General features: G+C 44.9%; 2 protein-coding genes across 4 annotated transcripts in view; both read right to left on the bottom strand.

The window, feature by feature from the left end:
• Window positions 1–10,803, bottom strand: part of LDLRAP1 (low density lipoprotein receptor adaptor protein 1) — a 22,236-nt gene extending 11,433 nt beyond the window's left edge. For 2 of the 3 annotated variants that reach the window (XM_053920627.2, XM_053920628.2), the window contains exons 1-4: window positions 10,610–10,803; window positions 2,928–3,070; window positions 1,987–2,099; window positions 1–33 (exon numbers count right to left, since the gene is read on the bottom strand). The exon at window positions 1–33 is cut by the window's left edge and continues 82 nt beyond it. In XM_053920627.2, coding sequence (XP_053776602.1) covers window positions 1–33; window positions 1,987–2,099; window positions 2,928–3,070; window positions 10,610–10,697 — 377 coding nt within the window. In that variant the 5' untranslated portion in view covers window positions 10,698–10,803. Of the gene's footprint in view, window positions 34–1,986; window positions 2,100–2,927; window positions 3,071–10,605 lie in introns of all 3 variants that reach the window. The other variant, XM_053920629.2, reaches the window with a different exon arrangement.
• Window positions 10,804–41,663: 30,860 nt separating this feature from the next.
• MACO1 (macoilin 1) lies at window positions 41,664–98,839 on the bottom strand. Its single transcript, XM_024554397.4, has 11 exons — window positions 98,544–98,839; window positions 82,933–83,074; window positions 81,384–81,510; window positions 77,446–77,569; window positions 75,109–75,287; window positions 72,952–73,453; window positions 54,176–54,334; window positions 52,620–52,802; window positions 50,082–50,202; window positions 47,482–47,656; window positions 41,664–42,838 (listed from the first exon to the last, which is right to left on the bottom strand). Exons 1-11 carry the CDS (start codon window positions 98,621–98,623, stop codon window positions 42,636–42,638), a joined length of 1,995 nt encoding a protein of 664 aa, XP_024410165.1. The 5' UTR covers window positions 98,624–98,839; the 3' UTR covers window positions 41,664–42,635.
• Window positions 98,840–108,650: the final 9,811 nt, after the last annotated feature.

Here is a 108,650-nt window from a genome sequence, read left to right as displayed (position 1 = left end):
CCGTGCATCTTGTCCGCTGTGCAGTAGGAGATCCTGAAAGGCAAGTGGGAAACATCACCAGATCCCTGCATGGGGTCCTGACAACACCCAGGACACCCCTGAGATAGGTCATCTCCCCTGAGTTTCAGAGAGCCAGCCTTGGCCTCTTGGCCTGGCATCCTGGGCTATCTATGGGGGTTGGAGGGGTGGCAGGTGATGACCCAGGCTAGACAGGAAAGAGAGAGGGAAAGACGGGAGGAGGGGTGCTTTCTCTGCTCTACTAAGCCACACCCCAAAACTGTAATAGCTGAGCCCTTACTGTATACCACGCAACCTGGTATCAGCTCATTTAACTCTCTGAGCTGCCCTCTGAGATGGGTTCTATTATTATTCCCCCTTTTCAGATGAGAAAACAAGCTAGCAGACTTAGACCACCAAGCTAGTGGCAGAGCTGAGACCTGACCTCACCTGCTGATTCCAGAGGCTGTAACCACTGCCATACTACCTCTTAAGGGTTTGTGCAGACCAGCTGGAAGGGGAAGTGGGACACTGCCCACCCACTGAGGCCCTTTACCTGGCCTCCTCCCTGACCTGCCCTCTGATCATGCCCCTGACCAGAGGTCACAAGGGTTCCAAGTCTGTCCCTCCCAGGGTGACTAAGACTAGCAGATTCTCCTGGAGCTTAAACAGAGTGGAAGAGCTGGGAATAGGGTGAGGGTGTGCGGGGATGACCAGATCAGGAGCCCTTGTGGGTCCAGGAGCTCCCTCCTCTTGCAACGCTCACCTCCCTTGCCTGACCCCTCCATGCTGGTTCCAGTCACGCCGAGAATCTCAATCAGCTGGGGAACTGGCAGCCCAGAATGGGAAAAGGAGTTCAGCAGGCTCCCTTACCCAGTGTGGGCCCAGCTTCAACCACAGGCATTGACATAGGCATTAGCACCACTTGAGACTCCCAAGGTGGGCGACTACCCTTCTCCATCCAGCCTGCTACCTCCACTGAGAGGCCTTCCCAGGTTTTCCCTAGGCAGGGCCCTCCTTCTCTTCCCTCTTGCGAAACACGTAAACTCTATCCCCTTTTCCTCCCCTCCTTTTCCTCCTAGACTGGAAACTCCTTGAGGGCAACGCTGGGTCTAATACCTCACCTAGGGATCAGGGGCAGACAGAATTAAGGTGAAAAATACCAGCCAGAAACTCTAAAACCATCCTCCCCCCCCACCCCAGTACTGGCTTGTGCTCCAGCCAGCTAAGCCACCTACTTAGAGACAAAGCAATAAGGTAGAGGGATGCTTGGCAGACCAGGGCCGGCTAGACAGAACTCTGGCAGTGGTGTCCTGGTCCCAGCTTAGCCACTACCTCACTGTGAAGCCTTGCACAATTCCCTCTCTGGACCTGAGATTCTCCATGTGTAATATGCATCTCTGCTGTCCCTTCCAGCTCTGAAATCCTACAGCGGACCAGCCAAGAGAGGATGGGGAGAGCCTGAGGCTCCGAGGGCTGGGACCTGCCTCCTCATGAACAGGAATTCCCTCCTCCTCCAACTGATACCATCTACACTCTGGCCTCAGACTCTGCCTTCAGATATCACCTCATTTAATTCAGCGGCATCCTGGACACCTGGCCAGAAGTGCAGAGCAGAGCTGCTGCATTCACAGCAGAGGGAAAGGACTGTGACTCTGCAGCTCTCTGTTCCAAGCCTGACTCAGCAGCATGCTTGGGTGGGTGGGAGGCCATGGTTCCCAGTCCTGATCAGGCCTCAGCTGCCTGCTGCAACTAGTGATCAGGACAGCAGCACCTGCCATTTAACAAAGCACCCACGTGAGCCAGGCGCTGTGCACCCATGTGTCATTACAGCACTGTGAGGCAGGATCTGTTTCCACCCCGATTTACAGGCGAGGAAACCAAGGCTCCGCGGTCATTCAGACAGGGAGTGACAGAGCCTGGCTTCAGACTCCACACTCCGCCTACTGCCCCAAGTGGCAGAGTGAATGTGGGCAGTGTTGAGCATACCTGTAAATGGACACGTTCTCAATGAGCTGGTTGGTGATGCCGTCGGTCAGGATAATCCCCCGTGGAGACACCTTGAGAGTCACCTTCTGCAGCTTCTTCCCGCTGGCCTTGGCCTTGAGGCAGACATGGGTCAAAGGAGCCCACCTGCCTCACTTGGGACCCACCCTCATGGCTGCATCTAGCTGCTCCGAGCCCCAGACTCCAGGCCCGTGTGAGGCCTCAGCTGAGGTGACCCAAAGACATGATTTAGAAGACAGTTCGGCCACCACCTTCTTCTAATAGAAAAGGGAAAACTGCTGCTCACTGTGCACGGGCTGTCTGCCAAGCACTGGGCCTCGAGTCACCCTCACAGGCAGCAGTGCTTCTTCCCAGGAGGAAATGGAGCCAGAGAGGTTAAGGGACTTGCCCAAGGACACACAGCTAGGAGGGACCTCAGACTCTGAGCACTGAGTGGACTATCACAACCCAGCAGGAAGAGGCCTGGGGACTCCCTGCTCCACCCACGGACCCCGCCAGGGCCTGAGCTGAGGGGTCTGAGACCACCAAGGGAGGTGAATTCATAGGGCTCACGTTTGCGCAGAGCTGGGGAGGGGAAAATCTGGTCCCTGTTGTGCTACCTGCCTCTCAGGCCACAGAGCAGGCGATTGGGTGACAGTAACTTCCCCCATCCCTTCCTAGCACAAAGTCACCAGCCGTCAGGCAGGGGCCTGGGTTGTGGAGGGGTGGCTGGGGGAGGACACGGCCACAACTGCTGGAGAGGAGGGCACTGACCAGGGTTCCCCCTGCAAGCCCAACTGCTACCCTTTCCCAAAGTCCCTGAGCCAGATGCAAGGGGACTCAAGGGCAGGGACAGGTCAGACACATCCAATTGGGATAATAAGCAGGGGACGAGCAGCACTCCGGAAAGAAGCTGGCCCTGGCTCCCCCCAGCTGGGGCTCACCGTGGCCACGATCCTCTTGACAGCGGCAGCGGACATCTCCTCACCCTTGGGCTGCTCCACCAGTGTCATGCCCAGGTACTTGAGGCTGAAGATCATCCCCTCCAGCAATGTCTCCCGAGTGTCTGTCCAGTTCTCAGGCAGTTCTGGGAGGGAGAGACAGGCCCTCAGGCCCTGCTGGGCAGGCCCACCCTGGCTACAGCTCTCCCAGCCCCTGTTTCCCCAGGGAGACCCAGCAAGGGACGGTGGGGTCCCCCACCTACCGTTATTTTTATAGTTAATAAAGGGCCAAACTAACATTTTCTAGCATGTACCATGCACTGTGGTACAGAAAATGTTATCCTTAACCCTCATGAGGACCTAGGAAGCAGACACTTTATTACACCCACTTACAAAGATACTGAGGCTCAGAGAGGCAAAATCACATGACCGAGTCCAAAGAGCCAGCAAGTACAGGAGCCAAGATTCAAACCCATGCTTTCAAGTCCAAAGCCCAAACTCAACTTCAATGCTAGCCCTTGCTGAGGGCAAAACCTGCCATTTTCCTACCGAATCTTCAATGCAATTCTGTAAGGTTGATGTTATCCCCACTTCAGAGATGAGGAAACTGAGGCTCAGAGAGGCAGAGTCATCACACAACAGCCCCATGTAACGGGTAAAGGGAGCCCAGGAGTCACTCAGGTATGGGCCCTCCTCTCAAAGAAACCAGAACCGCCACTGTCATCAGGATAAAACAGAACTACCAAGTAACAGAGGACAACAATCACAAAGCAGCAGCTCTTACCGTTACCTCTAATACTTATGGCCACCTTACAAGCATGCATTTTTAACTTTCATTTCACAGATAAGAAAACTGAGGCTCAAAGGACCAGTAACATGTCAAATTAGCTGTCTGTCTAAAGCCCAAAACTTAGCCATTAGTCAATATTATCTTCCCATGAGGCAAGCTAGCTTAATGTTAGCAAAAGGTCAGAGGGAAGTTCCTAGAGCCAGAGGTCTCTCCTCCCACAGTTCCTAATTCCTGAGGCTTCCCCTCTGTTGGTGGATACCCAGACCACCACTTTCCACCACAAGTCCATGTAAGCAGGGGTGGCAGAGTACGTGCTGCCATGCCTGTCTCCTGCGTCCCTGGCAGACATTGCTAATCAATTGTATCCCTCTCTATTCCCTCTAATTTCCAGGCTTTGGGCTGGTTCTCAGCACAAGGCCCTAAGCAGGCAATACCAATCAGCAGTGGCCTTGTTCATCTCATTATCCGTCACTGCCCAATGGCAAGCATCCCCCGCATCACCACCATTTTTATTTCCCCACTCTCCCATTTCCTCCGGTTCAGCCCTTTCCTGGCCTATCTCCAAAGCCACTTCCGCTCCCTCCATTCCAAAGGGCCAAAGCTTGCCAAGGTCACACACAACCTCTTTGCTGTCAAAACATTCCCCAGCCCTCCTTGACCTCTGAGATGCTTGACATTTTTCTGCATTCCTCCTTCCCCGGCCTGACCCCTTCCCGATTCTATGGTCTCCTGGAAGAGGGCCCTAGTAGACTGGTTGCCACTCATCAGCCTCAGAGACCTTCTGCCCATTGACAGATGACACTGAAGTCCAGAGAAGAATGGGACTTGTGCAAGGTCACACAAGTAAAGGGACCCCCAGCTCCTAATCCGCTATAGGCAATTCCTACAATGACTGTTGGGGAGTTACAGGTTCCCCAGTCTTCTCTCCCACAATATCCCCACATACTCATGCACATGTGCTCACATACAAAAGAAGTTCTAACCATGCAGAGCTCCTTCCTCATGATGTAACATTTACTTTCCCACTTCTGTGCCTTTGATCAAGTAGTTCCCTCTACCACAAACACCCTCCTCCTCGCTAGACAGAAACTGCTCGCATCCAGCCTCCTCCAGGAAGCCTCACTGAGACAGTATGGCCTAGTGGTTAAGAGCAAGGGTCTAAACTCTAGAATCCCAGTTCCGACACTGGTAGACTTGAGCGAGTTCATTACCGTCCTCGAGGCTCAGTTTTCTCATCCATAAAGTGGGAGGAAACAACAGTTCTGACTTACAGGGCTGTTTTGACCTTCGATGAGGTAATAAAATGTAACATGCTCAGCAGAAGGCCCCCCCCAGAGTTATGCCTGCTACCGGGTCCCAACCCTCTGGTCAGTGGGCTGTTCCTGCCTCTCTGGAGCGTGGATTTCCTTTACTTCCTCCCACAGACAAGCAGCTGCCTCCATACCATGTGTCTTCCTCTTGAAGGGCGTCCATTCCTATCTGCCTCCCCCAGAAACTGGCATGGAAAGGTGCATTCCTGCCCGATGTTGCTGTTCTGGCTGTCCTACTTCTCCCTTGCCCACCTCCCATCCCCTCGCCCTCCCAGGACTGGCAGAGATCCTCCTCTCCTCTAGGGAAGCCAGCCTCCACTCCTATACTTCTGGGCATGACTCATCTCTTTGATGAGGGGTATGGCCTCTCATGCCCCACGCCTTCTCCAAGAAACCAGCACCTAAGAGCACACCATGTAGACAGAGATAGGATTCACTACCATGCCCACCCTGCTCACTGTCCAGCCTCATGTAGGCTGGAGGCCACAGGCCCCTTCCCAGGAGGAGGCTGGGCTTCAGGAAGAGCTCCCAGAGGCCGGCAGACAAATACAAGCCTGAGTCCACAGCCTTGTTCCGGTCTGGGTTATTTTTGGCCCTGTGGTGGGTAATGACTAGGCTATTTTAACTTTGCAATTTTACAGATGACCTGCTATCAGAGTTAGCTGGGGCCAGACCATATGTCCAGTCTAACTGGAGGCTGCAAACATGTGCCCTATCCTCATCAAGGCCCCCTTGTCCAGGAGTCAGAGCTGGGCAGAGTGTCCCTGTGCCCCTTCTGCTGCCCTAGGTGACCTGGCCTGGCTGGCATCTAGAACATCAGAGTTGCAGCTAAGCCCACAGGGCAGGGGGAACCTCGGACCGGGGCCCTGGCCTCCAGCCTCCCCCAGCCTGGAGGAAAGATGGCCTTAGAACCCTCTGAGCGACATCTCAGAAGAGGTCAGAAGAGGACTCAGGCTCTGCTGTGACCTGGAATGTGGCTGCTGCTGTAGGCCATAGTCTCCTTATCTGACACATGGGTTCTCAGTTCCTCAGGAACATCATAAGAAAAAAGTTTAGGATGGGAAAAGTGCTAGGCGAATTTCGGAAGTTCTTAAGATTATCAAGAACAAATTTAAAACGACGGGGTCTGGAGTGGGCTGTGGGGTTCACAGTCTCTCCACCTCCCCGGTTCTGTCCCTCACTTGATGGGGATAATAACTTTATCCACGGAACGAGGCTATCGTGAGGAAGAAATGAGGTGGGCTTAGAACCATGCCTGGTACACACCGCATGTGAAGTATGAGCTATTGTCATTTCCAAGAGTTAAATGCAAGGAGCTTTAATGTATACACAGCCATTTGCAGTATTTTATGAAAGTGTCAAGGAGACATTAGGGTTCCCGTCTGACAGGTGAAGCAGCTCAGAGGAGCCTGGCCGTGGCTTGTAACTGACAGTGCTAGGTCTTGAACCCCACAGCCTGTGCCCTTTGCCCACTGCTGCAGCCCACCACGCCCCTCCTTATGCAAGGCAGAGTGGGAATCCGGATCGCCCAGGAGGGGCGGACATCCTGCCCTGCAGGACTGCCTGAAAAGAATGTCTCGCTCACCCTCAGCGGCCAGTAGATGATCTGGCTCCTTCAAGCCAAATACTCCTCCTCTGCCAGACCTATGAGTAGCAGAATCCCAGCCCCCAGTCAAATGTTCCTTGTACTTGCTGTTCCTTCTAGCTGGAATGCTTTTCCCAGATTCCTCCCTCCTTGTATTCATCCATGTGTTCCAAAGTCACCTTCTCTGAGAGGCATTCCCTGACTTCCTGCACTGACACTATCAGCGCCCACCTTTAGCTCCTTGGTGGGTACCATTTCCACACATGCCACCCGACATACCACTCTGTCTGCAGCTCTCTGGCTGCTGGAGACACCGATGCCCATGCAGACTGGGACATGAGAGCTCCCACGCCCAGCAGCCCTGCACCCACCCACGACGGAACTGCCCCAAACAGAGAGACTGCAGAACACATTCCATACCTCCTCCCAGAGCTCCCCACAGGATGGCGCCCCGGCCGCCCACCCACAGTGGGAAGGGGATCCAGTGTTCACTTTTTGGACTCCCTCCCCTACTCGCTTTTCCTAACAGTTCCTGGAACCTCTTCCCAAATAAATGACTTGTACTCAGATCTTTGTCTCAGCATCTGCCTCTAGAAGAATCCAAATGAAGATACCACTCTATGTAAGGAAGCTGTCCCCATCATTGCTTCTCCCTGCTTTATCTTTCTTCAGAGAATCACCACTACCCACAACAGACTACTCGTTTGCATCCTGGTCAGCCTACCTCCCCCAGCAGAGGGTAAACGCGGCTGGAAAGGAGACCTACTCGTTCACCAGACTCCCCAGCGCATCTACGGTGTCTGACACATAGTCAGTGCTCAACAAATACTATGGTTTGAGGGTTTACTTGTATCTTTTATCGTAAATATTAAAAATAAGTATGAGCAGATCCTCTGCCCCCCACCTACCACTGTGAACTAGCTCAGCTGAACCTGTGCCTTTCATGTCTTCAGCTGTTTTCACGGAGCTCTCTGATAGGCTGACACAACCCACGGAGGAGCCTGAGGGTCACAAGGACCCTCTTGGGAAAAAGGGTCCTGAGGGGCCAGGGTGAGTCACTGTTCCAGACAGCTGGAAGAAAGGAAAATCCCTGGCCAGGGACTGAGATAATAATTTTATGGTTCCCGAAAAGATGGGGGGGAAAGCCACACGTGGGAGACGGAGAAAATCCTCCTTCGAGACATCAGGATTAACTGGGAGACAGCAGGCCCTGAGGTTCAGTGCAAAGAAGCCTGGGGTCCTGAATTTGCAGTGTGACCTCAGGTAACCTGCCTCCTTTCTCTGGGCTTCAGTTTCTCCACAAATAAAACAATGACCATGCCAACCCCACCTGAGGACCTTGAGCGGTGAGGAGCAGGTCAAAGCTGGCAGCAGGTGTCAAGTCTACCCTTATGTCTACTGGCTTCAGTTTGGCCCCAAAACAAGCTGGCCCTCAAGGTCTGAGCCAAAGGCCTGACTAGAACACCACCCCACGCCACGCTGCCCCCTCGCACCACCCCAGACACACCCCACAGCTTCCCACTCCACCGTGGCTGCCAGCCCAACCTGGGATGGGGCCTGCACCAGCCCCTCCCATGGCCAGTGTGCCTGAGCCACAGTGAAGAGACATGGGGGCTGGGGGTCAGGGCTGGGGATCGGGAGCACCGCCTGTCAGACGCTGTGTTGGAAGCTATATGTCGGGGTCAGTGACCCCACTTCCCTGACTCTGTTCCTGTATCTCTAAAATGGGCCTGATAAGAATCCTTGCTGTCCCCTCACAGGAGCAAATGAAGTAACAGAAAGAAGAACACTGTATAAAACATTAAATGACAAAAGCAGTAGTTACCACTTATCAAATTCTCTATGCCAGGCAAAACACGATTTCATTTAACCCCCACCAATAAATTCTGAGGTTATTTACAATTTACATAGGAGGAAACTGAGACTTAACAATGAGGGGCAGGTGGGGATCCAATCCAGACCATTCTTGGTCCAGAAAGCCCCAGGACAGCACTCTGGGCTTATCTGGGGTCTGTAGGAGAGGGGGACTCTGCCCTCCTTTCTTCTGCAGGTGTAGGCAGGCTCTGAGACCACCCCCCAAACTTATTCCACCATAGTAACAGTCATGTGCCAGGTACATATAACAAGTGGGGGAAGGGGAGTGGGGAGAAGGAAACCACCAACTAGACGCCAGAAGGAGGCAAGATTATCAATAACCTATTCAACACCACTGACAAGTTAGAATTTTTATCCTGCCCTGGCCGGGTGGCTCAGAAGGTTGAAGCATCATGCCGTACACCAAAAGGTTGCAAGTTCAATTCCTGGTCAGGGCACATATGTAGGTTGTGGGTTCGATCCTTGGTTGGAGCAAACACAGGATGGATGTTTCATTCTCTCCCCCATCCTCTCTCCCTAAAAAAGTCAATTAACATATCCTCAGGTGAAGATATAAAAAAAAAAATTTATCCCTGTTTTACAGATGAAGAAGCTGAGGATCAGAAAGGACAAGTGGCTTGTCCAAGATCAGAGCAGGAAGGAGAAACTCTCTCCTACCAACAAAGATTTCAAATTTCAAGTTCCTCAGATTGAGAGGAACTTCTCAGTTTCCTTGACTTGTCCAGCGCCTCCTCCCTCCCTCATCCAGGAGAAAATGGGAGGGTTTCCCCCACTGGAACAGTTCATTATTCACAGAAGTCCTGGTCAAACCCCACAAATATTTAAAGGGGCTATTTTAGGAGTCATTAAGTGTGGGAGATGGTACATGCCTGGCCAGGCCCTAACGGGTCTCTGACCCCACCCCCACCCACAGGCACCAGCCTCTGTTCCCAATGCCAGTCTCGGTTTAGGAGGCGGCCACAGCTGGAACACGAGTTCCAGAGGAGGGGCAGGGCGGGCTCTCTAGGCCCAGACACGCTGGCACTCCTGGGCAGACGGAACTCCGGCTCCCCTGGCTGAGCCCTGGAACGCACGGGGAAGGGGGTGGCGTGTAACTGTGTCAGTGGTTTCCTGGTGGGGGGAGAGGACAGGGTTCAGGCGGTTGGCAAGGGGTGGGAGTGTGTAGGAGTCCTGGCTTTGGCTCTACATCTGCCAGGAAGGCCTATGTGACGCCAGGCAAGCCACCCCGTTTGTCCTAGGGAAAAAGCAGAGACTTAGGCTGGGTTTCTCAGGCCTCAGGGGAAGGTGCCAGGTGACGGGTTCCCTTAGAGTAACTCGAGACGGGGAGAGGAGGGAGGGCGGATGAGGCCCCTCCCAGCCTCCCAGACGCCCTGGGGAGAGGTGGTGTCGAGTCTGTAATTCGCCTGGGCGCCCAGGGACCTTGGAAACCCGGGGGTGGGGGGAGATGCTAGAGAAAACAGGTTTCGAAAACAGCCAGGAGGCCAGCCTCCACACCTGGACTCGGCTAGGGGAGGGGACACAGGGATCTAAATGGCCGAGTGTGTGCTATCTCCTGAGATCCTAGGCTAAACTCGACCCAACTTCAAGTAGGTACCTACGAACCCAAGCTCATACCTGAGACCGTTTCTGGGAGCCCGAAGTCAAAAGATGACCTCTTGGGTTGGACAGGTGGAGGGGGCAAGTGGGCTCCAGCCGGCCGCTAATGTCGCGGCTGGGGCGCAGGGGTGAGGAGATGGGGGCATAGTCCCAAGCCCTGCGCCCACTCCCCCTCCCCCGGGCACGGGCGCGGAAATCTTCCCGCCTCCCCTAGCGGTCCAGGGCGGCCAGGTGAGGAGGTGCCGGGAGGCGCGCAGGTCTCTCCTCCTGACCTGCAACCCCCTTCGCACTGCCGCCTGCACCTGGGGACCCCGAGCTCCGGTCTCTTCCCCCAGCTTCTGTCCCTTCTGCCCCCGGGCACGGAATGGGCAAAGGAGGGGAGCTACAAGTTGACCCTGGGCGACCCCTAACCCCGCAGGGAGCGGGTCAGGCCCTCCGGTCCCGCCGGGCGCCCGCGAGAGGCCGATCCTCGCGGCCTGACCTGCTCTCCCGGCCCCCGCCCGGCCCCGACGAACGCGCACGCACTCACTCCGGTGCCGGCCGCCGCCCCCCCAGCTCTGCTTGGCGAGGCTGGGGCTTCGGATCAGCGCCCTCCCTGCGGACTTGAGCGCGTCCATGGCCGCTCCGGCCGCCGCGGTTGCCGCCGCCAAAACTCCGTGAGGGAAAACTTTCCGCAGCGGCCGGGCGGCGCATGGGCTCCGCGCTCCTCCTCTCCCAGCGCGAGCTCCGCACCCACGTCCGACGGGGCGGGGCGAGGGCCGGGGCAGGACCCGCCCAGGACCCCGCCCCCAACAGCCCGGCCCCGCCCCTCTCCGCGCCCCCTAGCCTGTGCTCCCCGAGGCTGTCCAGACAAAGGGCGCCCTGAAGGTAGGGAGCTGAAAGCCGTAGGAAGCCTGTCTTTTCCTCCTTCTCCCTACTAACCTTACTACTCACCCCCGTAGGAGTCTGAAGGTCCGCCAGCCGCCTTCCTCTCCGCGGGGGTACCTGGAAACCACTTCATAAATGGGGAGACTGAGGTCCAGAGACAAGGGTCATGTTCAAGAGGAAGAAGATGACCAGGGCAGTGGGAAGCTTAGAAGGGGAGGTGGAGGTTGTAGAACTTTGCTGGGAACAGGGAAGAGGTGTAAAAGTTCGCCTTAGCAAGACCAGTTGCACTGTAGTAGCACAGCAGCACCCAGGCTGCTCCCTGGTGTCACCTGGGCACCCTCGGCTGCTCCATGCTCACCCCACTCCCCAAGTAGCCTCGAGGAGATATGGTCTGGGTGTTATGCTCTGAGGTATAGAGAAAGAAGCCTTAGCTCTAGCTCTGACTTGCTGTGTGACCTCAGAAGTCCTTTCCCTCTGTGAGTCTTAATCTGTAAAATGAGATGGGATCCTATCTCTAGTGATCCCTCCCATCTGCCAGGGCTAGGTGCTGCTTGACAGAGGCCCAGGCCCTGCCCTGCTGGCTAGGAGGCACTTGGAGGGGAGTCTGGATGCTAGAATTCCTCAAGCACAGATATTCTAACTCCAGGATTTAGAATTCTCTCTAGGATCCTGTGGCATCCAGTCAGGCTTTACCAAAGGGAGTCAAAGAAGAGCACATACACTCTATTCTGGCTGCTTCTAGATGGGGGTGCCTCAGAAAGGCAAACTTCAACCTCTGGGATTGCTCCTGGCTTAGAAGGCAGGAGTCCTGTTTCTGTGTCTGGGGAAAGACGGGGCGGAGCTATCTTCAGCTGGATAGGGGGCCTTGTTGACACGTCCTCTCTCCGTTTATAAATTAGGTGCTTTTTCTGCCATTCTGTCCTTTGCCCCTGCAAAAACGCTGCAGCCAGCAATAGACCCATTTTGCAGGTAAGAGCCTGAGGCCCAGGAGAGAAGCGCTCACTGAGAGTCTCTTTGCCTCAGAGGCTGAGATCAAACTCAAACCCAGGCCCAGAAGCCAGAGTAGAGTGCCACGGGTTTGAGCCCAACTTTCCTTCTTTTGGTGGGTGTGAATTCACCTTTCTGAGCCTCATTTGTAAAGGGGCAACAATAGCTATTCCCTGGGGCTGTTTGTAAGGATTAAATAACACGAGTTGGAAAGCATGAGTCCTGTCTTTGGGAACTCACTTATAAAGTTGCTTCTTCTAGCAAGCTTTCCCTGACTACCACCCATTGGTTAGGCTTCTCCCTGTGGGACCCCACAGGCCTGGGCTTATGGCGTTGCAAGTGTTGCTGCTGTCTGTTTCTACTCTGCTCATCCTGACGAGGCTTTGTGTCCTTCAAGAGCAGTTAAGTTTTCCTGATTCATTTCTGAATCCCGAATATCTCGTGAGAGGTCCAGATGGAGTTGGAATAAAGTCAATGTTCCTCTCCTTTCTCCCTTCTTCCCACCCTTCCTCTCCCCACCTTTTACCACACTAAGCTGTCTTCTCCCACAAAGGGCTGGGGAGATGGGTAGGTAGGTGCTCAGGGCTAAGCCCCCCTAGCTCTCTTACCCCGAGCCAGATGGGTCCTGGGGCAGTAGAAAGAACACTCTAGAGCCTATTGGAAAAACAATCACCCAGGACTGGCTGTTGAAGGGCAGCTGGTGACGTCCGGCTGGCAGGGGGCACCATATGGGCCCCGTAAAACAGGCAGGCCTGGGAATGCTGTGCCTGCAATGAAGGCTGTTTTCAGGGCCACCGCATCCTCCCGGAGGTGACTTGCTGTGAGCTGTCAGCCATGCATCCCTGCAGAGGGGCAGCCTGCTAGTGCCCCTTCTGCCAGTCCCAGAAACAAGCAGAAACAGAAGGTCAGAGCTACGAGGGGCCTCCTCTGAGGTCATCATGTCCAAGCTTTCATTTCACAGGTGAGATGTGGCCCAGAGAAGGACAGGGACTTGCCCAAGGTCACACAGCAAGCCAGGACCAGACACTAAGTCTCCTGCCTCCCAGCTCAAATGCTTCTAAAAAACAGGAGAGGGAGCAAAGAAATCTTGAAAACATGCCAGTATTGTTAAAGGAATTTTAAGGCGATTTTTCTTTTTCTTCTTTTTTTGTCTTATCTGATCCTTGTGAAAATGTCTACAATGATCATCTATCCTTTATAATCAGTAAGAAAAAAAACAACAACACTGAAAGGGAAGGGGAAGCTAACTATGGAAAAAAGTTTAAGAAAATGGTGTCAGAATTGTAATCTTACCGTTTTCTCCCCCTCTGAGCCCTTAAGGGACCCCAGGGAGATAGTGGGTGCCAGGGAGCTGGCAGAGCTGGCAGCTTCTCTGCAACTATCACTGGGACTTGCAGTGGGGACCGAGACAGAGCCTAGGCTAGGAGCAGGAGCCCTGCTTTCCTCAAGTGATGTGTCCTCCCTACTGCCCCGTGAGCCAGTCAGTCCCTTCATCTGCTAGGCCTCAGTTTTTCCATCTGTAAGATGGGGGTTTCTATAGCAGAGTACGTACTCTCGCCCCCACTAGCAGAACACAGTGGTAGAGCCTGGGATCCCATCACCCCCCTTTCTCTCTCTCTTTTTTTTACTCACCTGATAATATGTTTTTATTGATTCTAGAAAGAGAGGAAGAGGGAGAGAGAGAGAATCAAACATCAATGTGAGAGAGAAACAGCGATCGGTTGCCTCCCATATGCGCTCCAACCTGGGATTGAACCCACAATGGAGGTGTGTGCCCTGACCAGGGATCAAACTTGCAACATGTTGGTTCACAGGACAGTGCTCCAACCAGAGCTCCCCTGCTTCTTTATGATTTTAGACAAGTTATTTAAATCTGTAGGTCTCAGTTTCCTCACCTGTAAAATGGGGATTATAATCACGAAATAACTAGGATTACACAATACCTCATGGGCGGTTGTGAGGATTAAAAGAGTTAATGTTCAGTTCGTCTTTGGAATTATGCCTGGCATATAATAAGTGCTATATATGTGGCATATTTTAATAAAACTCAAATCACCTTCCTAACCAGAATGAACAGTGAAGATGGAGTGGTTGTTATCACAATTCTTGGTTGGCCCCCAGGGAAGGGAGTTTTCTTGGGATTGGAATCAGCCTGCCCAGTCTGACCTGTGGGTAGGTAATCCAGTCTCACCCCTTTGTGACCCACCCCCACTCCCTACTTGGGGGGTAAGGCCACCCCGCCCCTCTTGGGCCCAGGTCTATGGCAGCCTTCTCCCAAGGAAGCGGAGGTAACCTGGGTTACTGATAAGTCAGATGCCCAAGGGGTTTCATGCTTAGACTTGGCTCTGACCTTTCACCCAATCCCCAGGGCCTCTCCTCTCTGCTGTGTCCCACTGACCCAGCAGCCCCAACCAGTTGCCTCTGAACCCTTTCCTCCTCAGACCCTTTCCATGCTGTTTCCTCTTCCAGAAACATCCAGGCAGATTGCCTTCTCAAGTCTCCCAGCCTCCCTGCATTTGCCCAGAACATCTAATTGGCCTCTTCCCCAGTACTCCCAGTCACAACTACCCACGCACCTCACTTCCCACCTACACACACACACACATACACACACACACACTCCTAGGCAGTAACGTTTGACCCTGGAGTTCTACATGCCTCAGTTCTAAAACGAAATCCTCCATATATATACTATATATGCAACTTTAGCTAACTGGGTCTCGGTTTCCTTATTTGTACAATGGGAATAACACCTGCCTTAGAAGGCTTCATAAAGCTTCTGTAGGATATGTGGGAAATGCTTAGCCCAGTGCCTGACATGTGGCAAGAGTTCAGCAAATGGTAACTCTAGTTATCATTCTTTTTTTAATGGTTTTTGGTGAACCCATTTGCCTCCCCCAGCAGCAAAGCATGCCTGGAGACCATCATTCATCCCAGTGTTCCTGGGAGCAACTGACCAGTGCCTGGCACAGAGGAGGCATCCAAGCACGTGACTTAAGTTCTGTCCTCTGGTTCTCCAAGTGTGCCCAGCAAGTGGATGACTCTGCAGGTGGGGAAGCAGCAGCACCTAAAGGGCTCTGGGAGGTGCTCCTAGGGGCCCCTCCCGGGCCAAACTGCCATCCTGGGTAGAACCGGCAGCTGTTTTTAATTCAGCCTGGGCAGCCACAGGGAAGTCTCTGACTATGGAGCTGCTGAGCTAATTAAGAACGACAAAGCACCATGTAACTGCCAGCAATTGATGAGTCCCCTGCCTCTTCCTGCCTCTCTTTCCCTTGCCCTCCTTGGCACTGTCTGTTGTGGAGGTCATCACACAGTCACAGAGGTGGGCAGAGCAGTGAAACTGAGCACAAACTGGCTTCAGGAGACCTGGAGGCCGGCTGCCTCTTCTACGCCCTTGCAGTGGGACTGAACAAGAAAGCTCCCTTCTTACAGTGGTTCCATTTCCCTGTTTCAGGGCTCTTGACCTTGTATTAAGAGGAGGGCAAGGCTAAGGGGCCTGGTCAAAGGGGCTCTGCCTAGGGACTGACTGAGCTGCACCTGCCAGATGGATTGGGTGCAACGAGGCAGACAGACGCAGGTTTGAATCCCAGCCCTGCACCACCAGCTGTGTCGCCTTGGACAGGTCACCTACCTTCTCTGAGCAACCGATTCTTCATCTCCAAGATGGGATGTAGCTCTCACTAGAAGAGCTTGCATTTGTCCCAAATCTCTGGCTGTTACAAAGGTCACTGGACAAGCCCATCTTTATCAAATTGAATACAGAAATTAAGGGTTGTGAACTTATAGAGCAATTTGATAGAGTAATTTTATGTTATGAACCTCATAATAAAAAAAGCTTATATCTTGAATTTTCTTTTTTTTTAGGTCATTTTCCTCATATTTTACAAAAGTTCCTGATTTATTTATTTTTTGTGCCAATTTCCATAGTGTAAGTACACCTACCATGCATGGCCAATTTCAAGTTATCAAAAGTTTAACAACCAGCTTGCAAAGTTCCTGATTATTTAACTGTCTGCTCTTGTGAACCACCCAGCACTAGCATCCCGCCCCCCTAGGACCCCTCTAGGTGTGACTGCTTGAGCAGAAGAGCAGCCAGAGCAGGCTTGGTGCCCCAGTCGAGAAACAGGCTGCCTCCCATGCCCTCTACCCAGCCAGCACATTGTGGGCCACCCAGGGAAGGGCCATGAGGTCAGCCATGCCCCACTCAGAGGTCCTCACTCATCCCCGCAAGCCTCCAGCCCCTTTGTTCTCTGGGATAAAAGCCCGTGAAATCATTCATCTATCTCCTCCTCAGAAGGAAGAACATAGACTGAGCTAATGGGCCCAGCTGATCCATCCATCAAGTGAATCTTAGGGGCTTAAGGCAAGGGGAGGGGGGCTACTCAGGTGGCCACTGGAGCCAATTTGCAATAGTCCTATCCCCACAGCTGTTTCAGGCTAAGGAAGCTAACCCTGGTCACAGTGTCCCTTGGTCCCAGCGGGGAGCAAAGAAAGTCTGTGCACAACCTTGTCTCACCTGCTTTCTTCCTCTTCCCTACTCATGTCCGGCCTCTACATCTTTGCCTATGCAGTTCCCTCTGCTCGCAATGCTCTCCCTCTCTCCCAGTTCTCTGCAAAATGCTTCCCCCTTCAACACCCTGCTGAAACACCACTTTCTTCAAGAAGTCATTCAGTTGTACTTTGCAGACCAGCAGAGGCCTGCTCCACAGCTGATGTGTTTGCATGTCTCCCCGGGAGCCCCTTTCCAGCTGCCTGCCCACGCCTTGCCCCCTGCCCCTGCAGCAGTGGTTGCCTTGGTATGCTTACTAAAAATGCAAATTCCTAGGCAATACCCTCAGAGCCTCTGTATCCACAGGTGGGGCTCAGGAATCTGTGCCTCAGGAGATTTGGATATAGAGGACCTGAGAACCTGACCTTAAGGAACTGTCCTAACTCCCTGAGGCTGTGACTGATACATGCTGAGGCCTTGAAACCACTCACCAGGACCCGGGGCTTAATGTGCCTCCATTGGATTGAATCCAGTGTCTGCTCTGAGGCCGCCCTGTCGGGAGGGCCCATCCTCCTGGCTCAGCCAAGTGCTGCTCTGTACTCATCTCCTGGGGCCCCAGCAGAAAGGGGATGAGTGCAGGGTGTCTGTGTTCTCCAGACGCTGCTGCTCAGGCTCCTGTCTTCTTACCTGTGCAGTTAGCAGAGATGATATACCTACTTGATAGGATTATTTGAGGATTAAATAAACCCATGCCCAAAGCGCCATTAGCATGTGCCTGGCCCATAGGAAGTGCTCAAAAATGGTCAGCACTTAGAGTAAAATCCAAATTTCCCAGCCTGGCTTGTACAGGCTGTGTGAGCTGACCCCCGCCCGCCTGTCCCACCTCAGTCTGAAGCACTCTCCCCCTTGCCCACTGACCTGCCCTTTATCTTGGCCAGGATTGACCAAGCTTATTTCCCAACTCTGGGTGCTATGGACTGAGTGGTGTTGCCCCAGAATTCATATGTTGAAATCCTAACCCCCAACGTGATTGTACTTAGAGGTAGGGCTTTTAGAAGATAATGGAAGTTAAGTGGAGTCCTGATCTGCTGGGCTGTGGCTTTATAAAAAGAGGAAGAATATGTGTGCACGCACAGGTGGGAGCATGCAAACACACAGCAAAAAAGGCGGCCGTCCACAAGCCAGAAAGAGAGCTCTCACCAGGAGCCAAATCAGTGAGCACCATGATCCGGGCTTCCAAGCCCCCAGATGTATGAGGAAAAATACACTTCTGTTGTTTAAGCCCCCTGTCTACGGTACTTTGTTATGGCAGCCCGAGCTGACTAATACACAGGGCCTTTGCACATGCTCTGCCCTCTGCTTGGAATGATCTCCCCTGATCTCAGGGTGACTCCTTCTTGTCTCTCATATTTCAGTTTAAACATCATCTCAGAGAGGTGCTGAGATGCGTCTCTGAGACGGCCACCCATCGGAAGTATTCCAGTCACCGATTTTAATTGTGTGGAGAGCACTATCACTGCCCAATATTTTTCTTGTTCTTCCTTCTCCTCTGATCATCTGCCACTACCTCACCAGAGCATCAGCTCCATTAACAGCAGGGACCTTGTCTCTCTGGCCTAACACTCTGAGCCTTGAACCACAGGCAGCACACTGGAGACCCAATAAATATCCGTTAGATTGTTATTACTAAATATCCAGAATCTGAGCCCCCATCCCTCCAGGCCGGTCCCAGCCACCCCCATTCCTCTCCTGGATTATTGCAGTGGCCCCCCCGGTTGTGCTCCTGCTCCTACAGTGTATTTTCAACCTGGTAGGAATCCTTTGAAAAACCATCTGATCGTGTGACTCCTCTACTCCCTTGGCTCTCCCTTTCTCTCAGACTAAAAGCCCAAATCCTTAAACTGCCCCCAAGGCCCTGCACAATTCAGCCACGTGGGCCTCCTGCCTTTCCCTTGGACGCACTAAGCACGTGCCCAACTCAGGACCTTGAACTTGCTGTTCCATCTGCCTGGAACATGCCTCCCTTTGAAACCTGAGTGGCTCATTCCCTCTCATTCTTCAAGTCTTTGCTTGAACACCTTATGAACAACGTCTGTTCTGAACACTCGTTTAAAATAACCTTTGCCCCGTCCAGGCCAAGCTTCTGGGGGTGCTGCTGCCCTTCCACGGGCCCTGAGCTCAGAAGGGCCCATGCTTGGCATTTTATGCTCCTCCCCATCATTGTATCAAAATTCTTACTAACTTTATCTTTGTGTTTTGTAAGTGAATTCAATGGGATAAGGAAGCATGAGCCAGGGACTTGTCCTAGCTATATGTCCCAGCTCCCTTCACCTGCTCCCCTGCCACACTGCAGCTGTCTTTGGTGCCTGACAAGACGCTGGTCACAGGCACGGGACAGGGGCAGGGAGACCAGGCGCACTTGCCCCACAGCGTCTCAGGGCGGGGCTGGCAGCATCATGGCACAAGGTAGGTGAGTAGCCAGAAGCCACATCTCAGTGGGCAAGACGCCAACCCCGGTTTTGAGCACATCCTGGAATGGCAGTTTAAAAACATCTGGGGGTTGCCCATCTGCCAAGGCTCCCGAGAGCGGGTGTGTCTCCAGCAGTGGGGTGGGGGCCCCCGGGTGCTATGAGGATCTCTGTGCTGAGTGTACCCCTGTGCCCAGGAGCGCTAGCTCCCTCACTCTGGCTGGAGAGATGCCTTCCTGTTTGCCTCTTCCAGCAGTTGGGGCAGGCACACTTGGGGAAGAGTCATTAAATACAAATTGCGTATTTTCCGTGATTCCAATTTCGAGTTAAATGCTCTCAGATTTGCCTTTAGAACCGATATTGCACAATATAAAGAGGAATGATAAAACTCATGCTTATCATTTAAATGTTACATTTTTCCTTACTCAGAATGACATTAACGATCAAATAAAAACCACAATGAAAAGGAGGGAGAGAGAGCTAGAGCTCACAGAAGGAAGTAGAAAGTTTCCTGTGTACCTTTAATGACACATTTTCTTTGCTTTTTGAACAAGGGCCCCATGTTTAATTTTGCACGAGCGTCTGCAAATTACATTAGTGGGCCTTGTCTCCGTCACTCCTGGTCCTTCTCAGACCTCAGTGCTTTAGCCTTTCTGCCTCCTGCCAGCCCCACCCCTCCCCCAGCACTGTAGGTGTGAGTGGCAGCTGCCCTGCAAGCTGCAAGTTCACCAGGTGCCTGGACCACAGGCTTCTCTCCTTCCTGGAATCCCTTCGCTCATTTCCATCCATTGTTTTTGGCTGCAGCTTCTTGAGTTAATCTTTCCACCTCGGGAAGTTTCCCTTGCTGGCTACCCCATCTGCTTCCAGTTTCAAATCTTTTTGGCACCAAATCCTCTCTGGAGGTTTCTGTGGCCCCTTCTGCTTATAATAGCCACAGCGACCTTGCTCAAGTAAGCCACTCTCCTCTTGGGAGGCCCTTCTGAAATGAGGGGGACTGCTTTGTTCTCCCCCCAGGGAAGGGCAGCAAGTCCTTTAGAAGAACAATGCCGGGCAGGATGAACGTTGCTTCTATTGCATTTGAGTTGCTGTTAACACTGCCCCCCTGATGCCCTGTGACCCCACTCTTTCCCCTTCCCCTTTAATTGCACAAGAAACAGTCATCTTTCATTGCAGCGCCAACACCCCCGGCCATTCAGTCATTCTGCAACATGTGATGGCACGGAGTTCCTTACGTGGGAGCAGTCCCAGACTCTGCTTCCCCTTTCTCCTAAGGAGCATTCTGGGGTGACCATTCGGCCAGTGTCTCTCCCTCCCCTGCTCTATGGTTTTGGGGTAAAACTACACTGCTGAGGCAAAGAAACCCCAAAATACAGCAGCTTAAAGAGCACAGAAGTGTATTTCTCACAAAACAGCCCCAGGGAGAATGTTCTCAGTCTGGAGGGTGTTTCTACTCCACGCAGTCATTCAGAAACCCGTGTTCCTCCCACCCCACTGGACCGTCATGTTGCCAATTTGTAACCATGTCTGGTTTCAGCCAGCCAGGAGGAAAGGAGGGACACAGTGACTTAAGGCCCAGGCCAGGAAGTGGCTTCCATCCCTTCCATTCACATTCCGATGACCATTCCTTAGTCCTGTGGCCACGCCTGCAAGGGAGGCTGGGAAATGTCATCTCTCAGAGCAGCCACGTGCAAACGAGGAAGAGGAGGATGGGGTTTTGGAGGATGGCCAGTTGGTGTGCAACATCTCTTGCTCTCCAAGATGACTCTGGGTTGTGGACAAACCGGTTTCTAGGTTCTGCGTCATAGAGGGCCTGAAGTGAAGAAGTGAGAGGAAAAGGGACCGGGACTCGGAGGAGAGAGGATTTTAAGAGTATGAGAGAGACGCAACGGTCTATGTCTTAAGTGTTCTGCCCTCACGGTGCTGAGAGCGAGCTTCCTGGGCTCCCCGGATTCACATACACAGACACAAGCCCTGTGCTGAGACTGAGGCTACAGGACGCGGTCTTCATCCTCCAGGAATTCACAGTCCAGTGGGGAAGGCGGACGCAGGGGTAGGGGCGAGTCCACGCTACTGCAAACTTCAAGGAGGAAATTAACTCTGCTGTGGCAGGGCCAGAGAGGGGCAGACGAGAGAGGGTGAGAAAGGAACATCTTATTCCAGATTCACCTCTGCCTGTGGGAACTGCCCAGCTCTCTAACACATTTTACGAGGGCAACAACAAGCAAAGGGAAGGAGATTAAGTAAAGACTCAACAAACTTGGGGCCTGGCTCTGCTGCCTGCGTTGGAGGGCAGGTCCTGCTCCTCTATTCACATTGGCCTCATGGGGCCCTCAAGGCCACTGCTGCACGTCGGACACACTTGTAGGAAGGCCTGAGAGTATTTACTGGTGGACAAAACACAGAAAGGGCTCCTCTTCCAGGTTGATGCAGCCACAGCCCTCAGACAGACTGGATTCCAGCCACACGTCCCTCTTGGCCTCAGGCCCTTGGGGAGTGCACACCGCACGCAGTCGTGTTCAGGCAGCAGCCTTGCCAACTGGCCTGCCTGGGATGCTGTATGATCGCTAGAGGTTAACTGCTGTGACAATGACTCAGAACCCCGAGACCCCCGGCCCCACCCCGAACATTGTTCTAACCGGGAGGTTTTCTTTCTCTTGTGTTCTGCAGCAGGGCTGGGACGAGTGCAGGGCAATGAGGGGCCTAGAACACCCAAGTTAAAGGAGGTCCTCGCTTCCAGGGTGGTCCCTGAGAATGGTGCCCCCATAAATTTTGCACCCTCAGCAACCCACCAGGCTCACCCACGTCCTGGCCCTGTCCGACGGGGTTCCCACAGACTTTGGTGGTGGTCATGGTGGTATTTTAAAGGACAGTCCCAGAAAACCACCTCAGACTCACTGAGGGCAGCTTCTCCCAGCAGTGGGAAGCCAGGCTCCCAGGGGTCCTGGAAGGGGGCTGAGAAGAATTGGCACAGGGCCTCCGGGAGGCCCTCTGTGCTGGGGAACCTCAGCCTTACCTAGAACAGTAACCCATGGGAAAGGGAGGGGAGGAAGGCCAGGTACCCAGACTCCTTGTTTGTGATCTGAGAGGTTTATAGGAAAAGCTATGGGGGAGGGGTGGGAAGAGAGGAGGGCAATGGTTTCTAGGTCCTGAGCCACAGGTGACTTCGAGGCCCCAGGCCAGGCTGCTGACTGAGCTCACACACTGAGCTCCCACCCACGAGCCAGCCTGCAAGGTCACCACCACCCTCTCCAGAGTTGCTCTGGAGACAGGGCACCTGACACCCGGATGCTCTGAGAGATAGGACTGTGAGTCAGTTATGCCGCCCAGGCCAGGGCCCTTCCAGCAGGAGGAAACATGGATCCTCCTGAAGCCTTGGGCTGTGCTTCCCAAAGAGCGCAAGCATTCCAAGCCGCTGTCCATTTTGCCTGTACTGACAGCTATTTGGTGTTTTTTGAGAAATCAACTCATCCTTCCTTAAATAATTTATTTTCCAAGGAAACTATGTAAATGGAAAACTGCATGGTTGCTGTAAATAGAAGCTAAGCAATCATAGGAGTAAGATGCTAATCAAGCAATGTCTTAAATTTAGCTGGATTCTGGTACCCCCAGGGCTCTGAATCTAAGGGCCAGTCTCTCTTTTCAAAGGAAGGGTAGCAGAGGTCAGAAAGGTGTTAAAGATGGGAAGATGGGGAACACCCACTGAGACTCCCCTTTCACAACAGAAATGGATCATTTTCTCCTTTTAATGTGGCACCTGTGCCCCACCTACCCCTTCTCTTAAAGTACTTACTCCTTGTGAAAATCTGCCCTCAGGGAGTCTTGGACGTGTCTCTGTAAGAACTACCTTTCACAGTGGGGGTGGGAGGAGCTGGGGCCTCTGGCCCTGGTTCCCGGCAGGGCCCAGCCGGGTCCCAGAGCTGCACCCCAGCCTCAGCCTGGTTGCTCCTGTCTCAAGCGAATCCTGGACAAACCAGTTTCAATGCACTTTAAACTCAGCATGTGGTAGAGGAGCTGGCACACAGTAGGTGCTCAAAAGTGCATGAATGCAAAGCCTTTGGAAGAGGGGATGGGTATGACCCTCAGTGAGCCTGTGGGCTTGGCTTGGTACTGGCTCCCAGAGGGGCTGGTTCATCTCAGGGTCCGGCATCATCCCTGACATGGGGGAACCCCCTTCTGTGGGCGTGGAGCGAGGAGGAGGGACCCATGATCCCAGAAAGAGGCCACTGTGGGAAGGGGCGCGTGTGAAGGGAAGGGGCGCGTGTGAGGCACATGTGAAGGGAAGCCAGTGGTTTGGCGCTGCTTATTTGTGGTGGCGACTGCCTCCCACGATCAAAGCAACATAAACACAGGAAGTATCAAGCGTCTGGGGCCTTCCCTTCCTGACCTCAGCCTTCCCCAATCTCACCTGCCCTCTGTCCCCGTTCCATCTTCACACCAGGGTCGTCACCTGTCTGGCAGGAGGGGCTCAGAGAAGACCCAAGAGCCTCCCTGTGCTTGCCCAGCCCAGCTGCCGGCCCTCGGATGAGCCACCACACAGAAGGGCAGTGGGCCTGCTGTGCGGCACCTGGGGTCTTGGCCAGCTCTGCCACCCGGTCACCATGTGACATTGGACAAGTGCCCCCCTCCCTGGACCCGACCTTCCTCATTGCTGAGTGGAGGGCCTGAATGGCTGAGAGCAGAGGGCTCTTCCCTCCCAGGCTTCCCACTGGCAAGGGGAGGCAGCCCCTGCCCCAGGGACATCCCGTTCCCGCTCTAGGCCTACGTTGCCCTTTCCTGTCACACGTGGGGCAGGCACAGCTTTGTGAGAGCGAGGAGAGAGCCCACGGGTCAGGCTCCTGACGCTGCCTGCCGCGAGCAGGGGCCACAGACAGGAACAAAGTAACCGGCTCCGCTGCGGCCTTGAAGGCTCCCGGGCGGGAGACAGACCAGTCCGCAGAAACGACAACGTAAAGGTAAGGACAATGAAGGGGACTCGCAGGCAGTTTGGGGGGTGGGGACAGACAACTCTGTGGGGGGACGAGAGTATTTTCTACCCCTCATTTCTTTATTGTTATTAAGTATTTAATTTTATATTATTGAGATATAACTCATATAACAAACCTCACTATTTTAAAGTGTACAATTCAGTGAGTTTTAGTCACAAAGTTGTACAAGCAACCACACTATCTAATTCCAGAACATTCCCACCTCCCCCAAATGGAACCTTGTACGAGTAAGCAGTCACTCCCAATCCTTCCTACCCCCAGCCCCTGCCAACCACTAATCTGCTTTCTGTGTCTATGGATTTGCCTATTCGGGACAGGTCATATAAATGGGATTATATGGTATAAGCCTTGTGTGACTGGCTTTCTCACTTAACATAAGTGTTTTTAAGGTTCATCCGTGTTGTAACATGTATCAGTCAGCGCTTCATTCATTTTACGGCTATAAGCAGTATTCCATTGTATGGATGCACCATATTTTGTTTATCCATTCGCCTGTTGATGGGTATTTGGGGTGTTTGCACTTTTTGCCTATTACAACCTGTCATTTATCAAGTTCTTTCTCCATCCCAGGCACTGGTCTAAGAGTTCCAGAGCATCATTTCGGGTAGTCCCTTGCACCAATCCTATGAGGTAGAAACTGTTCTAATCCCCTTTAAGCAGACGGGGAAGGAGATGGGCCCAAGCATCTGCCTCAATGAGCTGGCATCTGCCTTTAGACTCAAGCGAGGATGTGAATCCCTTCAAGGGCAGAGGACTTCATTGCCTGAGTGAGACCCTCCAGAGCCCCCTTTCCCTCGGCCACAGGGCACAGCAACAATTGAGTTGTCAGCTGCTCCTTCATCCCGTGTGCCTGGGTGCTTCCCAGAAGCAGAGCTCCAGGAAAGCCACGGTGGACATGGGGAGTGGCTGAGAAAGAAAGCTTTGTGGTTCTAAGCCACTGAGACGCAGGGATGATTTGTTACCGCAGCAGAGCCTAGCCTCCCCTGACTGACACATCCTCCCACGGGCTGGGACCCACGCAGCCTCTGTGCACAGAAGTAAAGCCCAGGCTTGATATGCACACACACAGCTTGGGGATATTTGGGAAACAATTACTTAAGCGCCAAACTGGATAAAAACCGAGATCAAGCTGTGTGACTTGAGTTTCCAAGGGCTTGGCATGTACATTTTGGGAGCTGACTGTCATGAAAAATCTGGCTGCACAGTGGCCAAAAATATACCCAGATGAAGCTCTCCCTTGGATTAGCCTCATCCTTGAGGTCATTTCTAGATGCCTCTTGTGCTCCTTGAGAGCTATCGCTCACCTCGGCAGATAATCAGAGCCAACAGTAAGTATTTATCAAAAATTTCCCACGGGGGCCCCTCACTTCATTCTCTGCACTCCAACTACATCGGACCAGTGTGCAATTCTTCCTTCCTCTTTCAATAGCATTAAAGGTCTTGTGCTCTCTGCATAATCTCTCCCTTCCCTGTCCACCCCCCTAGGTGGCTGTAAGTCACCCTTCCAAGTTTGTAGACTTCATGTGTGTGCAAGTGTGTAAAATAAAGCACATATGTAGAGAAGAGCACAGAAAACAAACAAACAAAAAAAAAAAGAAAGAAAGAATTTCCTAGATACTGCCCTGGGCACTTTTCTTACCTTTTACCCTCCTAACTATCCGATGGGATAGGTACTATTATCCTCCCCATTTTCCAGATGAGGAAATAGAGGCTCTGAGAAATGAAGAGACTTGCCTGAGATCCCAAAGTAAGTAGTTGTAAGAGACCGAGTTTGAACCCAGGTCTGAGGCTCTAGATCTTATATTCAACCACTGTCTTCTGACCACACTAGGCTCATCTTAATAACCTGTGACAGACTCAGTATCTATCAGTGTCTTGTACTACAGTTTACAGTCAGGTCTTTTAAGGGACATACACTATCGTGTATAGACAGAGCCCAGAGTTAAAATTCAGGAGTCCTGGGTTCGAGTTTCACATCCAGCTTTAATTTCGACCATGGCTTAGGGAAAATTCCTCCCCCTCTCCTGCCCTCGGTGTCCACAGACATGAAATGGGACATTTGGACCAGATCAGTGGTTCCAATGTGACTGTACCTCTGAACAGCCTAACAAGCTAATTAAAAATACGGATTGCTGGGCCCTTCCTAGACCTATGCTATCAGGCCTGGGAACCCTGAAGCCATAGGTGATTCACACCTGAAGCAAGCATTGGGAAACCAGCTTCTAGGGACCTTTCATAGCTCAGCCTCTTTGAGTTCATAAAAGCAGAAAAGACCAACCCAATAACCATGCTGGGCAGTCTGAGTCAACACCCAAAGCAGTTTCCAGAAAAGAAAGAAGTTGGTTGGACTGTGGAAGTTGGGGGAGTAAAAGCAGAAGCTGGCTTTGTTTTCATGGTTTCATTTTCTCCTTGGACGAAAACCACATTTCCAGGTAAACCACCCTGCTTGGCCCCCTTGCAGTTAGGAGGGGTGGTTCTGGCCCATGAAGTCAGCAGAAGTGACAAGCATCAGTTCCAGGCCTTGTCACAAAACCTGTGTGGTCCTCCATGCTCTCTGCCACTTCTGTAGTGGACTTGGACATGAATGTTAAAAGAATGTGGGTTTCAGTGGCTGCTGAGATAAGAACCCTTTCTCTGACAGGCCCCCACACCCCCACCACTTGCAGTGGACTGCAGGTCAAGGGGACAATAAACTTAGATTGTGTTAAATTCTTGAGATCATGGGGTTGTTTGTTACTGCAGCTAGTGGTGTTTATCCTCACTAACACAACCTGGAGGAAGTGGGACCAGAGCAGGCTCTTAAAAGTGAGTAAGATTTGGGCACACGGAGAGGAGGAAAAGGGCATTCCAGAGGAGGAACTAGCAAGAGCAAAGGGGTGGGAGCTGGAACAGGTGTGATGTGTTTGTACCCTAGACAGGAATTCAATCTGATTGGTGCTGAGGGCTATGTTGGGTAGGAGATGAGACCAAAAATGTTCCAACCAGTGGTGTGCCCGCTCATATCAGCTCAGGAGAGCCCAATGTCAACATCTTTCCTCAACTCTGTGTTCAGTGCCAGGTGTCACTTTGGTACCTTGAAATTAACCATGGTGGGAGTATTTACACCATGGCAATAGGCAGACACTGTAAGTCAGAGTTTTGTTGTGTTTTTTTCCTTCCGTTGTCAAACGTTTATTAGCTGCTGGTTGCAACCCACATGCAAATGGGTCCTGCCGATCTGGGAAGCAGTGAAAATACCAAAGGTCCTGCAGCCAGTTCTAATGCTCGTGCTACCCCTGGTGTGGCCTTGGGCAAGTGAACTGCACCTCTCTGAGTCTCAGATTCCTCCTTAGCAAAACGGGTGTACTACTGGCACCTCCCTCCGAAGGCTAACGTGAGGGTAACAGCGAAAGAGGTTGTGTGTGTGGAGCCTGCATCACTATAGCATCACTGTTCCGTGCACATGTGAGCGCCTCATATGTAACTACCTACAGCTCTGAGGGCGTTCTCTGTCAGATTGTACACTCAGCCCCCTCACAGGGAAGGCTGCAAGTGCTGGGACACTACGTCTTTGGGAGCATCCTCAACTAAAGGTGGCTGGGAGCTGGTGGACAAATAGCCCTGCTGAAACGCCTCTTGATTCGGACAAATCTGAGAGGCCCATTCTACCCTGTCTCCTGGGTCTCCAGAAGGGCTGAGCTGCAGCTACCCTGCTGCAGCCTGCTCACGAGCATACCTTGAATCGGATTCATCCTTCCCTGCCCCACTTTCCCACTTCCCATCAGGCCTTGTTGGGACTACCACCCAAGGGAACGTCTCTTATCCCTGTCTCAGAGTCCTCTTCTGGGGAACCCAACCGAGACAGCAGCCAGATTATCAGTGCCCAGAGATTTACAAGACGAGATCATATCTGCTCCTGGCTTGGTTCCCACAGCAACCCCAGGAGACAGGCAGTGGGGATTAGCCACCCTATATTGCAGATGGAAGAAACTGAGGCTTGGAGAAGAGCAGGGATTTGCTCAAGGTTGTACCGCCATCAAGGAGAAGGGCTAAAACTGGGGTATCCTTATCCCAAGATTTCAACTTTGAGCTGCTCCGAGCTCCTGGAAGGGCCCTGAGCTGGCCAGGAGGGTGGTCTCCACCCCTCTGACTGTGCTACCCTGACTGAGGAGGCTACTCTGGCCCCTTTACATGGGCCTGGGACAGTGCAGATCTAATGGGCTGGTGGAAGGAATGGCTGGTTATTAAATCCATCCATCACAAGCAGGTCTGACCTCATTCTGTCCTTGGAAAGCCAGGTCTGCCTGAGAAGGCTGGGAGGGGAAGTGGGATGGGTGCTGACCCAGCAGTAAAGGTTAGGTGGGAGGCATCCAAGGCCAGAGAGTAACTAGGGTGTGTTGAGGTCAGAGGCAGCTCCTGGCCAGCTGTGTCCCAGCAGGGTGAGTGCAGCCAGAGGGTCAGACGAGAAGATAAGGCAGGGCCATTATGATGCAGACAGACACTGGCACCCCCTTGGGCAGGGGCCCGAAGAGGGGGCCTGCTTAGGGGTCTCTACCTTTAATTCCCCTATCACTGCCTGAGCCATGGATGTTCTGAACCCATCAGATCTGGGTCCCCAAGTCCCAGAAGACAGGGGTCAGGGGCAATACAGTGGCTATGACATGAAAACTGGGTGTGCCTATGGGTACCCAACTATCTAGTGAGCACCCACTCTGTGCCACATACTGTTTTGGGCACTCAACACATGTCTCATTTCCTCATAAGCCATGTAGGGAAGGGCTAGAGGCTTGAGTTCTGGAAGCAGACAGACCTGGGTTGGAACCCAGGCCCCACCCATGGGTGTCTGTGAACCTTGGTGAGTTGCCTCACCTTGCTGGACTTAGTGTTCACATCTGTAAAGTAGAGCTAATAATAGCAACTGTCTTGTGAGAGGAATGTGGTGAGATCATATGTGCTTTGCTCAACTCAGAGCCTGGCACACTGGACACCAAGTGGCAGCAACAGCGATGACAGTAGTACCTACCACTGTGCTGAGTTTTCCATGGATCTTATTTACACTGCACAACCGCGCCGAAGAGGAGACACTACTATTAACCCCCGCTCCCTGCCCCCCTCACCCCTCGCAGATAAGAAAGAGAGCCAAATCTCAGAGGGGTGAAGTCGGTGGCCCAAAGTCATACAGCTGCCAATTGGCAGAGGTAGGTTTTGAATCCAGGTCTCTCTGTCTTAGCAAACCCCCAGCCCTCTCCCTCACTCCCCCAACCCACTATGTGGTCCTTTGGTCCTTGAAGAAATAAATACTACTGGGTGAAGCTTTACTGGAGACCCAGAGAAGGCAGGGCACCAGCCTGGGGCTGTAGGTATGACGGTGCTGGAGCTGGAACTAGAACCCAGGGCCTCTGGCTCTCTGGCCAGGCCTCACTTAAGACCTCGGCTGTCATTCCAGCTCAGCTCTGGTCTCTCGGGGCAGGGGCTCTCATCTCCCTGCCCTGATCCGCCTTGTTCTCTCTTTTAGAAAGGTTCCAGGCCCCATGGGAGCTCCTGGGCTTTTATTCCAGTGGCCACTGAGGTGTGGGATGGAGGCTCCATTCTTCTCTCCTCCACTGAGAGGTAATTTGCTTGGAACATGTTGAGCATTTAAAAAATTTGGTCACATTACAATGTCTGGGTTACCATGGTGACCTCACTTTGAATCTGCTTCCCAGAGGGAGTTGGTAATAATTAATACAGCACTTAGGTCTGGCTGCCCACCGTGAGTGTGGGGGAGCATCACAGAACCTCTGGGATCCACATTCTCAGGGGAAGTGGTGCCTCCTCCTCCAGGCAGGGGCCTAGGGTTCCCCAAAGAAGCAGGGGAGGGGAGGAAATGCCCACCCTGCCCACCCCTTCAGCAGCCCCAGCAGTCATGTCCTTTGAGCTGGACTAGATTGGAGAGCTCCTTTTTACAAAAGAAAAATTCAAGGCTCGAGGGAGAATAAATGACTTATCCGAGGCCACACAACAAGATCCAGGCAGCATGGGCTGGGGACAGGAGGCCGCCTTCTAAGCTTAAGGACAGGCTCTGGAGGTTGCCAAGGCTGGGGAAGCCCTGCTCTGAAACTTCTCCCCTCCCCAAGCTCCTGGAATACTACCTTTTGTGAGCTATTCAGGAGCATGAAGCGTAACCCTCTCTGGGCTCCCAGGAAGGGGCAAAGGACCTTTGTTCGGTCATTACCCTTTCAGTGCCAAGTGAGCTACCAGATGGTGCAAGGTGTAGGGGATCAGACTCCGACTAAGTCTAGAGGAGGGAACTGGACAGACTATGATGGGGACTGGAAACTGTGAGGGAGCTCCAGGCAGGGATGGGCCCTAGCCATTTCTGGAGAGGGGCCCCAAGAGGGAAGTGCAGTGGAGGGGCATTCTGCTTCCACGCTCCTCTCTGTCCCACTCCTCCTGGACATTTCCTGTCTCTACCTACTCCAGCTCTTGTAGAAAGACATGAATAAAAAGAATAAGAAATCTCTTGTTGAATCCCGACTCTACCCCATTTTCCAGATGGGGAAACTGAAACTCTGCTAGGCCTTAGAGAGAGGTCCAGAGACCCGAAACCAGTAAATGGCCAACGGGGATTTGAACCCACATCTGTCCAAGTTAGCATCTGTATCCTTAACAATTTCCCATTCCCCATGGGGGCTTGGCTGAGCGCTTGGGGAGATGTTAGCACCCATATAGAGCTGGAGGGCAGAATGGGTTGGTAAGGGGCAGGAAATAAGGAGAAATACAAGTTGATTTTTCTGCTGGGAAACTGGAGCAGGTGGGGCTCAGGCAAACAGCTGGGAACTTGGAAGCTTCAACTATGGAAGCTGAGTTTTAGCAAAGGGGTGGGGAGATAGGGAAAGGGGGAAATGGCTTGGGTATCTCTCGTCATGTCTGACAATTGATCTTGCAATGTTTTGTTCACCTCAGACAAAACAAAACCAACCTGTGACTTTAGTATGCTGCCACCAGGTGGTGGTGTAGTTTGGCTGCTCCATTAAAATTAAAATTTCATTAATTTTCAAACAAAGATAAAATTCTGAAGAATTAGGCTTATACATTATTTCACATAATTTTAAAAAATTAAGATATTTTAGTGGAAAAAATGCCTGAAATACAAGTTGCTTCAGAGCCCACAGCCCATCCATCTCTGTAATTGCTCCAGATCTGAAATCAACACCCCACACAAGGATGCTATCAGCAGTTTGTAAAATGAATAAATGAGTTCCCATTTCACAGCTGAGGAAACTGAGAATCCCAGAGGAAATAATGATAATGACTGTTATTGACATTTGTTATTTATACCATGTGCCAGACCTGTATGAACTCACTTAGTTCCACAATAATTCTAGGAGGTAGACACCATTATTACACTCATTATACAGATTAGGCAAGTGAGGCTTAGAGACATAGGGATGGGGAGCAACTGAAGGAGAGAGAACAAGTCCAGCCCCGCAGCTCATCTGGGATGGGAAGCTGAGGGCAGACATCATTCACCCACCCATTCCCTTATTCAGGAAGTTTACTGCCGCTCCATGTCTGACACCTATGGGATCCCTAGTCTAGGTCAGGCTCTTGGTCCCGTGAGCACCAGGGGGCGAGCGCCTCTTCACTCAGCACCTCCTATACAACTCGGGACAGCCTGCCAAAAATAGCCTCGGCCACGTTCGTTGAACTACGTAGCCACACGCCATGTAGCCCAGGGCAAGAGAGAGCTTGCTGCTAGTCTGTCTGGGAGGGGAAGTGCTCTTTCAAGGAAGGCCAGTTAATGTCTCCTCGCATCTCATTGGCCCTTATTGGGTTGAGTGCTCATCCTCGAACCAATCAGGGTGGTCTGAAGGACTCCATAGGCGGATTCCCTTGTCCCCGGAAGTGGGGAGGAGTTAATCCCGCCACAAAGCAGGTTAAAGGGAGAGAATCCCCTAAAGAAAAGGCAGGATCCGGGTGGAAGAAGGCTGGGTTCCTGGAGGGGGCCACATTTGCCCACTCACTGCTTTTGCCTGAAGCTGAGAACTGCAGACAAATCCTCTCTCACACACAGGAGCTGCTGGCTCCTCCAAGTCAAGAAAACTTGCTTCCTTGCCCAGCTCCTCCTCGTGGTGGTGTGGGCTTGGACAGGGCCTCAGTCTGCTCAGCTGCCACAGAGCTGCGGTGAGGGTCCCAGGCAGGAGCCAGTATCAACTGAAGACCGCTGTTGCCAATTCAGCGTTAACACGAGTCCCCAGTTTGGGCATTTGGTGAAGGGTGGGAAGCTCACTGGTGAAATTGCACAGCTGTGGAACGGAAAGGGTGAGCCACCTCAGGCTTGGGGTTGCAGCTCCAGCTAGGGAAGTGCAATTTTTGATGGAAACTGAAACTGATCACCTGAGGCGGACTTGAAACTGATTTATATGAAGAATGTTGTCCATCCCTGGTCCCCGATTGGTCTATTTGCATGCAAATGAGGTCTACAAATCTTGTCAGTTTGGTCCAAAAAACACTGTTCTGAGTGGTTGAAATGGAGGTACTCTGATTGGTCAGCAATGATGCAAATAAGGATATGGTTGTGCAGCCCCAATTGGCCAGGACAGGTCTTCAGCCCATTGGTTCATTTAGAATCCCACGCGCTTCTTGATAAAGGTCAGCTCAGCTGATGGGAACACAGTACAGGAGGCAGCTCAGTGCAGCTTCTCTCTGAAGTATGGTGTGCTTGGGAGGCCCTTGTTTAGCAGTGGCTGCTAGGCTCTGCTTATAAGTTTGAGCCCAGTTAGCCACCAGGAGCCCTTCTTAACAGGTACATTTATTCTCTGGGTTCACACCAAGAAGGCACTTTGCCCACTAGACCCCTCCTTGAAAGTGAATAACTCTCTGATTGGGTTGAATTATTCTCCCCCTGCCAACTGCATACAAAGCCCCTGCTCTAGGCCTTGCTTTCCCCAACTATGAAAGGACAAGAGGAGTCCCATGTTGGGCCAAGATGTGAGTCCCAGGCAGGCTGGAGATTGGAGGAAGCCAAAGGCTCCTCCACTTCCTGCCTGTGTAACCCTGCATTTGTCTGTGAGCCTGTTTTCTCAGCGCTCAGAGAGATTTTCTTATTGGATGGGAGTGCAGAATGTGGGTGGAAAGAGAATCAGGAAGCTTGTAGTCAGATTTTAGTGCTCATTCTTTCAGCCTGCAAACATTTACTGAGCACCTACTATATGCCAGGCATGATTCTAAGTGCCAGGGATATAGCAGGGAGCAAAAACAGACAAAAAAAAGTCCCTGTCCTCATGGAGCTGACATTTCTTTGTAAGCAGAGACAAACGAACCACAAACTAAATACGAATAAGTATGATAAATGGAAATAAATACTGAGAAGAATAAAGGCAGAAAGAGGGATAGAGAGTATCTGGACAGCTGGTTAGGGAAGGGCTCATTGAGAAGGTAATATTTGAATAAAGATCAGAAGGAGGTAAGGATATGAGTCAGATATTCTAAAAAGAGAGCAGAACTGTCACAGCCAAGAGGAGTCTAAAGAGACACGATGACTAAGTGTAATGTAGTATCCAGGATGGGCTCCTGGGACAGAAAAAGAACATTAGGTAAAAACTAAGGAAATCTGAATTAAGTATGGACTTTAGTTAGTAATAATGTATCAATATTTGTTCATTAATTGTAACAACTGTGCCATACTAATATTAAGGTGTTAATAATAAGAGAAACTGGGTATGGGGTATACAGGAACTTCTGTACTATCTGATCAATTTTCTGTAAATCTGAAACTATTCCAAAATAAAATGTTTATGAATGAAGTGGAGACAGCAAATGCAAAGGCCCTGAGGCAGGGATGTGCTCGCTGGGATTAGCAAGGAGGCACTCCTTGAGGGAAAGCAGGAGGAAAGGAGGTCAGAGAGGTAGGTGGGGTGTGAATCGTGTGTATAGGCTAGTGGGACATTCTAAGGACTCTGTCCCTTGCTCCGAGGTGGACATAGAGCCATTGGAGGGCCTTGACATCATCTGACTTGTGTTCTAAAAGCATCTCTCTGGCTGCGTTGTTGAAACTGAACCATATGGAGCGTGGCTGAAGCAGGAAGACTGGAAAAGACCAGGAGCAGGGGATGGTGGGTCAGACCGGGATGGTAGCAGTAAAGGAGTTGACGACAGATCCAGTTTTGGAAACGTTTTGTAGGTAGAGCTGACTGGATTTGCTGACTGATTAGATGTCGGGGACAAGAGAAAGAGAGGAGTCAAGCAGGACCCAAGGACAGCCTGAGCAACTGGAAGGCTGGGGTTGCCATTAACTGAAGTGGACAAGGAAATTAGGGTTTGGAGGGAAATTAGGAACTCAGTTTAAACATATTGAGTCAGAGGTGCCCGTGAGACATCCCAGAAAGGATGTCAAGAGGCATCGGGAAATGCCAGACTGGAGTTGGGGTGAGAGTCATCAGCAAGGAACAGAATTTAAAACCCTGAAACTGGGGAGATGAGATCTCCAGGAGGGAAAGGGTGAATGCAGACACACACACATAGACGTGGCCGTTTTTAAATGAGCTTAAAGACATATCTGAATTGGCTCATTATATCCTTGCAACTTTCCAGCCCGCTGCTTGTACGTTCCCTCTGAAACAGCTGTTAGGACTAGGGAGGTGGCGAGTGAGGTCAAGTGCTAACTAGCCCAGGGCCCGGCAGGTACGGATGCGCTGATTCTCACAGCAACACTGTGTCCTGGGGACCGCTGTCATCGTGCCCATTTGACAGAGGCACACAGTGAGGCACAGAAAGCTTAGGTGACTTGGCTCAACTTCTGTACAACAGAAAGCATCCTGGAGGGTGGGGGCCACATCAAACCCCTCTGCTCTCACAAAGAAGTCAGTGTATTCAAAGTCAGGCCCGATGGGTGTCCAGAGCAGCCTCACCCCAGGCCCTCCCCTGCAGAAGTGCCCGCATCAGGCACATTCCTTTGAGTCATGAGGAGGTGTGGGGCTCCAGTGCTGGCTGCTGGAATGACGCACTGAGGAATGGGAGGTATGAAGCTGTCAGTTTCCACCTGGGGGGCCCAGATATATAGAGGGCAGTGAAGTTGCAAGGTGCACTCCTAAAGCTATTTCAAAAAGGCTGCACAGGTGACTTGAAAGGTTAAATTCTCTTGCTTTTCACCTCCACTGACCACTGCCATTACTCAGCAGTTACACGCTGGACTAATATGTAGTTACTTCTGTTTGTTGGTAAAATCCTTAAACAGGGAGCTCCTGGGAGAGACAGATAATGAAAGAGGCCTTGGGGGCAGAAGGCTGGGACTCATTGCCTCGGGCTTCAGCTACTAGAACTATTGGTATGGTGGCCAGTGTGGGCTTCTTGGTCCCCAGCCCAGCAGCGCCTTGGTTTCTTTTTTGTAACAACCTCTCTGGTTATGTGTGTAGCCTGAGGTGGGTGGGAGCACCCACAACCTATGTATCCCACCATGAAGCTGAGAGGCCCAGGATTTCCTTCCTGAGGTTCCTGCTCTCCACCCCAGGGCTCAGAGAGCTTGGACTCTCTCTGCATTAGTCAGCTTTTGCTGTGGTAACAAACAGCCCCTATGTCTCAGTGGCTTACATGTATTTTTTACTCACAGGTCTGAGGGATGGCTTTGACTCGCTGGACTCTCAGCCAGGATGTGGCCCCCGTCAGGGAAATACCATTCTCCTGGCAGAGAGAGCAAGAGGTGAACCCGAAACCCTCAGGTGTATTTAAAATTCTGCACAGATCTGGCACACGGGTGTCCACTCACATTCCATGAGCCAATCCTGACACCCAGGAGGGCGGATGTATAACCCTTTCAGTGGGCATGGAATAAACAGTTGGGAACAAGAATTCAGGCCTATCACAGTCTCCCCAAACTCTTGCTCAAGAGAGACTGTGTCACGCACCCACCCATTCACCCCAGCAGCAGGGCCCAGCCTCCTCCAAGAGCCCAAGTGGCCAATTCCTGTCTTTCCCAGTGGGCTTCTCAGCTTGCAGACCACCCTATACGTACCCACCCCTTCCCTTCCCACTCAATGCCCCTTTGGTTTTATACTGGCCTTGCAATATCAGAAACATCAGATAAAAAGAGAGCACATGATAACAACAAATTCAAGATTATGCTGACAGAATTTCTTTTTGGGAAACTGGAGGGCTAACAATTTAAACTGATGAAGATCAGTGTGATAAATGTGGTTGGCAAGGAGAATCCAGGACAACAGCCCAGAGGGAAGCCCAGGGGCAAGAAGACAAAGCAAGAAGAGAGCCGACAAGGGTCTCCACGGGGAAGGTGGGCAGACAGACCAGTGACCCTCACATCTCATTTGGCCAACTAAGAACACCCAAAGTCCCAGTCGCAACCCCAAGCCACAGACCCCTCGACACCTCTTCTGAGGCCCCAGGCCCCAGCCGGGACTGAGGCTCCCTCTTATTACCCTCTACTTCCCAGTTTTTCAACCCTGGCTGTACCTCAGAAACCCTTGGAGAGTTAAAAAAAATGCCCAGGTTCCTCCCAGTCCAGTTAAGTCAGGCTCTCTGGGTGCAAGACTCAGACATGGCATGTTGAAAAGCCCCCGTGTGGTTCTAGTGAGCAGCTGGGGTGGAGACTGGAGGCCTCCTCTCCCGAGCTCTGCAGACCATGGAAAAGGGTGCCAGCTCAGCAGTTTTTTTCAGCAGAAAATAACAGCAACAAAAATCCGGATAATGTGAAATCTCCCAATTTTTAAATGTTAGCTCAAAGTTATTCAGTTCTATGCAGTTCAAACAGAGTATGTCTATAGGCCATTAAATAGGAACCTCTGGGCCGCAGAGTCTCTAAGTTTAGTGTCTGGCCCGCTTCCACTGCCTGGCCTGGGAAGCTGTAGTATGAATGTGACACAGGGCTGCGCTCAGGTGGGGGCATCGGGCCTCCAGCTTCAACAACAGGTGAACAGTAGAGGTCACAGAGCCCTCACAGGTAACCCTATTCTTTGGTTCCAGCCAGTCTTCTGTGCACAGAGCCCACTGTGACCCATACCCCCTACCCCTGCCCCCGGCGGTAGATACCTGGGCACAACCAACAAGCAGGAAAGTGGGGGCAAGTTCCAGCTAAGGGCGTCTTTCTACCCCATGCTGGTCACCCCAAGCTCCCCCTTGGGTTGTTGTTGGCTTTTTTTTAGTTGCTTTGGCTTTTAATTACACTTAAAATGTGTCTTAAAAACATTCTTTTTTATTATAAAAGTAATATTAAATTTAATGTAGAAAATTTGGAATATATGGTAAAGTATAAAGGTGATGAAAATCACCTACAATCTTAACTGCCCCTTGGGTTCTGGATAGGGAGTGATTCCAGGATATTCCGAAAGAAAGTCCCTACTTCAGTGTGTTGCTGTGGAGGGGAAAGTTTCAAGTAATGAAGGGGATGGTCGGTACACTCAAAAAGTTGGTTCGTCAGACCTTTGACACTTGTCAGAGACAGACTATGAGAATCCATGTTGGTTTTTAGATCATTTCTTCTTCCTAGTACATTATAACAAGAATTACAGTTAAACAGAAAGAACTCTTTAAGGAAGAACCTTAGCTGTCCAGCAGAGCTGGCTGTTGAGGTGAAAGAGCCCTTCCCTAAGGTGGCATGCGCCCTCTGGTGGCAGCTGGGGGGATGGCCCCCAGGGGCCCCCCTTTCTCTTTGTAAGTGGTTCTCTAAGTTGGGTCCCAGGACCCAGCTTCATTTGGGAATTTGTTATAAACACAACTTTTCAGGCCTTATCCGACATCCTAAATCAGAAACTGGGGCTGGAGCCCAGAAATTTGCATCTTCACAAGCCATTCAGGCAGTTCTGATGAAACATAAAGTTTGAGAACTATTATTCTAGGTTAAGTATGAGCCTGGTACCAGATAATGTGTCAAAACACAGAGGCCTAAGGCTGAAAGGGGAAGGGAATGGTGAAGCAATGATGACGCTGAAGGCGCTGGGGCCAGGCCAAACACACCTCACAGAGGTCCCTGCCCACACTCAGTCCCCACCCCCTCCCAACCCTGAGACGTCTGGAGGCTGCAGAGTTAGGGACCAGGGGCAGAATGGACCATCTCCGAGAGGAAAACCAGTCCAGGTTTCTTGAACGGGGCTTACAAGGCCACACCATATTGTGTGGCACTAAGCCGGGGATTCTTAGGAGAGAGATCAGGGACATTGTGACAGGCTGACTCCAGAACCCTAGTAAGCCCATCCTGAGGGGATGTGAGGCTTGAACCTCAGGCAAAGGCCGGGGAGTGAAAAACCACCACTGAGGTAGGAATAAAGCAGGAGCAAAGGAAGCCCAAGGAAGGAGGGAGGCAGGGAAAGAAGTGTGGCCCCTCGGCAGATGGAAGGAGATCGTTGCGACATTCATTTAACCAGATACCTTTCCTGGAGGAAATGCTTTCTAATTCAATTACTGTCAAAATGAAAAATCCCCATGTTGACTTAAGAGGCAGCGGTGCTGGCACTTTGGGGAAATCGGGTCTAAGACTACAAATAGGTGAAGAATGGATAGGCCCCTAGCAGGTTCCCTGCCAGAGGAGCGATTGTTCTCAATACCTCCAGCTGTTTGGGAAATCTTTGCACCTGGCTGAGTCAAGCAGGAGTTGGTAGAGAAAACCCGACAAGGAAAACAAGGTTTCGGCAGCAACCAGAGATGGGTAGGTGGATGATGTCACGATAAATACGCCACTTCGCATTCCCCCCTCTCCTTCTAGAAACAGTTCTATTTTTACTGTCATTCTACTAGAACTATTATGGAGATGCTCAGATTCAGTTAAGATACAGAACTTCAGATTACCTGTCTAACCTACTAGCTGACCTTATTCATTCAATATTCACTGAACACCTCCTACATGGCAGTCATTGTTGCAGCTTCCGGGGTGATGGCAGTAAAAAAAAAGGAAGAAAAGTCTCTGCTCTCCCAGGGCTTACATTCTAACGGGGAGGAAATAAAATAAGCAAAATATATGAAGCTTAGAGTTCTTTATCTCCAGCTTGCCCCTCCTCAATTAACATCTTCATTTTGAGTTTTCAAAGCCTGAGCACTGGCTTTTTCTGAACTGGAAGAGAGTGACAGTATTTTTAGGTTAGGAAAGCATCTCAGACAAGGGCTTCCAAATAATTAATATGCAACCGAATCACCTGGAGACCTTGTAAAACTGTGGATTCAGACGGGGTGGGGGCGGGGGTCTGGAAGAGGTCCCAGGGATGCTGCTGCCGTGGACACAAAGTGAAGTTGCAGACCACACACTTGCGAGGAGCTCCACCCAGAATTCGGGATGTGGGGATGGAGCTAGCCCAGGAACAAGCCTTCTTAGCCAGGTCCCCTGCCTCACCATGACTCCGTGGCCACAGTTCTAGACTTCCATCTGGAAGGCCCTGCATCATTTGCAGAGTGCTTTTGTAGTATTTCACCCAGTTCCCTCAGTAACTCCTTCCAGCACAAATACCACTTGTTTGAGGTGAGGAAACAGCACCTGCCTAGAGAGATGAAGGGAGGTCAGAGAGGATGGCAGCAGAGCTGGGAGCGGACTCCCATCCCTGTTGAGAAGGCTTGCCTATTCCACTGCCAAGGGGCTCTGCATGGCCTGGAGCCATCTGAGAGGGGAAATGTCACTGAGAGTCACAGGAAACTAGGCATTTATAGGTCTCAGACGCCCTTTAACTGTAAACCGATCTAGCTACCACAGGCCCACTTAAAAACACTTTACTAGTTGAACTCCACTGAACTGGCTTTGGGGTTATTTCTAGTTCATTTCAGCACTTTCTGGCATGGTGTGAATTTTGCAAGAAGCAATCTGATAGCAGCTGTCAGAAATGCTCAGCCCTCCCAGGTGGCTTGCCATAGCCCAATTCACATAGCTGGTGAGCATGGGAAACTGGGATGGTCAGGGAAAGGACCATTCCTTTCCTCCAGGATGGGAGCCATGAAGAACTGTTCATTCTTGCTTTATAGGACCTCTTGGAAAGACTGTCACAGAAAGAATGGGCACACACGAAAGCTACTACTTAGGTCAATAAAGAGCGGTTACTCAGCTAGTCAAAACACGCTTGGCCCACTCTTTAGGTAAATATTTAACCACCCAGAATGGCAAACCCAGCTTTATGGCATGTAATAAATTATAAAGTATTAAGACATAGAACCATTCTATGATGGGCCTAAAGTAACAAAGACGACAACTGGCGATCTCCTTGGTGGAAAAGAATGTGCCAATGAGAACGCTACAGGCAGGTGCATTTCTTCAGGGAAGGCAAAGGCAAAAGCCAAGCCAAAGCGTCTCCCTTGAGAACTCTTGCTTACAGTGGTTCATGGTGTGTCCGTGAAAGACTCAATCGCCGAGGCTCAGGGAGGCTATCCAGCGACCAGGACAGAGATGAGGTGCCCAGAGCAGAATTTTCAAAAACTGGAGCAAAGATCAATTGTAACAATGGCCAAGAGAGAAAAACAGGAGCCAAGAGAGGCACCTGGCTTCTCAGAAGATGAAAGCAAAGCCTCCAGAAACAATGGAGGATTTCGAAGTGGTTACCTTGGAGGTCAGTTCAGGATCAGCAGCAAGGCAGGAAACCCGACAGGGTATTGGTCCCAAAGTGGGTCAACAAGATTCCGGACACTGGGAATAAAATTTGCTCTCCAGATTTTCTCACCAACCACCTTCCAACCCCACGACTAACATGATTTTTTAGGAAAGAAGGGTTGTACCAGAAGACAAGTCAGCCTTGGTTCTAATCAGATACTGAGAGAAAGAAAGCGAGGGAGGGAGGCGGAGAGGAAGAAGGTAGGGACAGAGGAAGGAGTGGGAGGAAGGCGGAAGGAAAGAGAAGGGGAATGGATTATGTCTTAAGTTAAGACTAGAACTGAAACCAACCTGAGACCCTGGACAGATGCATCCCCAATCCTGTGTCTGTCCCCCACTGCACAGGACAAGGCCACCTGACAGGGTGCTCAGATGAGAGAACAAGAGCGACAATCTAAGGTCCATTCAGAACAACCTAACTTCTTGTGCCCTCCTGAAAAGTTAAAAAGGCAAAAACTAGTTTTATCTGTAAGAAAATGTTTATTCTTTTGAACCCCACAGGGGGAAAAAAAAGAATGCAGCCAAGACCAAGTATTTAACGAAAATAGTGTCCCAAAAGGCAGCAAAATGGGGGAAACCTCAACACAAAGTCAGTGACAATTTTCCATGTTTTTGCACAAAGATGAAAAAAAATCTATGACAATTCTGAGTAACACTTCCATGGTGACAGTTACACAAGATGATTCAAAAATGCAAAGTGGCAGCAACATGCATACCTGGCTAAAGCTAGTTTTTTTTTTAAATCCCAAAATAAGATCTGTGATTAAAAGGATGATTCTTTTTAATACCTCTATTTTGCCGACTTGCTTGTCCTACTTAATTTGCTTTAAATTTGCTTCCATTTAAGTGAGACGTACATGCCAATTAACAGGAAATTTTAGAAGAACTATGTCCTTCCAGAATCCATGGCAAGGAAGCAAAACCAATCTATTTGGTTTCTTAATTTTTCTAGTTTCTAAATACAATTTTGCCTTGCCCCTCCCTCTCCCAGCCCCTCCCCCCACCCCCACCCCGATTCTTAAACACTTCCAAAAGTTGCCAGTGCAAACACTTTTCTACCAATGTATAATATACACTTGAAACTGAAATCTTTGTGCAGAGTCATGAGTTTAAAACTCTTTAAAAAAATACCCCTTGGCACAAGAGCTGAGGAATAGTCAAGTTTCTTCTAAATTGTCGAACACAAGATGATGAAGAGTGGAAAGCACAGTTAAATGAAATGAAATGAAATGAAAACAAAACAAAACAAAAACAAAAAGCCTGGAACTGCAGCTTTTATTAGCTGTCAATGCAGTCTCCGGTACACAGATGCCACCCCGCCCCCATCCCAGGTGCTGGCCTCCCGACGACGCAGAACACTGCGCTGCTTTCTATGAACAGAAACAGAAGACGTGGCCGTGTGGTAACCAACAGCCCGGCTACCCACCAGTCTCCCAGCAGGGTCCACAGTGAGCTCGAGACAGATAGAAGACAGATGATGACAAAGGGGGAAACAGTCTACCATCGTCAAGTTTCCTCTTGAAACGTCATTTCCCAAGGCACTGTGAGCAAGACTGCTGCTAGCAGTCGTCTAGGACTCGACACACTGGTGGGGACAAGAACATTTCAAACACAACCCCTGACACTGTCTCACGGCTGTCTCATCGCCTGAGTTTCTGCCCTCAGCTTACATGATGCCCCATGAATTTGTTTGGTCCTCAGAGGGGTAATCGATGCTTGTCTGCTGTGGTATCAAGAATCGTATTCTTGAATGCGGCTGTATGATCAATACTGTGTTAGGTTACTGAACTGGTTCTTTCGCTCTAAGAACTACAATTTTTCATTATCACCCCATGCGGATCCAATGTGCAAGTTTTGCTTATTCAGGAACAAAACAAAACAAAAATAGAGGATTGAGAAGCAAAAACCCTGCTTTTTTTTTTCTTCTTCAAGAGGAAACTGTAAGAATACATAAAAGGCAAAATTGGCTACTTGAAATCCAAGAACGGTTTTAATGTATTGGCCGAGAAAAATAAACTGCAAAGTTCTGTGAGGTCTTCTAAAAATTTACAAGAAAAACTGATGGGCAGTTCTAATCAGACTTGGATGTTATCTTCCCCCCCTTTTAAAAACGACAACATATACAGTCCCACAAAATACAATATAAACTTTTTATCTTGACTGCCAGAGACGCTCCTCTGCAATGCCTTCTGGTAACCAAATTGTTGGGCAACACATACGGCTGGCCTTCACTTCTTCAGGGGCTGGTACACAGAGGCATTGGGATCGAGTCCCGAGGGACTGGTCTCCACAAATTTGGAAGAGTAGTGGGGGGAAACAGGGCTCAGGGGGCTGGTGGCGGCACTGTATGTTATGCTGGGCATGACGGCCATGACTTCGGCTATCTTCTGTTTTAGGTCCTTGATTTCCTGGTCTTTCTGAAGAATTTGTCCTGGAAGATCAAAGACCCACCATTAGTGAGAAGGGACAGCTAACCCAACACAAGGCCCTTCTGGGCCAATCCCAAGTAGATGTGACTCCAGCTTTGGTGGATAGACAAACTTTCCTATAAAGGGCCAAATAGTAAATATTTTAGGTGTCATGAGCCACATACTGTCTTTGTCATGTTTTTTATTTATTTATATTTTTTTAACCATGGAACAATGTAAAAACCATTCTTAGCCCATGGGTGGTAGGAGAACAGGTTTGGCCTGAGGGCCACGCTTTATAGGCCAAAAGGGATTCTGTTTTACGTAGGTGTGACTAAGCACAGAGGCTCATTTCCAGGAGGCAGGTTTTGAGCACGGCAGGTCACCAAATGATAGTGTAAGAGGTTGCAGATTTTGAACTAAGGCTCTCCCTCTCAAACTGAGATATTTTTCTGGGAGGGTAGACTATCTCTGAGCGTCAGACCAAGGAATACAAAACAACGGAGGTCTCAGATTCAGTCCCACAATACACTCTGCCCCGAGGTTCTCTTAGCAGAAAATAAGTGGATCTCTGTGGCTGCTCTCCCTCCTACACTGAGTGTCTTACCCAACCGGCTTCTGCCTGCCTCAGGGCTGCTTCCCCTTTTGTGCTTCTCCAGCTCTCTCTGCTGTCAACTCCCCGTGGTTTCTGTTTCTACTTCCTCACTAAGCATTCTTTAATCCTTCCATTTAATTAGACCCTTCCTACCCACCCGACTCCCAGATTCTCAACATACCCTGATTCTTCTTCCCTTTCTGTCACTTTACTCTTTGTACTAATGAAAATAATTTCAGTATTTAACACATGCGCACATACTGCTCTAAGTACTTCCACATACAAACTTACTTATTTACTACAACAACCCTATCAGGTGGACGTTATCATCGTCATCCACGTTATAGATGAGGAAACGGAGACACAGAGAAGTTGAGCAGAGGCAGGATTCAAATCTCTGGCTCCATCATCTGCACTCCTACCCCCGGCATTCTTCTGTCTCTTGTGACTAATCTTTTAGGTAACGACTTGTGTCCATCATCTCCCCATTGGACCGTGAGCTCCAGGAGGGCAGAGACTATCTATGTTTTTTTCCATTACTACATCCCTAATGCCCAGCCCAGGACAAAGCTGAGGCATTGCAAGTTACATATCTTGCCCAGAGTCATTCCGTTATTAAGAGGTAGAGCAGGATTTCAACCCAGGACCACTTTGTTCCAAAGCCCATCCAATTTCTACCTTGGCTGGCGTGGCTCAGTGGATTGAGTGCCGGCCTGCGAACCAAAGGGTCACTGGTTCTATTCCCAGTCAGGGCACATGCCTGGGTTGCAGGCCAGGTCCCCAGTAGGGGGCATGGGAGAGGCAACCACACCCGAATGTTTCTCTCCCTATTTTGTTCCCTTCCCCTCTCTCTAAAAATAAATTAAAAACAAAAAAAGCGCATGCAATTGCCATCATTCTTTGAAGCTCCCTGGTCTCCTAGGGGAAGAACACTTAGGAATAGTCTTCAGAAACTTAAATCTTTAGAAAAGAAAGAGGCTGAATTTGAATTGCATCCCAGTCCTATGGAAGATGGTAATATATTTAAAAATGTAACTGAACATAGTGCCATATTTTTTAAAAGGACGTAGTAGAGATGAAAGTCATTTTGGAACCAGGATGAATCAAATGATACAGAAAGGAGAAAAGCAACATGGGTTTGATTTGAATTACAAAGTTGGATTCTTATTAGAATATTCTGAGCATGACAGTTGAAGGGAAGTATTGAGGGAGGCAGCAGCAAAGAACCCTAGAAAGGACTTGTTCCCTGTGACTTCTTTTATGTCCCCTCAGCTTTAAGTAAGCCTCAAAATCCTCCTTCCCTTTTAACAAAATAAGCCTCAGATGAATAGAATACCTTAGGGCATCAGATATATGAGTCACTGGATCTTTTTTTCTACGCAGATTTAAGTTTGATTTCTTTAATCAGTAATATGCAAACACCACCAGAGCTTTGAAAAAGACATTTCTCTCTGCTTCTTTGTTACAAGAATTCCTGCGCTGACAAACCAAGCTCCCCTCGGCTACTCTGAGACCAGGTGCTGCTTCACTGCAAGGGGTGGGGGAAGAAATCTTCCAAGTTTGCAAATCCAAGTACACAGGCTGCAGTAGAGAGAGGTGGCCAGTTCTCAGGGAGGTGAGCCAAGTAGGCAAAACAAAAAACAAACCCCCCCCACAGTGTATGATCAGAAGTTCGGCTTTAAAGCAGGATTTCCAGGAACCTTCTTTTTAAATGCCTTTCTCAGAGTCCACAGATGAGTGGGCTGGATTCTCAATTCCCTTCTCTCTTCTTGCTCTACCATCTGGATCACCCCAAGCCACTCCTATATTCCATCCACCGCCTCCCCCACCCCAAGAGGTTTTGGTCCTCTCTCTGGGCTTTAGTCCCAAAATTCCCACTGACTGAACATTTTTTACCTGGGTGTCCAAGGAGCAACTCCAAATGAAAACATCCCAAGCCAAACTCTCTCTTCTCCTTCCTCACAGGTTCCTGGCTCTTTCTCCTTGGTTCCAGTAACTCTACCCTCCCTCCCCTGTGTGGGCCATCCTCCTCCCTCACACTCACCACCTTTTACAAGACAGTGGTAGCTTCCTAACTGACCTCTCTGCCTCCACTCCATATTTTAAATACATCTTTCACACTGCTACTGGAAAACGATTTCCAAAATAACAGCCAGAACATGTCACTCCTTCCTCCCGAAAATGGAGGAACACGTTCTCTAGTATGGCTTCATCTGTGTTCTTCCTGATCCCCCACTATCTTCTTCCAGGTCCCCCAGCTCGCGGTCCCTGGACTGCTCACGTGGACATTCTCAGCACTTTCCTTCACTTATGCTATTCTCTCAGGTTAACAGTGTTCTTCCCTGCCATTCTCTGCTCCCAGAATTATCCTTCAAAGCCCACTCAGTGACCCTCCCTCTTGAAGATACTCCTGATCTCTCCTCCTGCCTTTCAAGCCCTCCGCCTCTACCTAGTGGCGCAGGCCTTGCTGCTCGCTCGCCTTCTCACAGGGGCCACAGAGTCCACACTATCTTCACAATAACACTAACACATTATTTGCCTTCTTCGCACTCCTTCCCTCCTGGGCATAAAACAATCTTCCAGAAGCAGTATGTATGACAAGTGATTTACAACAGACTGAATGCAGAAACAGAGATGGGAATGGATCTATTTTTATTAAGCCAGAAACTAAAGAGATTTACTAAATGTAAAACAATACTACTTTCTAACTATTTTTTTGGAAACTATAGTTACTTTTTATAAAAATATGTTAACAAGTAATGTGTTTATTTTATTTTAAAATGAATTAAGAAATAAATGTTTACAGTTTTAGTTTCTAATAGGTAAATACTGACAGATACAATCTAGTCTTAAAAAAACCCTCCTTGGTGTACTCAGTAATTTTCGGAGCATAAAGGGCTCCCTGGACCAGACAGTCTGAGCCCCACTGCCCTAGACTACTCTGGTTCAGCTGCCTCCCCTTTAGCTTCTAGTACACTGCTTTACAGCGAGTAAGCGTGATCGCTCAGTAAGTACTTGTTGAAATATTCTTTCCTTTCTACTAAGTCAATTGTTTAAATTCTCTTTTCCAGTAATCTATTGGTGGCTAATCAATTTCTTGGACAAAATCCAAATTTCTTTTCATGAGTTCATGTCATGCCTCTGTTCAGAAGCCTTCCAAAAATGTCCCCTGTCACTCAGAGTCAAGTCCAAAGTCCTTTCTATGGGCTACATAATCTGGCAGAATGTGGCTCCTGCCACTTCTGAGGCTGCCAACTCTCCCCCTGACTCAGGCTGCCGTCCCGATGGCCACTACACATGCTCCCTCTCTGCCTGAAGTGCTGTCCCCAGAGACTAACAGGACTCACTCATTCTCTTCTTTCAGTCTCTGCTCAAAGGCTGTCCACTCAAAGGATTTTTCACGTTCACCATGTCAAACTATTGTGCGAACACACACACACCCCCGCCGCCTGGTCACTGCTTTATTCTCTTCACTGAATCATCACCATCTGACATATATTTGCTGGTTACTGTCTGTCCCCTCAGGGACTCTCACAGTACCTGGCAGACAGTAGGTCTCAGTAAATAGCCGCTGAGTAAACAGCCAGCTCTCTAGACTCTCCTGTCACGAGTCCCTCGTCTGTAACCTTCGCTCCAGGCAAGCAGAGCCAGTGGCAGTTCCGAACACGTCCGGCTCTCTTAGCTACCCTTTCTCATCTTTCATGACCCAGCTCGGACATCAGCTTCCCTGAGCCCTCTGACTCCCCAGACTGGTTTCGTCCCTGCCTTTCCCTATGTTCCCACAGACCCTGCGCCTACTGGGGCTACCAGCACCCCTGGGTAACTCTGCAGTTCTCTAATTTTCCAACGACACCGTGATCTCCTTGAGCACAGAAGCTCAATACTCTTCTCTGTATGCCCTGCTCCCGACACGTTCTCACTTCAAAATGGGTCTGCAAGAATGAATTAATGTGATGATTCCTAAATGTCAATGTTGGGCATTTAACCACTAAAGGAGAAAACGGAAATGCTCGCTGTGCCTCTGTGCATTCTCAGGCACGCCACCTCACCTGGGACCTGCTGCTCTCCTACCTTGAGCAATCTCGAGCTGTCGCTTTGCGTCCCCCAGTGCGGAGAACAGGTCCAGCTTGATTCTCGTTTCTGCACTCAGGCTGTTCTCCAGGTGCTGAGTTTTATCTTGCATGGCTGAGAGGGCTGACATTAACACCTCAGTGTCCTTCTCATTTTCCTTATACTTCCGAAGCTCCTATCAATATCATCAAAGCAGCAATGTTATAAGATAGTTTTGGCATCGATGTCTATAAATTAGCCTGAAATCACAAATAAAATCCTGCTATTACTGACCTGGCCCCTAAAAAACAGAATGCTAGTATTCTATGGGTTTAGACCTCACCACTTAGAGGAAGTGCAAAATGGAGGTATACGGTAATGTGCACACATGGAAACATTCTAGTAGATAAATTTGACTACGTTGGGCTTTTCTGTCTCCAAATAAAACACTTTCTTACAAGGCTAATTTTCTTTGCTGCCAGCTGCAAATGTTGCTGTAATATTGTAGTCAATTTTGCTAAAACTGTACTCGCCCCGCACTAAAAACTGTAGAAATGTTAATTACTTTGACAGGGCACACTGCAGAATAAGTCCACTTAAAACATCTGGTAATGCACTTATTAAATATATGTATATAGGTATTTTAATTTCTTCATTTTAGGAGAGGAATCCAGACTTATTTCAGAGAATTTTAAAATATATTAAAGTTCAAGAAAGAAAAGGAAAATTGCCCAAAATCCCAACACTGTGAAAATTTTGATATATATTCTTTTAGTCTTTTAAGCATATGTGTATTTTTTAACATAACTGAAGTTACAGTATATATACAACTTTGTATAGTTTTTTAACAACTTATATAATTTCAAATGTTCTTTGAAAATGTAATTTTTAATGGCTCTATAGTATTCCTGCATATATATGTACCATAATTTATTAAACAAATAACCTATTTGTTAAGACTGTTTCCATATTTCTTGCACTTCTATACTACCATGATGAACATCTTTGTGTATCTGTCATTGGTGAGATTTTAAAATATTTACCTTAGGCTGGCGCCCTAAAAAAGGAAATACTTAAAAAGTACACAACCCTTTCCAGAAAGTTACATTTCCATCAGTGATGTATGAGGCCTGTTTCACTGCAGGCTTACTCAGGTCAACATTATCATTTAAAAACTCTTTGCTAATTTCACAGTAGGTAAATGATACCCAATTTTAACCTATGTCTTTGGCGAGTCATAAGGATATATGGATATGTTCTTATCAGCCATTTATATTTCTTCTGGGAATTAACTGTTCACATCCTTTGCCTATTTTTCTGTATATTTGGGCTTAGCAATGTTTATGAGTTATTTACATATCAAGAGTATTAATTCCATACTTATATTTGTTGCAATATCTATCTATACCTTCTCCAATTGACTTTTTTCATTTATATTTTTTCACCTTGTGATTTCTTCCATTATGACTGCAGCGTAAATTTTTACTTATTTAATTTTTTATATTAAATTTATTGGGCCCTGGCTGGTGTGGCCCAGTGGATTGATCACCGGCCTGTGAACCAAAGGATCGCTGGTTTGATTCCCAGTCAGGGCACATGCCTGGGTTGCAGGGCCAGGTCCCCAGCAGGGGTTGCACGAGAGGCAGCCACATATTGATGCCCTTCTCCCTCTCTTTCTCTCTCCCTTCCTCTCTCTAAAAAATTAATGAATTAAATCTTTAGAAAAAGTTATTGGGGTGACAGTAGTTAATACGACTGTGTAAGGTCCCATATTGTAGGACATTATCCGTAATTTCATCGTATGCTCATCACCCAAAGTTCAGCCTCCTTCTGTTAGCTCCTCCGTTAACTGTGTTTAGAAAGTCGTCCCCTGTTTCAAGATCAAAGAAATTCTACTATGTTTTTACCTAGTTTAAAACAAAATGTTTCTTTTTTTTTTTCAACTTTTCATCTGGAATTTCTTTTTGTGTAATATGAGATGACCTTCTAGTTTTATTATTATTTTTTCTTCACTGTTCCCACCCGTTTCTGATGCCCCCTGTACCGTGCACTTTAGGCTTTCTGTCGAGGTCATCTATCTACTCCACTGACCTGCCAGTAATTCCTTACCGTCATTTTACAATGCATGACATGGTTTACATGTTCCCCCGAAGAGCCAATGCCAAATACTTGGCTACGGTGCACACGGCCCCAACTGGCCATGCCACAGCACTGGCAGCTTTCCTCCCCGTGCACTGCTCAGAACTGCAATATGGAAGGTTTGGAGCCACCCAAAATGGTCAATTCCCTGGCAATGGACAGAGGGTTAGGGCTAATAGATATGTATAAATTCCAAAGGACACTAACCTGGCCTATAACCTAAAAAAATGAAGTGAATCTCTATCAAATTCTGGTATAAAACATACCAAGGGACCATCAGCGTTTCTGGCTTGTATTAGAATCTGGCTAAATCAAATACGGTGTGAATGAGTTGGACAAAATTAGCACTTCCTTTTGTTACACAGACATTTCAGATGCAACGGGGTTTGCCTGTACCTAAAGGCACCATCTCCACATTATATCACGGACCACGAATCAAACACAGAGTACAAGTACAAGAAAGTCTTTGGTTCTCTCATTACCTGAACTTTCAGTTCTAGTTCTCTGATCTGGTCTTCTTTCACCTTCATGTCCATTGTGAGCTTCTTGCCCTCTGCTTCTAATTCCCTGATCCGACTCCGTAAGGTTTCGGTGCACTCTCCCCTTTTGAAAAAGAAGAGAAGGAAATAAGGGGACTTAAAAGACTATAGTTTTACTTATATTGCAGGATTGCTATTTCTCTTATACTCCAGAGTCAGTCAGGTGTCAGCTCATTCTCTCTATTGTTTGACAATTTCAAGGAACTCTCTAAAATAATTACCATTAACTGGGTATCTAGTATTAGCCAGGCACCAAGCTAGGTACACTTTACCCATACTACCTTCTTTATGGGGATAGGGTATATTATACCATTTTATAAATAAGAAAACTGAGGTTGCGTAGATATAATACTAGCCCAGGGTCACCAGTTGGTAGGTCCGAGAACTGGGATAAGAACTGAGGTTTCCACTGGGCCATATGACTTGAGCCAACGCACACAAACTGAGCAAGACAAAGGCAGGCATGCCCAGCAGGGGGCAGTGAGCCAAAAATTTTTTTCACTTTTAAAGGACTATGAATTGGGACTTTGGCCTTTCTTCAGTCATGAAGTTGCCGTAGGCCTGGCATACAAAATAAGAAGGGAGCAGCACTGAGTGGCTTCTCAAGGCTATAATAAGGATAAACTACAAAAGATGACGGCAAAGACTAGTCCAAAGCTGATTAACTGTGCAGATTTCAGACAGCCTGATGAAGAAAGTCGGTGTCCTTACCCACCCCAAAAATGTCGGTCCTTGAGAGACTTCATGCCTTGAGATTTGCTTAAGAATAAAAACAACCTCTACACCAGGGATGGCAAAAAGGACTATCTAAGGATAAGACCAACACAAATAAGCCTAACTGGAAACAAAAAAGGATTTAGGATAGAGACTAAAACCAATTTACTGATTCTCAAGCATAAAAGGCACTACACACATGGTTAAGGAAAGGTCCTACCCTCCTCAGTGGGTTTTGAAAGCAGTATACATATGAATGAATTAAGGACAGCATGGGCCATACTAGATCGTTGTTCAGGGAAATCTGCAAGTGTAAGAGCTTCAGAGATGCGTACAAATCTTCAAACAAACAAACAACCCCCCCCAAGCCCCACATTAAGTTAGGGTTAGGGTGAGGCAGACTAGTGAAGGGTCTTGCGCATCTGTATAGATGCTGATGGGCCATGTGAGCTCAGCCATCTGCAGTACAGAGTCTGCTGAGGGGAGACATGGGCACAGCAGAAAAAGTTCTCTCCTGCTGTTATTTCCTAAAAAGTAAGCTGATGATTGGTCAATTATCCTGCAAATGCCAGACCCAAGAAGGCTATTAACACACCAAATACAAAATAGCAAAACCCAAGGACCCATGCCAGTAGAATTATATCACATAGCTACAAATTACAATAGAAACTTAAAGTGAAATAAATAATTTATCCTCACTCTGCATCTGTAAACCCCTGACACCCACTATGCAGATGCCTTCACTAGTCAAGAAAACAAAGGGAAAAAGTAATAATGTGAAGTAAAAGTCAAAAACAAACAAAGAGGCTCTTATCTCTCTCCCGTCCTTGCCAGATATTCAGATGGCAGTTACACAGCAGGTTTTGGAGTATCTGCAAACTTGTCAATGGTACAGGGAAGCAGTCCCTAATTTTCATCACTCCACAAGTTCAATGATATCCAATAGTGACATAAGTTTCATTTTTTAAAAAACACGTTTTTAAAAAGATTTCATTTATTTGAACAATAAAAAATGTTAAAATAAAAAAAGAAAAGAAATCTTTAAGAAGATTTCTTAAATAAATAAGAAGTATTTATTTACTTTTTTTAGAGAGAGGGGAAGGGAAGGACAGAGGGAGAGAAACATCAGTGTGTGAGAGATACATGGTTGCCTCTCGCACGCCCCCAACTAGGGACCTGGTGTACAATCCAGGCATGTTCCCTGACTGGGAATCGAACTGGTGACTTTTTGGTTCACAGGCTGGTGCTCAATCCACTGAGCCACACCAGCCAGGGCTCATTTTTGCCCCCATCTTTTCCAGCTCATCTGACAGTTTGCTAATACCCAACAAAAACATGAGAAGTCAGTACATAGTACTTGGGGAACCAAGATTTTACCTTTCTTCCATTTTAAGATAAAAACTCCGGAAACACATCTAATTGTAGGGAGTAATAATGATAGTTCTATAAGGGGAACAAAATTCCGGATTGGTTCTTTGTGTTTAGCAGTTCTCAGTCTGAAAGAAAGTGACTGGAAACCCAGGTGTGGAAGGCAAGGTGATTCCCTCATGCCACTTTATAGGTGAGGTCACTGAGGATGAAGTTGTTGTAAGAGAGCGTAAGCTTGCACGGGTAGAGTTTAAACCAGCTACTAAAACCTTATTTAAAAGCAATCCGTCTGTGCACGACTGTTGTATTTCCAACCCTGCCCGAGGCACCACATTCCCAGGCTGTCCGGGTACAAGGAAAGCGAACCACAGGTTAGGCACTCAGGTCACATGGACATACCTAGACGCAGCAGCAAATGCGACAGCCCGGGCAGCAGTAGCTTCTTCTAACTTCTTCCTTTTTTTCTCCTCCATTAACTGCTTTTCTACGAAGCTTCGGGCTTCCTGCTCAGCTTTTAGCTTTTTCTCCAACTGGCTGATATTCTGCTTGTCTTTTTGCTTCACTTGTACAGCATTATGTAACCTACATGGAAATGGTTGTCACCCAGAGTTTTACAATTACAAATCCCCACTGTAAACCCTGGAAAACGCAGCTCCTCCTTATCATTTTAAGGCCAAAGTAAACAAGAGGTTCGAACAGCAAATCATAAATATCAACTACCAGAGTGCCCAGGGAGAATACATTGTCATTATTATTTAATAATTCTTAGTATCAATAAGCAAGCTGCCATACAAGATTCAGAATCAGACCTAGCCTCGGCTCTATCTATAGAAGGTAATTCAAAAAACACGGTAAAACAATTTTCTGTCAGAGGGAAAGACAACTGTAGAACTAGAAGTGCCCCAAAGCACCTTGAAAGAACTTCAGTCTGCCCGATGAACAGCTAATGGAGCCAGCCTCACTGAAACTGAGGTACAGGGCAGGCAGGGGAAGGTCTGTCTTTGCCTGAATGTAATTATGCTGCAGCCTTTCCCTTCCGTCTGTGAGACATTTTTTTTAGAATATTCCAAAATAGAGTCATAGGATGCTTCATTTCAGATAGGAATTTCAGCCATATTACCTTCTTTACCTAAGACCACCCCCAGCTTAACATATCAATATAAGTTGAGTTTCTCTAAATACATCAGTAAGGGTGAGATGTTCTCTATCGATGCTAGAGCCGTCACATATGTGGGTCGGAAGAAATGGAGAGGTTATTTGCCTATAATGCTTTAGCTTTTGAATTACATTCCTTAAAAGTGTTGAAGGACTACTCTTTCTTTTAAATTTTATTTATTTATTTTTTGAGATGGGGAAGGGAGGGAGAAAGAGAGGGAGAGAAACATCGATGTGCAGGAGATACATCCATCGGTTGCCCCTCCCACCCCCCCCACCAGGAACCTGGCCCTGGGACTCAGGTTTGAAGGACTACTCTTTCAATGGGGCAAGCCCACATTAAGTCAAGAAGTAATTCCAGAAAGAATTAATAAAAAGCATAAGAATTCACATAGAAGACCTGGCTTTTTGCCTGCCTCTTCAAATAAACTCAAAGTTCAATGTCATTTTTTAATTTTGAAAATCAAAGAAAATGGAGTCTAATTCTCTGGAAAACTTTCACTCAATGGAGCAAGAGCTTTAAATTGTGGCAGAAATACTTGTCAACTTTACTTATATTATCGCAAAAGCTCAGTAACTACTTTAAAGCTAAGAGAAGTTATTAAATGACAGAGGACAAAATAGCAATATTCATGAACTTGTTGAAATAAGTTCTTACAGAGTTTATAACATGTTGAATATCTGGTACTAAAGTAAATGTTAAACATTTTACTTAAAACCCCTCTGCTAGGTCCCTCGGTCATCAGGAACCCTGTGCTCCAGTCCACTTGGCTCACCAAAGGCCCCACAGGTGCACGTACTTGTTCTGCAGCAGCTCATTCTCCTGCCGGAGCTGGCCCATTTCTGAGCGGATCCCTCGCTCGGTGCTCGAGAGGGAGCTGATCTGACTGCGGAGCTCTTGTTCCACTTGCCTGCTGGCCTGTAGGTCAGCCTTTAACTTTTTAATGTCTTGTTCCAGCCTAGGAGAAGGAGAAACACAGCATTTTCACCACAGAGAGGGCACCCAGGAGGCTCTGTAGAGGCCCTGGCTGAAGTCCCTCCCGGCCTGCTGGGTGGACAGCCCAGGACCCCTCTGGCAGTTCCTGCCGCCGCCACAACTCCCGTCTGCAATGAGCTCTTTATTGAAAGCTTCTGCCTGGGTCCTCACCTCTTCCCCCAGGAGGGTACCTTTTGATTTCCCCCAAACGTCTGTGAACCCAGACAGGGGAAGATGGTGCTTGTGAGCTTCTGAGCTGCTAACAGAGGAGGAGGGAAAGGCAGAAAGCGGGTGGCTGAAGGGTAAGGTCCCTCCCTAGTGGTGAATTTCCCATGCCCCTCAGCAAGGGAATGTTAGTAACATCCAGCTCAGGACCCACCTGCTTTGAGATAGTCTGAGAGATCAGAATCTACTGTCTGAGATTCCATCCCACCACAGGCCTAGAAGAAAACAGTGTCTGAGACAACCTCCTGAAATTACTAGCATCCTTGCTAAATGATGTTCACACTTCTGGTGATTGGGTCATAAGAGCTCGTTAGACTCAATGATAATGAAAAAAAGAACAAATCGCATGTTTAAGAATCATAAGAAAATTCTGTGAACTGAAGCCATTATTTTCTCTTCAATTCCTTACTCCTGTTCCATCCATTTTCTTTAATAAAGTAATAGTTTCATTTTAAGTGATATATATTGGGGAACTATTATATGAACATGTATTGCTAGAAAATGTCAACAAAAAGTGTTGATACATCCAACGCTTTCTTCAAGAAAGGACGTTTCAATATCACGAAGGGCCAATAAATAGATACGTAAAATGATTAAGCAATAACACAAGGAAGACCATGATTGCATACATGCTAGAAGGAATAATAACTAATATTTAAGGAGAACTATGTACCAGCTCTGTGGCTTTAATAGTATAAACTCATTCAATTTGCACAACTTATGGCTAAATGCAATTATTATTCCCATTTTTATAGATGAAGAAATGTAGACTCAGGAAAGCTCCCAGCCAAGGTCACACAGGCAGGACAGCTCCAGAGTCGACTTCACCAGCAAGCTGAACTGCAGTTCTATCTTTCATAGCATGGTGTGGGTAGAAGTGCCGTGTGAGTTCTGAGGAGAGAAAATAGAGCTGAGTTGGGCCTCAAAGCTTGGGCAGGATTTGGAGAAACGGAGGGGGAGGAGGGAGTGTTTTAAACAAGGGAGAAACATGTCCAAAAGCTCAAAGACAGGAACGGCCACAGATACTTGAGGGACCGAGCAATCAGTCTGGCCTCTGAGGAAGGCTTGTGCTGTGGGAAGAGAGTGCGAAAGAATAGAGTGGGTCTGCTGGACGGAACTTTGGTGACTGGTGCTGAAGGTCAGGCCACGGATGGCTGCCATCTGAGACTCACAAGAGACCTTTTCCTCCAAGTTTACAGTTAGGCAAAAAAAATCAGTTTGCTCTGATGAGACTTGTGCATTTCACGAATACAACATACCAACAGAACCGGGATTTCTGGAGGGCAATGGTGATCTCTCCTTGGGACCGCCAGCTCCACAGACTAAGTCCCGATAGACACGTTTTATTAAGCACCAAATCCCCAGGGCCCACCGCAGTCATCAATACTTACTAAATATATGTTGCCTGGCATCTCCTAGAAAACCAAAGAGCAGCCTTATTTACTTTTCTACCTTTGCCAACTAAAACAAAATCTCACAAACAGAAAGTCCTATAACACTAATGGTCTTCTCCCAGACACAGTAGTCGGTCTTCCCGTCCAGCGACCAGGAGCACACACTGGAGACCTTGTGTTCCAGGAGCTCCACTGGGTCTCTGGACACAGCTCGCTCCCCAGGGAAGGGTCACAAGTCAACATCACGCCACACTTTCCCTATCGCCAGGGTTAATCCAGTTGAACGTCCTCTCAGAACTGCTCTGAACAATTACAGACCAGCATTTCTACCACCCCACACCATCCCTCATTCACCTGAAGTAACCCAAGGGATATTTTCCAAAACAGGTCGATGCTGTCAGGTTATCCCCATTAAGAAGCTTGGCTGAAAAACGTATTAGGTAATTTATCTTTCTTGCGAAGCCGATTTCACAGTCTGACAGTTGCATCTTCAGCAGAAAGGGTGAATTTTAAGACAAGAATAGGAACTTGCATGGTTTAGTAATGCGTTTAGGATCCGGATTCTAGACCCTGCTCTGGCGTCAATTCTGTGACCCTGGCTAGGCAAGGCGTGTAACCTTCTAGGACTCAGTTTCCCCATCTGAGGCCAACGATCTCTAATGTTCCTCCCAGCCTGGTCTAGGATTTCTAGCCTGACACACTTACTGCTGGCTGCTGACCTGCTTCTTCAGATTAGCAGCCTGAGCTGTATCATGCGCAGAGGCACAGGGATCAGGTTCCACACAACCAGCCAACTGGGGGAAAACATGTGCCACACTGGGAACGAAAAAAAAATAAAATCTGCACAGGCTAGGAGTCAGTAATTTGCCTATTTATTTTTTTTGCATTTTTAATTGCCAATTTCCTGCCATGAATTAAGAATAAGAATATTCTGAATGAAATTTTAGAGCTCCTTGAAAAGTGTAAAAGGCCAAAGAGTTAATGCCATTATGAGAGCAAAAAGTGTAAAATATCTGGAGTGTAACTTCTGGAGACCACAGAACACTAAACATCTCTATATATCTATGTATCTCTCTATACATCTTTTTATGTAGAACTAAGAAATTTTTGTCAAGGCTATGCAGGAGCACAAAACAATGAAAATAAAATGATGTGGTTACATGGGTAAGTTGAAATATAAGTTGTACACTTAAGATTTGTGTTCTTCTGTGAATGCGTTATAATTCAGTAAAAAGTTTACCTTCAATAAAAAGTTTACCTTCAAATATAAAATAATTTCACAAGACATAGTATGGAAATGCTTCTAGATTTTCATAACTGCTACCATCAATTCTGTAAAACTCTGAATTACTGTTTTCCAAATAGTTGCAGCAAAACCTGTAAGTTAGTACAGTATCACCCAGTTTAAGAAACACTGACAAAGCCCTGGCTGGTGTGGCTCAGTAGACTGAGCGCCGACCTGTGAATCAAACAGTCACTGGTTCGATTCCCAGTCAGGGCACATGCCTGGGTTGCGGGCTAGGTCCCCAGTAGGGGGCACACGAGGAGCAACCACACACTGATGTTTTTCTCCCTTTCTCCCTCCCTTTCCTTCTGTCTAAAAATAAATAAATAAAATCTTTTAAAAATCAGTAACACTGACATGTAAGATAAAAGTGCTAAATGATAAATTCTAAGTAATTTTTAAGATTTATCTGGGGAAGTTTCTCATTGTCTCACTACAGAAAGCATTAATTTAACCTTAAAGGTTCACTATATTTTAAACCTTTACTGAGATTCGTGGTTAAAATGATTTACAATTCCTTATTGGATTTATTTATTTTGGATTGTAAAGGTGATGCCCAGTCAATATAAAAACTGCATGCAGCAGTAGAAAAGTATAAAGGATAAAAATTTAATTCCTAATCTCATCCAGACAGAACCATTCACTATTCACATTTGGTTTACTTCTTTTCTCCTTTCTTTTTTCCTTTCTCTTTCTTGACACATGAAAATATTTTTAATATTGGTGAGAGTACCACATATACAGTTTACATTTCTTAAGTGCCTTCCCACACCATTAGAAATTTTTCAAAAACAATTTAATTGCTGCATAATATTCCTTTGTGTGAATGTACTATATAGTCCTATTTTCTAAGATAGAGCTCAGTTTTTCCATATGCTCATTAAAAAGTGCATAAATGAATTTTAAAAGAAATATGTACACACAACTGTAATTGAATAACAATTAAAAAAAAAAAAAAAAAGAATTATGTGAATCAGTAAACTGAACTGAATCAAGCCAGTCAAGTGCCAGGGCCTTTATTAGAGAGATTAACTACCACTTGTCTCAATGGTTAAGACAAGTGGTAGTTAACCCTTTGGTGCTAAAGGTCAAAACTTCCTAGGTAAAAAAACAGATATATAATTTATTGGTATGATACACCAAGAAGGACTGACTAAATGATGTTAAGAGGTCAATGTAAAATCTTCAAATGTATTCATGGGATTTTATTAAAATGTCAACAGCTGCAACCTAAATTAGAAGCAAGTGGTCAGGAAGAACATGAGGCAAAAGTAATAGTTTATAACTCTAAAACTCACTTCAGTAAATAGGGATCAAAAGAAAGGAGGAAAAAATTCATCCATGAGCTCATACCCCTTTTATGGGAGCTAAATCCTATTCTTCCCTACACAATAGAAAATTAAGGGGTAAAAAGTAAAGTTCTTCCAGAAGAACTACAATCTCATCCAAAAAAAAAAAAAAAAAAAAAAAGGGCCAGACAGATCTTAACCAAACTTTGGTAAGGCTTAGGCAGGAAATAAATTCACTTCCTGCCTTCCCAACTCTGGTGGCACTAGTTTTCACTCCTCCAAAGGCTGCCTAATGGGGTCACCACCTGGGATGCAGACAGGGCCCACGGCAAAGCCAGAGTCTATGTGTCCAACAATAAATATGTCCATTTGTGCCAATTAGACAAGCCAGGGTTCTAACTAACCCAAAATGTTACCTACTGGGTCCAGGCATCTTTCCTAGCCACTTCACCGATAATTTTAGAAGACAGCACTCAACTTCTAACCTTGTGAAGCTACAGGTAAAATGCCAGCTCACAAGCAGGAGGTGGGACCATGGAGAATAGGACTTTTTCCGGTCTGTACTCGGATGGGCTGGGCTGACCTCAAAGCAAAACTGACCAGCTGAGATCCCTCTTACCCATTCCAAACCGTAACTCCATCCCATCTTTTCCCTCACTCTTCCCAATGAAGTTACAGTATAAATGGTTGATAATTATTTAATTTTAATACAAAAAGATTTACATTTTAATAATCTCCAAAAGAATGAAACTCAAACATTAGCTTTTCAGGCAGGCTAAGTAGGAAAAATATCTTTGAATATCTTGAAGTACACCTGGTAGTAAAACAAAGTACAGTATTCAAGTGTTGGCTTTTAGTTGAAAGGGGTACTGTTTTTAAGTATCTGAAAAGTAGGAAGATATTTACGTCTAAATGTCTGCAATCCTTATCTTTTGTGAATTACTTGAATCACAGCTCACAGTTCTATGACTTCACTGAAAGTTTAAAAGTTTCCTATGGGTACTGCTAGTAACTCCAAAGTTTTATAAGCCTGAGGCTCTGAGGCCTGACTGAGAAGCACAGTGGAACTTTAAGGCTATGGGGCACTAAATTTCCCCAGGAAGCAAGTCTTACAAAAAAGAGGGAGACCTTTTCTCACCCAGGACTTCACCTAGGGATGACTAGGTTCCCCAAATTCTGCATGAGTCACACTCCACTCACCCTCCAGAAAACTACCGAAGTGTATATTGCTATGGGCTGCCAGCTCAACCCCACGAACTCATCAGGAAGATAAGGAGCCTTGCCGCTGCTGGTTATCTCTGAACTCTAATGTGCTAGTGACAGAGATGCTGTAGGCTCTGCAAGAGAGTACAGAGCTTACAATTCTGCTTGCTCTGTAAGCAAAGGGGCTTCAGGTCATCTACAGATTAGACCGCCAAGTGTCTGAAAGATAGGTTTTTCTGACAAAACTGTCACGCAAGCCAAAATGACCCACTCTTTATTTCCAGACATCTTCTACCTCTAATTGTACCACCCATCTGGGAGGAACAACCTCCGACTTTCAAATTTTACTCTTTAAGGCTCAGTTAAAAAATGAAAACAAACAACAAACTAAACATTCTCCAGGACAAGGCGCTGATCTCCAGGGCTCCAAGTTCCCTCTCTTTCTGAAATCTGAAGGCCCTTACCATTGATGCTTCTCATTTGGGACTAAATCTTATTGCCTGATACTGTTTCTTAATTTGTTCTGGCTTTTAATCTTCTCCTGTGTGTGTATCTTATTTCTAAAAAGATTGTAAGTTCTTTGAAGTCAGGAACCAGGGCCAACAGTGCTATGAAACTGGAAGCTGGAACTGTTATTTCTAAAGTTTCTTCCAATTCTTCCAGACCACGTCTCTAACCCTCACTCTGTGTCTTAGATAGAACAGGGTCAGTGTTATGATAAATGAGGCTCTGGAAACCTATCTACAGCTGGCCACCAGATATTTAGTTTAAGTAATGGCTGAAGGAGACGGGGTAAGTGGGTTCTTGCTTACCAAGCAGGCAGGTGCACATGAGAAGAATGAATGAAGAGCAACTGCTCCATCTTGTTAAGTACCTAATCCCATTAGGAGACCCGCTGGTATACATTAATCATACAAGACAAGACTTGTTTAGGGACTGCACAGCTGTCTATGCAGAAAGCTGAGCTCATATATCAAAGCTCTGTCCCAAAAAGCAATACTGTTTACCCGCTCCATAACTCCTTCCCCTCTCCCTTTCCAGGTCATTCACACTGATAGGACAGGCAGCATGGGTCATTCACATATAACTCATCAGTGACTTGAAGCTGCTCCAGTACATCCTGTAAACCACAGCTTCAGAAACAGTGAAATGCAGTGGCCTCAGGTCTCACTGTGGTTACTACAATGGCTTACCAGGCACAAGTATCCACAAATAAGCAACAGCCTGGTGACCTGATTACAAAGTACTTATGTCTCCGCTCCCTAATCTGTCAAACACAAAAGGGAAACATTAATTTTCATTAAGATATGCAAAGAAATGCAGAAAGGAATCCTAGAGACTTTCACACAACTGATCTGGGAAATGAAAAACTAACTTCGTGAAGCCCTTCAAGGATAAAGCTGTAAGTGCCACAAACTAGTATTTTTAATAAGGTTCTTAAAGGACGTGGTCAGATATGATAGTCTGTATCAAAAGTACTTAAAACGTTCTTATCTGCTGACGCAGCACACTACTCCCACATTTATTTATTTATTTATTTGCAGGACTGCTGATACACAGACTGATGTAAAAATCTCTTTGATGCAGCACTATTGATTATAAAAACATATGAAACACTTAAAATTCAACATAAGGCTGGCTCAATAAATTGTATATTCATTCATGTGCCTATATGACTGACATACAACTATTAAAAAAACCACTGAGAGCCCCGGCTAGTGTGGCTCAGCTAACTGAGCCCCAGACGGCAATCTTAAGGGTCGCAGGTTCAATTCCTGGTTGGGGCACTTGTCTAGGTTGGGGGCCAGGTCCCCAGTTGGGGGTGTGAGAGAGGCAACTAACGGATGTTTCTCTTGTACATCCTTTCTCTCACACGTTGAAGTTTCTCTCCCTCTCTTTCACCTTCCCTTACCCTTTCTCTAAAACAAACAGACAAACTGTTCCTGCCTTTCAAAAAGCAACAACAACCAAAAAAACAAAAACAAAAAACCCCACTGAAGGAGAATAAGACAGAAGTGAAAAATGACTCAGAGGCTATATATTAAGATAGTGGCTCTCTTCTTTATCTTAAAAACTGAATATAATCAATATATAAAACTTATTTTAACACTTTAATTCTTATTTTACAAATGGGAGAAAAGTTATTTTACAAGAGGAGGCTGTTAAACAACTTTCCATGGCTTTTCAATGTTCACTGTTTCTCTTAGATTTTTCCCACGTGACAGGTCAGTTTCAGAATAATCTGAAAGCCTTAGGGAAAATCCAACTCTTCTATTTGACAAACTTTTTAGGTCATTCCAAAAAAGGGGAACTTAACTTTCTGAAGTAGACAACGGTTCAGTTCCTGAATCTGCATCACATTCGTCAGTTCTTATTGAAACAACAGTTTCTCTAAATCTAGATTCTAGAGCTATAGTTTACTGCCCCGCTCTGGCTCCCCAAGGAAAGAGAAGAGCAGGCGTTACTGCTCTGACATCAAGCTTGACATTATACATGTTACAGGGGACGGTGCTAGGAGGTCCAGATTCTAAACCAGCTGGCCTGTGAAGTCCGTGAATAACTAGTGTCTACATCCCAAATTTTTGGGTATTTTATGCTCTAAAATTATGGCAGTAAAACATCTTGGCATGGAAGAAGTCTCCAGTCCTAGGTACAGAAGGCCTAAGCACTTCTGTATTGTTTGAAGAACATCAACCAGAGACCCAAAGCACCTTCTCATCACAAGGCTGTCCCCTCTCCTTCTAAAGTAGTCTGAAAGTCTCATAGTCAGGTGTGAGGATTAAACAATAAAGGGGGTGATCTTCGACTGGGGGTGGAACACTGTCAAAAGGTACATGTTTTCCAGGGGCACAAGAAACTAACTGAAGGAGAGGAGGCAAAAAAGTCCCATTAATAGATGGCAGATTAGTTCATGGGATTTACCAATCCCTAACAGAAAAGTCCTTCCTATAAGAGTCAAGTTTTGATTGGTGGGGTCAGGGGATAGGAGGGAGCAAAATGTAAGAGTAACAGGAAGGGGCAGGTGCAGATGTTGCAAACTGGTGAGTCAATCTGGTCCATAAAGATGTTTTGTTTGACCCTCTCCCACATGATGTAAAAAAAAAAAAACTAACTGGTAGATTTCACATAATGATAATCTATTCTCAGCATCTTTTCAAAATACCAGATTTAGCAACATTGGGCCTGCAATCCCCCCAGGCCACAGTTGGCTGTCCTGTTTGGAAGGGCATGTGCTCCCCAACTCCCAGGTGCCCAGTGCAGTAGTACATACAAGGGATGCCAACCCTGGCCTGCCCCCTCACGCCTGTGCCCTGTCTCAGTTCTGCAGGTGTCTAAGTCTGTGGCACCTGCTCTTTCCAGTTCACTATTTTATATTTGTTTCAAATCTGTTACAGCACTCCATTAAGAAAGGTGAAATGTACCTTATGAGAGGAGTTGTCATTTTTTCCATAAAAAACAAAACAAAACACTTGTTTTTAATCCTGAGAGTTCCAGCTGTCTAGAAAAAAGGTCTAAGAAATCCCCAAGAGATGTGCATAGGCTGAAGTATACCCACCCTGGATGTCAAAGTATTCAAATAGCCAGTTTCTAAATGAGAGCATGGGTAACACTGAAAGAACATAGTTCCTTTGCTTGGAGTACCTCCCCTTCAGGGAATCCACCTCTAATCCCCTTAACTGGAAATCTCAATTCATTATGTGCCAGTGGGGGTACTGACTCAGAATTTAACACAAAGTTTTATAGTAGTTCCTTCTGAATTCCAGGGAGGAAACTTTGCAATCTGTTTTGTTAGAATAAACTCTCAGTACTTAACATAAAGACGTTTCTAATGTGGACTCTAACCCCCAAATAACTTATGTGTTATTTCATATTTATTTATCCATACAACATAGATAATTATCTTCTTTGACCACCTGGATATGGGCTCATTAAGTACATTCCTGGCTTAAATTCATTAATGCCAGTTTCTAAAGTGCTACATGGGTTTCAAGTCACAAAACAGCCTGTTTTAAGTATAATGGTCAGGCTTCTATTACCACGATTACATCCAAGAATATTATAGTTTTAAATCACTGCAATAGTTAAAATAAATTCAAACTATATTGTGAATTAACATTAAGTAGAGTGAACTAAGTAAAACTTGTAAGTACCTTAAATATTGTAAGTGTGGAAGAAAATGAAAATAAATCAGGTGTGAGACCATAACCTGCTTAGATACAATGCTGGACAAATATAAATCAAATACTTGTTTCCCCAGAACACACTAAACTTGACTCTTCTACTTATTTTTTCCACTTAATAATTTCCAAATAATTTAGTAGCAGCTATATGTCCAATATATTTAATCTAATCTAGTTAGAAACTCTAAGCGTCCAGTTTTCATAATCTTCATTCTAAAATGTCATACATTTTCACTAAACTTTAACTCTCAGCTGGAAACGACACTGTTAGGAATAAATCATTACATGCAGCGGTAGAAGTGGAAAGGCCTGCTTCGGTAGTCAGCACTCATTGGGGAGGGCGTCAAGCAAGTCACTCCGCAGCTGTAGTCTGCCAGAGCAGGTAATACATGTGGGAAAAGCTGCCAGAGCAAAGGCCCGACACCCAAATCACTGTCTCCCAGGTCAGATTGTCTTCTGCAAAGTATTCCTGACACACAGCAAAATGTGTTCAAATATAAAAGCAAACAAACAAGTTACACTGTAGCACCGGAGCTGATATATAAACAGTCAGCCCATTTTCTAACCTGGGGGATTTCCTTGGAGAAAAGGTTGGAACAGAAACCTAGGATCTGAGCTCTCTCCACATGCTACCACAATACCACAGAGACAAAGAGCAAGGGGGAGGGGGCACACGTACAAGGTGGAGAAGCTGAATAGATGAGTAAGAAAGACTCATCAGGAAAGATGAATAAGACAAGGCAAATTGAGATTTCCCCCCTGGCTGTTCCTGGCTGAGATGTGGCTTGCGCCAAGATTCCTACTAACCAATGCGGGAGCAAATGGCGTTTTTGACAGCAGTCTCTTGGAGTTTTCTCCCCTTGTCCCTTGTAACTTCCAGAAATTTTTGAACTTCCAACTTCCTGTAGAGCCTTGGAAAAAAGTACTGACAGTACTGAATTTCAGCTTTCTGGGAAATGCCAAGGAAAGCAGTGTAGTGTGGAAGGTCTTCTATATTTTAGAAATAAAATCAATTAACAACCTACTCAAGAATAACAAGTATTTTGACAATGTATGCCTGGTCCTTGGCCCAGTCCAAGGTAGTATGTAGGTTTTCCTAGCTTTGAAAGCCTTTGTGCTTCACTGAAGAAACTCAACTCTGTACTGAGGCCCATCTCCTATCCCCTTTCTAATATTTTCCCTGCATAAAGGTAATATTCATTCAACAAGTATTTACTGAGCATCTAGTCTGTGCAAAGCAGTGTACTGCAGCAGACAAGAGAAAAGAAGATTGCTCCCCTCATTAAGGATACGTTCTATTATGGGTATAAGCTGTGTAAACATTCAAACTACACAGAAACATGCAACGCAGAACACAAACATCCCCTATAATCACTACAACCATTTGACCATTTGGTATATACCATTTCAAATAATTTTCTGTGTACGTGAGATCTGTATCCTCCCATATTTTGTAATAGATTCATACTAAGTAATGTTTTGCTACTTCCTCCTCTTTAACAATCCATCTTAGGGTCTTTCCAGTTACCTTCTTTTAAAATGAGTTTCCACCTTTCAAGAGAATACTTTGTAACCATTTCCACTTAAACTAGTGTGACTCCTCACTTAGGGCTCTTCAGGACCTTGGGGGGAGGGCTGGAATGATTCATAAAAGGCCCCCCCCCAAAGTTCCTGTCCCAGGAATGCTCACAGGCCTTACTCCTGAAGTGAGTGCTGTGTCTTGTTTCTCCCCCATAGCCAGGTCCCAGCTTTGGATTCTATTCTTGCTTTGTGCCTATAATCTTGGGCTCCATGATCTAAATCTTTTCCCCCACTTTCTGTTAAGTTGGAACTAATAAGTTCCTTGCCCTTCGCTGCCCTGAGAACTAAGAGCAAGCAGCCTGCACCACTCCCACCCCCCACCCCTTGGCCCCCGCCACTCCTAACCAGAATCCAGGTCAGTATCCTAACAGCTACAAGGGAAAGGAAAGATGGATAGTTGCAGAAAGAACTGATGTCTCTTTGTTCTTCTGGTAAATAGCATTAGCCCTCAATTTTCCTTGTTGCTTTGAAATACTTCTTTAATTTGACAATGTAGGGGCTTCTTGGATTCTCTTCACTTTGCTCTTTTTCACAGTTATTCACACTAAGTTATACTGAATCTGCTGATTATTAAAAATCAGTATGTAAAAAATGACCCTTTCTTTTCAATGGATATATAATTTTTGAATGTGTGCAAACATCTTAAAATGTAGGGAAATAAGAAATATGAAGTACTATAAACTATCCACTGTGATTTTTTCCTCAAACAGCAAGACTAAGGAGCCTCAGATAAGTCAGAGGTTACACGACCACCTCAAATGCTGGAGTCTGGAAGATAAGCTATTCAGAAGTACATAAGCCTGAACTGCTGGTCAAACCACATTTGGTCAACCTCTGCCACCAGCAAGTCCAGTCAAAGGGGAAAGCTGACTAATTTTTAGCTTTTGCTCTCTTTGTCCCCCTAACATCGTAAGAGAAACCTAACATCATTAAACATAAATACAAGATTTACATGGACTTGAAAGTGTAATGAAAAGCCATGACATTTTGTTCACCCGCCAACTTTTATTGGGTTTGTCCAGAAAGTCCATATGGTTTTTTTTCCATAAAAGATGTATTTTTCATTTTCACCAATAACTTTATTGTTTTGGGACATTGTGAGTTTGTTGGCTATCTCCCTCATGGTATAAAGGTTGATTGTTCTCAATGAATGTCTCAATTTGATTGCTATCAACTTCAACTGGTCTACCCAATGGCAGAGCATCATCCAGTGAGAAATCTCCAGCATGAAACTTCGCAAACCACTTCTGACACATTTGATCAGTCACAATACCTTTTCCATACACTGCACAAATCTTTTTTGCATTTCAGTTGCATTTTTACCTTTCTTGAAATAATAAAGCATAATGTGCCAAAAATGTTGCTTATTTTCTTCCATCTTCAATATTAAAATGGCTACACAAAAATTCACCAATTTTGATTAAGTTTTTTAATTCATGCTGATATGACAGCTGTCACAATATCATCTAACAAAATTATTTCAAATGAAATTAAAGACAATTAAGCGCTACGGGAGCCATCTTACAGAAAATAAACTTTTTGGCCAACCCAATAGTATTTGAAATAACCAATGAAATCACAGAGAAATAAAAGCATGAGTATTCAATGTACTGTAACTTTTCCCAGGTTTCCAATTTCCCCTGAAGAACAGGCCGTCCCCCATTCCATGGCTTCAAACTTTCTCGGAACTTACTATTTCAGCAATGCCCACAACCCGGGACCCCAGGTCTTCCAAGCAGTCAATGGTGGCCTCTCCTCAGGGTTAAATTGATGGTTGCATCCCTGGTCTTAAGTATTCCAGTTCAGGGCATCTAGGTCTGCTGCTGTGAAGCTAAACCTACCCCATATCCCTATCCCTAAAAGGCACATTCCATGCTCAGCGGCTCTAGGCTGTCTGGACCAGACTAATTCCCAAGCTAGACCAAACCAGGGTTAAATTCTCGGAGACCCTGTAAGCTTTCAAGGGTACAAGTAGACAGCCCTCTTCTCTTCTGAGATAAGTATGCCCTTGTGTCTTTGGTAAGAGCAAGACTTTTAAAAACACTTAGAATAGCATCTCTCTAGAAGAAAAATGAATTCTGAGATTCTAAGCATTTCTTGTACACATTTTAGCGTTTGGAGCATAAAATCTAGGTCTGGTGTCAATCCTTTGAAACAAGTTTAGCTATATGTACATTTGTAACAAAAACTTAAAGTAGAAAAATAAAGCAGGTCGATAAACTTCTTTTAAGCAGCATGGTATAAAAGAAAAGGCAGAAGTCAAGAAACTTCGGTTCTGGTCCTGGCACCACCAATCCATCTGAGTGGCTCGGACTCACCACTGAACCTTCTAGGGCTCATTTACTTCACTGATCAAAAGGATTGTGGAGGTAGTTTAGATGTCTTTTAGAACTCTTACAGTTCCAAAAAAATAATCATTACTCTAAATTCTACTGGGTTGTGTTGAATGCACCTCTAGTAGGCAAACAGCAGATACTTTTCCTTTATGGTTCTTCCCACCAGACATCATTCAACCATGTTAAAGAGCTGAAATCTTATTAAGAATTAGCGCTAAAAATAAATAAATAAATAAATAAAGACGAATCTACCAAAAAAGTGAACTGGAAATAAATCAAGAAGAGACTTCTGCTTTGACATTTGAAGAATTTGGATCACTTTGCATTTTGTACTCAAAGTCTTAAATTCTCTCCCTTAACCAGGAAAATTGAAACAAGTAACAATCGCCAACAAGAAACCCCACAGTCCCGGGCTGTATCTGAGAGGGAACTGGGTGCCAAATGCAAACAAAACTGTTGGCTCTCCTGCTCGCAGGCCCTGAAACTGCAGGAAAGCGGCTCAGGTGTCCCACAGTGATCTGCCCGATCTTGGAGGGACTGCTGAATGAGCGCACAGAGCTGCCATGGAATATTCCACATCAAACAAACGTGAGGGTTAGGCTCAGTTGGGAAAAGGCTTTCTATCTGATGTAAGTGAAAAAGCAGAACAAAAAACTACTCAATGCTGTGGCCACAATTATATAAATGTGGTTGATGAAAGTACAACAAAATTTAACAGTAATTAGTGTCAGAACGGTGGGATTATTTTCTTTTCTCTAAATGGTCTATATTTTTTCACTCTTAAAATATTTTTAAATGACCACTGAAAAAAGTGTACGCAAATCTCATTCTAATTTACATTATTCCTTTCTAACCCAGCACTTAGTTAAATTAAAAAAACAAAAAAAACTGATCTTCCTCACTGCTTATTCTGTTTTTGTCTAGAATTTTTCTCATGTAAGAATTAAAGATATTTTTGGCTACCAACATTGTAAGTCTGTTTCTAAACATCTTAGGTAAAGAATTCAGAAATCAAGCTGGCAGAAATTGGGTCATTTTGTAAGATATGTATTGGGTTGGCCAAAAAGTTAGTTTAGTTTTTTCCATAAAATAAAAAACATGTTTTTCATATTCACCAATAACTGTTGATTTGGATATTTTGACTATGTCAGCTGTCTCCCGCTATTGGCTTCTAGTAGGTAGAGGCCAGCGGTGCTGCTAAACATCTTCCAATGCATAAGACAGCCCCACAGCAAAGAATTATCTGACCAAAATGTCAATAGTACCAAGGAACTTCACAAACCACTTTTGACACGTTTGATCAGTCACAGCACCTTCTCCATAGACTGCACAAATCTTTTTCTGTTTCAGCTGCATTTTTAGCTTTCTTGAAATAATAAAGCATAATATGCCAAAAATGTTGTATATTTTCTTTAATCTTCAATATTAAAGTGGTTGTACAGAAGAAATTCACCAATTTTGGTAAGTTTTTTTTTAAATGCACACTGATATGACAGCTGTCACAATACAATCGAACAAAATTGTTTTGAATTAGGTTAAAGACAACTAAACACTACTAGAGCCATTGTACAGAAAAGACTAAATGAACTTTTTGGCCAACCAAGATTTCTCAACCAAACAGGCTTTGGACTGGCTTTAGCAAGTTCCTGAACTTTTCCTGGGAAGGATCCTACAGGCAACACTTATTCTCAAGTTCATTACCTTCACCCACATTCCTTAACCTTAGTGATACATCAGCAAATGTTTTCTGTAAAAGGCTAAACAGTAAACCCCTCTGGCTTTGTGGCCATACACAGCTACTCAACTCTTGCCACTGCAGCACAAGGGCAGCCACAGATGCTATGTAAGTGAATAAAACTTTTTACAAAAATGCAGTGGGCCAGAGTTCGCCTGTGTGCAGTCCTTTGCCAACCGGTGGTGCGCCGTACACTAGAGAACATCCGTGGAGCTTGGAGAAATGGAAAAGACCTGAAGGACAGCCTGACCCTTCTAAGGGAAAAACCATCAAATCTTATTTTGACAGCTATATCGAGCTACAAGAATTCTCTTTGAAAGTGGTGTACTAATGAATTCCCCCCTCCAAAGTCACTGAATTGGTTCCTCAAATATAGCAGTTCTCAACCATGACATTGATATTGAGACAGACATAGCTATAGAATGTGTTATGATGAATCCATACTAATGATGCAGTAATGGCTTCCATTAGAGATTTTATTTATTTATTTTTAGAGAGGGGGAGGGAGGGAGAAAGAGAGGAAGAGAAACATCAATGTGTGGCTGCCTCTTGCGCGCCCCCCTTCTGAGGATCGTGGCTCGAAACCCAGACACGTGCCCTACACTGGGAATTGGACCTGTAAACCTTTGGTTCACAGGCCAGTGCTCAATCCACTGAGCCACACCAGCTAGGGCCCAGATGATTTTTTTAAAAAGCACGTTTAAAAGGGTAGTTCAATTTTCTTCCTACAGCCAGCCAGCACCTGAACCTGGACCTGTACAAAACCCTGGTTGAGTCTGTAGTAGCACAGGGCTCATATATTATACGAATCAGCCTGTTTAGGTTTGCACCAGAAGCAGCGTTAGAGACCACTGAGTCCAGCCCTCTCCATCTGAAGATAACAAATGCACTCTCTAGCTAACAACTCAAACACGTCAGGTTTGGATCAGTTTCAGTCTTATTAATCCTCATCAAAACATACGTAAAGTCAAACAAGAAGAAATAAGAGAGAGCCAAGAATGGCCAGAGGAAGCATGATAAGGCCTCCTATAGCCAAGCTGGATAATTTGCTCAGACAGATAGTCATCTTTTTATAAACTTTCATTGTTGCTCATCATAGAAAAATTTGAAAATGCATTAAAGTAAAAAGAAAAAATAAGGCCCAAATACTACCATGGGGCAATAACTATTGTTATCATTTTGTTTTCTTCCCCTTCAAACCCTTTTTCTATGTATACTTTAAAAAAATGTTTTTAATAAAATTGCTTTCTACTTTCTTTAGAAAATATTGTCATGAGCATTTCCCTATATTGTTTAATATAGCTCAAAAATATAATTTTGTAGTATCTGTATTAAAAGTCCATCAAATGGCCCTGGCTGGTGTGGCTCAGTGGACTGAGCACTGGCCTGCGAACCAAAGGGTCGCTGGTTCAATTCCTAGTCAGGGCACATGCCTGGGTTGTGGGGCCAGGTCCCCAATAGGGGTGCACAAGAGGTAACCACACATTGATGTTTCTGTCCTCTCTTTCTCCCTCCCTTCCCCTCTCTCTAAAAATAAATAAATAAAATCTTTTTTAAAAAGGCCCTCAAATGAATGAACCATAATTTATTTAAATCTGTCCCCTGTTGTTGGATATTTAGATCATCTTCTTATTTTTTATATTACGTTAAAAGTTGAAAATAATCCTATGGAAGCTTATAAAACTATTTAAATGCAATATTTTCTATTTACGTATTTGACAGAAGGTTTTCCCTAAAATAGTAATACTCTGGGATCCTTCCAATCAAGCACATCACATTAGTGACCACAGGAAGGGGCACTGGACCCACATGTGGAAAACTGGCCATCTGAGGAGTCCCTGAACTTCTTTACTGAAGGTAGATTAGGCAGCAGAGTCAATCAACAACCACAACTGGGGCCTGAGTGAAATGGTGTAAGACTGAGCCTTGACTGCTCTCTGCAATACCCAACAGAGGAAAACTGTTTTGGGTTGACAGCTGTTATTAAAATTGTATAGGACAAAGGGTATCAAAAAGTTTGTGACAGATATCAAAAGCTTTTATTTATAATATATACTATATTTTTTGGACTTTAAGAACCACCCCCCAAATTTGGGAGGAAAATGGGGGTGTGTCTTATAGTCTGAATGTAGCTTACCTGGCTCACTGGGGGTCGGGGGCAGGGGGCGATGGTAGAGCAGGGTTTTTTACCCTATTTTCCTCCTCTAAAACCTAGGTAAGTCTTATGGTCTGGTGCGTCTTATAGTCCGAAAATACGGTAGTAAGTTTGTGGGAAAATTGACTGAAAAGGTCAACTAACTGGTCTTTCTCCCACAGGTATCTGGAAGAGGTTTGGTTCTCTGCTGAGTGTTTTTTCTGCAGGGCATGATGGGCAGAATGTCACAACAGACAGAGGAAGATACCAGCCTGGCATCAGCAATAGCACAGCGTGTTTCCAAAAGTGCCTGGGGGCTATAATGTGTCAAGAGCCGTCCGCAGTGGAACCTAAATATGTTTCCCTTAATCTAGCTACCAATCAGAAAATGAAAACAAATTAATAATCTAGTTTATATAAGTTGTAACACTGACAACCTTCCCTCCTAGAATAAATATATTGTCTGCTCTTAAGCAAGCCAAAGGGACAGGAATGTAAGACAACTTTGTGGAGGGAGTTACAATTGCCCCCTTGTTACATATTAAAAAAAAAAAAAAGCTCCAGTTCAGATCTCAGTTTCCAAATTGAAAGATATAAGGAAAAAGGAATATGGTTATTTTATAGAATACATAAAAATATAAAATATAGCAAAATTAAGTCTGAGCCGGTTAAGGCAATACGACATTATTCTTTTAATTCAAAATGTAAAAAGGAACACTTCTGATTAAAATCCATGCCTAACAATGTATTTACCTACGGAACTTTTAGAAAGAGATTACTTTTCAAACCTAACTTTCCCAGAGTTACTTGGGGCATAATTTGAATATTAAGTAGAAACAAAAACAAGCACCAGGAGGTGAGGCCGATCTTTCCACTGCCCCACTGGTACCTCTCAGACAGAGATCTGCATCAACACGACACACACTCTGCTTTTCCTGTCTGTTCCATGAGAGCTTTGGATATGCAAAAATAAAAGGCCAAAAACTAAAGATATGTTTCTCGACACCACTAGAAAATCAAGTCACATGTAAATTTGTCAACTGCAGAAAGTAATCCGTGTCACCTCTAACTCAGAACACTGGAAGGAGCTACTGTCAATGCTTCAGGACAGTGGCACCAGGGTGGCCAACAAACCCTTGTGAAATACTCTCAAATGTCAAAGCCCACAGAGGTAAGAGTCACAGTGTAAGTTAAGTTCATTGGAAAGTACTGGTAAGGACACAGCAGGCACACTTACCTTACCAGTGCATCTGGTTTGCTTAGCTGGTTATTAGGAATACAGTTTTCCATTAAGTCCTTGTGTGTGCTGGGGCTCTTGCTAGTACATTTCTGCTTCTTCTCATTTTTACTAGATGAAGAAGGAATGCTCCCATTTGTGGCGCTGTGACTTCGAGGTGAGGAGTTCACAACTCCACTGGCATTTTTGTAATTTTTTGAGGAAGCAGTGCATGAGTCCTCTTTCAAGAGGTTTTCTGTACTTCCCACGAGATCATTATTTAATCTTTTACTATTGATGTGGTTTTCCATATACTCAATTTCTTGTATTTTAGAGTCTACAGGTTGTAGAATGTTATTGTTGTTTATTCCAAGGTTGTGTTTTTTGGCATCCTTGTCCTTTTCTTTCCCTTTTTCTCGATATTCTATCTCTGGCAAAGTTGTGGAAAGTTTTTTATTGGCTGGGATACCTCCATTGTGGTGTATAAGGATCGAGGAATCCATATCAGGTAATCCTTTGGCTGCTACAATACCAAAAACAAACCAACAAACAAAAAAACCCACACCGGAATATTGAGTTGTATAAAACCACAGAATCGACTGATTCAACAGACTTCATTATCTATGCTTAGAAACTCACTACATTAATTTGCAACCTCATTTATAAGCAGTAACTATACTACATTATGCTAACTTCAAGAAGCAAATCCAAATAAATTTGTGAAGCTGAACATTCAGAAAACTGCCATCATTTCTAAACACCAAGCCATTAAAGGTTTTGCCTCAAAAATAAGGATTTTATAATTAAGTCACACTTCACTTATCAGTCAAATCCAACTTGTCTAACATTGGGGTGAGAGGACATAGGCAGATCATATTCCTAAGAGGCCATATTTTAAAAGGTGCTTGAATTAAACACACTTAATAACTTTATTGAAGAGAGATTAATGAAACAAAAGAAGTGTGATGTTAGAACCCTGCCCTGGCAGGTGTGGCTGAGTGGACTGAGCACCTGTCCTACAAACTAAGAAGTCACTCTGGGCACATGCCCGGCTTGCGAGCCAGATCCCCAGCTGGGGGTGTGCAAGAGGCAACCCAACGATGTTTCTCTCCCTTTCTCCCTCCCTCCCCCTCTCTAAAAATACATAAATAAAATCTTTTAAAAAAATAATACAAGGCATCTACATTTTTAAAAAAGATTTTACTTATTTACCTGTAGAGAGGGGAAGGGAGAGAAACTTCAATGTGCGAGAGATACATGGATCAGTTGCCTCTCGCACGCCCCCGACACGGGACCTGGCCCGCAACCCAGGCATGTGCCCTGACTGGGAACCTAACCAGCGACCTTTTGGTTTGCAGGCTGGTGCTCAATCCACTGAGCCACGCCAGCCAGGGCTATATGTTTTTTCTTGACTCTAGAGTTGACGTAATGAAAAGTCTGTATCATTTACTAGGAAACTTGTAAAAAATTTTCTGTATTAGGTCTACACATTCCAATTTGTCAAAGTTCACTTGAAGAGGTATTTTTACACCACAGCAGAGAATAAGATCTGGCACATATCAACTAAAAATATGGCCCCAAACTTCCAATTCTCAAACCAAAAAAACCAAAAACAAAAAAACCGCTGTTGTCAATTCATCTACTGAATTGATTATATGCTTATTAGAGAAGTCCTTATAGAAAAGGTTCAATTTAAGTTCCACACTGTATTATATGAACCATTTAAAATGGAACCTATCCATCTTTGCTCTATTCAGAAAAATTTTGACTTATAAAACAATTTTGTTTGTCTCCTTCTCTGTCTTACTTATGCTTTGATTCTTGGCTTGTTTCAGTTACAAACTCATGTAATTATACATACTATTTTGCTACTGAGAATAAATACTTTAAAATATTTATAACAAATAAAATACAAAATATTAAGTAAGCTATAAAAATAAAATATATAAAACAAACATATTTAAAGGCATATGGTCTTCAGATACTAGGTGGAAACCATCACCCACACTCTAGTTCATGACCAAACAAATCAATGGCCCAAAAAAGGAACACTGGAAAACAGGAAGTCCTTGGTAATCTTCCAAAATCTTAGCAACTTAAAAAAAAAAAAAAGAAGTCCTGCCATGTAATAGTGACTAACCTATTGAGCCAACAAACAGCTTTAGGGTAAAGACCTACCTTCCTCAGACTCTTTGTCTTGCTTCTGTAGCATCTGTTGCTCTGGGGGGAGGGCTTGTTGAAGAAGTTGCATGTAAAATTCGTTCTCTTTTTGCACTTCCTTTTGCTTCCTTAACCGCATTTTGTAGCTTACATAACTTTTGAAGCCAAAGCCCAAAGTCACCACAGGGTACCCAATACTAGAAAGAAAGACAATCCAGCCAGTAATTCCAAGTTAACAATAAAAAACACACGCATCAAGCACATGAGGACACCTATGACTGCAATCAAGAAATAAATTTTAGATGATGATGACAGCTGAGCATTCAGTAAACACATAAATAAATGTGACGTCTGCTGTGGAAATCAGAAGCAGTTGGCACGTAGAACGAACTCCCAGGAAACAGAGGACTGTTAGACATAAGGCCGCCCGCCCATCAGACTTTGGCATTCTTCAAACTCACCGAAGAAGTACCGCAGTGATTGTTGGATACAGTGGCTAATGCTGCTGATTAACACTGAACTGCCTTGTGCATTAGTAGGACTTGGGCATTTGTATGCTTTTAAGATCTAACAGGGTAGAGATTTCATAAGGGTTCATAAGGAAACATTAAAAGCGTTAAAAAAAATTCAAAAGGACAACATTTGGTTTTTAATACCAGAAGACAGGGTCAATTCAGGTGCCCAATTTAATATTCTTGCTGCCTGAGGGTACTATCACCAGCTATTCCTGGAAAATTATTTCATAAACAGTTCATCACTTATGTAAGTATCTGATATGATCAGTTTGTGACACCAAAGTAACAGCTGTACTTACAACTCTAATCTCTGGGATAAAAAGTTGAAGTATTTTCATTCAACTCATCAGTCTGTTTCAAAGCCTCTGCAAGCACTGTCAAAACTCATATTAAACTTTAATAATTTAAAAACTTATTAATCATAGTCTAAAAGTGACCTCACTACCAATTTCAGTGACAAGTTTTATTGACCAGGTTTATTTACTGTATTTTTTGGACCATAATACATACTTCCTCCCACCCCCGCAAATTTGGGAGGAAAATGGGGGTGCGTCTTTTAGCCCTAATGTAGCTTACCTGGCTCGCTGGGGAGGGGGGAACCCGTGATGGAGCCGGGTCACATGAGGCAGGAGCAGGACCACATTTTTTGCTTCAAAAATTTTTTTTCCTATTTTCCTCCTCTAAAACCTAGGTGCATCTTATGGTCCGGTGCATTATATAGTCCGAAAAATATGGTACTTCACTTATTTGTGAAAAGACTTTAAAAAACTGGAAACTATTTTTTTCAGTTAATTCCTGTTTATCTTGGTTTCTGTCTTAAGTATTAGCAAAAATTGGTGTGTTTAAAAGAAACACACATTAACTGGTGCTTTCCACAATAGATGTAAACAAGAATCAAGCTCATTTTAAAGACTGTTTCCTCTGCCCCGGCCCAGTGGCTCAGTGGATTGGAGCCACCTGTATCAAAAGGCTGAGGGTTTGAGCCCCAACCAGGGCATCTATGGAAGGCAACGAATTGATGTTTCTCTCTCACACCAGTGTTTCTCTCTCTTCCCCCCTTCCCCTCTCTCTAAAATTAATAAATATATATTCTCCGGTGAGGACTTTTAAAAAATGTTTCGTGGTTAAGGTTAAACGAATAAAATATCTTAAATTCATTTACATTTCATAAGAAAAAATAATATTCCTTTAAATTTTATTAATAATATTCTCTTGCTTTTGCAAATTAGCTAAGAAAATTGTAAGTTCATTTAAGCTTTATGAAATAGCCATATATTTTATTGAGACTTTTGGAAATGAACATCTGATTATAATAAAAATAGATAACATTTGTCAGAAACCTATGTACTTGGCATTAAGTTAAACACTTTAAGCCATGGCTGAGTAGCTCAGTTGGTTAGAGCATCATCCAGATACATCAAGGTTGCAGATTGATCCCTGGTCAGGGCACGCACAAGAACCAACAAATGAGTGCATAAATAAGTGGAACAATAAATCAATGTTTCTCTCTCGAACTCTCAAATCAATTAAGAAAAAACACATTACATATATCACTTCATTTCATCTTCCCACGACCCCATGGGATAGGTCCCCAATACACAGGTTAGAGAACTAAGGCTTAGAGATAGTGACAAGCCCAAGGCAACAAAGCTGTTAGGGGACAGCTGCTGGGATTAAAACACTTATCTGCCTGAATAGAGGGCTCATGCTCTTTACCACCATGTTATGGGGTCTTCTGGGTTCATGTAAAATCTCTAAGAGAAAAGTTTACAATTGCACTTACCACTTACATTAAAAACACTGAACTGAATTACAGATTAAGAATATACATAATACTCACCAGTGAGCAGCAAATGGACGACAAAGGTCTACATGAAAATTTTTAAGATCTTTAAATCTAATTGCTGCTTCAATATAAACAAAGAGTATCCAGAGGGACACAGTGGGCAAACACACTCCCCTTTCTGTAGGAAAGCAGCAAAGAGACAAACATCAATGATACATTAACTAACAGAACAGACGGATTGTTTGAAAGACTAGTTCAACTACAGTAAGTTCCATTAAGACTTTTAAACCAATTTAGAAGCAATTTAATCCAAAGTGAGCTTTTGTCTAACAAAAGATACTGTGGAATCATAGGCAGAAATAAAAGACAAATATTCTGGCACAAAATATTGACAATATATGTAAAACAAAAAAGTTATAGCCCTAGCATACAAAGAGCTCCAATAAATCAATGGAAGGGCAATAAATGCAAGTAAAAAAGGAAATACGAAGAAAGCTTTAAAAATATGAAAAGATGCTCAACTTCACTACTGATTAGAAGACACAAGTCCCATCTTAAAAATTAGTTTCCTTTTTATAACCTATTGGCTAAGCAAAAATTTAAAAGACATGTAATATAGTACAGGGAGGGTCTGAGCGAAGTTCATTCTCATACCTGGCAATGATATAAATTGAGACATACTTTTTAGAAGACAATTTGGCAGTATAATTAAGTTTAAAATACTTATACCTTTGACCTAGAAATTCCAATTCCAGAAATTTACCCTACAAAAATATAAAAGGGCCACGGGATAAATGTGTAAGAATACGCACTGTATTATTATTTGCTAAAGTAAAAATAGAGAATCAATTTAAATGTCTATCAATAGGGAACTGTTTAATCTTGGTTAATCTATATAGTAACACATGATGCAGCTTTCAAAAGAATGAAAATTTGTATTAATATAAAGTGATACATAAAAAAATAAATTATTAGTCCTGGCTGGTGTGGCTCACTGGATTGAATGCTGGCCTGCAAACTGAAAGATTACTGGTTCAATTCCAGGTCAGGGCACCTGCCTGGATTGTGGGCCAGGTCCCTGGTTGGGGACATGCAAGAGATACCAATCCATGTCTCTCTTGCACATTGCTGTTTCTCTCCCTTTCTTTCTCCCTCCCTCCCCTTCTCTTTAAAAGTAAGTAAATAAGTAAATAAATTATTAAGAATGAGTTACAGCACAAAGAAATGGTTTTGACATTTAAGTACTGTTCAAAATTTATTTTAACTACAAGCTCATGTTCCTTTGGTAATTAAAAACAATTTCCAAGGGAGGAAAAAGCAACTTGCAACAGAATAAGTAAAATGCAAATAATGGAACATTATTCAATATCTGCAGACTAGGTCCATCTTTTGTCAGGATGTGACTAACAATGGGGTATTTACAAAGATGGACTACACAGGCATGAGGTCCAGTAACTGTGGAAAGAGCTCCTCTGAGACTGTATAAGGCCAGCAAGTTACAAAGGAGAGAATAGGAGGGAAAAAATTAGTCACCTGAAGGACTAAAGGGCTTTTTGCTACGGATCTTTGGGATGAAACAAACAAACAAAAAACATCACAGAATTTTGGAATTAGAAAAAAGGTAACTTAGTTGAACTTCCTTATTTTACTGAAGAGTTAAGTAGGGCCCAGAATTGATACAAATTGGGCCCAAGTTTACAGAGATAATACAGTCTGCTTCTAAGGACAATAACCCTAAGTCCCCTTAGACCTAGTCTGTGAAGAAGGAACACCACACCCCAGGCTCTGTGAAGGTAGCTAATGGATTCAATCATTCTTGCAGATTTAACACACACACAAAGCTATTTTTACAGTGTAAGAAGACAAATAGCAACCTTTAGGATAATGCATTTTCAAATTCATTTCAAAATGCCTCTTCAAAAATTAATTTCTAAAGTTATCATAAATATAATAAGCACATTACAGAAAAAAATAGAAAAATTTGGGCAAAATACCTGTATTTCTAAACCTATCAAGTAACATAATAAAACTATGTTGAAAAACATTTTTGAACAAGTGTGATAGTCATGTACACACAGTTTTGTATCCTATTTTTTCCCTCTTCACAGCCAGGAAAGAAGTTTATAATATAGTACTATCTTCTTTTGTGGCAATATATAATTTCATCAACCATTCCTAATATTCTTAAAAAAGAATTTTAAATTTTAACAGCTAGAAAAGAAATTCATCCCGAGTTATATAAACTGCACTCGTATCAGTCGGGCCTTATATAAACTGCACTCGTATCAGTCGGGCCCAATAAGAACACAGTCTATTTTGTTTGTCTGCCTGAGCACTAATCATTCCTAATGAAAACATACTTCACAGCTTGGCTACTCCAACATACATTTCTGAGCCTAGGGCTAAAGAGAGACAAGTATCATCTATGATCGTAGCTTCGTTGCTGCCCTGTGAGTCACCCACTGAACTTGTTCCCAATAGGTTCTATTAATAGTTACGTGAGTATTTTTTTTCCCCTCAGCTACTGAGACATTATTAAAGTAATTTAGGGAATGAGAATAGTTCATCAGAGTCACAGATTGTCTGAGCTGGACTGCACCCTTAAACATTATCTAGATTACTCCACTTTCACATGACAAAGAAATTGAGACCTAGAGAAAATGACAACTGTAAATGGCAACTCTCTTGAAACTGAGGCCCAAGACAAGGAAATACAAGTAAAAACTGGAATGCAGAAAAATCACTTTAGTTAAAGGAAAGCAGACTAAGAAGCCATCATGCTAGCTTATAAATCAATCCTATATGAAAAGAATGGGAAAGATGGAGATGGAGAAAACTGTGCTCTAAGTAGATACTTTAAATAACAGCTGAACTGTGTCTTCTACGTGGGCCAACATCATCCTCTTAGCACCTCTGAGAAGAGGGTGAATGTGGCTCCAGAGAGCTTTTATTAGTTGGCGTTCCCTAAGTGGTCAAAACCCGACAGGTTGCAGCTGGGCCTAAGAATCACGTTTCACGCAGTTTTGCAGGCAAGTTAAATGATCTGGGAGCCAATCCACACATCCTCATGTATCCCACATTCAGGCTTTCACAGTGGAGGGAGCTGTCAAAACATCTCATCTATCTTAGTTGGAAAGAGCAGTGTAGCTCTAAGAAGAAGGGAGGTGACTATGTAACTCCTCTCAAATCAGAACATACCTGAAATTATAAATTTTGGTTAAGAGAACCACTAAGAACTAGGGAGAGCAAAATGGTGAAGTGCTTATAATAACACATGAGGAAAAACTGATGAAACCAGAGATGTTTTGCCTACAGAAAAGAAGAGAGGATATGACAGTATCTTTAACTCTCTAAAGAAATATTAACGTGGATGGAGGTTACACTCCTTTGGTGTGGTTCTAATGCAGCAGGGGTCCAATGTTTGGAGTTGAGGGGATGGCCTATAGGCTCCCTGAAATTTTAAGGAAAAGTTTTGTACATTCCCATATATTTTTTCTGGGGAAAACCTTTTTACATCTTCTAAGAGATCAGTGAGCCCCCAAATAGCCAAGACCTCCTGGGTCAGAAGTGTAAAAAAAGTCACAAGAAAATTCTGGCTCAGTATGAGAAAGAAGTCCCTATTATAGCTGCCCCAAAATTACAGTAATGAGTTCCTTGTCACTATAGGTTTTCAGAGATTAAACACCATGTGCAAGGGATGCTGTGGGGATTCTTGTACCAAATCAGATTTCGACTAATTAAACTTTTAAAAAAAATGATGAGATAGTAACAATCAAGATATCAAATCATAAAGGCTTAAACTCTTGATTCAATAATGAGAAAAAGATAAAATATATTTTAAAGACACAATTTATTATAATCTATTAGGAAAAGACAATTTTAAATTGCCCACATTAAACTCAACTCTAAATAATGTATTCAAAGATGAATCACCACATTTAAAGAGTCTGAATCTAAGACTTCTGCCCATAGGAGAAACCAGGAAGACTTACCTGTGTGCCATACATACTGAACCCACACATACGTGCTAGCAGCAAAAAAAAGCCATTGTATGGGGATGAACAGCAGACATATTATATTTGATGTGAACGCTACACAAACAAAAAACACTGAGAAGGCCTAAAGGGAAAAAAAACAAAACAAAACACATTTTAGAACCTGTTATTTTCAAACAGGGAATAAAAGCACGTCAGACAAAATCTCTAACACTTCCATGCAGTAACTACAGGGAAAATTGTAACAGGAAATTTTAAACATTTTACATCAACCATAAAAAAATAGTGGTTAATTTAATATTAAAGAGTAATCCTATTTATGGCCTCAAAACATGAAGAATAGCTGGACTAGAACAAACTGAAGTCGGTTCACAGAAAGTTCACCTGGATTCCATAGATAGGTTATCTAAAGATTGGGATTTTAACACAGAAAAGGCTCCTCTCCTCACAATACATTCCTAAAGAGCCTCATTCTTAAAGGATAGGCTTCTGGAGTACAGATGAATGAACCATACTAGTAGTAAGAATTATGCTGATGTTAATATTTTAATAATGCAGCCTTCCTCCGGATGTACCTCTCCCTATTAACCAATGGGACAGGAGCTCAAAACCATCTCTTCAAGGCATGGATTTGTTCTGACTAAAGCGCCAGGCCCGAGGGAAGAGTTAGAGGTTTAAGATGTGGCTAAGTAACACAACAGAACTACAAGGTCAGTAGTTCTCAAAACACATGGTCTCCAGACCCCTGGGGGTCCCTGGGATCTTCTCAGCAAGTCTTCCAGGTCAAAACTATTTTCATAATAATACTAAGATGTCTGCCTTTTCCACACTCATTCACTCAGGAGTATGGTGGTGTTTTCCAGAAGCTACATGATAGGGGACATTACAATCAACTGAGTTCAGAGGCAGACATGAAAATCCAGCTGTCTTCCATTAAGCCAGACATTATATAAACTTGCAAAACTGTAGTCAATCACCCAATTTTTTGTTTTGGAAAATAAATTTATTTCTCATCTAAAAATTTTAAACTGTAATAACAGGTAATGATTTCATTGTTTTTAAGTGAATTAATAAATATTCAAGTTTTTGTTTTAATTTCTAACATAGTGAATATGGATGGATACAACCTACATAAGTAAAAGCTCTCTGGAGTACTCAATAATTTTTAAGAATGTAAACAGGTTCTGAGACCAAAAAGTTTGGGAAGTGCTGCTCTAACTCCAAGCCAATCACAAGCACAGTGAAAGGGGCTCCAGAAATGCTTCAGAGTAGAGGCGGGCCATTCTGCTTCCTCTACTACTCTGTCTCCCTCCCCAAGGCCTCCTTCCCTCCCCTTCTTTTCCCTGCAGGGACAGAGGAGGAGGGATCGTGATTTGATCAGTGGGTTTAGACAAAATAGCCTTAGAGGCCAGTGTCAGTCCACAGACCCAATTTAGCTCAACAGTCACCTACGTATGACTAATAAAATCTACTTTAAACAGTTTCATTATCATTTACTGAAGATTTTCTTAGAACGGTTATTAAGTTCATGTATTAATAAACATACCAGTCCCTGGTATCTGAAGGAATCATAGACACTTCTGATGAAAAGCCAAAATGGCCACAGGTATTCAAATCTGAACTCCAGGACAAAGTCTGCCAGTAGGACAAGTGCCCACACTACCAGAAATTTCAGGTATAAAAATGTACTGCAAAACAGAAAAATGAAGAATTAATTCCACGTCATTTGTGAAGAACTAGAAAGAGAAAAACACACACATTGTTTTGCTTAAAAGAGACAAAAAATATCTTCATGCGCCACGAAAACGATGGAGATAAAGGACAAAAGAAGGTGCTGCCGTGGCCCATCTAACTCTGAAAAGCTCTGGTGTTCATTTTGGGACCCACAGCTATCAAAGTAAGATGATGACCAAATATACGCAATTACATTTAAGAGGGAAAACATTCAATCGCCCCACTATTTTCAAATGTGCTAAGTCTCTGACTTTGAAATAGTGCAACACTCTCAAAATTACAGTGTTCAAGCTGTTCTTCATTAGAAGACAACGTCACAGTGGAAAGGCTTCGAGTTTGCTGTTTCCCTACCCCTCCACACCTGTTTGAAGTCTTTGAAATTCTCCATGTACATCCCTACATGCCTGAAGAATCCTGTTTCCCTCCTAGCCCCCCTTCTCCTCATGTCTCCGTATGTAGTTTTCATCTGCATTACCCAAATTAAAAACAAATGACTTCCCAAAATAGCCAGAAACCAACTTAGGGAGCAGATGCCAACACGAAGGGCTGTGAGGGCACAAAAAAATATACATTAAAGAAAAAACCCTAAAGCATCCCAGCCTTGTTCTGTAAATGCATGCTCCCAGTTCCCTCTGGACTTACGGTAAACAGAAATGTGCTTTGCCAAACCAGTCAGAACATGTGTCGAACCACCGTACAACTCAAAACAAGGTAAGGGGATGGATTAAAAAAACATTTTTTATGTAATCTAAAAGTCCATTCTTCTAGTTCATTAACTGTATCATAGATCATAGAAGCCTTCAGATTCTACCTATGAATAAGCCTCTAATTCTATGTCTTTAACCCTATCAATTCTGGAGCAGGTTAAATTTAGTTTTTTTTAAAAGGTTTTCTAAAATAGATGGATTGGAAATACAATTCACTTTCACTAGGCCTTGCATGGTGTTTTGCAATACAAATGTTCCAATAATGATGTGATTAAATTAACTGTTTGTATACATACCAGCAACAACAAAATCAAGACTTTTAATAAATAATTTTGAAATAAAGTAAGGTACAGAAAGACTCATACCTGGGTCGGGGGAGGAAACAACAAAAACAGGATCCAACATCAAGGACTCTTTCTGTGCCCTCTGAAGCCCCACAGGGAAGGTTGTGAAGAACAGACACACAGAGCCCTCAATGATACAGTATCATAATGATATACATAATTTGCAGCTAGGGTCAATTTCCAATACTAATTCGTGGTAGAACTCTTTGGGCTTGATAATAAGTTTCAATTAAGAGGTTTACTGCAGAATAGAGGAAACTAAGGCCAACCAGAAGAACACGGGCTGGAATCCTAAACCCTACCTTCTAGTTTCATCTCACTAGAGCCATGTCAGCCAGATGAGGACAGGGCCCTCATTCTCACTCATTAAATCCCATCACGGGTCCAGCGGAGAGCAAGGCACATTTTATTGGAAGGAACTGAATCACATAGGCATTCGAGAGCACAAATGAAGTTTGCAACTAGATTGCCAAGCTGCTTGGCTTTAAAACCAGAAGAATTTTTTCCTTGTTTCTAGAAATGTTTCTAGGTTTTAAAGAATAAATAATAGCTCCTCATCCATGTTTCTAAGGCATTTAAGAAATGGCATTTACTTCTCCAATGAATCCTTTTTGCCATGAGGCTGCCTCTGGAATGTAGCTGTACCTCATGCCTCTAGCCACACCATTCCGCAGACGGAGAAGGTAGAGTCCTACCAACCGCTCTCTGCCCCAATGCTCCCAAGGCACGGCAGGACCCCAGTCTACCCAGCAACATTCCGTATCACTGTAGGTATTATTACCCACAGAATGGCAGTCTGTACTCAATCGTTTCAATCTAGGCCAATACAAAAAAGATCATCTTTGTTACAGTGGCTCCCCTTTTTCTTTTATTTTCTTAAAAAAGTTGTATTGATTGATTTTTTATTTGATTTTTTTAGAGAGAGGAAGGGGGAGAAAGAGAGAGAGAAAAAATTGATTTGTTGTTTCACTTATATATGCACTCATTGGTTGATTCTTGGATGTGCCCTGACGGGGGGTTGAACCCACAACCTTGCCTTATTGGGATGACGCTCTGACCAACTGAGCCACCCTGCCAGGGCATGACTACTCTTTCTCAATTCTGTAACTTCAAGGGGGTTCCCTTTTACATATTTCATTCCTTTTCAAACTACTACTCTCATACCTTTGATGGTCCTCGACACCCAGTTCTTAATGAGTCACAGTGTAGAAGTACAGATACCTAAGGAAACATGATTGTCACAAACATATGCCACACTGTCAGCTTTCCTCAGGCCCTTTTAGGTGGGCCTGCGTCTGAAAATCAAGATGCAATCTAATTAACAAAGATGATTTTACTCTAGGACGAGTCTTGAATTCTATTAACTCTGTCTTATAGGATTTTAAAAAGCTTTATGACAATCGCCTGATTCAGTATCCTCTTAGCCCTCTTTATCAGTAAATTATTCCTATTATCCTTCTATAGGTTAATGTACAAAAGTTAAAAGACAAGGAACCTAAAATAACTGTTTATCACTGTAGAAACCCTGATTCCTTTCTTCAAATATGCTGAAGGTCGTACAATTTTGTGAAGTCCAAAGAAATGACATCCTAAAAGGAGGAAAAAGTAGATGGGTTTTTAAGCCATTATAGCATTCCAAAATGTTTCTTTTAAACCAGGGAGAAAATATGATTTAATATAAAATATTTTATACATACAGTTCATAATATGACAGGCTAACTTGATGTTACATTCTCTGATCCAAATAAATTTACTAAGAACTATAAAACATTTTGAACAAAATCTTAACAGCGTAACTGCAACCAAAAGATATGTTTCATAATGATATATGAAACAAGGGCAAACCAGTAATGTCTTCTAATGGTCTTATAAGCTTCTATTCTGGGTTCCAGTGAAATAGAGAAGAGACATGTGCAATTAACAGGCTTAATGGTGGTGACTCCTTCAAAGTGGATATTAACTATAAGTTTCCTCTCCCCCCATTCTATTCCTACCTTTGCCATTTACAACCATTTTTTTTACCTGTATCTATTTAGCAGTACCCTCCATCTATGGATTAATGGTCTATGAATAATGAAAAGTAGTATTAAATATTCTTCTTTTTCCAAGTAAAGTGCACCTTCCTCTCTAGTATCTCTAGCTGCTTGTCCCTTAGATCATTTTGTGGAGTCCACGTAATTATCACGAGGTGGCCATCAACCCTCAGTGCCTGACCTTTCCTCTAGGCAGACTAATGATCATTTAGTTCACTTGGTCCTCACCACAGAAATAAATCTGTGGAGTATCTCACTGGCTGTGCTAGTGGCCATCTATCTCAATCCCTAGCTCTTCTGTCATCTCTGTAATAATAATGGTGAATCGCTTTTAGCTTTCTGTAGGTAGCACAATACTTGCACCAAACTGCTTTGTCTTCTCTGTTATCAAATGTTTCTCCCTATTGGCCCTGGCCGGTGTGGCTCAGTTGGTTGGAATGCTGTCCCAGAACCAAAAATTTGGGTGCTTGATTCCTGGTCAGGCACATACCTAGGCTGTGGGTCCAAGCCCCAATCTGGGTGTGTACAGAAGACAACCAGTCGATGTTTCTGTCTCACATTGATGTTTCTCTCTCCCTCCCTCTCTCTAAAAGCAATTTAAAAAATGTCCTCAGATGACGATAAAAAAAATTAAAACGAAATATTGCTCCCTATTGGACATCACCTCTAGAATATTCATCCAGCCTCTTACCCAATTGGTATTACTTCTTAAGTCTTATTGTGCGTGATTACAGTCTTGCTGCACCAAGTGTGGTCCATGGACCAGCAGCATAAGCATCATGTATAAGCTTTTCAGAAAAGCAGTATTTCAGGGCCCACACCGAGCTTGTTTAATCTAAGCCTGTATTTTAGCCAGACTCCCTAGGCCATTTGTGCATACATTAAAATTTGAGAGGTACTGGTCTACAGTATAAACTTTTCATTGTCATAGAGCTTCCACTGAATTCCAAAATGTCTCAGAAAGAAAACAGTTATCTACTTAGATAATCAGTACTGATCTCCGAACTGTTAGGTGTACCTCCCTCAACTGGGAGTATGTAAGTTGTCTAGGGTTGATTCTTCCATTTTTCTACATTTCTTTCTGAGGCATAGACAAAACCCCTACCTAAGCACAATTTTAACTATGTGAGGTACACTTCCATTACTACTCATCCTTCAGCACACAGCATAAATACCACTTGCTCAACAAAGCACTCCCTGACCCCAAAGTAAAGACAGTCACCCCATTATATGCTTCCCTAGCATGCTGGGCCATAAGAATAGTCAAAATTCTAATTAGGTAACATTCTGTGTGATCAGTGTTTAACGCAAGGTCCTGCCCACTTTGTTCCCTGCTTTATCCTCAGTGCCCAGCACAGGACCTCGCCTACTGCAGACGTTGGACAAATGACCTGCAATGCACAGGAGTGTCCGGGGGGCACAGTAGGGCTTTTATCACAGTGCACTTACGTGGAAGGTAGAGGGGGAGATAATGCACAGGTGACTGGGAAGGGTACCTAACAAAGCAACATCAACAAAGATAACAAATGCAGCTTCTGCCTGAAGGATTACCAAGCACATGCTCCCAATCTGTTCTGACTATTCTCTAGGGAGACACTGCTCCAACCAGCCTTGCTCTGGATGCCGAACTATCACTCCTTTTGGCCCAGCTGCCACTAGCTCCAACTACACAGTAGGGGTTCTCAAAGTGTCTTCTGTTAAGCCTGACATTAAAGAAATCTGGAAAAGTGTAAAACCTCATCACTCTTCTCATGGATTTATTATTGTTATTTTTATAAGAACTACTAATTGTTTTATGTCTTCCTGTCTTAATTTCTAATACCGTAAAATGGTGGAGTACAGAAAGTTGTGCGTGAGCCTCAAGGTAAAACGGACTAGAACTAGTGCCGCATTCTGCAACCATACCCTTGTGTAAAATCCAGAACAGGGCAGCCGGGGAAGACCTAAGCTATTCCCTACTTCTCTTCTGTATTCTAAGCCCCCAGCAGACTGCAAAGAGAACCTTTCCACAGTCAATCACTCACACACACACACACACACACACACACACACACACACACACGCAAACTCAGACATAAACATACACACCACTGCACTGACAAATCTAACAGTGTGAAATATGCCCAAAGGGAAAAATAAGCCTGAAAAAATTTAAAAACAAAAAATAAACCTAGAATGAAAATCACTAAGAAGGGTTTTAAGAATTGTGTGGTACAGAACAGTGGAACCTTGGTTTTTGAATTTAATTCACTCCCCAGAACTGTTCAAGAAGCAGCTTGTTCAAAAACTGAATCTCCTTTCACCTGAGAGACACGTGACTGATCATACAGCTATCAGCAAGAAAGCGCTGCCGGGTAGAGAATAGAGACCAAAACTTTGTTAGAAAACCGAAACTTTTTTTTTGTGAACACTTGGTCAAGAACCAAATTGCTGGAGAACCAAGACGCTCGAGAAACTGAGGTTTGACTGTACTTTCATAAAAGATTATACAGACTACAGGAATATCAAGGACAAGGGTTGTAACATAATGTAACCAGAGAATTTAGAATTTTAAAATCTCTGCTTCAAAAACACTTTCAACAGTGTGAACTCTACGGGGTTTGGGGTGGAGAGGGTTTAAGAAGCATAGCAGGAGAAAACAACCCACAGGACCTAAAAAAACTGTTAATGCTGAATAAACATTAGAAATTCATTTCATAAGCGAAACACGTATTACGCTTCACATCTTCAATACCTAACCACCATGCCTTCATTTATATCGCACCTGTAACATTTTCAAATGCTTTCATATTAATTATCTCACTTTATCCTTACAAATGTGAAATAGGCAGGGTAGTTATTACCATTTTATAGGAAAGAAACCTGAGAAACAGGAAACTGATAGGCTGAAGGGCACTACTGAAAGAACGCAGAAATGGGATTTAGGAGGCCATAGAGAACAGAGTGAATTCTACATAAAATGCTGTGTTGCTGCTAAAAAAAAAAAAAGGAGGTAAACAAATGGACAAGAGATTAAGGGAGGATAAATGCCAAGAAACTTTTATGTAAAAAAGAATCCCATTTTTGTAATAAAGAAATACATGTTTGCTTATATAGAAAAAAAGGAACTATACTTACAAATTATGTAACAGTGATCACCCCAAAGCAGGAGTACTAAGGTCTTTTACATTACACTTATACATGTCATATTGTTTTTTTTAATAACAAGCATGTGTTACTTTTATTTTTTAACTCTTCATTTTGAAGTAATTTTAGACTGAGAAAAGTTGCATAAATAATACAAAGAATTCCCTTATGTCTTTCACCCAGATTTTACAAATGATAAAACCATTTAATCAAGTTTCTCTTCTTATTCTGTCCCTATATATGTATACATATTAATTTTTTCTAAACTATTTGAAAAATAACTGTAGACAAAATGGCTCTTCACTCCTAAATGTCATGAAAACAAGGATAGTCTCTTACAACCACAGCACAATTATCCACTGGGTCGGCCAAAAAGTTCGTTCGTTTTTTCTGTTAAGATGGCTCTAGTAGTAGCGCTTAGTTGTCTTTTACGTCATTCGAAACAATTTTGGGAGACTGTATTGTGACAGCCGTCATAATCAGTGTGCATTAAAAAAAAACCTTACCAAACTTGGTGAATTTTTGTATAGCTGTTTTAATATTGAAGATGGAAGAAAATAAGCAACATTTTTGGCATATTATGATTTACTACTTCAAGAAAGGTAAAAACACAACTGAAATACAAAAGAAAGATTTGTGCTGTGTATGGAGAAGGTGCTATGATTCATCAAACGTGTCAAAAGAGATTTGTGAAGTTTTGTGCTGGAGATTTCTCGCTGGACATGCTCCATGGCCAGGTAGCCCAGCTGAAGTTGATAGTGCTCAAATCAAGACACTAATTGAGAACAATCAACATTATACCACACAGGAGACAGCCAACATACTCAAAATATTCAAATCAATAAAGTTACTGATGAAAATGAAAAATGTGTCTTTTATTTTATGGAAAAAACCATACGGACTTTTTGGCCAACCCAATACTATTATGTGATCTACAGACCTTATTCAAATTTCAATAGTGAGTAATTATCTCACTAATGCCCTTTATGTCGATAGGCAAGGAGGTAGGAAGATCGATAGATATGGCCTTGCACAAGACACTCTTGGTACCTATTGCTTCACCTGGAAAACGAAGCTAATGATTTTTCCCTACATGTAGTGGTGAGTTCAAGAGGATCATGTAAGTTATTACACATAAACACCATTCAGAAAGGATGAAACTACACAAGTCAATAAAACAAAAACAGGACAGACTTTGGGGTTGGACAGATATGGTTCTCTATCGAAGTAACTAACCCTCCAGCAACCTCAGTTTTCTCACTGTGAAACCAAAGCTAAAACACTTATATAGCCTTACTGGAACTAAATAAGAAAATGAAGATAAAAATATTATAGGAATAGCAGAAACAACAAATAACTTTTTAAGCAATTTGCCTGTGTCAAGCACTATACTAAGTATTTTATGTGACTTATCTCAATTATTCATATGATAATCCTATACAGTAGGTGATATATTTACTATCCTCATTTTACAGCTAAGAAAACTGAGGGTTAAAGCAGATAAATGAACTTGAGTTCAGGAACATAATTTGAACCCAAATTTATATGCATTTAAAGCCCATATGCTGATCTATCACACTGGAGTTTCTCATCTCACATTGGATGTTCAATAAATGTTATTTTCCTTCTTTGTATCTCTTCCTTCACGCATATTCAGGTTACATACTTCTTTAATTCTCCAACAGAACCAAAATTTTAAAAAATGAGCGGATGTACTTTATGAGAGAATAAGCCTGTATCTTAATTCATAAATTATAAATCTGTAAACAATTTGTAAACACACGATGAAGCTCTGTAGAAAAAAATTTCAAAATCAAATATTCTTTACAGAAATAATATAATGGCTCAAAAGATGGGACAACTGAAAACAGCTTTCCAACAATATTCACAGTCCCAGAATGGTCATTGTAATAAACATGTAATTCAAAAATAAAAACACAACTCATTTCTTTAAAAAGTCAGAAACACAATGAACCATGAGTTATACCTTGTCAAGCTTAGAAAAAGACAAGAAAATACTACTTATTACATCTGAGAAGGAAGACTCCAGCTCTGTATTTCTCTCATCTAAGGCCGGATTTTTTTATATGACCACGAACATGGTACTCATTCTTGCCAGAGTTCAAGTGTCCTTGCTGTATATACATGACAGGCTAAGTACTGACTTCAATACTGCGCAGTTTATTCGGTTTTTAAAAATATTTTGAAAATGAACAAGCCCTGGCTGTCTAGCTCAGTTGGTTAGACAGCCGACTGAGCATCAACCCAATACACCAAGGTCGTCTGTTGATCTCTGGTCAGGGCACATAGAAGACTCAACCAATGGTTACATAAATAAGTGGAACAACAAATCAATGTTTCTCTCCCTCTCTCTCTCTCAAATCAATCAATAAAAACATTTTGCCCTGGCTGGTATAGCTCAGGGGATTTGAGTGCAGGCTGTGAACCAAAAGGTCGCTGGTTGGATTCCCATGTCTGGGGTGCAGGCCAGGTCCCCAGCTGGGGGTGTGCAAGAGGCAACCAATCCATCCATCCAAGTTTGTCTCCCTCTCTTTTTCCTTTCCTTCCCCTCTCTCAAAAAATAAATAAAATCTTAAATTTTTTTTAAAGAAAATGAACAAAGTAATAATGCAATTTAAAAACTGAGCAAGGCACTAAGGGATATACAGCTCAAGAAAATTAGTGAAATGAAAACAAAAACAGAATGGGATTTTTCTAGCCACCTTCCCTGTGCTGGGCAGGAAACAGACCCCAAATAGCTCATATGATATCTATGGCTACACGTAAATTGGGCTATTGCACCATTTCAATCCACTACTAAATGCAAAACCTCTTAAAAAAATAAAAAGCAACAAAGGAGATAAGGTGAGGATAAATTACTATTGATGTCACAATCTCATGACTCAACGTGAACACATCGTCCTTAACAGCAGCACAGGAAAAAATACAAAGGAATGGAGGCCAATGCTATGAAGGGGTTTCAGAGTCTGGGGATGACAGGCATCTTAGAAGGCCGGTGAGCTGAAGTCAGTGTGATGTCAGTTAGGTAAATGCCGAAGGAAAGACGTAACACCTCAACAAATATGCTCCAACAGTTGGTTAAATTTTTGGAAGTTTCCATGACCAGGATGCATGTGCCCAAAGATAAGAGACCTTGAAGAAATCATCACTCCTTAGGTATGTGAAGAATCCACGATGGGGAAAAAAAGTCTAGCAAAGAATTTATGTTTCTACCATTGGTATGTTCCATTACACTTATGCAGCTCGTTGAACAGACAACCTACTTTTCTTCTGGGCCTACTTCTTGAAAATGATCCAAGTAAACTAAGTACACCCAAATCTAGCGAGTCTAGAGAGTAAAGTAATCAATATATTTGAAGAGCACACTAAATTTCACCAAGAAAAGTAACCAAGTTATAGTATTTCACTTTGAGTTGTTGACTATGTTGGTAAAATCTCTTTCTGACCCTCCAGATTGCATAAGATGTATACTGTACAAGTTATATCTTGTTATATGCTCTTAAGTGTCACCTGGATGGCAGCCTAGAAAGTGACATGAAACAAAACAAAACACACTTATAAAACCCCAAAGGGTTAATATCAGTAGGGAGATCTGGGAGAAATGCACAAAGAAAAAACTCTGAAAATATAAGTACTTATAGAATATGAGTTGGTCCACCATATACAGACCTATAATAGGAGTGAAAAAATAAGCTGTTAGGTCTACCACTGAAATAATCTCCAAATCTAGTGAGGTTCAAGAACACCCTTAAGTAATCAATAGGAAGAGAAAGGAGAGTATCATTGATAAAGCAGTAAGCTTTTAAGCAAATAATCCAAAATAGATCATGTTCCCTCCTTTCCTGGCTTCCACTGGTAGCAGCAACTTAAAAGGAATTTTTAAAACATCTAATGAAACTAAATGCCAAGAGTGCTCAGAATCATAAATGAAAGTTAGAGGAAAGCACTTTCTTTCTTTTAAATCCTCACCCATGGACACTTTTTTTAAAAAAACTGCTTTTAGAGAGAGGAAGGAAGAGAGAGGAACATCCATATGAGAAAGAAGCATCGGTTGGGGGCCTCCTGGATGTGCCTGGACCGAGCAAGGTGCACACTTAGGCTGGGGATGGAACCTGCAACCTAGGCATGTGCCCTGACCAGGAATCAAACCCAAAACCTTTTGCATCCAAGATGACCCTCCAGCCAACTGAGCCACACGGGCCCAGGCAGAAAGTATCAATACTTTTATTTTTAACATAGTACACTACTAGTAAAAATTAAGGTCAAAATTCCAGTGTGGCAGGTTTGCTTAAATATATTTAACTGAAACTACAAATAAAAGGGTTTAGCTAAACACCTCGCTGGGAAGGTTAGTGAAACATTTCAATTTCTCCACTGTACCAATACCCCTCTAAAATAATACTGAATTTATCACTTTTAAGTCAGATCCAGCATTGCTGAGGTTAAAGCCTACCAAGACTACCAAAGGCTAGTAAGCTTTGAGGTTGCAACATTAGTAGCTGGGATTTCAGCTGCAGAACATGTATAAAATCAAGGCAGCCAAGGGTCATGTCAGCCTCCAGTGTGGCTTTAACAAGCATACCCCAAAGGAGCCTAAAACTAGGCTTAGGAAACAACATCCAGGAGGAGGCAGAAAAAGCAGTAGAGAGAAATTTGTGGAGACCAGATCATTCAGACAAGGGTTGAAAAAGGACATTAGGAAGCTAAAAAGGATGCAAACTTTGACCATTTAAAAAGTTAAAGGCCCAGAAACTCTTGTCTGAAACAAAGATGGGAAAAGGTATCATATATAACAGGGTCTGGCACAAAGAATGCCCCTATTTTATTACAAAATCATAAGCATGTAATTCTGTAACATAACAATATCACACTCAAGCACACCACATGACATTTTAGGTGAAATGTTCAAATTAAAACTATAAATTATTACACCCATATTATTATCCTACCAACCACACTCAAGCAGGTATAAATATAAATATATATATATAAGTACATATATATATTTATATATATATACTTGCCAACCAGCAAAGTCCAGAGTCCTCAGTCATAATTTTAAGGCATTAAGCAAAAAAAAAAAAAAAAAAAAAAAGTTAGAGACATGTAAAATATTGCACTACCTAAGCTTCGGGAAACATGCTACACACAGAACCAAGCACGGTGACAGAAGTATTCATAAATTCACAAGTGAAGAAGTGCTTTCTTCAGCCATCAGTAACAAAGACATAAAATAGTTTCCTGAAGCTTAAAACACATGCCTTACATAAAATGCTTATTTTTGCTTATGTAAGTAACAATTTTAACTGCAGAGAGTTTAAACATAAATGTTTCTGCCTCTGTCTTCTACCTACCACACTTATCTCTTCATCTTCCTATTAGAAATCAGCAATTTCAGGTGGAAGGGAGTGAGGATGTGGCAAGGTGAAAGGTGGGTGAATCCACAGAATCCCCTTAAGGCCTGTAAAATCTACACAGCACCCCAACTCCACTTCGCCCGGAGAATCACTGCATGTAATTAGAAATGACTGCCGGGGGTGCCTGGTGCATGTGTGGGGGCAGACCCAGGGAGAGAATTACTGCCGTAAAACCCAACAGGTAACATTAAGTAGAGTTATTCATTTTACATTCCCTTATTAATAACTTTTGTTCATAACTTCCAAAGTCCTTTCACATCTGTCTCATTTGAGTTAGAAAATATTCCCTCCCTTAGTGTCTACTTCATCATAAAATAGCACAGGGCAAAATAAAGCTGTTAATGTATCAGGTTAACCACTAAAATAGCAAACTAATATTTAATTCAACGCAAATATTTTTATTTGAACAGAACTCAAAGTTCTTTAGAACCTCAAAACCACTGCACAACTTTAAGAGGGAATTACTATGACCTGCTGGACTGTAAACGCCTTGAGGACAAGGAACTCTCTGTCACATCCTTTACCCTCCCTAACTCCCTGAACAATGCAGGTTCTTAAAACAGTGGAAGAGATTAGCTTATACTCATTTATCAATTCATTCAACATTTACTGGGCAATGAATTCCTACTGTGTCAGGCTCTGTGCTGGCTCAGATTTTTTTTAAAAGACATTGAATTTTAGCCCTTAATTATATAAAAGAAAATGATCACCATTCCTGTTTCCTTTCTCTCATTCTTGATTATTACCTTGACTGGAATAACATATTCCTAACAAGTCAATTTTCAAATGACAGGCAAATCTATAAGTGTAGCTCACGTTAAAATAATGTCTAAAACCTATTTTTCTTCTACCACGCCCCTGAAACAAAATTCTATCACAACCATTATACTGGCAGTAATAACATCATTTGACAATCACCTTGGTCACAGTTGTTGGATTAGAGCCCATGATTAAAAGCATTATCAGCAACAGAATTTCTTTCAACAAGACCAAGCAGCAACTGACGCTTGTTTTGACTACTCAACTTTTGTTGATAGTTGTATCAAATCTTATAGTCTTTCCTTCCTCCTTAAAGGATAAGCCCAACATGTGATACCATGGCAAATAATATTTCTATAGCATGCTAGAATTTGAAGAGTTTCACAAACTGTACCTATCTCCTTTAGTCCTCAAAACTCACTGGACAGATGAGAGAACTGGGGATCAAAGCTGGGGTTCCCTGCCTTTCCAAAGTGGGATTTTGAGAATGAACCTAGGTCTACTGATGCCAGCAGTCCAGTGCTTTCTTCACCACAGCTGCCTCTTTGCAATACCAAAGCTCAGAAAGTTGTACAGACTGAAAACATAAAAATAAGAAGCCCATGAAAGGTTATGCTGTAAAAAAGTGGACAAAGTAGTTCTCAAAATTGTCAACAGAGCCTGGTGGGGGGAGGGGAAGACAGCTCTCCATTTAATGAGACCAAAATTAGCTAGATGTTGAGAAACAAAATGGGCAATAGATGGTGTGAAAAAGTTTAGTATACAGTTAACTTTAATGATCAACAGAAATGTTATATTCACACAAGCTCAAAGATCAGTTTATAACTAGCCCACAGATTATGTTTGCTTTAGAAATATTTTTTTAATTTTTCTTTTTTCTTTATTTTTCTTGTTGACTCTACTACAGATGTCCCCATTCCCCCACTGCCCAGGCCCCTTCTAACTCTCTTCTTAAAAACAGAATTGGAAAAAAACAATCCTATGATCCTGTTCTTCAGCCCAATACTCCATAATATAAGCTAAGAAACAGACAGCTGAAACACTAATTTGATATGGGATGTAAAAATATATTTAGGTCTTTTATTAACAATTAACTTAAACAATGCCAAACAGATTTGAGAGCTGAAGCACTGTTTGTTTCTTAAAATTTTATACATGAAATTCTAATTCACTTGCATAAGGTATTTACTATTAATCTTTAATGTAAGGATTCAAATTGCAAAAGAGTACCAGTAAAATAATCTTCATTAGACAATGAATTCACTTCTTCACATTGAATCACACTGACTGGGTTGTTACAATGGGGCAGGTACCAAACTGAGCATATTTGTTCAAACACAAAGAGAAGGTGAAATATGTCAGAAGGCATGAAGACAACACAGGATTGCCAATCTTGCTATAAATGGAGGTACATCACCATATATTACTGCAAACAGCAGCCATTCAAATGCCACAGATGTCCTTTGTCTACCAACTCTGCTGTATATACTTTTTTCTATTCTTGTATCACTACTAATATTTAGCTGTTCAAATCTTTTTCAATAGCCATGGGGGAAAAGCCATTTTGTTTTTTAAGAATTAGAGTGTGTGTAACTTGAAGAGACCTTTCCTCCATCCATTAAATCTATAGGAAAAAAATTTTCTTTTACAGTTGCAGTTAAAATGGTCAGATTTGATCGATTCAGCATGGAGTTTTGTCTGTTTTACTCACTGCTGTACTCTCACTGGCCAGAAAGGACCTAGCACATAGTGTATATATTTGTTGAATGAATGAATGATTCATTACATAAGAATATACTCAAGAACTTTTTACTTTGACTTCTTAATGCTTTTAAACTTGAAATAAAGAAACCCCCAATGACTGTAACCGTCCGCTGCTTGTGAAAAGCACTCATTCCATTCGTGTAAACAGTAGCATGTGCAAGGCGTTCAGTTATGCTGAGACAACTAGCGTGTCATAAACTACCTCACGTATTTCCTTAAGTCCCACAGCTAAAAGAGCCAAACTGTAAAACACCACGAGGGCTCATTTAAAACTATACTCACAGGCTGAGAATTCTCCTTTGTAAACTAATTACTTTCTCCACCGAAATAATTTCTCTATCAAGGGAAAAACCATTTAGAATTACCATTCTGAGAACCACAAAATAACAGTCGTACACAAACTCTGCCCAGGGAAGCTGTGATTGTCACTAAGTTGCCCCGTGAACCTGTTGTCCTTCTCCCCCCTCGGTGTACTGAATTCAATTTCTACTTAAAGGGACACTGCTTTTCTTTTGGAGGAAAAAAAATGCGATTTGGAAGGAAATCCCTTTGGAAAGGTTCGAAGAAAACCATCCTCTCGTAACTGTCAAAATAACGCTTGTTGACAAAATGATTCATCAGCTCCTTTCGAGGCTGGAGTGGGGCCACAGGGCATGATTTGGGCGTATCGGCTTCAGCCCTCGGTGCCAAGTTTGAGATCCCATAAAAGAAGTAGAAGGCGAAAGAAGGGGCAACGTGGCCACCTGCCCGGTCTGCCGGAGGACCGCGGGGACACTGTCTGCTCCCAACTTTGTCAACCTTTTTTCCCCCAGTACATATGGTCTTCGAGCCTCCGGGCTCAGGCTGGCAATTCCCAAGCTAGAGAGGGGCTGTGGGGCCAGCGGAGGCTGGTCTGCTCCCGGGATGGCCCTCAGGGTGAGCAACGCTGCTGGGGGCGCGGACACGGCGGGGGCTCGCTGCCCCTCCCCCCCAACCCCCCGGGCCACGGCGCTCCCAACGGCGGCTCTGCTGCTCCCTCAGCCCGCGCCGCTGCGCCCTGCCTGCCAAGCCGGCGGCCCTCCGCCACGCCCCGCGCCCCTGGGGCGGACCCCCAGCGGGTGGGCTAGAGCCCCCAATGCAGCGCTCCAAGGGAGAGCCCCCGGCGCGGGCGTGCGGCCTAGTCCGGGTTACATAACGGGGCCGGGCCCCTCCGGAGCGGGCAGGGGCCGCAGGGCCCAGGCCAGCGGAGGCGGGGAACGCTGCTGCCGCTCACCTGCCGTAGATGCCCTCGGTGATCCGGTTCCGCTTTAGGGGGCGGCGGAGCTTACTGCAGTCGGCGTTCCGCCGCTTCATCCTCCCGCTGGGGGGCCGGGTACTGCCGCCTCCGTCTCTCACCTCAGCTGCCGCCGGCCAGCCCGGCGTTGGGCCTGGACTCTACCCCTGGGGCCGGTCACAGAGACATGGAGCCAGCACCCGGGGGGAGGGGGGTGGGACGGGAAGGGGGTGTTCAGAGCCTCCTCCGCCTTCGGAAACAAAGAAATGACAATTCCGGGGCCGCCCGCCCCAGCACCAGCCAGCCACCTGCCCCGCCTACTAGGCTCCGACGGACGGCCCTTGGGGCCAATCGAAGGCATTGCTATGCCGCTGCTGGCCAATCCCAGGGCCCATTGAGGCAAAACGGACTCTAAAACCCGCCTCCTCGAAGGACAGAAAAATGCGCCAATCATTATGGTGTCTGGGCCGGTGCTTGGGCCTATCAGAAAAGATTTAAATAGAGGCTTATAAATAGGCCCTATAAATATAACATCCTATATTATTCCTTGTTGCGAAGGTACACTTCGTGATTATTGGAATGTGTTTCACTGTATTATAATCCATACTGGAGCATACCGTGCTATTTTCATTGTAGTCTATCACTAGCGCCAGAGAGGCCTGGGTTTGCGGCATGTGCTCGTTCTGCGCTGACATGTGCTCCAGTCAGTCGAGTCATTATGTAAGGGACTCGCAGCACCCTTCCCATTCAGTAGCCTCCGGGGTCAGCGGAGGGACCTTTTCTGTGGATCCTTGACCTGTTCGCCAAGCCGGCGGCGTCAGCTCGCTTTGGGAGTATGAATGACAAAGCAACCCCCCCCACCCACAACCACGCACACGCACCCGCACTGCCGGCGGCTTCCAACGAGGTGATGACAGCGCAGCCGCCAATCGGAGGAAGTGCTAAGCGGGGCTATTGTGGTTCTGCCCCCTGGCGTTACGTCACGGGGGCGGAGCCTTGGGTGCGCACGACGTAGTGCGGGGACTGTAGGTGTGGTATGTGGGGCGGTGCAGCTCCGGTTCCACGTCCGCAGGGCGGGCTGGGCTGCGGGCTCCGTGGGCACTACGCCTGCTGGACCCAGCGAGTGTCAGCGTAGGAGGCGTGTCTGCCCTAGGGCCTCAGGGGACCGAGGGTTAGGTGGGAGGCTGCTCGGCTGCAGCCAGGCCTCGGCCAGGATCCTCGGAGGTGGAGAAGCTAGGCCAGCAACTCTTCTCACCTAACACTCCTAAAGCACCTATTTTGTGCCAAGCACGGTGTAGGGTGTTTTGTATCTGTTGTTCCCTTGTTCCTTATTACTCCCCTGCAATGTAGGCATGGCAAAATCATTACTAGAAAAGACAGCAAAGTTGTTTTTTAAAGAGAAAAAGAAGAGTATGTCGTTAAAGAAAAGGGAAGAGGTAGGAAAGTCACTGGAGGGAAAAAAAAAAAAACACCCATGTATCTCCTCACCCTAACACAACCACTATCATGTTAGTATTCTATATTTTTTTATTTTATTTTCTGTTTTCTCCCATGGATATTTCTATTACTGTTGTTCTTTTTAAAGAGAACAGTGATACTAGACATTCATTTTTGTATTCTGTTCTTTATTTAATATAGACATGTTTAAGTGTTACTATGCCCCCTTCCTAAATTTTTCTGAGGTTTACAGAATTTCCTATTAAGTGGCTGTGCCAACTTAATCACTCACAGACAGACTGTTAGGTGGTCTTCCAGCACGTTTTTTAAAATTCCAGAAAGAAGATTTCTGGCCAAGATGGAGGCATAGGCAGACACACTGTACCTCCTCGCACAACCAAAAGAAGGAGAACAACAATTTAAAAACAAAAAGCAATGAAGGCTCACAGAAAATCCAACTGTATGAAAGTCTGACAACCAAGGAGTTAAGAAGAAACATTCATCCAGACCAGTAGGAGAAGCAGAGACAGGCAACCAGGAGGAGAGGACTCGTGGCTAGGCGGCGGCTGGTGGACCCAGCAAGGCAGCGGATTGCAGACTGGTCAGTCCCACATTTGTGGGCAGATAAACCCGGAGGAACAACTGAGGAGCGATATAGACCTAGCAACCCAGGGTTTCAGTTCAGGGAAATAAAGCCTAAAACCTCTGATTGAAAACACCTGTGGGGGTTGCGGCAGCGGGAGAAATTCCCAGCCTCATAGGAGAGTTCATTGGAGAGACCCACAGGGTCCCAGAACATACACAAACCTACCTACCCAGGAATCAGCAACAGAAGGGCCCAATTTGATTGTGGGTAGCAGGGGAAGTGACTGAAAACCAGCAGAGAGTAGAGCAAGCACCATTGTTTCCTCTCGGGCCCCTTCCCCACAAACAGTGCCACAACGCAGCCGGAGGAGGGGGCGGTGCCCCACCCTGGTGAACACCTAAGTCTCTGCCCCTTACTACATAACAAGCACACTGAGACCAAAACAAAAATGGTCCAAATGAAAGAACAGATCAAAGCTCCAGAAAAAATACAACTAAGCAACGAAGAGATAGCCAACCCATCAGACGTACAGTTCAAAACATTGGTAGTCCTCAGGATGCTCACAGAATTGGTTGAATATGGTCTCAAATTAGATAAAAAAATGAAAGCTATGAAAAGTAAAGGAAAGGAAAATGTACAGGGAGCCAACAGTGATGGGAAGGAAACCGGGTCTCAAATCAACAGTGTGGAGCAGAAGAAAGAAAGAAACTCTCAACCAGAACAGAATGAAGAAACAAGAATTCAAAACAATGAGGAGAGGCTTAGGAACCTCCGGGACATTTTAAACATTTTCAACGTTTCCAACATCCAAATCATAGGGGTGCCAGAAGGAGAAGAGGAAGAGCAAGAAACTGAAAACTTATTTGAACAAATAATGAAGGAGAACTTCCCTAATCTGGCAAAGGAAATAGACTTCCAGGAAGTCCAGGAAGCTCAGAGAGTCCCAAAGAGCTAGACCCAAGGAGGAACACACCAAGGCACATCATAATTACATTACCCAAGATGAAAGAGGAGAGAATCTTAGAAGCAGCAAGAGAAAAGGAGACGGTTACCTACAAAGGAGTTCCCATAAGACTGTCAGCTGATTTCTCAAAAGAGATCTTCCAGGCAAGAAGGGGCTGGAAAGAAGTATTCCAAGTTATGAAAGGCAAGGACCTACATCTAAGATGACTCTATCCAGCAAAGCTATCATTTAGAATGGAATGGCAGATAAAATGCCTCCCAGATAAGGTCAAGTTAAAGGAGTTCATCATCACCAAGCCCTTATTATATGAAATGTTAAAGGGGCTTATCTAAGAAAAAGAAGCTCAAAAATATGAACAGCAAAATGACAGCAAACTCACAGTTATTAACAACCAAACCTAAAACAAAAACAAAAACAAACCAAGCAAACAACTAGAACAGAATCACAGAAATGGAGATCACACAGAGGGTTATCAGCGGGAGAGTGGGAGGGGGAGAGAAGGGGAAAAGGTACAGAGAATAAGTAGCATAAATGGTAGGTAGAAAATAGACAGGGGGAAGTTAAGAATAGTATAGGAAATGTAGAGGCCAAAGAACTTATATGTATGTCCCCTGGACATGAACTAAAGGGGGGGAATGTGTGTGGGAGGGGGTGTGCAGGGTGGAGGTGAATGAAGCAGGGGAAATGGGACAACTGTAATAGCACAATCAATAAAATATATTTAAAAAATAAAAAAAAAATTCCAAGAAGTAGATGGCATCTTGTTTTGCCCTAGGATGGATAGACCTCTCCCTGCCCTGTGAACATTCCTTTAATCAATACCCACCCCAAGAAGGAACTAGTAGTTTATACCAAATGCATTGTTAACCACTGCTCTCTGTTACTTTATCCTGCTCACAAATCTTCAAATATCCCTCGATGCCTAAAAGATAAAACCCATTTTCTTTATTACAGCACCAGAGCTGGTTACAGTGGGGCCCCACTCTCCTCTTCCAGGCCTACCCCGGCAAGGAAGCCTTATCTGCTCACTGTCCTCAAACCCACTACAACCTTATCTTCCCTCCTTCCCGACTTTGCTTTTACATAGAGCATCTCCATCAGTACTGCTCTTAATTTGTGGTTTCTTGGGTGAGACTTGTCCATCTGAAAAGCTTCTTGGGGACTGGATTCATACCCTGTAGAGATGCAGTTTAGAAAAATGGCAAGAGTACCTGCTTCTTCAGACCAAGATTGAAATTCCAGCTGGGCCACGTACTAACTGGGGCAAATTACAGAATCTCTCAGAGCCTCTGTTTCCACTCAGATGTGTTTAAGGCTTCCAGGATAATGAACTTCAGGGCCAGACATTCAGTAGGTGACAGCAAGTAATTACTGTTAACAAAATACTTGTTTTTCATTCCTCAACTCTACTCTGGCATATTGATAAAGTGGCGCTGGGTAACCAGGGATATACTCAGCTCAAACTTTCACCAAGGCTGCCCATCACTGTAAAAGGATCTGAAGGGCAAGCTCTGGATGGGTACATTGTGAAATCCTGGCTCCAGACTTCATGGGAGCCAGATATGTGTGTGTCTACACATATCTGAATAGCTTTCATCTCTATGACTTCAAGGTTCCAGATTATCTGGGCCAGAGACTGAGACAGCTAACTCCTTGAGGTTAGGGGCTAAACCTGTGTTTTCCTTCCCACTCCCCTCTGTGTCCCTGTTGTCTAGGACAGTGCCTCAGCAGACCATGGAACGGATAGGTGAAGAATCCAGAGGAAAAATGAGAGAGGCACTTGGGGCATGTGCCAGCTTTCTAGAGTTCACGAGTCTAGCCTATTGATGTGGACCCCGGCCCGCGGGGTTCGTGTGTTGTGGCTGCGATGAACAAATTCACTCAGACTACAGAAGTCCTGTGGAGATAAAGGGATGGCATGGTTGCTCTCTAAGTGAGAGAGAGGGCCCCAATCCCTGCCTGGACAGGCTTTTATTGTTTTTCTGGGTACATGACATTGAGGATGGTCCTCATGTACCAAGCACAGGTTCACTGTAGGTGATTACCTTTTACAGATAACAAAGGAAAGAATGTTGCTGATTACTTCAAAGAGAAGGATGTTTCAGATGCAAGGGGAAAAGTGGTTGAACTGGTTACACTCCATACTTGGGTGGTTTAGCACAGACTTTAGGAATTTACTTTGAAGATATGAGGTAAACATTTGCTGCCTCAATCCAGGGTGAGGGAGTTTTAGCAAAAGGCAAGCCTCATGGTAGCCTAGGTACAATGCAGGCCTGATTCCCCACGGGAAAACCGACCCATGGGTTTGGCTCCTGTGTGCCCACCTCGCTCCCCATAGGTTTTCTGAATCAGGGACTGGGCTACATTCACCATACCACACAGACAGGTTCCCTGTAGCCTACCATCGAATAGGTTCCTGAGAAGGGCATTCCATGCTGTGGCAGAAGTGTGGAGCAGCTGGGAGCTATTAGAGAGTGTGGCTAAGAATTACTGTTGGGCTTGGGGCTCTATGGGAGCAGAGAAAGGGTAGAGAGAATCTCAGGGAGATGGTCCAAGAAGAAGCAATCTGGAAGTCCAGGTTCCAGTCCCAATTCAGATGCCGACTCACTGGGGTGCTTAGTTGAATCACCTGTCCATTCTGTCCAAGATCCCTCTGCTTCTAACCCTATGTTTAGAAGCAGGTCATGTCAGCCCCATTTTACAGATGAGAACAAACTGAGGCTCAGAGAAAACAAGGTCATGCACTTGGTATGGTAGATTAATTTAGTTCAAGGCACAAGCTGAACAAGACCAAGCATTGATGCTATAGTTACATGCTCTGGTACCTGTAGAGGGCTGTTGATAGATGCTGCTGATCTGGTGCTTGACTGGAGTGGAATGATGGGAGTGGCCTTCTTGCCAAGAACCCAAGCACAGGCAACAGTAAGACTGCCTGTTTCCATTCCCTTCTCCCTCCTCCTGCCCTAGCTGGACCCTCTCTTTTCCTGATCCATCCCAGCACAGGACAAGGTCCTTTGGCTCTAGCCAAATGCCAGCCTTTTCCCTCTGAGCCCTGAAATGGCCCTTCGGGATACTAAGGGCACAGAACTGGGCTGAGATGAGGCTGGCCTGCTACAGAGCACCCCCTCCCCCGCCCTCCACTCCAGCTTCCCACCCCTCCACCACCATTCAGAAACAAGGGGAGATCAGCAGTGACCATTTTACAGATGAGTAAAACAGAGAAGGCAACTCATTTGTTCTCGTTCAAAAGACTAAGGACCAGACAGGAATTCAGGTCTATCCCTCCTCTTCTCCTAGGACTCCTGATGGGCAAGGGGTTGGGATTCGAACTTGAGCTTCAACTGAGCTCAGAATAGCTCAGGATAGCCTAGAGAGACATCATCGCACCCTGATTTACAAATAAGGAAATTCCATTCCCACCTCTTTCAGCAGTTTTGATCCCCTCAGGCCCACCACACAGAGCTGGCCCAACTGCATTAAGTTTTGTTCCTGTTCCATCCCCAGTGGTCACAGAAAAGTTCAGACATTGAGATGGCCACCTCTGATACATGTATCTGTATCCCCCAGAGAACACTGTTAATGGACGATATTCTTTGTAGTGTTTAGAACAGAAACCAGATAGAAATCACAGACATCTAACAAAAGGGGCTGGTCTAACAAATGGTCTCACATTCTCACCGTGGAAGTCCGCGCAGCGTAGAGACTGATGACACGTAGCGCTTGCTGTGTGAAGTCACTGCTCTGAGTCCTGCATGCATTTTGATGTAATTCTCACAATAACCCTATGAAGCAGAGATTGTTACTGGTGCAATATTACAGATGAGAAAACTGTGGCACAGAGCAGTGAAGTCATTTGCCTACGGTCACACAGTATGTGTGATAGAGCTGGGATTCAAACTCAGGAAGTCTGGTGTCAGAGCCTATGCTCTTAGCCCGCGTGCTACAGCGCCGTGGAAAGAGTTTCCTGCCTGGGAAACTGCTTATGATCTACTGTTCATGAAAAAATCAAGCTACCAAACAGTAATGCTATATAATCCCATTTTCGTAGGGACAAAAATTAATTCACATGAATTGAAAAAATTCTCAAAGGATATGTGCCAAAAGAAATAGAGCTGGTTTTTGGAGATGTTGAAATCATGGATGCTTTATGTGAGCTTTATGCATCCCTGCGTTTTCAGTTTTCTACAGTAAACACACCAAGCTTGTGTAATAATAACTATTAACATTTATGGAACATGTTCCACACATCTGACATTTTATGTGAACTACCTCATCTAATCTTCACAAGCACCCTACAAGACTGACGCTGATTTCCTCCACTTCACAGAGGAAGAAACAGAGAAAGTGATCATCTTACCCACAGTCACACAGCAGAGATAGGATTTGAACCCAGGTTGCCTGACCCCAAAGCTCATGTTCGTTAAATGAATGAATCATTATGGGAAAGCTGCAAGTCTCTCTGACTTGATTCATCACACCTGGTCGCTCAGACCCGGATGCTGCCGTCATAACATCATTCACTCACCTTCATTTCTGTAACACAGGTGCCAAGCATGCTTACCTATTCTTACATTTGCGAGTATAATAATCCTGTGGGAAAGCAGAGCAGCTCATCTCATTTGACTCATAAGGAAATTGAGACCGTGAATGGTTTAGTAAAAGGCAGGAAGAATTGTAAAGTAGTTAACAGCACAAGCTGCAGTGTCCGATGCGTGGGGGTTGGGTCCCAGCTCTTCCATGTGCTCACTATGGGACTTCGGGTTTTCACATCATCTCTCTGGGCAGCGCTTTCTCACCTGTAAAACAGAAGTGATGATGCCTATACTCACAGGCTTGAGGGGAAGGTTAAATGAAATAATGTATGCAAAAGCCTTGGTCCAGTGCTTGGCATTCCCAAAATGGCAGCTCTTATTCATTCAACAAGTATTTATGAATCATCTACTGTGGACCGAGCACCAGGTGCTGAAGGTAAAACAGTCAAAAGTCCCCGTTCTCCTGGTGATAGCTGTTGGGAGGACTCTTTCAGGCAGAGGGAGTAGTCAGGTGCTCTTTTCCCAGGGTTTTATTATAAAAAATTCCAAACATATACAAAAATAGTTGGAAGACTTGTTCAGTGAAAAATCATTCACCTCCCACCTAGACACAACAAATAACATTTAACTATATGTGTTTGGTGACATAGCTGCTCTAAATCCCGTGTGCTTTTTTCCCCTGGTGATCTGCCGACAACCTGGAAGTGTTGTCAGAAAACAGGGGCCTTTTGCAAGAGTCAGAGGAGAAGAGAGAACACTCCTCTTTGAACAAATCTGTTGAAAGAGGCCAACTGCATGGGGGGGGGGGGGGGAATCTCCCTTATTAACGAAAGCTCTCTGTTCAGTGAGCAGCTTGGCCCTCTTGTCAAGCAGCCAGTCCCTCACTGAGGATCAGGATGCACAGGGGTTTGGGGTGCTGTGGAACCAGCTGCCATTTGCTCGGAGTTTGTCAGCTGGTAAATACAACCATCTGGAGGTTCCAGGCACAGAGGCTATTGGTGACTGGAAATCTTGTGTTCATCTGGCTGTACAGTAAATAAGGGATGCCTGGTGCCCCTTAGGTAGGTCTGGCTGCCTGCTTTACAAGCTGCTGGTACAGGACCCAGGCCAGCGGGGGTCACATTCATTTATTCCCCCACACAGGGGACTCCCTCCTTAGGGTACCCAGTTCATAAGAAATGCTGATGGCCAGAAAAGAGCCAGAAATCAGAACCGGGTGACTATGAAGGGAATGGAGACTAGGAGTTGGGGCACCTGCTCCCTTATTTACTGTTGAGGTAGCAGAGGGCTCGGAATCCTAAGTCCCTAAACGTTTAGAACTGGAAGAAGACTTAGAAGTTATCTGGGATAGAGTCAATTGGCTAAACACCAAGACTCACAAGTCAGACTGCCTGGGATTCAATCCCAGCTCTACTAGTCACCAGCCCTGTACAGCTGGGCAAGTCACTTAATCTTTCTGCACCTCAGGTTCCTCATTTGCAACGTAAGACTAATAGTTCCCATCTCACAGTTCATGACTGAGTTCACACGTGTTAAGTGCCTAGCGATGGTAAACGCTTAGTAAGTGTTAGCTCCTGAAAACATCTGAAACAAAAGTAACCAGTGTTAGTGGTTTGCAGCCACATTTTCCCCCAGGCATGCATTAATGTGTTGTTTGATTATTATTTTACAAAAGTGGGAACATACTGTACACACTGTTCTGTAACCTGCCTTCTCACCAAATAGAATACCCTCTATGCCACTTTTGATAAACCTTAAAAAGCATTTTCCTCTGTTCAGAACCATCGTACTGGTGGCAAGGTGTGTGCCTGTGGTTTTCTTAACCAGTCCCCTACTATTGGATATTTAGGTTATTCTCAATTTTTTTCTGCCTGTAAATACAGCTGTACTGAGCAAGAAGGGAGTGAGGCCAACTGACTGTATGACCTTCTGGGTCTTAGTTTCTTCATCTGAATACAAAATGACAAGATTATATTGGGTGATTAAAATCTGCTGCCATCCATGTATGAATCGCTTTCCAGACATCTCTGACAAGTAACCATCAGCTTCTGCTTATATTCCTCTAGTGACAAGGTGCTCACCACCTCATGAGCAATCTCTTTCATTGGGCAGCTGTAATGGTCAGTGGAGATCCACTCAAGGCAGGACAAAATCTGCCCCCTGGCAGCTCCTAGCCTAGCTTTATCCTCTGGAACCCCACAAATTCAGTCTGTACTGACCAGTGGCTGGGGCCAGTGCAAAAGGTGAGGAAACTTTCCTTCCTTCCTCCCTTCCTTCCCTCCCCTCCTCCTCCCTCCCCCTCCTTCCCTTCCTCCCTTCTTGATGCTTATTATATGTCAGACCTTCTGCTGTGGCATGTGGGCCATAGAAGAAATTAGCTGCAGGGTCAGAGTTAGAAAGCAAGTGGCTTAAATCCCATTTCAAGGGATGTCCAGCACTGTGAGTTGGGGGTGCCGAGGCCGGTGGCCTTCCTCAATGCCCTGTGGTGCTCACGCCCCAAGCAGGGTCCTGGGCTGCTGTGTGAGGAGGTGACCAGAGTTGGGGGCAGCTTCAGCCTAGGACTGGATCAGGACTCCCGCCAAGTTTTT

Source organism: Desmodus rotundus, chromosome 3 (assembly GCF_022682495.2).
Source record: "Desmodus rotundus isolate HL8 chromosome 3, HLdesRot8A.1, whole genome shotgun sequence".
NCBI classification, from domain to species: domain Eukaryota; kingdom Metazoa; phylum Chordata; class Mammalia; order Chiroptera; family Phyllostomidae; genus Desmodus; species Desmodus rotundus.
The sequence above is the reverse complement of the archived record's forward strand: the minus strand, read 5'-3'. Positions and strand labels throughout refer to the sequence as shown.

Excerpts from the sequence above, each read along its gene's own strand:
- MACO1 (XM_024554397.4), bottom strand. The coding sequence starts at position 98,623 with ATGAAGCGGCGGAACGCCGACTGCAGTAAGCTCCGCCGCCCCCTAAAG. Across the intron at positions 81,511-82,932 it reads CCTTCAGATACCAGGGACTG|GCCTTCTCAGTGTTTTTTGT; the intron begins GTATGTTTATTA and ends TTTTCCCTTTAG. Across the intron at positions 47,657-50,081 it reads AACTAGAACTGAAAGTTCAG|GAGCTTCGGAAGTATAAGGA; the intron begins GTAATGAGAGAA and ends TGATATTGATAG.